At 36.4% G+C, this 144,179-nt stretch overlaps 1 protein-coding gene across 1 annotated transcript; it reads left to right on the top strand.

Moving 5' to 3' along the window:
• Positions 1-74,977: 74,977 nt before the first annotated feature.
• LOC132546576 (insulin-like growth factor-binding protein complex acid labile subunit) lies at positions 74,978-133,229 on the top strand. The gene is made up of 4 exons (XM_060210295.1): positions 74,978-75,646; positions 125,863-127,688; positions 128,128-128,243; positions 130,342-133,229. Exons 1-4 carry the CDS (start codon positions 75,355-75,357, stop codon positions 131,102-131,104), a joined length of 2,997 nt encoding a protein of 998 aa, XP_060066278.1. The 5' UTR covers positions 74,978-75,354; the 3' UTR covers positions 131,105-133,229.
• Positions 133,230-144,179: the final 10,950 nt, after the last annotated feature.

Below are 144,179 nucleotides of genomic sequence, written 5' to 3'. Positions count from 1 at the left end.
TTTCTGAAAAACGGTTCCATGACTTTATGTATAGGTTGTATTGTTGTTATTCGTTATAAGCCCGACTTTGATGATTTATATAATGGAAGTTTTCGTAGCTACTTGACACATCTGATGGTGCCACCAAAGCTAAGGGGATTCGATATGTCAAGGTGTTTTGTTAACACCGTGTTTCTGTGACAGATGACGAAAACCTACAGATTAAACTGTTAATAGAATTACGAGGGAGAGTGGAAGACCGTACATAAGACAACAAAAAGAGTTAATAGCACATTTTAAATACACATTTAGGTTTAGATAAAGTAGAGCCAAACATTGGATTAGATTGCATCATATAGCTGTTCCGTCCTTCTAGGACTCGTTAGTGATGCTACATCAAACAGCTGTTTCGTCCTTCTAAGACTCGTTAGTGATGTTACATCAAACAGCTGTTTCGTCCTTCTAGGACTCGTTAATGATGCTACATCAGACAGCTGTTTCGTCCTTCTAGGACTCGTTAGTGATGTTACCTCAAACAGCTGTTTCGTCCTTCTAGGACTCGTTAGTGATGTTACCTCAAACAGCTGTTTCGTCCTTCTAGGACTCGTTAGTGATGTTACCTCAAACAGCTGTTTCGTCCTTCTAGGACTCGCTAGTGATGCTAAGGGCCTCAATTTTCAAACATTTGAGGAAAAATTGTTGATAAGAAAAGTAAAAATCTAGACGATAATGTGCACTAGCCACATAATTCAGTAAATTTCATAATTTCTACATCAAGTAAGTTTAGAACAACGTCAAGTACATGTGTATATTCTGAACCATTCCACTATTCGACTAAAAGGTAATGTAATAATCAACTTAGTGCATTGGCTGGTAATGTTAATTTGAAAAGGAACACTGAATGAATATTTACGAAAAATGTCATATCATGAACTGTCTCCTTTCAAGGAATGACAGAACACTTATGGTAATTCTAAAAATCACATGTACCGGTACTGCTTTAGATATATTGACGACACATAACACCGATTATGATTATAGATTAAATTGGTTCTTAAAAAACATGAAAATCTTGAGAATCCTTATAACACAGTCTAGTGTAGACTTACATGTCATTAACATTGTATCAATACCACCAACGGAAATACCAAACATTATGTTTTCTCCTTGTAACTTAGGATCGACATGTACCGTATACATTTGTACAAAAATGTTACACATCTACAACTGTCTACAACTATGTTACATATCTACAACTATCTACAACTATGTTACATATCTACAACTATCTACAACTATGTTACATATCTACAACTATCTACAACTATGTTACATATATACAATTGTCTACAACTATGTTACATATCTACAACTTTCTATAACTGTGTTACATATCTACAACTATGTTACATATCTAAAACTGTGTTACATATCTACAACTGTGTTACATATCTACAACTATGTTACATATCTACAACTGTGTTACATATCTATAACTGTGTTACATATCTACAACTGTGTTACATATCTACAGCTGTGTTACATATCTACAACTATGTTACATATCTACAACTATGTTACATATCTAAAACTGTCTACAACTGAGAAAAATATCTACAACTGTCTACAACTATGTTACATATCTACAACTGTGTTACATATCTACAACTGTGTTACATATCTACAACTGTGTTACATATCTACAACTATGTTACATATCTAAAACTGTCTATAACTGTGTTACATATCTACAACTGTCTACAACTGTGTTACATATCTACAACTATGTTACATATCTACAACTGTGTTACATATCTAAAACTGTGTTACATATCTACAACTGTGTTACATATCTACAACTATGTTACATATCTACAACTGTGTTACATATTTACAACTGTGTTACATATCTACAACTATGTTACATATCTACAACTGTGTTACATATCTACAACTGTGTTACATATCTACAACTATGTTACATATCTACAACTGTGTTACATATCTACAACTGTGTTACATATCTACAACTATGTTACATATCTACAACTGTGTTACATATCTACAACTGTGTTACATATCTACAACTGTGTTACATATCTACAACTATGTTACATATCTACAACTATGTTACATATCTACAACTGTGTTACATATCTACAACTGTGTTACATATCTACAACTGTGTTACATATCTACAACTATGTTACATATCTACAACTATGTTACATATCTATAACTGTGTTACATATCTACAACTATGTTACATATCTACAACTATGTTACATATCTATAACTGTGTTACATATCTACAACTATGTTACATATCTACAACTATGTTACATATCTACAACTGTGTTACATATCTACAACTGTGTTACATATCTACAACTATGTTACATATCTAAAACTGTCTACAACTGTGTTACATATCTACAACTGTCTACAACTATGTTACATATCTACAACTGTGTTACATATCTACAACTGTGTTACATATCTACAACTATGTTACATATCTAAAACTGTCTATAACTGTGTTACATATCTACAACTGTGTTACATATCTACAACTATGTTACATATCTACAACTGTGTTACATATCTAAAACTGTGTTACATATCTACAACTGTGTTACATATCTACAACTATGTTACATATCTACAACTGTGTTACATATCTACAACTATGTTACATATCTACAACTTTCTATAACTGTGTTACATATCTACAACTATGTTACATATCTACAACTGTCTACAACTGTGTTACATATCTACAACTGTGTTACATATCTACAACTGTGTTACATATCTAAAACTGTGTTACATATCTACAACTGTGTTACATATCTACAACTATGTTACATATCTACAACTGTGTTACATATCTACAACTGTGTTACATATCTACAACTATGTTACATATCTACAACTATGTTACATATCTACAACTGTGTTACATATCTACAACTATGTTACATATCTACAACTATGTTACATATCTACAACTGTGTTACATATCTACAACTATGTTACATATCTACAACAATGTTACATATCTACAACTGTGTTACATATCTACAACTATGTTACATATCTACAACTATGTTACATATCTACAACTGTGTTACATATCTACAACTGTGTTACATATCTACAACTATGTTACATATCTACAACTGTGTTACATATCTACAACTATGTTACATATCTACAACTATGTTACATATCTACAACTGTGTTACATATCTAAAACTGTCTACAACTGTGTTACATATCTACAACTGTGTTACATATCTACAACTATGTTACATATCTACAACTGTCTTACATATCTACAACTATGTTACATATCTACAACTGTCTACAACTATGTTACATATCTACAACTATGTTACATATCTACAACTGTGTTACATATCTAAAACTGTCTACAACTGTGTTACATATCTACAACTGTGTTACATATCTACAACTATGTTACATATCTACAACTGTGTTACATATCTACAACTATGTTACATATCTACAACTATGTTACATATCTACAACTGTGTTACATATCTAAAACTGTCTACAACTGTGTTACATATCTACAACTGTGTTACATATCTACAACTGTGTTACATATCTACAACTATGTTACATATCTACAACTGTCTTACATATCTACAACTATGTTACATATCTACAACTGTCTACAACTATGTTACATATCTACAACTGTGTTACATATCTACAACTGTGTTGCATATCTACAACTGTGTTACATATCTACAACTTTCTACAACTGTGTTACATATCTACAACTATGTTACATATCTACAACTATGTTACATATTTACAACTATGTTACATATCTACAACTGTCTACAACTATGTTACATATCTACAACTGTCTACAACTGTGTTACATATCTACAACTATGTTACATATCTACAACTGTGTTACATATCTACAACTGTATTACATATCTACAACTATGTTACATATCTACAACTATGTTACATATCTACAACTATGTTACATATCTACAACTGTGTTACATATCTACATCTATGTTACATATCTACAACTGTCTACAACTATGTTACATATCTACAACTGTGTTACATATCTACAACTGTGTTACATATCTACAACTGTGTTACATATCTACAACTTTCTACAACTGTGTTACATATCTACAACTATGTTACATATCTACAACTATGTTACATATTTACAACTATGTTACATATCTACAACTGTCTACAACTATGTTACATATCTACAACTGTCTACAACTGTGTTACATATCTACAACTATGTTACATATCTACAACTGTGTTACATATCTACAACTGTGTTACATATCTACAACTATGTTACATATCTACAACTATGTTACATATCTACAACTATGTTACATATCTACAACTTTCTACAACTGTGTTACATATCTACAACTATGTTACATATCTACAACTGTGTTACATATCTACAACTATGTTACATATCTACAACTATGTTACATATCTACAACTATGTTACATATCTACAACTGTGTTACATATCTACAACTGTGTTACATATCTACAACTTTCTACAACTATGTTACATATCTACAACTGTATTACATATCTACAACTGTGTTACATATCTACAACTATGTTACATATCTACAACTATGTTACATATCTACAACTTTCTACAACTGTGTTACATATCTACAACTATGTTACATATCTACAACTGTGTTACATATCTACAGCTGTGTTACATATCTTGCACTATTTACAACTTTGTTAATTACTTACGCTTTGTAGGTATTCGTGTACAAGTTTTTAAACATATGTATGAATTGTATAAATCAAGTAAACACAACACGAGGTGCAGTTTGTGGTGAACGTAAGTTCATAAACAATGGCGTTTTGGGAGGGGGTACATCAGGAGGTAAATGTCTTTTGAGGAACGTAAATTCTCTAATATGTCCTTCATCACTTACTAAATATACACTCGTGGGTTATCTAGGACACTGATACCTTCAGTACTTGAAGTGTTCGAACCAGTGACAGACGTAGCCGGTATCCCAGTGACACCAATATAGAGTAATAACTGGCTGGTTGTTATCTCTGGTATTGAAATGCTGCCCTTTTGAGCTGTTCCTTCATATTGATCTACAGTACATATTCCAAAAACATTGCCACTTAACGTGTAAAGCTTTCTTATATAGATCTTACTAACAAAGGAAAGTGTTTGTCATGCGTTGATTGATGAAAAACGATTTATACAGTAAAGATTCACTATTATACCGTATTTGTGAAATAGATTCTACACCTTTATATACAATATATCACACAGAATGACTCTTCAACCTCGTTAACGTAAACATTTGTTTTCTGATCTTATCTCTTATAATTTAATTAAACCATATATTGTGCGATGCGTACTTTAAAGTTTAATTTTGAACATGTTTCAAATTATGGATTTATCTTGTAGAAATCAATTTCACCTACCCATCAAAGATCCTGTCTATTTGTTTTTGCTATAAGCAAATTTATGATTTTTAAAATTGATGTGGATAAAAATAATCTAGAAAGGCAAAATTGCACAAAATTACGAACCTTCTGTGTGTAATATTGCCTTGCAAACATGGTGAATATCAGCGACATTGTCGTAATTATTAAGGCTGTGTGTCCGAACATATAGGAATACAGATATGGACTTCCGCGTTTAATATCCAATTTTTTCCGAAGTCAACAGAGAATGGAAATGAACAATATCTTCTACGTTTTGTCTGAATGAAACCGGACTACGATTCTACATTAGAATGGACATAAGTAATGGAAAAAAAATAATTTAATTATTGGAACACAAAGTTCAAATAATACAGAGGAAAAATAACGGCTCTTATAGAACAATGTCAATACATTTTGTCTATAAACTGAACTCACCCGCCATTTTTCTGCCGCCGGTGCTAAAAAAAATCCTTGGTATTATGTATATATGGATTAGAAACTCTGTTATATAATCAGCTGTTTGTAATCAACGACTTTGTCATAAGGAGAGTTTTAAGGAAAATAAACAAATCCATTGTAGAAGGAAATAAAATGTAAACGGTCAGTTATCAATAGGTAAGTCGCTGTACCCTATTTCCGTATGCCCAAGATATCAAATGTCCCGCCATCAATATCCCTATCCAGTCTTCCACGACCCCGATGTATGCTGTATCATAACTCCTGCTAATAGAAATAACTTTAATATACTCTTCCAGTTCACGAATATAACCGTCTTTAGAAGATGAGATAATTTTAACGGTTTGTATTAACATTACCTTTGGTCATATTGAGATAATCCTGTCACGGAACAGACCCAATATTGAGATATCCCTGTCACGGAACAGACCCAATGTTGAGATATCCCTGTCACAGAACAGACCCAATATTGAGATATCACTATCACGGAACAGACCCAATGTTGAGATATCCCTGTCACGGAACAGATCCCATGTTGAGATATCCCTGTCACGGAACAGACCCAATGATGATATATCACTGTCACGGAACAGATCCCATGTTGAGATATCCCTGTCACGGAACAGACCCAATGTTGAGATATCCCTGTCACGGAACAGACCCAATTATTATATATCACTGTCACGGAACAGATCCAATGTTGAGATATCCCTGTCACGGAACAGACCCAATTATGATATATTACTGTCACGGAACAGACCCAATGTTGAGATATCCCTGTCACGGAACAGACCCAATGTTGAGATATCACTGTCACGGAAAAGGCCCAATGTTGAGATATCCCTGTCACGGAACAGACCCAATGTTGAGATATCCCTGTCACGGAACAGACCCAATTATGATATATTCCTGTCACGGAACAGACCCAATGTTGAGATATCCCTGTCACGGAACAGACCCAATGTTGAGATATCCCTGTCACGGAACAGACCCAATTATTATATATCACTGTCACGGAACAGATCCAATGTTGAAATATCCCTGTCACGGAACAGACCCAATTATGATATATTACTGTCACGGAACAGACCCAATGTTGAGATATCCCTGTCACGGAACAGACCCAATTATGATATATTACTGTCACGGAACAGACCCAATGTTGAGATATCCCTGTCACGGAACAGACCCAATGTTGAGATATCACTGTCACGGAACAGGCCCAATGTTGAGATATCCCTGTCACGGAACAGACCCAATATTGAGATATCCCTGTCACGGAACAGACCCAATGTTGAGATATCCCTGTCACGGAACAGATCCAATGTTGAGATATCCCTGTCACGGAACAGACCCAATATTGAGATATCCTTGTCACGGAACAGGCCCAATGTTGAGGTATCCTTGTTACGGAACAGACCCAATGTTAAGATATCCCTGTCACGGAACAGACCCCATGTTGAGATATCCTGTCACGGAACAGACCCAATATTGAGATATTCCTGTCACGGAACAGACCCAATATTGAGATATCCTTGTCACGGAACAGGCCCAATGTTGAGATATCCTTGTCACGGAACAGACCCAATGTTGAGATATCACTGTCACGGAACAGGCCCCATGTTGAGATATTCCTGTCACGGAACAGACCTCATACACACGATTTTTTTTATCAAAACATGAACTTAACCTATACGTCATGGAAGTGAGAACAAAATGAAAATAGTAAACGGAGAACCTTTATATACTTCAATGCTTAAGTACAGAAAAAACTATAAGCACTACGTCACATTAACGTTTCAACTTCACATTATTTACTTAGATAGACCAACATATTCATAGCGGGTGTCGTCGATGAAGCAGAAGACGCTTACTCTTCCGGAACACCTGGTCTTATTCATGGGTTTCTTTGAAGATCACTCTTTTGTTCATATTTTGCCGAAGTGATATTGCATTTGAGTTTGGATTATGATTATGTAGACATGTTGGTATTTCTTGTTTGTTTTTGTTTGGATATATCGTAGGAGTGACAACAAGAACTGTTTCAGATATCATAACTGGCCAGTGTGAAACCTTGTGTCAATTACAATTATAGACGTGGTGTCATCTTAAAAGTCCAACTCTAGTGTTATATAAATAAGGTGATAAGACTTTGACACGTTTGGCTGATAGTTGCTCTGTTGACAATAGACTATGTTATCTCCCCAATATTGAACAGGCCTATTCCGTCCCGGCAATAGTTTATACACTTAGGAATCCGTCAAATCGATAACATTTGTTTATAAACGTGAATTCATTTTTTTTTATCAATGTTAAAAAACTCACCACATAAAGGCTTTGATATGTGTTTACCTGTTAATGCTATTTCATTCGGTTTACATATGTAATGGCTTGTAATTTTGTATCAGTTTATTTTCTGTTAAAATGATTTTTTTAAAGAATAATTTACACGAAGATCATTGTGAAGATCTTGAGATGTTGTTGAAGGTTACCTCTATGTCAATTTTGGTCCTGACCAGTAAGGACCAGTTCTCGGTAAGGATAACACGACCACTAGGTGTTCACTGACTGCCGTCAAATAGAACTAATTTTATATCACTACTAAACCACTTGGTATTCTAAAGAGCATCAAAATACATATCTCTTTATATCATACAACGAGACCTAAGGAATACTAACGAGAATGGAGTCCAATATATGGCGGAACAGACGGGATATCAACTGGTAAGGTCGTATTAGCGGAAACAACGTCCCCTGCACGTGTTCGGCGACAGTCCATATTTATTGTGGAAATCGTGATATTGGTTTTAATCCTTTTGATACTGAAAAAAAATTCGAAATGTTTAACCCAGTGAGCTGACCAAGCAAAGAAAATAGTCTCAAGACACCGCACACTTACAATAACCCTTAAAGGTTGTTATAGAAATGTGTGTTGTTTCGTCTCCAGGTTCAATCCCGATCAGTATACCATCAATAGGAATATTTCTAGTATTAGAGGTTAAAATTAACATCAACAATCTAAAAACGGTATTTGATCTTTTCTTTTGCTTTCTGATTTAAATACGTCATCTGTTCTGAATGGTTTAAAATAAAATAATTTATTGCAGTTGTCTTTAAATTACTGAAAGAAGTCATTATTTCAGTAAGACAAGATATATGGCTATATTTAACACTTCAAACGCGGAAAGACAACTTCCCTTGTCGATTTGATAATTACAAGGGTAGTAAGTGTACACATGTCTATGGACAATCTGTTATTTAGTGAGTGTACACGTGTCTGTGGACAATCTGTTACTTAGTGAGTCTACACGTGTCTATGGACAATATGTTACTTAGTGAGTGTACACATGTCTATGGACAATATGTTACTAAGTAAGTATACACGTGACTATGGACAATCTGTTACTACGTGAGTGCACACGTGTCTATGGACAATATGTTACTAAGTAAGTGTACACTTGTCTATGGACAATCTGTTACTAGGTAAGTGTGCACGTGTCTATGGACAATCTGTTACTTAGTGAGTGTACACGTGTCTATGGACAATATGTTACTTAGTAAGTGTACACATGTCTATGGACAATATGTTACTAAGTAAGTGTACACGTGTCTATGGACAATACGTTACTAAGTAAGTTTACACGTGTCTATGGACAATACGTTACTAAGTAAGTGTACACGTGTCTATGGACAATCTGTTACCAAGTAAGTGTGCACGTGTCTGTGGACAATCTGTTACTTAGTAAGTATACACGTGTCTATGGACAATCTGTTACTGTCTAGGTCTGTTACTAGGTAAGTGTACACGTATCTATGGACAATCTGTTACTTAGTGAGTGTACACGTGTCTATGGACAATATGTTACTTAGTAAGTGTACACATGTCTATGGACAATATGTTACTAAGTAAGTATACACGTGCCTATGGACAATCTGTTACTAAGTGAGTGCACACGTGTCTATGGACAATCTGTTACTTAGTGAGTGTACACGTATCTATGGACAATCTGTTACTTAGTAAGTATACACGTGTCTATGGACAATCTGTTACTAGGTAAGTGTACACGTATCTATGGACAATCTGTTACTAGGTAAGTGTACACGTGTCTATGGACAATATGTTACTAAGTAAGTGTACACGTGTCTATGGACAATCTGTTACTAGGTAAGTGTGCACGTGTCTATGGACAATCTGTTACTTAGTGAGTGTACACGTGTCTATGGACAATCTGTTACTTAGTAAGTGTACACATGTCTATAGACAATATGTTACTAAGTAAGTATACACGTGCCTATGGACAATCTGTTACTAAGTGAGTGCACACGTGTCTATGGACAATCTGTTACTTATTGAGTGTACACGTATCTATGGACAATCTGTTACTTAGTAAGTATACACGTGTCTATGGACAATCTGTTACTAGGTAAGTGTACACGTATCTATGGACAATCTGTTACTAAGTAAGTGTACACGTGTCTATGGACAATATGTTACTAAGTAAGTGTACACGTCTATGGACAATCTGTTACTAGTAAGTGTGCACGTGTCTATGGACAATCTGTTACTTAGTAAGTGTGCACACGTGTCTATGGACAATCCGTTACTTAGTAATTGTGCACGTGTCTATGGACAATATGTTACTTAGTAATTGTGCACGTGTCTATGGACAATCTGTTACTAGGTAAGTGTACACGTGTCTATGGACAATATGTTACTAAGTAAGTGTACACGTGTCTATGGACAATCTGTTACTAGGTAAGTGTGCACGTGTCTATGGACAATCTGTTACTTAGTGAGTGTACACGTATCTATGGACAATCTGTTACTTAGTAAGTATACACGTGTCTATGGACAATCTGTTACTAGGTAAGTGTACACGTATTTATGGACAATCTGTTACTAAGTAAGTGTACACGTGTCTATGGACAATATGTTACTAAGTAAGTGTACACGTGTCTATGGACAATCTGTTACTAGGTAAGTGTGCACGTGTCTATGGACAATCTGTTACTTAGTGAGTGTACACGTGTCTATGGACAATCTGTTACTTAGTAAGTGTACACGTGTCTATGGACAATATGTTACTAAGTAAGTGTACACGTGTCTATGGACAATATGTTACTAAGTAAGTGTACACGTGTCTATGAACAATCTGTTACTAGGTAAGTGTGCACGTGTCTATGGACAATCTGTTACTTAGTGAGTGTACACGTATCTATGGACAATCTGTTACTTAGTAAGTATACGCGTGCCTATGAACAATATGTTACTAAGTAAGTGTACACGTGTCTATGGACAATACGTTACTAAGTAAGTGTACACGTGTCTATGGACAATCTGTTACCAAGTAAGTGTGCACGTGTCTGTGGACAATCTGTTACTTAGCAGGTGTGCACGTGTCTATGGACAATCTGTTACTTAGTGAGTGTACACGTATCTATGGACAATATGTTACTAAGTAAGTGTACACGTGTCTATGAACAATATGTTACTAAGTAAGTGTACACGTGTCTATGGACAATATGTTACTAAGTAAGTGTACACGTGTCTATGGACAATCTGTTACCAAGTAAGTGTACACGTGTCTATGGACAATCTGTTACCAAGTAAGTGTGCACGTGTCTGTGGACAATCTGTTACTTAGCAGGTGTGCACGTGTCTATGGACAATATGTTACTAAGTAAGTGTGCGCATATCTATGGACAATCTGTTACTTAGTAAGTGTGCACGTATCTGTGAAAAATCTGTTACTTAATAATTGTGCTCGTTTCTATGGACAATCTGTTACTTAGTAGGTGTACACGTGTCTGTGGACAATATGTTACTAAGTAAGTGTGCACATATCTATGGACAATCTGTTGCTTAGTAAGTGTGCACGTGTCTGTGGACAATCTGTTACTTAGTAATTGTGCACGTGTCTATGGACAATATGTTACTTAGTAAATGTCCACGTGTCTGTGGACAATCTGTTACTAAGTAAGTGTGCACATATCTATGGACAATATGTTGCTTAGTAAGTGTGCATGTGTCTGTGTACAATCTGTTACTTAGTAATTGTGCACGTGTCTATGGACAATATGTTACTTAGTAATTGTGCACGTGTCTATGGACAATATATTACTTAGTAAGTGTGCACGTGTCTGTGGACAATCTGTTACTTAGTAATTGTGCTCGTTTCTATGAACAATCTGTTACTTAGTAGGTGTACACGTGTCTGTGGACAATCTGTTACTAAGTAAGTGTGCACATATCTATGGACAATCTGTTGCTTAGTAAGTGTGCACGTGTCTGTGGACAATCTGTTACTTAGTAATTGTGCACGTGTCTGTGGACAATCTGTTACTAAGTAAGTGTGCACATATCTATGGACAATCTGTTACCAAGTAAGTGTGCACGTGTCTGTGGACAATCTGTTACTTAGCAGGTGTGCACGTGTCTATGGACAATCTGTTACTAAGTAAGTGTGCGCATATCTATGGACAATATGTTGCTTAGTAAGTGTGCATGTGTCTGTGTACAATCTGTTACTTAGTAATTGTGCACGTGTCTATGGACAATATGTTACTTAGTAAATGTCCACGTGTCTGTGGACAATCTGTTACTAAGTAAGTGTGCACATATCTATGGACAATATGTTGCTTAGTAAGTGTGCATGTGTCTGTGTACAATCTGTTACTTAGTAATTGTGCACGTGTCTATGGACAATATGTTACTTAGTAATTGTGCACGTGTCTATGGACAATATATTACTTAGTAAGTGTGCACGTGTCTGTGGACAATCTGTTACTTAGTAATTGTGCACGTGTCTGTGGACAATCTGTTACTAAGTAAGTGTGCACATATCTATGGACAATCTGTTGCTTAGTAAGTGTGCATGTGTCTGTGTACAATCTGTTACTTAGTAATTGTGCACGTGTCTATGGACAATCTGTTACTAAGTAAGTATACACGTGTCTATGGACAATCTGTTACTAGGTAAGTGTATCATGCATAATCACAGATAAAGATGTCATTTTACCCTCCAAATAGCTTTTTTCTTCCTGATGCAGGTGACAATACCCGCTACCAACCTTCCCGCTTCCTTACGGTAATTTCCTTGTTTCTGAAAAAAAGTCATGTTCTGATTCCGTGGTGTTGATTTTGAAGTTTTATTTAATCTGGAAGGCAGACTGCTAAGAAAATTTCATAGAACCAAGCAAGACAAGTACTCGGTAGTTTTAAACTTAATACAATTATGTCCTTATTCAAAAATTTATTAGATTGTGCAAGAAAAAAAAGCGTCGCATGCGTGCATTTTCTAAATCGTGACATGATTCATAATGAGCAAAACGTGACATGTTGCTTGCAGAAGACATCAAGGTCCTTAATTCACTGATTTTTGAATAGTAATAATAAATTGTTTAAAAAATAATTAAGGTATATATTGTTGACAAGTGCCATTTTATTTAGAGGGGGAAACATTAGTTATCAACGTTAACAATACTTTAGCACCTAAGTAGTTGCTGCCATTGAAATTATCGAATTTCTGGTTAACAACATCTTCGTCGAGTTTGGTGATCAGATCTTCCAACAGATTATTGGTGTACCTCTGATCTGTGTCCCTTTGTTGGCTGACTGTTTTCTCTTTCATACAAGGCTTATCAAATAGGAAAGAGCTTGCAAATCCAAGGTCTTTTAATTTCAATTAGAAATAAATGTATGTTGATGACGTCTTGTCTTTTAAATCTATTGAACATCGTACACATCCACCAGAATCGGAAATCAAGGGTAAGAAAAGTTCTTCCACATCAGTCGCTTATCTCGATCTTTTCCTACAACGAAACCAACATGGACAGCTTTCCACCATGACTGTATGATAAGGTTATGATTTCAATTTTCCAACTGTGAATTTCCTATTTCTGGATAGCCACAGTCCTAAATTCCACACGTATGTTGTTTACATATCGCAGTTGATTCGACATTCAAGGACCAGTACCACTTATCACGATTTTCCTACTAGAAGTCGTCAACTGACGGACAAACTCGTAACACAGTTATTCAATATATGCAGGTTGATGAAAATTATGGTCATCATAGTGACATTCAATTTCTTTGTGTGATATGAAGCAGGACGTGTTTGATGCTCGTTGATAAAGCAGAAGACGCTTACTCTTCCGGATAGCATGGTCTTATTTTTCTTGTACTTTTTCAGGAGTCCCCGTGTAAATCTTTGTTCGTGCTTTACCCAAGATTCATTGATTATGAGTTTGGATTAAAGATTATGTTGCCATGTTGGTATTTCTTGTTGGTTTTTTTATAGGAGGACGACTGCAGAGTGAACCAGCAGTATCAGGATAACGAATAGCGAAGGGGATGTCTATACAAGTTCTGGTAAAGACTGAGATTAGAAAGACGAGACAAAAAAGGAAGCTAATTAATATACGTCATGGCATGGCGACAAATCGAAATAGCTCCGGTACAGTGGCTGTACAGAGTACTTACAGTGCTGAAACTGAGATACGTATTGTGAGTCATTGTTAACATATTACAAGTTGAACAAATTTATCAAATCGAAACAGTAATACCAAACGGAAGGAACACATTATTTCATTTGTACAATGCCATTTGTCGGGCGGAAGTGAAACAATGGTCGGAAACACATTATCTGCGCCACTGCTCCCTCTAATTGTGAAATGAAAATCAATCATTGTTTTTAATTCTACGAATAAAATCAAAACGATCCTATCGATAAAACATATGTGTTGGTTGTGTAGGATTGTTGTCTCTGTAGTAACGGGATGACAGGGAGTGTCTACGGACCCGAAATCCCGTTATCTGTATGGATAATACAGAATAGCAATTATAATTACAGTCAGTATGTGAAAGCTTTCTTTCATTTCATTTTACACATATATCAAACAGGCATACCTTTAACACTGAAGGCCGTCAATGACGATTCATTTCGTTCATAAAAAAATCACAGAAATTATTATATTCATATAAAGACACAGTAAAGGATAACCTGATTTTAATGCATAGTCAAAGATTCTTTGATAAAAATCTCGTATACAACATAAATTTGACTCCCTAGCAATCCAAATAACATCACAAAACCCTTCACCAAATCACATCACCAAATCACAACACCAAACCACATCTCCAAATCACATCACCAAACCACATCTCCAAACCCCATCTCAAAACCACATCACCAAACCCTATCTCCAAACCCCATCACCAAACCCCTTCTCCAAACCCCTTCTCCAAATCTTTTCATAGTTTTCATAGTCTCATTAAATATCAGTTTGGATTATGTTGAAATGTTGTTATTTTATTTTGGTTTGATAGACATGCACGATTATCCCAGTAAATTTCTTAATATTTAATCACAAAACTTAATATATTGGGATTTTTGAAGGTTTTTATTTTATTGTTAAGATATATTAATTACCTTTACATATTTTACATCCTATTTTGTTCTGATAGATGTGAAGATATATTAATTACCTTTACATATTTTACATCCTATTTTGTTCTGATAGATGTTAAGATATATTAATTACCTTTACATATTTTACATCCTATTTTGTTCTGATAGATGTTAAGATATATTAATTACCTTTACATATTTTACATCCTATTTTGTTCTGATAGATGTTGAGGTACATAAATAGATGTTTTAGCTGAAAGATATTTGCTCGTTTAGTTCTCAGCGTTCATGAGCATTAAAATGTAAAATGTGAAATAAGGAATGGTGTCTGGGGCGAGAAAGTGTTATCAGTACTAACGCTGTACATACGCCTACTAGAACCCGTAAAAGGAATGGAAAAATATTGCATTTCGTATCTAGCAACGCCCATATCTACAGGAGACACTCGATTGTATCTAGGCTGTCAAGGTGAGGTGACACAAAAACAAGGAAGAAAATACATAATAGATAAATTTTAGGGTAATTCAACCGAAGTAGCAGATATGACCATCTTTTCCTTAAATGGCTGGTCCCTCATTCCCATTCAAATCGTGTTTATACGTATATCCTGAATAGCTGGTCCCTCATTCCCATTCAAATCGTGTTTATACTTATATCCTAAATGGCTGGTCCCTCATTCCCATTCAAATCGTGTTTATACTTATATCCTAAATGGCTGGTCCTACATTCCCATTTAAATCGTGTTTATACTTATATCCTAAATGGCTGGTCCTACATTCCCATTCAAATCGTGTTTATACTTATATCCTGAATAGCTGGTCCTACATTCCCATTCAAATCGTGTTTATACTTATATCCTAAATGGCTGGTCCTACATTCCCATTCAAATCGTGTTTATACTTATATCCTAAATGACTGGTCCTACATTCCCATTCAAAATGTGTTTACACTTATATCCTAAATGGCTGGTCCTACATTCCCATTTAAATCGTGTTTATACGTATATCCTAAATGGCTGGTCCTACATTCCCATTCAAATCGTGTTTATACGTATATCTCTTATCGTTTATTTTCTCATTTTTCCTCTTGTTTTCCTTAATCAGCTATCCACTTCTTTCAGTTTTGTTTCTTTACAAATAATTTCATGATCATTCACTTATCGAATTCCAATTGTCTATAATTTTTCAGTCAACACCTAAGATACCATTGCCTGTCCATTTCATAGAATGTTTGCAGATCTCCAATGTTTTTGGTTTTCAACTTTTGACCCTCCATAATGGAAATCATATATGTGCTTCGGAGGATGGGGTGGTTGTAATGGGGTGTTTCGACTGTAAGCTAGCTTGTATACCAATCACCTTATTTCTTAGTCATAATTACTTTAAAACATTTTTCTCCCATCTCAAAAGTCTTCGTCACGTCTGTTATTTGCTACCGTAGTTATTCCACAACATCTTCAATCTATCTAATTAATTTCTAACCATTTTTATAGCTGGTGATATACATACGAATCTAAAGCTCAGTCTTGATAATAGTATTACAGTCAGTGCTCTAATCATGTTCTGTTTAAACACTCGTAGTTTACGTAACATGGTTCCTATTTTAGTGCTGTAATAGAGGATACTGATATAATAATATGCTGAACTAAAACACATTGACGTCATTGTAAACAAATTGAGTACTCACCATTCATGTCTTCTCTGAACCATTTCGCAAAGACAGAAATATGTTTGACGAGAGTTTTGGGGTGTATTTTTTCTAAATGTCTGTTAGGTAAGGAAAGGACTTAGAATTTGGAAATGATGACCATTTTGTTCAGGAAAAGTAAGTGTTTCTTGCTTCATCGACGACACCCGCCATGTAAGCCCTGTCAATACAATTAAGTAATGTCACGTTCTAAAATGAGAACAATGTATAAAACAACGGAACCAACAGGCAAATTAACGAGCATCCAACACGTCCAGCTGCATATCACACATAAACACAAATAGAATATTTCGCAATGAGGTCACTATGGCTACCATAAAACCTCCCCAAATTTCTATCAGCTTGCATCTTTCGAACCTCTGTATTACGAGTTTGTCCGTCAGTTGACGATTGCGTTACTATATGTTAATATTATTACCCAGAAATGGAAATTTCAATGGGGAAGTTGAAATCACAACCTTATCATACCGCTTGGTACAAAGCTGTTTACGTTGTTTTCGTCGTAGAAAAATATCGAGATAAACAGTTGATGTAAAAGTGTGTCGTGTCTTTGATTTCCAATTCTGATGGATATATACGATGATAAGGTCTTCAATAAATTCAGCCTCGTATGAAAAGAAGTCAGCCAACAGATTGGCGCATTTGGTTCCCGAAAGTATACCAATTGTCTGTTGGAAGATCTGACCACCAAACTCGACGAAGATGTTGTCAACCAGAAACTCGATCATTTTTATGATTCTGTCCTCCGTGTATTTCTTCATTGATTTTTAATTATTTTTTACGAAATACGCATCAGTATAGTTCACAATCAAATAGTTATACTGCCGTTCACCTTTCTTGGAGAAGAAAGATCTCATAACAAGGAAACGAAGGCGTTCCTTCAGTGTAGTAGGGGTATGGTGGTATATAGGGTGAAAAAAAAATCAAATGTTTTTTATAGAAGAAAATGTTTTATATCATCACTGGGTCCAATTAAAAATCAATATAAACCCAGGAGAAAGAAAGTGAAGTACGTGATAAAGAGAGCTAATGAAATATTTTATTAAAAGAAACACATTCAGTCATTGACATAATTAATAACAGTCCTAAGACATTAGAAACTTTTACGTCAAATTCTGAGAGGTAGTAAACACACAAGTATATCCCCGCTCCTGGATCAGACTACAAATATAATTATTTATGATAATTGTAGTAAATGTGATTGATTAAAGATTTCTGATCTATATGTACAACATCCGAAACTAAGGATTCTAACTTTGGTTTAATTGAAGTGATACAGATATTATTTTGGAAGGTTAAATTGAAGATGTTATTAATACATAGGACACAAATATAGCAACAGTCCCTGACGGTGTAATCCACAAAAAGCTTGGTAGATTGTTAAATGTAAAATTCATTCTCTATTTCATTTTATTGTGATGCATATGTCTTGAGGTTTTGTTATTAAATTGTTCCCTGATTAGATGTAAAATTCAGTACAATATAAATTACGAGGAGAGAACAACGCTTTCGTTTACAATTATATGAATCACAAAACTCCTTTCTTCTATATATAATATTTGGAACAATCTGATTAACGATGTATGAAGGTCATCCTCATTAAGTTCTTTCAAATCAAATGTTATGAACTCTTTTTCAGCAAATATCAATATAAAAAAGGAACTTGTTAATTATGGTACCAGGAAATTAAATATTATACACTGAGCAAGCCAACTTTACAATGACCTATTCATAGCCAACCAAACCGATTCAGCAGAGCTTCAATGTAGATATCCCTGTGAAGACTCACATAATTTGTAATTACCTGTCCCCTAAATCAGAACTTGAATATTAAAGACAGCATGAGTATGGTATATACTCTGTAATGGTGTCACTAGTAATTCCTTATATGATAATGAAAATCTTACCAAAGCGGTATAAATTTTTGTAGGTAAGTCGGGAATATTTCATTAACTCTCTCTTCCCCCTCCCCATCCCTCATCCACCCACTTCCCCCCCCCCCTCTCTCTCTCTCTCTCTCTCTCTCTCTCTCTCTCTCTCTCTCTCTCTGTCTGTCTGTCTGTCTCTGTCTCTGTCTGTCTGTCTCTCTCTCTCTCTCTCTCTCTCTCTCTCTCTCTCTCTCTCTCTCTCTCTCTCTCTCTCTCTCTCTCTCTCTGTGTGTGTGTGTGTGTGTGTGTGTGTGTGTGAGGGTGTGTCTGTCTGTCTGTCTGTCTGTCTCTCTCTCTCTCTCTCTCTCTCTCTCTCTCTCTCTCTCTCTCTCTCTCTCTCTCTCTCTCATCTTAGTTGTTACTTAATGCTAATCAGTTGTAATATAGTTGTATGTTATTTGGAAAAGTCTACAATAAGTAAGACAAACTGACTAATCTTTTTGTCATATTATGTCTATAAGGTATGTTTAACCAGGCCCGTATGACAGCTGTGAGACGGGTAACTTATAATCCCAGAGACAAAATCTTTAATATTTTTCTTGAATAACACACTAAGCTAAACCCCCGTGAGTAGGATTATTTGTTTTGATAAACAATTTTACTCTGAAACCTGGGGAAAACGATTGCTTGTTTCAGAATGAAATACTGCATGCAATGTTTTTATTGACATTATATAAGTTTTTTTACTGGTAACAAAACGCATCGTTACCTGGATGTCGCGAGGCTACCCTTACGGTTACGATTGTAAACAGTGAGCTAGTGTCACGTACTCGATCACGTGATATCTTACCTGTATCAGGTATTTAGTTCCGCTAACACAGTAGCTACTGGATTGGCTAGACCTTTAAATAACGAAACACTTCCTTGACGTAGAAAACGAAATTAGGAAGTGGAACTATTTACTTTAAACTCGAACATTATTAAATCACCTGACACCATGTTCATGTAATTATAAAATAAATGTTTTGATTTCAAGTGGGTTTCTGTAATATCGAAATTCGAGTGTTATTGTTATTGTGAGTAAACAAATATGATTAAGTGGAGAAACACCAGGTCATCAAAACGTTTTCTTTCATTCTTCACTTTTTTAGAAATTTCAACGTTGATTCTTATTTACATATTCAATTTTTTATGATTCAAAATATCAACACCTAAATATCATAACTCTGAGCATTTCAATGTTATTATTAGAATAACGAACGTTTAAAAAAATGATACTTAATACAAAAAATGCCTATAAGATGATTATTTATTTTTTTATGGTTGCAATGGTTTCAATATTCATGTGCATTATATATATTTTGTTTTTTCTATGTGTAGTATAAAAGTAGTATCTTTTTAAACATTTATTCGACGTAGAATTTTTTTACTGTACATTAAATCATCATGGGTCTCCTTATTGTGTTAGGTTCCCTTTTAAGTGTTCTTACCTTTCTCACGAAAGCTAATCTAATTGATATCAAAGACCACAATTTCATTTTCTGACAATATGAAGCTAATCAATGTATATCGGGTAATTTGCCATGGAATTTGAACAAGTTAACATTGGTCGTACGTTGAGAATCTTTGAACGGAGATAGTAAACCCTTACATACTTAAATATATAAGCATGATTTTTGCAAAAATTGATGAAAAAGAGACATTAGACGAAAAAGTTTTTAAAAGATAACACCAGTAAATTTTGTATCATGATGGTAAAATGAAAATGAACTGGTTGTTTTTGGCGTTATGATGAATCTATTTATAGGTGTTCGTCCGAATATCTACATTGTACAAACGACACACAAGTAAATTCAATATTTGAATTAAATTTCAATAAGAAATAGCAGAGCCAAGCAATGAATTAAACTACTTCACACAGCTGTTTCATCCTTTTAGAGACGCGTCAGTGATGCTACATCATATAGATGTTTCGTCCTCCTAGGACCTATCAGTGATACTTAGGACCTATATTGTAAAACTAGGGGGTGACTGGAGAAAGCCCAAAGTGATCGAAAGAAATGTCAATTCTAGACAATTTCAGCTCATCGTGTCACGTGCTGTTTCTCTATGACCTTCGCTACTCTATCACTTGTGTATATGTCTGTATACATATCGTGCCTCTCAGTGATTACTTACAATATCTACATGTATCTATATAGTTTACAACTTTGTTACTAGTTCTGTTATTGAGCATTTGAGTCTGTTGTATTAGATAAATAGACAGATAATGTACATAATATACCGGACGTTTGCACACTTAGATAATGATAGATGTGCCTTTATAAACATGTTACTTTGATCAACATTAACACGTGACACAATAGCAATGGTACCATTCTTAATAGACAGTTACCAGCACGATCATAATGTACAGGTGATAAAAAACGATGTAAACAAGACAGGTGAGAAGCTCTCCTCTCTTGCTGGATTTAATATATTTTCTATTTACATAAACTTACATGATAAATCATTTATACATTTGTATTAAGAAACTCAAATAAGATATACATTTAGTGTACAAGACATGTAATGTAAAAGTTCCATTGTACCGCCATCAGGAGTCACATACCTGTACACGTGTAACAAAAACCAACAAGAAAGTACCAACATGTCAACATAATAACAATCCAAACTCAAATCCCATAAAACTAGGGAAAATATAAAAAAAAAAAATTTACACGGAGACTCATGAACAAGTATACATAAACCATCCTCATTATGACGTCACAGAAAACAACCTATTAGCAATGTATCAATAAAAAGTACTTATTTTTAAATGTAAATAGTTTGATTAAATTATTTCCCCCTAATTCACTGATTTTTTTATTTATTTGTTTATGACTGGAAGTCTGAAGTGAACACGACATTGAATGCATGCTACAGTTTTACTATAAGGATACATGATATAGAGCCTAGAAAACATTGGTAACATAGTGATACAATGATTGAAAGAAGATCCACAGTTTGAACTGTGGTTTTGTATAAATATGTAAGTGTCCGGTGTTCTCGCGTGAAAGGAAAGACAACAATACAAAACACTTACACGTGCTAACAAATCCATTGTATAAAGTTGAATAACACTTATATGTGTCAAGAGCTGAATCACACACATCCTATGTCTGAAACAGATGTCGATCACAAAATAGTACACAATCGCACCAGCATAGATAACCGGATACACAGGGCTGTATAATTGTGATTCGAATGCACGTCGCACTGTCATATGTTTACATACTGTTATTTCTTATATTTATATACATGTACGTGAACAATTAGAATATCACAAAAATATAATATATAATTCACCAGTAATCAGTAAGGATGTCAGACAGATACACCCTGTATTTCACCAGTAATCAGTAAGGATCTTAAACAGATACACCATGTAATTCACCAGTACATACATCGCTATCAGTTAGTCATATATTTAAGATGATTCTGACTAGTGTATTTGAAACGAAGTTATTTTTAGCCATATGTACGTACAAGTGAAAAAATTAATGTAAAAAAGTTTTGATTCTGATTAAAGAATACAAGTATACAACGTACCTATATAGACATGTCACTTTATTAGTGACGATTGGTGTGTACATAGCGTCAGTAAAACACATGATGGATATTGAGAAGTTTACAACATATGTTACAATAAAATCTTGAGAATGGGTAACAGGGTGTATCTGTCTGACATCCTTACTGTGTACACGTGACTAACAAGGTGTATCTGTCTAACGTCCTTATTAATTACTCGTGAATTACAGGGTGAATCTGTCTGACATCCTTACTGATTACACGTGAATTACAGCGTGTATCTGTCTGGCATTCTAACTAATTACTGGTAAGGATGTCAGACAGATACACTCTGTAATTCATGAGTAATTAGTAAGGATGTCAGACGGATACACCCTGTAATTCACCAGTAATTAGTAAGGATGTCAGACAGATACACCATGTAAGTCATGAGTAATCAGTAAGGATGTTAGACAGATACACCTTGTAAGTCACGTGGTAACAGTAAGGATATCAGACAGAAACACCCTGTAATTCACCAGAAATAAGTAAGGATCTTAGACAGATACACCATGTAAGTCATGAATAATTAGTAAGGATGTTAGACAGATACACTCTGTAATTCACCAGTCATATATTTTGTTTGATGTGCATCTTTAAAAATATTTTTCTATCGATCATTTCGCAGGTGCTAGAATCGATTGTCAATCCAACTCCCGGTCGACGGATGAGTAGTTACAAAACAGGTCAGATAACCTCGTGTCGCGATGTGTCTAAGATACACACGTGTCGCGATGTGTCTAAGATACACACGTGTCGCGATGTGTCTAAGATACACTCGTGTCGCGATGTGTCTAAGATACACTCGTGTCGCGATGTGTCTAAGATACACTCGTGTCGCGATGTGTCTAAGATACACTCGTGTCGAGATGTGTCTAAGATACACACGTGTCGCGATGTGTCTAAGATACACTCGTGTCGCGATGTGTCTAAGATACACACGTGTCGCGATGTGTCTAAGATACACTCGTGTCGCGATGTGTCTAAGATACACTCGTGTCGCGATGTGTCTAAGATAACCTCGTGTCGCGATGTGTCTAAGATACACGCGTGTCGCGATGTGTCTAAGATACACTCGTGTCGCGATGTGTCTAAGATACACGCGTGTCGCGATGTGTCTAAGATACACGCGTGTCGCGATGTGTCTAAGATACACGCGTGTCGCGATGTGTCTAAGATACACGCGTGTCGCGATGTGTCTAAGATACACACGTGTCGCGATGTGTCTAAGATACACACGTGTCGCGATGTGTCTAAGATACACTCGTGTCGCGATGTGTCTAAGATACACGCGTGTCGCGATGTGTCTAAGATACACGCGTGTCGCGATGTGTCTAAGATACACGCGTGTCGCGATGTGTCTAAGATACACGCGTGTCGCGATGTGTCTAAGATACACGCGTGTCGCGATGTGTCTAAGATACACACGTGTCGCGATGTGTCTTAGATACACACGTGTCGCGATGTGTCTAAGATACACTCGTGTCGCGATGTGTCTAAGATACACTCGTGTCGCGATGTGTCTAAGATACACACGTGTCGCGATGTGTCTTAGATACACACGTGTCGCGATGTGTCTTAGATACACACGTGTCGCGATGTGTCTTAGATACACACGTGTCGCGATGTGTCTAAGATACACACGTGTCGAGATGTGTCTTAGATACACTGTATACTACTGTATATAAGGTAGTTGTAGTGAACAGCATTCACTAGGTTCTGTTCGCTATGAGAGGCTGTTCACACGAACTTAGATTAATGTGTTACTCAGACAATGTTCCCACGAGACAATCACAAATATAGAACTTCCGTGTCAACAACAGTGAGTCAAATTATTCAGGGTTCATTAATATTTATAGATTGACCAGTGTAAGATTTTTATATAAAAATAATTTTAAAGGTTATCAAAACTGCCAGACAAGTAAGGACATTGAGAAGTTTCAATAATGAAATACAGTATTTAATAATACATTCTAAGTGTGCTCCGTCTCAGAGAACGGTTATTGTAAACAAAACAGGACTATATTTAAAGCAAACATGGTGAGTTTCCTAAAATATAAGCTGTTTTGGCGAGGGTGAAGAAAGACTGAAGTGGCGAGCCTCTGGTGATTACTATTGGCTTTCTGTCCCGAGCCAAAATGTAGCTTATATTTTAAGACACTGACCATGTATTCTATTAATCCTACAACATTTAATGAAATTCAGAATATTGAGACTTCAACAGTTTTGTTGTTCAATCTGTGTTTACCTGACATGAACGTTATGCTGAATTTTGCCTTATGACGAATGCCAAAATAATTGCTCCGCACGGCAATATAGTTCCAAACTTCATCGGAAGTAACAGCGATTTTATGAATTTTCATAGATCAACATGTTCATTGCAACATGTAAAATTGCTTTCTTTCAACAACTTTTTATTTTTCAAACATACTATTTGAGTAAACTCAGAAAGTAATTCTGTCAAATTATTGCACGTGCTAAAATACAGCTGTTTTCCATCACTGCCGAATACAGCAAAAATTTTGGCAGGTATGTTCCAACAATGACAGTGTGAGTCGCAGGATAGATACGTATATACATACAAATTATATATATACATATGTGAATATATATACACCTATATACAGATACTATATTTAGAACCTACGCAGCAGCTCTATAGATGATGATATTTGAAAGAACTTAAAGAAATTGATTAAAATGAGTGAGGTAGATAATGAAACTGTTCCAGATTTCATTATTTTGTAATATTCTATATATGGTAATCTGGTGTAAGTGGATACGAACGTGCAGCTGTACGAACAGGTTTATATAAAAATAAAATCCGGATACAAAGAGAAATCGATAATCCGACATCATACGTTAAACACCTTAACTGTATATGAGAAATTAAAAAAGATTGTGTGTTAACATGAAAAGCAGGGAGGAAAAAACTTAGAAACTATCAATATGCAAATAAAAAATATCAAGATTCAATTTCTGTACATAGTATTATCTGAAGAGTAATGAAGACGTAAACTTAAAATACCATAGAAATAATCGATGTTTTTAATGGAACCTTATTGGTTAGGCGATTTCATATGAAGTTGTACAACTCCACAGCCATGTAAACGCTCTGATTGAGAATGAAATATTTCGTCATTACATATTCAAGATACGAAACTTTAGATCATGATAATTTATAATTTTGATCCGGTGAATTTGGCCCTTTTGATTATGATTTACAGAATCCAATACCTAATTAGTAGTTTTGCATATATTTGATTAGAATTCAGCATTCAGACATTAAATTGATGGTTAAATCAGGTCCAAATTCTCACGAATATGTCGCATGTATTTAAATATGATAGGCCCTTACTCTTCCGTAACAGCTGCATGTGTTCTTCTTACACTTTTTAGTGTATAAATCGTTTGTTTTTTTCCCCATATTTTTCCTCATTTTTTAAAACTTGAATTTAGTGCATGATTAAGTTGACTCCTGTTATTATTTGATAGGGGTCATATACAATATGTAAAACGTACATGTGGATGTTGTGTGTCTTATTTAGATTCATATTCAGCCAATGAAACAATAGGCCAAGATCTAATTTCCTATATGCCAATGCTAGTGATTAAAACATAAGAAATTTTGGGGTCAAAAAGATAACTTGGGCACGCATCATTCTTTATACTATATAACATTTTTAAGATGTGTTTGTATGTTTCAACATCCTTTTTCATTAACTAGCGTTAATAAATTCTACTTCTGAATATGAAACCACAGACGACCAGATCTTTGGTTTCGTATCACATGATTGTGAAACACTTCCTGTTCAGGTATCATCGCCCAGGTAAACACTTCCTCTTAAATCGAGGCTTGCGTGAAGCGTATCAGGGACCTCGATTTGTCAGGGTCAAATGTCAATTTCACGCCTACAGTATCTAAGGAGCTGTAGTATGGTAATATCATTTTTCTTAAAAAGGATATTGTGTTATCTTAAGCATATCAGTAATCATTGCTTTAGATAGCAGATGATGCGATATGTATTACAATAAACTTCAGTGTGACGGAGCGAAAATAAAATCTCACAATCCTAAAATAAAATCTCAAAATAAAAACGACGCCATTTTGACGGGAGTTGTTCTAATTTTGCCGTGACCGATCAAAGACAAACAGATTAATTAAACGACATCTTATTTTTAACGATATCTGAATTGACATAGGAAAAAATCAAACACAGAATTAAATACTGATTTTGGAAGGCTACAGCAGAGCATAAACTTCAACCTTGTTTCGCAATAAATCAATAATGTTTGTGTTAATTCGTTATGTACTGATGTTGAACATTTTTTGATAAATACGTTACCTATAAATTGATCCGAAAAAGTAGATTTAATATTTTGCTTTGAGGAAAAAAATATAAAGGGTATCTTTCCTATCACCAGCTTGACATAATTTAAAGGATAACTCCATATCTCAACAAAGCAGTGCCGGTAAATCTTAAACACAACCCCTTGTTTAGTTTTGTAAACGAAACCCTCATTCCTCTGTAATTCCGTGCAAGCCTAGTGCATGGAATATTTTGTCGAAAATAATGTTTGGACAATAAGGATCTTTATCAGTCTCTTCCTTAGATTTCAACACTTTTAGGCACGTATCTTCGTTAACGAAACTTTTCGTACTAGTAAAATAAACAGCTGTGTGGTGCAGTATATTTTCACTGTATCTAACTCTTACTATGTCTTGAAGGGTACTATTCACTGGTGTGTCAATCGTACATATTGTTCTTATCTAGACTGGAACGTAGTAACGATATCTAAAATTAAAATTATTTGAATGTTATCATTTCATGTCCAAATCTTTCATTTGGTTAATTTTCTTTCAAAGGACTGATCAAATATGTTATTACGTATAGTCATTAAATCTTAATTATAAATTTTACTGACACGCACTTTTCACTTGTCTCTTTCCCCTGCAATCGTATTAAGAATAGTTGTTATAGACGTGATTAAATATATCACAACAGACAACATGGCATGTTTGTTGCTACGTCTGATACGGGTACATTATTGTAATAAATAAATATATATTTATATATGTTGGCCTGCCTTCATATCCTTGTTGCATCAGACCTCGCACATTTCTATAAAAAGCAATGTCACTACAAATCGATGATGAATAATGATATAAAATGATATTTATCACGATTCAGATATGGCATTTACTCTTTAACCTTGTATTAAAGGAAATATTATGTTTCTCTGAACTTTACGACTTTTCCGGTCGGAAATAAGAATTTAGACCTCGTAACGATGATCTTACTTGTACATACATATCGACCTATGCATTTCTTAAGACCTAATTCTATAAACGAAAATTCGAAATTGATAACAACAGTACTTTTATAAATTAAGATAAAAGAAAACAAACAAAAGTTAACCAGAAAAAAGCAAAAAAAAAAACAAAACAAAAAAACAAAAAACAAAAAAAAAAAACGAAAGAAAAAAAAAAAAGAAAAGTCAACCTGAAAAAAACCCAAAAAACAAAAACAAAACAAAAACAAAACAAAGACTAAAAACTAAAACCAAAACATTCGAACAAAATCATGAAACAGCTTGTTTCCTTCTGGTACTGGTCATTGATGCTATGTACCTAAATGTGTTTATCTATAGACATGCTGTTAATAAAGTAATAAACATGTATGTTATATAGAAGTGTAGATATGTTTTTCAGGTAAGAACACGTGTGATATATTATATAGATATGTTTTTCAGGTAAGAACACGTGTGATATATTATATAGATATGTTTTTCAGTGTGATATATTATATAGATATGTTTTTTTACGTGTGATATATTATATAGATATATTTTTCAGGTAAGAACACGTGTGATATATTATATAGTGTGGTATATTATATAGTATTTTTTCAGGTAAGAACACGTGTGATATATTATATAGATATATTTTTCAGGTAAGAACACGTGTGATATATTATATAGATATATTTTTATATTAGGTAAGAACACGTGTGATATATTATATAGATATATTTTTTTAGGTAAGAACACGTGTATATATTATATAGATATATTTTTCAGGTAAGAACACGTGTGATATATTATATATATATATTTTTTTTTATATATATATTATATAGATATATTTTTCAGGTAAGAACACGTGTGATATATTATATAGATATATTTTTCAGGTAAGAACATATATTATATAGATATATTTTTCAGGTAAGAACACGTGTGATATATTATATAGATATATTTTTCAGGTAAGAACACGTGTGATATATTATATAGATATGTTTTTCAGGTAAGAACACGTGTGATATATTATATAGATATATTTTTCAGGTAAGAACACGTGTGATATATTATATAGATATGTTTTTTTAGGTAAGAACACGTGTGATATATTATATAGATATATTTTTCAGGTAAGAACACGTGTGATATATTATATAGATATATTTTTCAGGTAAGAACACGTGTGATATATTATATAGATATATTTTTCAGGTAAGAACACGTGTGATATATTATATAGATATATTTTTCATATATATTATATAGATATATTTTTCAGGTAAGAACACGTGTGATATATTATATAGATATATTTTTCAGATAAGAACACGTGTGATATATTATATAGATATATTTTTCAGGTATATTTTTCAGAACACGTGTGATATATTATATAGATATATTTTTCAGGTAAGAACACGTGTGATATATTATATAGATATATTTTTCATGTAAGAACACGTGTGATATATTATATAGATATATTTTTCAGGTAAGAACACGTGTGATATATTATATAGATATATTTTTCAGGTAAGAACACGTGTGATATATTATATAGATATATTTTTCAGGTAAGAACACGTGTGATATATTATATAGAGATATATATTATTTTTATATTATATAGATATATTTTTCAGGTAAGAACACGTGTGATATATTATATAGATATATTTTTCAGATAAGAACACGTGTGATATATTATATAGATATATTTTTCAGGTAAGAACACGTGTGATATATTATATATATATTTTTCAGATATATATTATATAGATATTTTTTCAGGTAAGAACACGTGTGATATATTATATAGATATATTTTTCAGGTAAGAACACGTGTGATATATTATATAGATATATTTTTCAGGTAAGAACACGTGTGATATATTATATGATATATTTTTCAGGTTGTGATATATTATATAGATATATTTTTCAGGTAAGAACACGTGTGATATATTATATAGATATATTTTTCAGGTATGTGATATATTATATAGATATATTTTTCAGGTAAGAACACGTGTGATATATTATATAGATATATTTTTCAGGTAAGAACACGTGTGATATATTATATAGATATATTTTTTTCAGGTAAGAACACGTGTGATATATTATATAGATATATTTTTTTAGGTAAGAACATATGTGATATATTATATATTTTTTTTCAGGTAAGAACACGTGTGATATATTATATAGATATATTTTTCAGGTAAGAACACGTGTGATATATTATATAGATATATTTTTCAGGTAAGAACACGTGTGGTATATTATATAGATATATTTTTCAGTTAAGAACACGTGTGATATATTATATAGATATATTTTTCAGGTAAGAACACGTGTGATATATTATATAGATATATTTTTCAGGTAAGAACACGTGTGATATATTATATAGATATATTTTTATATTTTTCAGGTAAGAACACGTGTGATATATTATATAGATATGTTTTTTTAGGTAAGAACACGTGTGATATATTATATAGATATATTTTTCAGGTAAGAACACGTGTGATATATTATATAGATATATTTTTCAGATAAGAACACGTGTGATATATTATATAGATATATTTTTCAGGTAAGAACACATGTTATATGTTTTCCCGGTCACGCCCACTAGTTGCATGTAACATAGAAATCGCATTAACAAAATATATTTACATTACATCACGATCTTATGACAACGGGTATGATGTGATTTTCATTTTAAATTTATTTTAACAGGTAAAACAGATGCATGTAACGGAAGCATTTAAATGCTAGTGTTATAAACATATAGAATAACTGCATTTACTAAAATTTAATATCTTTCAATACAAATACAGATTAAAATAGAATGTAGCCAAATAACGGAGCCGTTTTTCTGTATCGTTCTGCAGCATGTAGGATTCGGAAGTGAATGCGGCCGAAATTGCTGGAACCTAGACAGTGACTGAGGAAAATCGAATTTGGTTGAAATCAAGAACCTAATCCAGGTGGGACGTGTACAAACCCCAAAAATTAATCATTTTTGTATATTAAACTATTTTAACGATTTTACAAGAAACGTAAGCGCATGTATACATTCTAAACGCGTGCAACTAGTAAAGGAATTAAACGTAAATTCAAGAATAGATTTATTAAATTGTATCATGAATATTTAGCATAATTTGTAAAAGGCATGTAAACAATTAATATTAGATTATTAATGTTGTTGTTGTATGTGTAAATACATGAACATTTTAGTACAGATGATAGGAACATCTATTGATCTGACATGATGTGTAAATATCATTAATTATAATATCTAGCCTGTGTTATTTCTAAAATCTTAATATATAATGTGATTTCATGTCAGCATTATTATTATCTTTATTTCCTCCAAATATGAAGATTTGCAAAGACAACTATATAAACAGTAATAAATTACATAAACTTACACGCGTACACACCAACACGCACATACATATATATACAGTACACAAGACTTATTATTTCCCAACAGACTACAACTTTATTGTAGGTCTGCCGCAAGTCTGTGTAATATAGTATTACCTGGTTACACAAACTCTATCATTTTAGAATACTTTATTACATGATTAGGCAAAATGTACCATTTTAAAATATAATATTACCTGGTTACACAAACTCTATCATTTCGGAATACTTTATTACATGATTAGGCAAAATGTACCATTTTAAAATATAATATTACCTGGTTACACAAACTCTTTCATTTCGGAATACTTTATTACATGATTAGGCAAAATGTACCATTTTAAAATATAATATTACCTGGTTACACAAACTCTATCATTTCGGAATACTTTATTACATGATTAGGCAAAATGTACCATTTTAAAATATAATATTACCTGGTTACACAAACTCTATCATTTCGGAATACTTTATTACATGATTAGGCAAAATGTACCATTTTAAAATATGATATTACCTGGTTACACAAACTCTATCATTTCGGAATACTTTATTACATGATTAGGCAAAATGTACCATTTTAAAATATGATATTACCTGGTTACACAAACTCTATCATTTCGGAATACTTTATTACATGATTAGGCAAACTGTACCATTTTAGAATATTTCAATACATGGTTATACAAAATGTGCCATTTTATAACATGATGTTATCTGGTTATGCAAAATCTTCCATTTTATAACATAATCTTACCAGGTTATGCAAAATCTACCATTTTATAACATAATATTACATCGATAGGTGTAAAATGACATGATATAATTATAATCATTAATTTTAAATTCAAATTTCTGTGAGTAGTCATAAAAAAAGTGTTACATTACGCTCACAATGAATCATCTCCGAGAACAAATGTTTATTATTGAAATAGTATAATTATATACTAACTTATAGTGTAAAATCTTTATCACTTACAATTCAGAATTATACTATTGTAATAATATGACTTGTTTTGGTGATCAAAACACAACATGATATTGGTCAACTGACCTATTTTCATGACTGAAATTATATTCAGTAAAGGAGCCAAGGTTCCATCAGGGAAACACTACACAAAAATAAGGAAATTTTTAGCATGTAATCAGCACGTGAACACACATTCTTATCTCAGTTTTGATCATGGTAATGATGTCTTCTCTACCATATCTGGTTTTGTGTTTCGACATCCAAATGTTTCCTTTTTGTAAACTGTAAACATGTACTCTAAATGTAAAAATAAAAAACACTGTTTCCCATAACCTTGAAAAAGTTGTCACATTATATCATCGTGCATGCTTTTTTAATCAGTTATCATAACGCAAACTTAATTATTGTCTCCTACCTGTTTCGTACAATATACCTGTCGTGTTGAAAAACGTAATATCTCCTTACAAATACTTTAAGTCCTTTATCTATGTTACACAAAACACTAATGACTTTAAGGGAGAAAACAAATTTTAATTTTAACTTGTTTTAAGACCTGCGTGTTTCTCAGAACTCAGAAATGATCTGTGATTCATTTTTTCCATGTAATAGGCGTTTTCTTAATTCCTTTTTTAAATTTAATTTAATTTTTAATTTTTTTTAAATTTTTACTTCATCTCTTCCCAGAAGACAAATTTACAGTACTTAAAATATCAGTAAAAAGCACATTTAGATACATTTGATAACGTAATCGCTGGAAATATCTGAGTAGTCATTTAAAACAACATTTTCTTCAAATTCATCGATACTGGGAGACAAAATTTGTGACATTAAAGACGTTAGATATGAAATAAAAGATGTGTGCTAAGTCTTTCTCTCAATGTAAAAAAGATACTTATCAGAATGTTGTAGACGTGTTATACAGGTTTACGGCAAGTATCGACGGGTTAAAATTTTAGAATAAGTAACTCGGAAATATGAAGGGACTATCTATGTGTAAATGTACATTGGTTTCCACTGTTTAGTAGACACTTAGCGTCACTTAGGAGTGCTAGATGGATGAATGTACCTGTATGATGAACTTCACCATGTATACGTGTCATATTCCTTGTGTGTCTTTTGTAAAATCCTTAAAATATCAATTTTTATACATATATAACACAGTGATAAAAAAATACCTAATTTTTCCGTTTCGACAAAGTATGAATCCTCAGTAATATAAGTTACTTTTTTTTTCTTTCCAAATATGATGATGACGCAAATCTTATCAAAATGAATACGTGATTCATCTAGAACTGACTTCAAAATTGTTCTTTATAAAAGACGAGATTCACTTTAGCCCACGGTGTGATTAATGATATATTACATAATGTGTATATTTTGTAATTTTAATGAAAAACCAAGCGATTTTGTAATCAACAACTTACCACAAAAATTTTGAGCCTCTATATCTTGTAGTGTACGAAATATTAGGATGTTTTTAATTTCAAAACAAGCGATGTTTACATAGATAAACAAAACAAACCATGAAGATTATTTTTGGCATGTTGATTAAACTTGTCACATTTGTTTTATAACTATAAACATGATACTTTATTACAGGAACATTACCTGTGAATTATTCCAAAAAATAATGAACTCGGGTTGTATTCTTTCTCTTAAAAATATACAAGAAAATCTCCATGCTCTTTTTTGCCGGAAAAAACTACAAAATTAAACAGAAAGCTATAACGCTATTAGTCTTGCTGATTTTAAAACTAGGTATTTTAACTGGTAATGTACACATATTGTAGTAAATGCCAACTTTTTTCTGTGGCATTACATGTACCTGTCGAAAGACAATGACACTTTTGTATCGACATAGTCATATACAGAACATCAAATTAGATAACAAAATAACACAAATCTCCCCAATAACAACACTATAGAGAAATAAGGTTGGGTCGAATCTAACATTAGACCGACATCCCCTACATACGATAGTGGATTGTGTTATATATGCAGAGGAAGGGAGATAAATCGGGAAAAGCACTCTGTTTAAACAGTGATGGTGACAAATATTGAATAACACATACGCCAAGTAAGGAATACAAAGATACTAAGTAATCAGATCAACATTCGCTGTTCATTACCATCTGTCGACTTTTTTCTTTTAAAATAACAGATTTATCATTGGAAGAAATTACTGATATTCCACCATTTAAAATTTTACTCTCGGTACCTAAAGCAGACGCTACCTAGGTTGTCAGATATAAAACCCTTAGCATCACTGACGAGTCCCAGTAGGTCGAAAAAATAATAAATTTAACTGTCGAAAACAAGAATTTGAATTTAGATCTCGTAACACTGATCTGACATATATATCGACCTTGGCATTTCTTAAGACCTTGTTCTATATACGAAAATTCGTGCTTAATAACAATAGTACTTTTATAAATTAAGAAAAAAAACAAACGTCATCTAAGTTTGTAAATATAAGCCCCTAGCATAACTGGCCAGTCCCAATAGGTCGAAACAATTGTATGATATAGTTCAATCTTTTGATTGGTTCTGTTGTGTTTAGATCTAAATTTGTATTGAAAAATGATATTCACTTGTGTGTTAGGTAAATCTTCTCCGGCCTTTCAATTACCGGGATTGTATTTCATGTTGTGCATTCTTTCCTCTATAATTCGTTTCTCTTTTTGTTAAAAGAGTTCGTCCAAAACATGTAGGCTATTAGGCTTCTGACAAAGAGTGACTAACGTTTAAAGTAATTGAGAATTACCGTTCTCCGTATGTAAAACTTTACATCGTCCTCTAATGAAGAGTATGGAAGTTTTGATTAATTTGTAATTACTATTCCTCTTATGCAAAACGTTACATCGTTCACCGAAGAAGAATAATGAAAATTTTAAATGATTGGTAATTACCGTTCCGCGTCTATTCCACTTTATTACGTTCTCTGACGAAGAATAATGAGGTTTTATGTAATTGATAATTACCGTTCTCCGTATATAAAACTTCACATGGTTCTCCGACGATGATTAAGGAGGTTTTATGTAATTGATAATTACCGTTCTCCGTATATAAAACTTTACATCGTTCTCCGACGAAGATGAATGAGGTTTTATGCAATTGGTAATTACCGTTCTCTATATGTTTTACTTTGATGATACATTGGCCTCTGTCGATGTCCGACTACAGGTTATGTTATTAGTAATTGTTGTTCTCCGTATTGTTTTGGGTTTGCATCGTTCGAAGTTGTAAACGTTTGGTAGTGTAATGGGACCAGATTGATTATATTGAAAAGGAGTTCGAGGTTTTACGTCTACGCTGTCAACACTAGACACCAGCTTGACAAGTCCTAACACCTAAAACCAAAAAAGGATGGTCAAATCGAGCAGTATGATTCTCCGATCGGACGTGAATAGGTATGGTGTTGCCAGTCCGACAACGTGAATTTTCTCTGAGTGGTTCTGCTTCCACCAGCAGTGAGACACCTCGCTCACTCCCGTATCTTGTTTCTCAAATCATTTAAATGAATGGATAAATATAGTTGCCATCTTTAAGGTTTAATTTGTTTGTAGTCATTTTAATTCAATACGCATAGCGAAGCACGTCACGGCGATAACACTATACCAAACAGTAATGGATAAAGATACTTTTGGATATTCGTCCGGGAGAAATGGTTTGGTAGCATTTCGAGCAAATATTTCTATACATGTTTGAATGTAGTACAATTCAGCTGCACATACACAGACATCCCAAACGTTTAGAGATAGGTGAAAGTCTAAGGATAATTTCTTTCGTTCTTAAAAGATAGATAAATATCAATCGGAAATGTAACTATTGTTCGTGAATTAAATACATTGATATGAGGTCTTAGGTGTCACAAGACATCGTGTCTGTAGATAAATAGGGTAGAAGAAATATCAGGTTTCGTTACCGGTATACAACATCTCAGAGAATGCTTTAGTCGAGAATTAGTACATTCAGTTGATCAATTGTAAACCTATTACGTACATGCATTAAAGGATTACCCAGGTATAGTAGGACCAGTCATTTCTTTCTTATAGGCAACAAATAAAAACGTTTGAAAATCAAACTTCATTTTTTACTCGTAAAGATGTAGAGGACGACAAATTGTGTCTGTTTGGTGTAAGTAGGTTACATGGTCACGAAAAGAATCCTGCACGGCAGGTAAATAATATAGATTATATACTTACCGACACATTCAGCCATCGTTAATCAATCTGGACTAACAACACAAAAATAATATTTGTTTGTGGGCTGGTTTATTTAATGAATAAATTCTTCCTATTTAGAAGGAAAAGTTCGCACATCACGGGAAACAAGAAGACATGGCGATGATGTCAGACGGAAGAGTTTTATATTCTTGGTGCCTTGACACAGAGGGAAATAATCATGATTTCAACACATTAATACAGACATGCGTAAGAGATAACAGATAGCAGAAAGGATTGAATCATTTTCCTGTTTTATACTAGATTAAACAAAACCGAAATATTTTATAAACGTCTAAAATTGATGTAGGGGAAGTAACTCTGACGTGCGTAGGTAAAACATGTGACAAGTCCCGTCCAGCGAATGTACTGCGTCCGGAAAATGAAAAGGGAGGGAACTCTTATATTTGTAAATACTGTTAAAACATGCAAGTATACCAAAGTGAAAAAATTGAGAGAAAAAAAAAAAAAAAACATGTTATACTTAACATCGAACAAGGTGGGATTATAACCATTAGATGTTTTCACCCCAACAAATCTTATCATGTGATCTAAAGAAACACCTGAACAAATCCCTGTAGATTTCTCATTAAGTGCGAGACACACCAAAAACCTTATGATTCTATCAAATGGGACATGAAATAACATGTGATCAACTGTGAGACACGTAAAGAAAAAAAAGAACGACAGAGAAAGCATAAGACATCTAAACAAATTTCGAGACACGACAAAAATCTTCTGATCTGAGCTCATCTGATCAACTGCAAGACCTGGAAAAAAACTTAAACATCTCATCAAATGTTAGACATGAAAAAAAATTGAATAAATAAACAAATAGATAAATAAATAAGTAAATAAATAAATAAATAGATAAGTAGATAAATAGACATCTGATTAACTGCGGGACAGCTAATAGTAAATATATGCGAAATCATGTTTAGAAAACAGCTTTGTAACAAACTGTGTTATAGAAGTAAACATGCGGATAACTAGGTGACTGAAACAGGTGTACTGTGTCTATAACGTCAACGTGTGGGAGGTATATATGATATCCATGGTCAATAAACGCCTTCTTCAAATTATGATAATGTCAATATCTCTGATACTGAAATTAAAAAGTTTTCTCTTATTCTGACAAAGTCTTCAATAAATTTGGTACTAGGAGTATGCCAGCAGCTTGCCGCGATCCTCATGATTTAAACTGAAAGCTGAATCATTTACAAGCATAAATTTGATTAGAATCATGTGATGTCAAAGCTTATGTAGACAAACCATGGTGGCCTCCCGTAATGCTGAAACGTCGTACACACACAAAAAATATTTCAATGGATTTTTTAAGAGACGGGTTGATTTCAGAGCAAGCTTTTAGATGATTTTAAATTCCACTAATTCCAGGATAAACTGCTTCGCTTTCACTGTACTAAAGAAACCTGACCACATGTCCTCAGCTAGTACACAGGTCTTGGTACATTTACCTCTTGTGCTGTTCATCATTAACTTGACGATGTGTTGCTGAAGAAAGCAAGTTGGTTGAATTCAGCGCAATGCAAGAGTCTTGGTGACTGTAATTTGCTTCAAAAATGGCATACGCAACGTAACAGTAAGTCCTAAAATTTCACTGATCAGTCAGTAAGTACAGATAATTAATTTTTCAAAAGTGAAAATATATTTGCAACGTCAACAATATATTTCAACAAATGCGTTACACAAATTGCAACCACGTGTAACGTCTGCAATCTAAAGTAGATCGTTAAGTCCTCTTCGATGACCCTGCTTTAAAGATAAGATCTACGACCTTACGTCTTAAACACAATTTAACAGCGTTGGACGTTCGTCCATCGCCGCCGGCTACCGTTGGAAATATCGTGTAGGAGTGAAGCTCGGTGCCAGGAGGAAGATGTAATTTGGTGCAAAATACTGCAAAAATATATTTTCCATGTTCCTGGTATCATAAAACGGACTATGAATCAATGTAGGACACGTTAAGTAGTCTAGAAATACATGCATACATAATTAGGATTTAATTGGATGTTTATTTCTGTTTCTATAACGAAAGGTTGGCATGTCACTCAATCTTTTTTTAGAAATATGAACAGGAAACTTTAAACAGAAAATTAAATACCTACTGTAATTACGAGATATATTTTACATTTAAACACATATCCAGTGTCTATACCAACACGTGTACGTCTAATGTTACTGCGAGGCATACTGACGTACGTCTTGGTGGCGTTATCTTAATTTGTAGTCAGAATGGGTGGAGCAGACTCAGATAAGGCGTACAAGTATATAGTACTGCTCATCTTCAGGCATACGAAAATTACATCAAAATCGCCCTGATTCCGCGGCATTAGAATATATCATCCGGGCACTGTAAACCGACTACCGATCTCTAACCTAGTACCGGAAGTGCTGGTTTCAGATCTTGAGTGTGACTATTGAACTCTGTTGGTGGTAAGGCGATCATGGAAAGATTACCTGTAGGTTACAAACAAATTGATACAAGTTTGATGCAACATCGACATGTATTTTCACCTGATTGTATATCAGACACGAGTGAGACTGCCTTAGATACTGGTGATATCACTTTGTAATGTTTATGTGTGATTATGTAATCCAATCATCACCGACAGGAAACATTTAGATGTAACCAAGAGTGAAAATTACGACTTTACAGATTAAAATCTCTAATCTCGAGACATCGACTTCCGTCCAGAGTTGTTCTGGAGGGTACCTGTTGTGATATGTCAATACCTAATTCTTTACAGAGAGTCACATGTCTAGAGTTGTTCTGGAGGGTACCTGTTGTGATATGTCAATACCTAATTCTTTACAGAGAGTCACATGTCTAGAGTTGTTCTGGAGGGTACCTGTTGTGATATGTCAATACCTAATTCTTTACAGAGAGTCACATGTCTAGAGTTGTTCTGGAGGGTACCTGTTGTGATATGTCAATACCTAATTCTTTACAGAGAGTCACATGTCTAGAGTTGTTCTGGAGGGTACCTGTTGTGATATGTCAATACCTAATTCTTTACAGAGAGTCACATGTCTAGAGTTGTTCTGGAGGGTACCTGTTGTGATATGTCAATACCTAATTCTTTACAGAGAGTCACATGTCTAGAGTTGTTCTGGAGGGTACCTGTTGTGATATGTCAATACCTAATTCTTTACAGAGAGTCACATGACTAGAGTTGTTCTGGAGGGTACCTGTTGTGATATGTCAATACCTTATTCTTTACAGAGAGTCACATGTCTAGAGTTGTTCTGGAGGGTACCTGTTGTGATATGTCAATACCTAATTCTTTACAGAGAGTCACATGTCTAGAGTTGTTCTGGAGGGTACCTGTTGTGATATGTCAATACCTAATTCTTTACAGAGAGTCACATGTCTAGAGTTGTTCTGGAGGGTACCTGTTGTGATATGTCAATACCTAATTCTTTACAGAGAGTCACATGTCTAGAGTTGTTCTGGAGGGTACCTGTTTTGATATGTCAATACCTTATTCTTTATAGCGAGTGGCCTGACTAATTATCAATTTCAAACAGATGTAATACTTCGACATTTCATAAATAAAATATCTTAAATATCTCATGAAATCCACTTATTGGCTTTATTTTAGTTTGCACTGGTTTTTTGTGGGTTATCTCATCCGAAAGGTGTACTCATTCCTGGCTACACTTTGCTTGATCTGGAAATCGTCACCAGGAATGGTAATACAGAGCCAATTTAATCTGGGAGCCTTCATTGAATCGGAAAGTACCGAGACAAACTACATCATATATCATCGGAACCATCATTTCTTTAGACTGGAGTTTGATTTCTCGGTAGACTCGGTCCATAACAACAGCTACATAATGCAATTTGCTCCTTAACTCAGTTTTGTTATATCTAATTCTTGATATGCATTGTACGTGTTTTTTCTTCGGTCTTTTGTGCAATTCTGCAAAATGTGAGGAAGGAATCAACAGCCGGATGTCTTCTTTCTATAGGTGGTTCTTGTGATGAAAAACGATGAATCTGTGTCGTACTTGGTCTGTAGTTTAGAAGAATACATGATCTGTAATAATGATTCAGTAAGATTGTCAAAGTAGAACAGAAGTACATAAATAGATACCACTTAATACAGGTCTTTTATTAAAACATTACAACAACAATTGCGCTATGCGCGAGGAAAAAGACGGACTTAAGACAACGAATTTAAATAGCAAGAACAACAGAGAAAATATCGACATTGTATCAGAAAACATAATCGAATCCTTGACTGACATCATCTTGGTAGAGTTTGTAGGTAAGATTTTTAGCATACCTTTGGGAACAAACTGCTCCTCTTGTCTCACTTTATCAAAACAGGTCTCAAAGACCTTTTCAATTTCTTCCATTCCACTTTCAGATTCATATATATTAAAATTTTCTTTAGATGAAAAGAAATTTATTGACCATGCCCATCGTAAATACTTAACAAACTAGGACAAGACAGATTCTTCTACATCAGCCGTTTATCTCGATACTTGCCGGCAAAGAAGCCACCAAGGACAGCTCTCCACCAAGCTATATGATAAGCGTGAAGATCTTAATTTCAGTATTGTGTTGTGACTTTTTCATTTCTGGATCGCAATATCACTGCATCAAAAACGTATTGTGTTCACATGTCGTAGTTAATTCGATATTTTGAGGTTTGTTCCCAGTATCTCGATATTCAAGGAAGACGTCGGCAACTTATAAACTCAAAAGACAGGGTTTTCAGAGATGCGGTTGATGAAGTTTATATATACGCATTCAGCATAGTTATCTCACTGAGAAATATTCTATTTTGTGTGTTTTTTTTTTTTTTTTTTTTAGCGATATGACGTGTTTTCCTGTTGGTTCTGTTGTTGTATACCTTCTTCTTAATTTGAGACATGGATTGACCAAAATTTACATGGCGGGTGTCGTAGATGAGGCAGAAGACGTTTACCATTCCGGAACACCTGGTCTTATTCTCCTTGTACTTTATCGAGAATACAAATCTCTCTTTTGTTCATGTTTTGCCCAAGCTTCATCGAATGTGTGTTTGGATTATGATTCCTTAAACATGGCAGGTTTTTCTATGTTGTTTTGATTCACCAAGAAGAGTTGGAAATCAAGGGCATGACATGCTGTTCAACAGCAGATGAATACCTGCATCTTCCCCTGGACTAAAAATCAGAATAAACGGAAAAAATAATAATGATAATAAAAAGTTTTCAATTTTATGAAAGCAGTTAAAGGGTAATGCTGTTGTGGCAAGTAGTTATCGAATGCGGGCTGACATTCTTTTAAAGAATAACTACTTTCCAAACAACCCGCCGACGTATCTGTCGATACGTGTTCTTCTGAAACATTGTTGCTAACTCATTGAATACCAAGGAAATTTAAATCGTTTAAACGTTTTATTAAATGAAGTTTTGATATCAACTACAAAGCGTTTAGAACGATTTAAACTTTTATTCATTTAATCATTGTGGTGACAAGATTATAACACACGATAAAAATGTAAATATAACATTTACAAAAGGTCGATATCTACCTATTCTGTACAGCATTGCAATAAAATGTACTTAGCATATAAACAAAGCACTATGTGATATTATCCGATCTTATATAAATGACTTTCTCATGTTATACCAAACTTAAATATCGTAAATGTCGACACATTTCTGAACGTAAATCAGTTCGATTTCTATTTCTACGTTTTTAATGGATAAATTCCATCTGTAATGTATGATATGATAATAATTGCTTTTACCTATTCCTGATATCGTGTTAAGCAAGGACCGACCAAAGATCGAAAATATCTAACTTTATATCACACAAAGTAACCACCAGGCTCCCAAACACATCGAACACATCTAACTTTATATCACACAAAGTAACCACCAGGCTCCCAAACAGACATCGAACACATCTAACTTTATAATACACAAAGTAACAACCAGGCTCCCAAACAGACACCGAACACATCTAACTTTATATCACACAAAGTAACTACCAGGCTCCCAAACAGACATCGAACACATCAAACTTCATATCACACAAAGTAACAACCAGGCTCCCAAACAGACATCGAACACATCTAACTTTATATCACACAAAGTAACTACCATCGGTAACTCCCTCCCAAACACATCGAACACATCTAACTTTATATCACACAAAGTAACTACCAGGCTCCCAAACACACACACAAAGTAACTACCAGGCTCCCAAACACATCGAACACATCTAACTTTATATCACACAAAGTAACTACCAGGCTCCCAAACAGACACCGAACACATCTAACTTTATATCACACAAAGTAACTACCAGGCTCCAAAACACATCGAACACATCTAACTTTATATCACACAAAGTAACCACCAGGCTCCCAAACACATCGAACACATCTAACTTTATAATACACAAGGTAACAACCAGGCTCCCAAACAGACATCGAACACATCTAACTTTATATCACACAAAGTAACTACCAGGCTCCCAAACAGACATCGAACACATCAAACTTCATATCACACAAAGTAACAACCAGGCTCCCAAACAGACATCGAACACATCTAACTTTATATCACACAAAGTAACTACCAGGCTCCCAAACAGACATCGAACACATCTAACTTTATATCACACAAAGTAACTACCAGGCTCCCAAACACATCGAACACATCTAACTTTATATCACACAAAGTAACTACCAGGCTCCCAAACACATCGAACACATCTAACTTTATATCACACAAAGTAACTACCAGGCTCCCAAACAGACATCGAATACATCTAACTTTATATCACACAAAGTAACTACCAGGCTCCCAAACAGACATCGAACACATCTAACTTTATATCACACAAAGTAACTACCAGGCTCCCAAACACATCGAACACATCTAACTTTATATCACACAAAGTAACTACCAGGCTCCCAAACACATCGAACACATCTAACTTTATATCACAAAAGGTAACTACCAGGCTCCCAAACAGACACCGAACACATCTAACTTTATATCACACAAAGTAACTACCAGGCTCCCAAACACATCGAACACATCTAACTTTATATCACACAAAGTAACTACCAGGCTCCCAAACAGACATCGAACACATCTAACTTTATATCACACAAAGTAACTACCAGGCTCCCAAACAGACATCGAACACATCTAACTTTATATCGCACAAAGTAACTACCAGGCTCCCAAACACATCGAACACATCTAACTTTGTATCACACAAGGTAACCACCAGGCTCCCAAACACATCGAACACATCTAACTTTATATCACACAAAGTAACCACCAGGCTCCCAAACAGACATCGAACACATCTAACTTTATATCACACAAAGTAACTACCAGGCTCCCAAACACATCGAACACATCTAACTTTATATCACACAAAGTAACTACCAGGCTCCCAAACAGACATCGAACACATCTAACTTTATATCACACAAAGTAACCACCAGGCTCCCAAACAGACATCGAACACATCTAACTTTATATCACACAAAGTAACTACCAGGCTCCCAAACATACATCGAACACATCTAACTTTGTATCACACAAAGTAACCACCAGGCTCCCAAACAGACATCGAACACATCTAACTTTATATCACACAAAGTAACCACCAGGCTCCCAAACAGACATCGAACACATCTAACTTTATATCGCACAAAGTAACCACCAGGCATCCAAAGAGTATATAACCTGAGTGCGTGTGTGTTTGATATCATCTGCAAGGCCAAAACAAAAAATAGTCTACATTACATTTAAGCTTGAGAAATGTTCTCAAATAGTTAGTTAGCCCAGCAACAGAAAAGCTTACCTGTGACATAGACAGAAAGAATTAATAAGATACACTTCAGGTCTCGAAACAGCGTAAAGGTGTTTCAGTGCAAAACTTAAACATTAAGCGAATAAAAATTGATTATTACTACGTCATCGTTCCGTTAAACATATTGCCACCTCGATGTGTATATTTAACACCAACACATTGAACTGTAAACATCGAGTTCTTGGATAAACGATTCAGTCAAACACGCCAGAATATATTAAACTAGTGACCAGGGTCCAGGCACTAACATTATACATGGCGCCTTTGCAGGTCTAATGCTGACCCCCTAAATCAAATATTGAAGCCTGTCTTTAAGCTATATAATTTAAAAGATAATTCGCTTTCTGATTCCCTCCGAAACAGGCATTGTCGATGAGAGTATTTCCTGTCCAGGCTACGTTTTATAGAAATGCCGGTAGTTAGTGATTGAATTAATTCGTTAAAAATCTTCACACACCCATAAAACGGCACACGTGCGTATCACTCGCACGAGAACCAGGCCATATGAAAGGTGGACAGATGCCGGGGCTGGTATGAACGGAAAACCAACATCCTTGGCATGGATCCTTTGATTTCACGTGCTGTTGTTATATAGGATATTGTATCGTATTCAAGATCAACAGAGATTTGTTGTTTATTAGTATCGGTAAATAACATATGTTTATATAAAACGAACCACTTCAATGATCTACAGGTTTGTGTACAAAATTATAGCCGAAAGAAACGACGATTCAAATAGAACATTGCCACGAAATAGTAAGAAGAAACGTAGAATTATTTAATATCTTATTTGTTGTCTTTTGTAAAATTTTCGAAATTCCAGATGGAATTTTAGTCTCTGAGGTTTGCCACAACCTGCATACAACATTGAACTCAAATAATGGAATAATTTAAGATATGCACGTGTACTTGACATTTGGTGCTAGTGCACCTTGCCGTCTAGATTTTGACATTTAGGGTTTTCCCATCACCTGTGACTTATTTTAATCGCCTCTTGTACTTTACAATTTCGGCCATTAGCAGTCCGAGAAGGACGAAACAGCGGTATGATATAGCATCACTGACGAGTCCTAGAAAGACGAAACAGCGGTATGATGTAGTATCACTGACGAGTCCTAGAAGGACGAAACAGCTGTATGACGTGATGCAGTTTGATGTGTTTTTTTCTGGAAGAATGATACCCTAGAAAGCAACTTTCATTTCAAACAATCGATTATTTCGAGGACAAACAAATCTGACGATAAGAATTAACCTGAACACAAGGGAAATGAAATGGAGTCCTATTTAACAGAAATGGTAGACACTTCTGATAAAAACTGTACCCAACATCGTAGCCTAGATATCAACAATAAATGTCATGTACGGGGAAACCTGAATCATGTAAATTCACACTGTAAAGATATAAGTGACAACGTCTGTAAATCTTCAGAAGTTATGTCACCGACATTTATTTTGTTCTATTACGTCATTGTTAACCCCCAGTGTTAACCACTAAAGTATGAGTCACAAGGATACCTGGTACGGTAGCGTGTCTTATTCATTGGGGTCAGTACCTTCATCAACTTAATCATGCGTACACGGCAAAAACAATAGAAAACTTAAATCACATAGTGACCTTCTATTTATAGCTCACTGATCCAACGCTTACTTACCAAGAGAAGAAAATAACACCGAACTCTCAACGCTTACTGAACAAGGGGAGAAAATAACGCCTATCTCTCAACGCTTACTGAACAAGGGGAGAACATAACGCTTTTCTCTCAACGCTTACTGAACAAGGGGAGAACATAATGCCTACCTCTCAACGCTTACTGAACAAGGGGAAAAATAATGCCTACCTTTCAATGCTTACTAAACAAGAGGAGAAAATAACACCGAACTCTCAACGCTTACTGAACAAGGGGAGAAATTAACGCCTATCTCTCAACGCTTACTGAACAAGGGGAGAACATAACGCCTATCTCTCAACGCTTACTGAACAAGAGGAGACAATATCGCCTACCTTTCAATGCTTACTAAACAAGGGGAGAAAATATCGCTTACCTCTCAACGCTTACTGAACAAGGGGAGAAAATAACGCTACCTCTCAATGCTTACTAAACAAGAGGAGAAATTATCGCCTTCCTTTCAATGCTTGCTAAACAAGAGGAGACAATATCGCCTACCTTTCAATGCTTACTAAACAAGAGGAGACAATATCGCCTACCTTTCAATGCTTACTAAACAAGGGGAGACAATATCGCCTACCTTTCAATGCTTACTAAACAAGAGGAGAAAATATCGCCTTCCTTTCAATGCTTACTGAACAAGAGGAGAAAATAACGCTACCTCTCAACGCTTACTGAACAAGAGGAGAAAATAACGCCTACCTCTTTTTGACTACTTAACCAGAAGACAAATATCTTTTTTTCACAAATTACTGAAATGTGTAAAAAAAATATTGGCACTAACATCTTCATTTCAACATTATTCAAAAGAGAGAATGACGTAGTTTCCTTCTTACAGAAAACTGTATGCTTTTTGTTTGATTAAAATATTCCTTAGAACGAGTCTCAATTAGAATTTCTGAACAATTCTGAGAGCATATTGTCCTTTGGTTTGCATTGCATTAATTATACCTCAGAGATCTTGCTCCAAAATATCACACACATAACAACACATCTGACCGATTAATTAAGTTTATACGCTAAACGTTATCTTATTTGTATCTGAATGTGAAAACGGGCATAACTCCCATAAAATGTATATATTATAAATTCGTTAGACATAAATTTCCATTATGAATTAAGGATGATATTCCACTAGGTCCCACGCAGTTAGTCCATGGAATATTTCTCTAATAACCCACATTATGGAATGCATGTGCACGCCTTACTTCTATAGAAATACGTCAACCGAGCATCGTGTTCTTACACTAAACATTTTACGAGCTTTTTGTAAGGATATTTTATCAAAAACCCATTACACATGTTCTGAAGGAACATCACCATCTAGTTCGGGCTCCATTCTGATTATAACGAATCTCACAAATATCTAGGGCTATATTACTACCACTTTGTTTTGAACGCCTCACGGGTATATCTCCCTGTTACACATCGTTTGCTTTCACTACTAATTATCTAGGAGATGGCAATGGAATTAAATTGGAACTTCTTGCAAATTTATAACTGAATGATATCGATTTTATTATTTGATATCTTTTTTCATGCATTGTTTCGTAACCATAGACTTTTAATCCTTCTCTCGTTTAGTTAAACACCTCTGAGATGATGTATATAATATTATTTTTAATGTTTAGCGACCATCTTAGTTTTCGTTTCTTACCTACACCGCTATCGGTCCATGTGCGATAGGAAGAGGGACGTGTTTGATGCTCGTAAGTTTACTTTTGGTTGACCTTGTTCTCATTTTAGAACGTGACATTACTTACTTGGATTGACCAAGGTTTACATGGCGGGTGTCGGCGATGAAGCAGGAGACGTTTACTCTTCCGGATCACTGTCTTATTTTCCCTGTTCTTTCTATGAGTCTCCGTGTACATCTTTCTTTTATTTCATATTTTGCTCTAGCTTTAATGAATTAGAGTTTGAATTATGATTATGTTCACATGTTTTTTTCTACCAGCAAGTCGAGACTGCGGTAAAAGTCAGATTTTTACCGACGAGTTATGTTGTCATACCTACCTGATCTGTGTAAATACTGTTTGTTTTTGTGGTCAATGTTAGTTGGGTTGGTGCCAAACAACTGTACAGCAGGTATTGAGTAACGACAGCGTAGTCCAATATAGTCACTGAATCTCAACAAAACGACCTTCATTCGCAGTGTTTTACTTAGATAGATCAAATTAGTTAATGTTCTCTGGTGAGTAGAGGCGCCTTTTCTAAGCTGACCTCCACAATGTGTTGTTGCCGATCATTAATCAACTGTTATCTTCTTGCGGTAAAACAGACAGGTATTGTTTTCCTAAACACCGTCATTACATGTCCATACAATTTCAGGACGGTAATGATATTTACCGGAGATATACAGGTGTACTGACTGACAAACTTTGTTAATGTCACAGTTTATTGAAGAATATCTATAATCACCTAAACACCACCTTTATCATAAGTCTATCAGTGTATTATCTTGTATCACAACCCTAATCTCTGTAGACCCGGGTCATTAATGTCGATTTCAGTTTTACTTATTATAGTATGTTTGACGACAGAAATATTATTACCTGGCAAAGCTAGAAATTAATATCTAGTTTACTCACATAATACGCGTGTATCTAAAGTTCAAGTAAGTTTGTAATTCTAACAGCGAAGTGTGAAAGGCGATAGTGTCAAGGTGTCAGAAACTGAGATTGTTAGACCAAATGTATGACAGGAGAGTAATTGAGTGTGCAAACGGAAACTTGGTTCTTACGACAATGGATTGACGAAAATGCGGATAGTTTATGGTAGAAATTACCTTGATTTTCAGATAACTACATGTTAATTAAGCACCTGCTGGAACTTTGAATGTGGTGACTTAGTTCGATGTAATAAATGTTCTGATAAAACCTGCAAATAAGTGTCAGGTGTCGCTTTTTGGTCGAAAAAGGACTCTAACAATTGAAAAATCGTCATAAATTATATGCATACAATGTAAAAATATTTCTTAAACAAATGTCAGGCCAAACGAGGACATTTGGGATCATCAAGTTATAGTGAACTTGGTATACGAATTAACACACAACCTACTACATATACCACTACTTAGGAATTATGCCTAACGGTTCATATACACAGATCTGTCGGCAGAGCGATGTTGGTCTCTAATATTCGCTTCCCATATTACATTAAAGTCGCATTGTCGAAAATGTTGCCAAGGTCTACATTAATCCACGTTGTACAGAAGTTCAGATCATTGCAGTTTTCCTTTGCAATCTATAGAGACGTTTACATAATCTTTTTCAATATTCCTTCACATGTTAATGTATTATCTCACGTTTTTATATCCTGTAAAATGACAACTTTCTCGAAAGGTGATGTTATGAGGTAAAAACATTTGTGTTATAATTTAATCAGTTTAATATCCAAATCATGCAAATTTATTATTAGTGTATTAGAAATTACTACAAATGTATTAATATCCTATTACAATGCGTTCAATACATAAATTATTACAAATGTATTAATATTCTAATACAATGTGTTTAATACACAAATTATTACAAATGTATTAATATTCTATTACAATGTGTTTAATACACAAATTATTACAAATATATTAATATTCTATTACAATGTGTTTAATACATAAATTGTTACAAATATATTAAAGTGCCATCACAATGTGCTTACGTTTGGTCAGTTGACGTGAATTGGTTACGAATGAGAACAAGGTATTGTGTTGGCATGTTATAGACATTCCCACGGCGCAGTCATTTTCCGACAATTATACTAAAATGACAGCACTAGAAAAGCATGTAACACTAATGACTGTAGAAAACGCTGATTACAACAAATTAATGGTATTTATACAAGCATAACGTGTAACTAAAACCTACAGCTGTAATTTTCTTTGACAGTTTTTTGCCTATTTTTCTTGAAACTTGACTCGACTTTTAACGTTAATTTACCAGTAAGTACAGCTGATAAGATCACCTATGTATCCTCGTTTACACGTCAGACTGTGGAGGGTCCGAGAATGGTAACGCCTATCACTAATAGTCACGTGCATCTTGTGCACTTTATTACAGGTGTATGATGTACAGCGCGTCCACATCTTTGTCATGTATCCCTTTCGGCTGGGCACTTTCTGTTACACCCTTCCATGTGTAATTACACGTCATCAGCCTTGTTTAAAACACCTGCCTTATATACGACTCTACAAGATAGGACTGTGTGATTCTTGCTATCATAAATTATTTTAAATATACAGTTTAGTATTCAATAATTAAAGTAGTTATATAGTCCTAGATATTGGAGTTCAAGCAATCTTTTGCCATTGCTAATGTTAATCCGCGAACATCCTGTAAAAAAATCTAAGGAGGCGCTCCACGAAGCGCAATACCGTATGCATTTGTTGCAGAGCAGCAAACTGAACGAAGCTTTGAGCTTAACCTTCAGAAATGTCTTTTATAACGAATTGTGCAAAGAACACACATGCGAACATTCCAATGCAAATTTAGAAATGAAATTATATTAAATAATAAATAAAATTAAATGATATTAAAATGAGTCAAATAATGAATAAAACTGTATTATACAGTAGTTTTGTCCTTCAAGAAATTATTATTGAGTTATTGGATTGGATTTTTGACATTTCTTGTTGGCCACTTGTGACTTTCCTCATTAGTCGTATATGTTACAACACATTTGTCCTCGGACGAAGCAACAGCTGTTTGATGCATTGTTTAGCACCACAATATCTAAATAGAAATTAACATTGAAAGATGCCATTACTCATTTGTTTGGGTCTTACCATCACAGGAGGAGGCAACTAAGTAAAATTAGAATTCGCGACCGATTATTGTCGAAATACAGAATTGTACTAATTCAGTCAAAAAAGGTCTATAAATAGATCCTAAAGAATAGGAAACAAAGACAAAAAACATAAAACAAGATATGGTCCAGATTTCAATTTAATTACAAATCCACCTAGTCTCGATGAATATGATGTTTTATAGGTTAAGACGTTGTCAAACTAGCAGATCTATGTGTGTTGTTTCAGTGACAACATATAACACGTGTCTATCAACATACAAATTACCGGTAGTTTTAGCTATATGGTATTTGTTTGGTCTGTGTTACGTGTTATTACGCTTGATTTCGCTGTTATGATCGATAGTTGCACAGTTCAAAATATACACATGCACTTGACGTTGTTCTAAAATTATATGATACGTACAAATTACGATGTTTATTTAATTAACGGGCAGATTTTCATTTTTTTGTCGATCATTTCCATTGTGTTCAGGTTCCTCCTAGGCTTCCAAATTCCAAATTCTAAATTTGTGTTAAAATATATTTTGCATTTATATGTCTTTTGTAAAATCATATGAAGTGATTGTAGGAATGCGACAGTAGTTTGTTTTTCCTATATATGTATGTTGCTTGCGTTGTCGATGAAGAAGAAGACCCTTACCCCTCCGAAACCTTAATCCTATACCCTTGTATTTTTCAGGAGTCTCCATATCAATCTTTATTTTTGTCCTTGTTTTGTTGAATTTGAGTTTGGATTATGATTGTGCTGATATGTTGTTCTTTGCTCTATCGTATCTGAACCTTGATTCTGGCGTGGATGAAGATCACGGTTTCCTCGGTTCGATGTACTTCTCTGTGACGTATTAATATCTCTGTCTCCAATTTTACTGATTTCCTCTGTATACTTACTCCTATAGTCAAAACATATTACTCTGTCTATGTCATGTTGATAAAATGCCAAATACCTGCCATTGCTCCTGAGAAGAAGAGTTCCAAAGCAACGTATCACGAAGTCGATACTTTTCGCGAATGAGGCAATTTTTATGGAAAAAAAAGACATAAATGGCGCATTTTAACACATTGAAGAGTTTGATATAGTAAAGTCAAATAACGTTTTAGAATTCATCGAACAACTGTTCTAGAACTCGCCAATGAAGTCTAGGAGTACTGAGGAAAATGAAAAAAGCGATCAAAAAGGTTTAAATGTAGCTTGAAAAGTGTACTAACCCAATAATAAAACGTTATGTTCATGTAACAGATTATGTAATTCAGTTTGTTGAAATGAGTACAAGTTATCATAACACATTTCTGTATTCTTATGGCATATACTTTTCGAAGTTCAAAATGTTTTACAACATGATGTTAATGTTCACAGTACGTATATAGACGACTGGGTTTTCTGTGACAAACCGTCTGCCTGCTGTCATCGTAATGTTTGGAGAGTGCACGCATTGCTTATAGACAGAGTGGTGTATGATATGAATATTATTGTATTTTTTCTAATTGTTCTGACAGCGATTAACAACCAGTAACACAAGGTCTACCTATACATAAAATACTGTTTTACATTCTTCCATCATTACGAAATCACTGGGTTGTTTTGCTTCCAATTTCTGTTGTCTCTCATTAACAGTACAGTACAAATTAGCGTACATCTTGTAATTAACGTCGCTTTGTCATCAATAAAACCACTGTTCTCGTAAACCATGATTGCATTGTGTCATAAATAAGACAACATCAGAGATGACGTATTAACAGTTTGCTTATTAAATGTCACATCAAAGCCGCCATGTTTTTATCTATAATTCATGGCGAGTAGGCGACTTATAAATACCTCACACAGCGAACGAGAGGTCACATTACGTAACATCGTAGGAATGCACGTGCGAAAAAAGTGCAGTTTGTTTTCAGAACTACTCTCTCACGTGCTGCATTTACACAAACAATCAACAACATCATTTACCATTAAACTAGTTGACATCGTATTGTTTTGATAAAATGTAAATAAGTTCAAAACCATATGGTGTGTATTGAGGTAAATACAAAGTGTTACACATAGATAGATGAAGTATAAACAAGTTTCTTTTCTCATACACTACCCTTTGCATAACTGTTCTGTCGCTCCACGACTTTTAACCTCTCAACCTCGAATCTACCTTGCCATGCTTCCCTATACGGTTTAATAGACGTCTGTTATAACCATTTATCGATAGGGATGCTAATTAAGAACGAGGCTCGTAAAACAAATATATTTTATTTGACCTATTTCAAGGATACTCCTATCATTCATTTTATTTAAAGATCCTATAGTTAAAAAGAAGGTATTTCGGACAGACAGTCTGATGGTTCAAATTCTTACTCGACATCTTATGCATTATCAAAAGGAAAAATGTTGTGATGATATATAGTTGGTCACAGTTAAAGATTGACACAAAGTAAGGGAAGATGTCTACGTTTACATTGTTTTATGTTAAACATACAACACCTTTCTATTAAGTAATACTGTAATGCCATATACTTTGCCTGGCCTTTGTGTGATTAAGGATCTATAGTTGAGTATACTTGCAAGACAATTTACAAATTTAATCAGTAAGTAAAAATTTTCACCGACTTTGAATATTTAAACAAAAACCTTCTTTATTATTGGAACAAGAACTTTTAAAGTCTTAATTTAAATCCCATACCAATGAAGAAAGTAAAAAATATGAACAAAGGATAAATTAACACTCAGGACCGTAATCATTACTATGAGAATAAGACCAGGTGTCCCGGAGAGATAAGCGTCTACTGCTTCAACGACAACACTTACCATGTAAACATTGGTAAATCAAACAACGAAACCACCAGGCGAGCTTACAGTTATCGAGAATTTCATATCTGAATGGAATCATGACAACCCTACAATCCTTCTCAAATCGTCCTACATCATAACATGTTCGTAAGTTTATCTGACAGCTATTGACATCTTTTACAAAATTGTACTTCAGGAAACCAACTGCGAGATGTAAATACCGAAGGTCGAGAAAGCAGTAATGTTACTATATAGAAACAGAAATTTTCCAAACAAAGAAACCTGGTCAACTCACTTTTTATACAGCATGGTGTAAAGTTGCTAACATTGATTGGGTTGAAATAAACTTCCATATACTTAAGTATATGTACTCACCTGTTAATACTTACCTGTATTTTAAATAGACTTATCCTACTTGCTACACACGTGTTATAACGCAAAGCACGTGTTTACAGGGCACCAAAGCCATGATCTTTAATGTACATTAACAAGTCGGCTAATCTTACTAAAACCTATGTAAGAGAAAAAGATTTAATTTTGGAGACGTGTACGATTAATATCTAACACTAAATCCCGATCGACGCACATATTTCTAGCTTGTTGGAGAGATAGTAGGATTGATTTGGAGAATATCACAAAGATTGATCGCAACAAAGCCGAGTTATTATATGTATTAACAGAACCAAATTCTAGACACGCCTAGATATTAAAACAGAGTAATTTATAGATAAATATATAGCCCATTAATGAATAATATGTTTGTGACTTATTAACTTACTAAACAACATTCCAATAATAACATCACATACATCACAACTATGATATCATAAGATATTGATGTCTTTTTCATTTTCATTTCGACCCTAAGGCTAATCTGCCAACAATGCCTAATAGTGTATAACTAGTATAATGGTGTACCAGATCAAACCTAGAAATAACGGTGTTAGACAACCCCTTACATACATATCGACGTTATATAATTCATCGTTAAGGTCTTACAGATCTACATTTCTGTGTTGGATATATTGAAATTCTTCGAGCATCAAACGGATGTTCGGTAATAATTAGACTTGTTATTCCTAACTCCCCGGGATATGTATTTAAGGTAACTAGTATTGATATATTCACTCATTAATGTTAGAAAGTAAATTAATACACGAAGTCATTCGATTCCAACCTTTAATTACGGATTATGTTGCTCTCTTCAGAATTTCATTTTTATCTTTGAGTAATAAATTGGAAAATGTATAATGACTTAATAACTCCCGACAAAGATATCTCTGTTGTTAAATAAAATTAACTGAGTAATTGGACAAACAAATATCATTGTTGAATAACAATGACTTAAATGACTAGACACGATCGATTGTTTATGCATGGTAAACAACACAAAACAAACTACGAGGTTTATCATTACTAATTTAATATCAGCCAATATTACTCCTTATTACATACTAATTATAGATATTAACGGGAGAGCACTGAGTACAAAACGTTAAAAATGATATATCAGACATTCTACGTTTGCCTGCTTTTCCATTTTTTATAAATAAAAGATAATTTGCCTTTTTATATATTCATGTAAAAACACACGTACAAATTGAATGCTTTGTTGCTGACTGACAGACTACACGGCTAATCAGAAGATAACAGTACTGTTTTTACACCAGGTAGTCTCGGATCAAAGGAGTGACGAGGTCACGTGATATCTACACAAGGCGGTAATTCATCTCTATGACAGTCTTAAAACGCGTTAAATTATGGAGTTCAGATTAAATAAAAGAAGAGGTTGTTTTTGTAATGGGAAATGGACATGAAAATCGAGATCAGGAAATATTCGTTTTGATAGATATTTCACCTAAATTTGTTTACATCAACCAGTTTAACGCACTGATCTTATTGTCTCTGTAACTTTGTCAACCAAATATGTTTTCAACGTGAACTTTACATGTATCTAAGAATTCCTTGCGTTTTTAACGGTCAATGCCTGGGAATTTCGCCGTGAAAATGTGACCTGTGCATCGCCTGAACCAGTAAGAGGATCTGTACAATTGCTTAACTGAATTTCATCGTAAGCTTATGTCCTATATCGGCGACACTGTACATTTCAGGCACTACTGAAGATTTAATTTGAAACATAATGGATTTTGTTAAATGATAAGAAAGAGAATACTTGGCATTATCATTATCATATTTTAAAAACAGACAAAGTACTCAAGGTTGTACAAAGTAAACACTAGTGAAGAAATACATTTCAATCCAAATTCAGAATGAAATACAGTAAAGTTAATTAAACAGGGGAGGAGACCAGGGACAGAGAGAGCGTAAGTGTGTCTAAAGTTAAATGTCATAATGCTAAATACATGCAAAAGTTCTTCATAGGAAAATCTGTCACCAATTATAGATCTGTAATGTCAAGGGGGGGGGGGGCGGGCAGAGTTTAACAATTAATTTTAAATCTTTAAAAGTAACCTTTCTAAGCCTGTCGGGTTTAATCCAGTTTTCAAATTTGGGCATATTGCTTTAAAGGCAAAGGCAAAGTCCGTATCAAGGCAAAGACACGCCATCCGTCTTCCCTTTGGTGTTTTTCTCATATGGGTTACATGAAGTCGTATATGTGTGTGTAGAGTCATTTGCATACTTGGTGCTGTTTCACTTAAAATTCAATGCAACTAATATAACCAGTCTATCGGGGGGTATTCAAGATTAAAACAAAAAACTACATAGCAATATTTTTCTGGTGAAATTTTGAAGGTATTGGGTTCTGGTGTAGCGAGTCTTCTTTAAGTACGTCCAATATGCGTTATCTATCCCGTGATACACGATGATATTATACAAAAATAGTTAAATACAGTTAATTACACGGATGTAAAGACTGAATTTAATTCCACAATTTACAAAACGTGATACCTGATGTCACTTCACTGACTGATTTTCGTTGGTATTCTTAAATTAGTGTATTTTGAATGATCAGATTTGGAACATCGTGATTAAGATTTTCCCTGTAGTATATATATAATACAAAAACGTGATTAATAAACGTCATTAAAAAGAAGTCAAGTGCGATTTTCCTGACAAGACTTGGTTTTCACATGAACAAAGCTCCCAAAAACAATGTTCTCCTTATCCATAATCTTATAATCGTTTCTATGAATGCTGTCGAGTCATGTCCGTTACCGTTTGCTTGGAAACACTCTTTGCTTCGTTGTGAGCTCATGTTAACACTGTTTTTATTCTATGGTATTGAAAATAAATTTCCGTTTTTCCCGTGCTTAAAGTTAAATTATGAGAGAAGTGTGATTCCAACTGGGTTTTTTATTCCGTATAATTAACTTTTAATTAATTACTGTAAATTGCATCCTGTCGATATGTTATATGATATAGGGACCCTAATTACTATCAATTGTCAGGTTATGTAATTCAGATTTATATAAAGACATTTTTTGAAGTAACGTAAAAAAACATGGCGATCATGTGTTTATTTTCGGCTAGCACAAGTAGATTTCTCGGACATGAAGTATAGAACAAACGTTGTAACGATTTCAAAACATTCATTTGATTTAATATATTGTATTGCAATAGATATATCTGCAAAATAATTGAACACAAGTTTTCACAACATATCACAATACTTTTCTTAAAATATATTGGCACAAGCAATCAAACCGTTAAGATGATTTACGCAATTTATAATGAATATCTTACTTAGGGAGAGAGAGAGAAAGATTGAACACGTCACATGCTCTTCATTTTTCTTTCTGCTCTTCGCCTGGTACGTGTAATTTTACCAAATAAAACGAAATCATCCCTGTATGGTATTGTTATCATTCTCGAGGTTTAACAATTTCAATTAGAAAAAATATAACTTTAACTCAAGGAAAAGTAAACTTGAAAATGTTTTCAGTACTAATAAATCCTTAATATTAAAGTGAAGTCTGATTTATTCTTTAATGCTGTGAACAACGTTGTACACTATAAAATAGTGTCTGACTATATACCAAAGATTTTAGATACGACAATCACAATTTAACGCCATCAATCCGTGTCGATGATTTGCTTGGGATACCATAACCCTAGTGAATAGTGTGAAGCATGAGATCATCAAACAAAATTTTCTGCGTGTGTGTTCGATAATCGGTTATTTTTTGGTTTAAGGTCAAGAGTCTTTGACACTTTATTACTGTTCCGTACTTAAAACTCCGTCATCCGATTTGCACTGTAGTAATACATGGAGGATCAGGTTTTCCGCATAGGCGTCAGGTGGTTTCGCTTTGTGTCCAATGTTTACCTCCTTGTGATTAATTTCTAATTTGTTTCAAATCGTATTCTGACATTAACTGTCTAAATAAAGCAAATGCAATAAAGAATTTGTGAAAACGCCTTAACGCTTAAACAGCGTGCGTGTAAAGGGTGAGGTATTCATGGATAGATAACAAGCGCTCATCAAAAGACAACAAAACGAACAGAAAACATTTAAGCTCGCTTTTCCTCCTGTATACAAACGTATTCAAACAGAACACAACAAACAGCCAGCTAGTGAATTAGCCATAAAAAATAACAGGCCAGTTCCGGGGTCGGTACGAGTGAGGTGAAACGACCACTTGACCCCACAATACTCGTTTACGATCCCAGCGGAAGTAGCACTAGTGAAAAATAAGTATGGAAACAACATCCGGTGAGTGAAATTAGAACTAAACCGGAAGTAACCACACGAAGCACACGAACAAGGTAACTAGGCCTTTTACGTAGTAATGCGTGGGTGACAAGTAAGGCGCAGCGACATGAATACACATTCAGTTAATTGTACAGGCGAGCTCATTAATTATAATTTATAATTAAACAATAAAAATAGATTGATGTTTTGACAATAGGATGAAGTTTAAAGTACAACTCTCATTAGATGTTACTATATATAGAACTGATGACTTTATTGTTTAATTCACTTTGTCAGTGCATTTATTTCCATATATGTCCCATATACGTCCAGAGACACTGGGTACCATGATATTTGAAGCTATACTAGGCATATGGACACTATTTTTACACTCCAAATTGTATACCAATATTCTATTAATTAGACTCAACTTTAAATTCACTGACATTTACAACCACAACTGTCTCCTCGTCACATTTATTGTCTCTAGATCGCTATCGCATGCTTTGTTCTCCTCATCAAAACACTCCTAATGTTTAACTCATAGATATATACAAGCTTTGATTTTAATTGTCAGGAGTTAAAAGTTTAAACATTTTCACGTGACTGTAATTTGAACAAACCTCTTGCTAAAGTTCATTGATGCTTTGGTGTACATGTCTCTTCTGTAAAATGCAAACTCTGTCTAACAGACGTGGATACGCAACTAGGCGGTATACCTGGCCAACATTTTCCACTCAAAGCAATTTCGCAACCTCAAACAAAACTTCAAAACTGTATGATTATCTTCTTATCAAACAACCTTCAAACGCCAGAACAGATTATACACTCAAACAAAACTATGTCTTAATGAAGAGAATGTGAATTATTCCAAGATGTTTGATTCGATAACAAAATATTGAATATTGTTTTTGTAGGTTCACGTCCAATCAAAATCGTGCTATCGATTGTTTGGTATAATACGTAAATAGATTCTGTTTAAGTTCTATCATTCTAGAATCTGCATCAATCAACTTAGCTTTCCTTTTCGGACTAAGAATGGACTTATTTTGTATTGAAGTATCAATAAATCACTTTCCCTATGGGGTGATATGTTCTCGTTTTTTTTACACACATCATCATACACAGAAATATCTTCAAAGCAATTTACCTGGAAAAATACCAGAAACAGAGTAAGGGTTGTTAATGCTGTATTCTCAAATAGTAACGTTAATCCAACAGACCAACTTCATAACAAGGGAATTTGATAATGTTGTTTGATAGTTCTCTTAGTTCTATCACTGACAACAAGTGGAACGAGATAAGGTCGTTTTAGCTGATGTATGTTACGACGTCTTATCAGATACAACAAGATATATATATACATATCTATATGATATCGATATCGACCATTTTTTTAAGCGGGGGATGGGAGGAGGGGGGGGGCTTGGTTTACAGTTCCCAGAAGTACAATCTCATGGATGACTTGCATCTTATTTTGTTTGTGAGTAGATCATATCAGATCATCACTTACTCTAATTATATCAAATATCACACGAAAAATAGAGACAAAATCATTAACAACAATGGATGAATGAATTTGTAAAAAAAAAAACCCACACAAGCTGTTGGCAAGAACATGGACAGAATTATAAACCTATATCATCCGGAACTGTTGAACTCATGAAAATACACTGAGTGTGTTATTGACGATAAACCCAACATTTACTAACCCGTCACATTCTGAGAACGTGACGTCACTTAGATTAACCTAGTTGTCGGTGTTAGGGAAATCACCCGGAACACCAGGACTGTCTGATTCTTCTTAGCTGTTGTTTCATCGATTATGATTTTGAAGGATACGTTTATTGAAATTACAGCATTGTCTAGTTGACTAATATTAATCACTCTTGTTGGCTCGGATGGTAGCGCGCGAGAGGTCATAGTGTGGGAGGAAACCGGAGTACCCGGGGAAAACCCACGTGACCCCATACCTTTTCACATCCAGTCAAGGAATCGAACTAAGGACGGCATGGTGAAAGGTGAGTACGATACCACTTCGTCACCCGACCACCCAAAATACATGGCCATCATTAGAAAAACAGTGAACTAGGTTCTAGGTCCTTATAATCAGTGACGAGTCATAGAAGGACGAAACAGCTGTATGGTGTAGCATCAATGGTGATTCCTAGAAGGATGAAACAGCTGTATGATGTAGCATCACTGACGAGTCCTAGAAGGATGAAACAGTAAAAAGCTGTATGATGTAACGTCACTGACGAGTCCTAGAAGGACGAAACAGTTGTATGATGTAGCATCACTAACGAATCCTGTAAGGACGAAACAGCTGTATGATGTAGCATCACTGACGAGTCCTAGAAGGACAAAACAGCTGTACAACGCAGCTTAATGAATTGTTTCGGCTTTACTTTATTTAACTGAGAGGTACTATTCACTTGTATATCGTTGTAAATCTTCTAGGATACACTGTTCTATAATGAGAATACCATCTTGTTTTTGTTTGGTCCATCAACGCTATTTGACCAGTCTCAGAGTATCGTTCCTGATGCTCTTGTGATGAATGGACATTAACCTTACGTCTCTGTAGTTTGGCTGTAAGAGGTGCTATCCCATAGGAGGTTCTGACCTCTTTATATTCTCAAACCTTTGATAGTGTTGTTGATCGCGGTGTGAAAACGCAGTTTTGTTTAACCATTCATTTACACCTACCGCAAATAATTAGACGTAGCTTCCGGCGTGTAAGAATGGTCAGTATCCGTTCCGTAAGGCCACCGTAAGGTCACGGTGAAGGTGTTTGCTAAACGGCCACTGACAACTAGAGATAGGAAGTTTAGCAGTAATGATAATATTAAACAACTGGTTATCTCTGCAGAAATTGGGTGTTTTTAAAATGTAGAAGTTTGTGGAATAGCCTACATTGCAAAATTCTGAACCATTTTAATTCGTTCGACATAATTTATTGTTTTTCAACGTTATTTAAGGATCTTTATTTTAAAATGGTCGTAAACTGACGAACAAAATAGCAACATAGGGTTTCAAAGGATGCAGGCTGACGAAAGTCATGGGGAAGTTGTACAGTTGTCATAGCGATCTTACTGGAAAATATGGATAAAATTCTGTGTGCGATATGGAGTGTTTGACGCTCGTTAGTATACCTGATGTATATGTTAGTGCATACCTTGTCCTCAGTCGAAAACGTGACCTCAGGTATTCGGATTGAACAAGCTTTACATGGCGGGTGTCGGCGATGAAACAGAAGACGCTAGCTCTTCCGGAACAAATGGTCTTATTGTCCTTGTACGTTTTAGGAACCTCCTTGAATTTTTTCCCTTTCATATTTTGACATTTTTTCAGTTTGGATTATGATTATGTTGACATGTTGCTTCCCTGATGATTTCGGGTATAGATTTGTTTATACTTGTCATCCACACAGAGGGGATATCATCTACAATTTGGAAAAAAAATGTTTTGTGAAGCTATCAATGAAGTGCATAACGCGATCTAACGATGGTGGTGATTTTCTTCATCTTACATCCACTAATAAAGAAAACAACAGAATATTCATAACTTTCGCAAAAAGTGCAATTTGTTTCGTTAAACAGCAAACAAATATGAACCATTATAAAAACAACATTTTAGATAAATCTCGGCGCATCAGCATGTCAGAGTACTGTTTGTGACAATATATTTATTCATATACAACATTATTTTGACATACGGTTTCATGCGTAAATAACGACTACATCCTATTCAGAGGTTACCGCGGTTAGTGTTGATATCATTTGTTGTTGAGATTAGCAAATTAAAGTATTAACAAAGCTGTCGTTGAATATGGCTGCATTACGTCATCTGACACATGGGGAACAATATTAAGTTAAACTTGAATAAAATTGATTTATATATTCTAGAGTAAGCGGATGGTGTCAGTTAATAGATCTGCTGTAACAAAGAGGGTATATGTGGGAGTATTGTGTAATGAGTTTTATGTTCATGATCAGGTGTAAAGTAGGTGTCAGTTCCGGGATCATTAATGTCGAAATGAAGTTCCTCAACAGACGTCCATTATAGATTTAAATTCATTTAGAATTGTTAAAGTTTCTGCCAAGATTACTGTTTAACAATCAACTGTTTTCTAAATAAGGCAAAAAGTCGGAATGTCGTAAACTGAATGACGTCCCGATACGTAATTTTTAAGTCGTCCCAATCTCCTGACAATGACGAGTCGTCAGCTCTATAAGCCGTCAACAATTTACGATGACTTGGGGAATTATTTTGTCATACGGGTTCTAGATTTAAATGGGTAGCTTATCTGATTGAAACATTTATCAAATATTTGTTTGTAATCTAATGTGACGTCATGATAAAGAGAAAAGCTAAGATTGATAGATAAAGGATATATAGAATGGTCTGCCGGTGACATTAGGGGCGATGCGAATTAACCACGAATAATGTTAAACGATGTGTTGATTATTGAGGTATCAGATATATTCAGAAGATATGTGATTGACGAACGCTAAGGTTGAGTACAAGATGATACGTGTTAAATATCAAATACGTATTATCGTAAAGGTTACACATTTGTATCGGTTCTCTGAGAAAACCAGCCATGTATTATCACCTTTCGATCTTTATGATTTACATGTTGGTTTTAGCGACTTCTGACAGGGTTCCTATACACATGGAAATAAAGTTTTGTATTGCTAGAGAAAACAACGTATTTCCGTTGTTATAATTTATAATTAAAATTGTTGTTCCCAGGCATTCTTGGTTTATTTCCAAATAATTCCCAAGTGATATCAACAAAAATATCATTATTTATGCATCACGTATGAACCGTTAGACAAATTAATATTTAATCATGTTACTGCGTCATTCTGCTTCGACTTAATACTTTTAAATGGTTTTCAGCGAAGTGCTGAGGTGTAAACGAAGCTTAGTTTTAACATGAAAACGATTCACAGAGAACAACATATCAGTAAAGACCTGCACACAATGTGTAACGGGAAAGCTCATGAAGAATAAAACCAGAGGTTCTGAAACAACACAAAGTGAGTACATATGTAATCAGACGCCTGTCATGGTGAGTACATATGTCATCAGACGTCTGTCATAGCGAGTACATATGTCATCAGATTTCTCTCATGGTGAGTACATATGTCATCAGAAGTCTGTCATGATGAGTGCATATGTCACCAGACGTCTGTCATAGTGAGTACATAAGTCATCAGACGTCTGTCATAGTGAGTACATATGTCATCAGATTTCTCTCATGGTGAGTACATATGTCATCAGACGTCTGTCATGGTGAGTACATATGTCATCAGACGTCTGCCATGGTGAGTACATATGTCATCAGAAGTCTGTCATGATGAGTGGATATGTCACCAGACGTCTGTCATGGTGAGTACATATGTCACCAGACGTCTGCCATGGTGAGTACATATGTCACCAGACGTCTGCCATGGTGAGTACATATGTCACCAGACGTCTGTCATGGTGAGTACATATGTCACCAGACGTCTGTCATGGTGAGTACATATGTCACCAGACGTCTGTCATGGTGAGCACATATGTCACCAGACGTCTGCCATGGTGAGTACATATGTCATCAGACGTCTGCCATGGTGAGTACATAAGTCATCAGACATATGTCATCAGAAGTCTGTCATGATGAGTGCATATGTCATCAGACGTCTGCCATGGTGAGTACATAAGTCATCAGACATATGTCATCAAACGTCTGTCATGGTGAGTACATGTCATCAAACGTCTGCCATGGTGAGTATATATGTCATAAAACGTCTGCCATGGTGAGTACATATGTCACTAGACGCCTGTAATGGTGAGTACATATGTCATCAGACGTCTGTCATGGTGAGTACATATGTCATCAGACGTCTGCCATGGTAAGTACATATGTCATCAAACGTCTGCCATGGTGAGTACATATGTCATCAAACGTCTGCCATGGTGAGTACATATGTCATCAAACGTCTGCCATGGTGAGTACATATGTCATCAAACGTCTGCCATGGTAAGTACATATGTCATCAGACGTCTGTCATGGTGAGTACATATGTCATAGACGTCTGCCATGGTAATGGTGGTGAGTACATATGTCATCAAACGTCTGCCATGGTGAGTACATATGTCATCAAACGTCTGCCATGGTGAGTACATATGTCATCAAACGTCTGCCATGGTAAGTACATATGTCATCAAACGTCTGCCATGGTGAGTACATATGTCATCAGACGTCTGCCATGGTAAGTACATATGTCATCAAACGTCTGCCATGGTGAATACATGTGTCATCAGTTAGCTGGTTGGAAATTTTGCAATCATACCCAACAAAGACACTGTTCTATAGAGAATGTGTAGTTGACGCTGACGGAAGGATTTGATGTAAAGTGTTATACAAAACAGGGGTAACGTGCGAGGACGTTCTCAACACTAGGATGTTCCCTTTGTGACATGCAGTTTAAGTTATACAACCTATGAACGTGTCGTTAAATCGTGTAATCTAGTTCAGCACGTGTTATTCCTTTTTTTATAGTAAAAATATCGTTCCGAGTAAACGTATTGTTCTTTATAATCCGAACAAAATCCTTCGGAAGTTCCCGAAACCAGAAAGTTTTACTTAAACCTGTACTACAACACATGAGGTATATACTTCTTCCAATTAATAATCGAGACAGCCGGAAGTGACGTGTCGATTTGTACCCGGATATAGAGGCAGTGACTGTGGTGTCGGGTATCCTGTGGCATTAGATCGTAACATGGTAAATACATATATGATACATATCAGTTTTGTATGACAGATGTCCTTGGGCGCGTGCCCAAATGTCAAATTGTAAGTGTTTGATCAGTTTCAGATTTTGTGGATAAAAACAGGATGTGCGTTTTAAGTGACGACAACAAGAGTCATCTAAACGTGTTGTAGCTTGATAATGTGCAATAATCACACTGTGTTCTTCTCAAGTGGCGAGTGACGTTCAATCAGAGGAACAGGTTAATACATTCGTGTAACTATAAACGTAGGTTAGTATCATAACTTCCCGTGTATAATACATACTCCCATCTTTTGTAGAAGTATCACCAGAAAACAACATTAAATTATCATAATAATTGAATGTATCCTCTCTGAAATCATAGATTGGTGTCATCATTCACTCAGGAACTGTAGTCTCGTGCCATATTCTCGGAAATAATCCATGCGAGTGACGAAGTTACACAGAAAACAACTGTAAAATTATAGATGGGTTCGAACTTTCGCAGTTTGATTTAACGTCTGAAGTGAAAAGGGTATTTGTCATCGAGTCATAAAAATGTGTTAGCAGACATATCATGTTCAAGATATTCTGTTGTGAAAGAGCTACGTATTACGTAGGATCTACCTAACATACTACATTGTTACGTTGTATGTACTGTTGTATTGTACAATGTAATATAATACTAGATACGTACTGAACAATTGTTACAATGTTTAAACCGCGTTATAAAATCGTTCCTCTATCGTCTATGTAATAATGTGACGGTAGAAACCCTTTCGTCTTTATTCCGAGAGAGAGAGAGAGAGAGAGAGAGAGAGAGAGAGAGAGAGAGAGAGAGAGAGAGGTGTGTTGGATCTGTTAACATATATACATGTAATTTACCCGGTTCTCGACACTACAATCAGCTGATAAAAATGCCTGTTATATATACATGTTAGCAATTAGCGCCATCCACCATTCCTAATATCTTATTCTTCATGTATTCAGTGCTGACTTTAATATTCGCGTTTGTTGACCCTCAAATGAAAATCCTGCGGCGATGCCTATATGTTGTTCTTATTCTAAAATCCATGCGAAAAATTTCATACTATATCTTTGTCCTTTTCTATATATCATATAAAAGATGGCATAAGTGAAAGGGTTATATTGTTACGGGTCGTAGCTAGAGTATCTTCATTTTATTAAAGTTTAATCATTATAACAATTAACCTGTTTCCCTATATTGATTTTGTAACCACAGATGAATAGCTACAGGACACTCGGATTTACGGTTAGTATCGTATTATTCAACAATGTTACCAACGATTAAGAAAGTCGCGAAATTTGTTTAAAGTCGAAATTCTGAAAAATGAAGATCATAGCGAGCATTTTAGCGAAGCATCACCGTTTTTACATAACCATTTTAAATGCACTTGCAAGTATATTTTTCTGGACCTGTACAGACACCTATTACTACGCATGGCGCGTGACATGAATAACTCAATTCACTTCCTGGTTATGTATTAAACTTTGTAAGAACAAACCTTCTGTTTTATGATGGTCACTCAATTACCACACTTCCACAAAACCGCACGTCTTTACTACCAATGTGATTTATACCTGTGTTTATTTTAATCGGTATTGAAGTAACCTGCACATCGTTGCTTCACGTTTATGCCGAAAGTTTTGTTTCCACACATTTCTATCGAAAACGGTGTGCATTCTATGTATTAAATATCTGCCCTACTTTATAATAGAACAATCGCATCCACCCTTTACCTCAAGATGGATATTAAAGTAGGAAAAATCGTCTTATATTACCAATTAGTCTCTGCTAGCGCGCACGTGCTTATCCCAGGAACGCCTTTAACTTAGGTAAGTAGTTCTCCGGAACTCCCGTCGACAACTTCGCCCCCTATAGTATAGTACTGTAACAATAGCATTCGGTCTGGACGTTAAGTATTAATAAATCCAGGTCAATGATACATTATTTTTATCGGATTCATCGAGAGCGACCCAATGCCTTCTAATTTATTTCAGACTATGTCTCAATGGTGCTCGATTTAAACACTAGTATGAATACTTACAGAGCCGACAGAATCTGTCTACCGACCGTCGATACCCCCGGGCCAACATCTACATAATTAGGACACGGCTCGCAGTTAAATACGTCATATGCCACACCTGTAATTGAACAAATATCTTAAAAGTATTTTTCTAGTTTTACACTGTTATCAGTAAACACTAAAAAGTCATTACATGGGTAGGTTTAAACGTTTTCAATATTAAAGCTCTTATATCAACTCTCAAGTGCTTGTATTTTTTTTCAGAAATAATTTTAAAGATCATAATTGAATCATAAGTTCAATCACTTCAAACAAATTTATTTAAAAGGTTAAATTCATGCCGATCCTACATGCTTGTTAAGGCGTGTACTTTGTTACAGTGGTTCTAACAGAACTAGTGTACTTTCCAGTGAAAAGCTTTTAGCGTGATATATCCCCTGATTACTGTAGTAAATTCTCCAACAGAGGGCGCTGCCTCGTGGATCATACGAAACATTGCACTATAACAGAGAACGTATTTCCTGGCGCCATATTGTCCTTTTCTTCCGAGATGTCCCAGTCTGTGGATTAAAGCTTTCGTTAACACAATATACATAACTTGATGTTTTAATAGTGCCGATTTCAACTGTCTAAAAGCATATATTATGGATAAAATGCGAATTTGATTGAATTTCTAGTTAATAGTATTTTGGTCAATTTAGTGGAGAGATTTTCCAACATAAAGACGGCGGTATCATAACGAATGCCCGGACATCAGACTCCATCTTGGAAATGTTTTGCCATAAAATGTCTGAACCCCGACAAAATGCAAAGCAACTTGACGATATGACACCTGTTGTCTAAATAGTGTAACAAGTACACTCGGAAATAAGTGTCCCTACATTCACCATCCTCCAAGTACACTGACTTTAAAGACTCTGCGATCAGGAAGATGTGTATAGATGGAATTCCAGGGAGGTGTGAGAGGAGGAGATAAGGAAACGATTATCAGACCACGTCATATCAGAAGATTTGAACAGAAGTACAAAGAGGAAAGTGCAACAGTTATGCATCTTCGAGAAAATGTTTGTAAACTGTGTTTAGTAGCTGGAAGTTAAGGCCTCGGGTCACGTGGTTGACGTGTAGAAGGCTGGGCAGGTTGTTCGATATCTTTAATGATTTAGGAATACATTTGTATTAAATTTCAAAATCGCATGTTTCATTTCAACTCTTTATCTAAAGACATGGACATTTAATGTCAAGCTTGTGGGACCCCTTAGATGTTAAGACTTTGTCTACAGCCGTCTTACTTTCACACTTAACGGGACGATAAAGCATCAGTAGGGATATTTAATGTTGACATCTTCTTTCATATGCCAAGATAATTAAAATTCTTTCACTTCGCTCTATTTCAATGTTCACCGTTTAATAACAAAAATGTCCCACTATCTACCTGAACATGTACGTATTATCAGCTAGTTATCGTATCCAGCTCTGTGGCCTGGAACCAGGGTATCAAGTGTAATTAACTCCAAGGTGTACATAAAGTCGGGTTTGCCTATTATACACGGATTTTCAGACAGGACACAACGATCTTTATTTTTCTCACTATATATGTTTGGGATTTTTTCACGTTTTCCTCTCCGGGTGATTTGTTATATACGACAGGCAAAAAATAACAAGAAAATACCGACAAGTCAACATAATCACAATCCAAACTCAAATTCCATAAAACTAGGGCAAAATATGAATAAAAACAATGAGACTCCTCAAAAAAGTACAATGGAAATAAGACCAGGTGCCCCGGAAGAGTAAGCGTCTTCTGCTTTATCGACAACACTCCTATATAAACATTGGCCAATCCAAGAAATTAATGTCACGTTCTCAAATGAAAACAAGGTATACAACAGAACTTCAGTCCTAAAAACGTATCATACTTATTTTTTATTGCAGAGTTAGATATTATTATCATACCAACAAAACACGACAAGTAAACGAGGTGATAGTAACGAGATAAACAAACACAGACACTATACTATAAACTCGTTGTCAGGTTTACAAACAGGTAGACTGGACAAATATCTTTATGAAATTGTTACGTCAGGTATGGCATCACACAGTCTTACGTGACATGGGTCCATAACAGTTACCATCCTCAGACAATTCATCAGGTTTCTCCTAGTCACGCTGCCTTCTGTTACAAATCCCAGACTAAAAACATTCAACATTCTCTTCACTTACGTTCTCCGTGGTTTTATATGTTTGTGTAAACAAATTCAATAGTTCTGCCAATTTCATTCTGACCGCTGGTCAGCTTGACTAGAAATGTAATCCACCCTTGGAAGTTCGAGTGTCCGTTTGAATGACCTCTGTATGACATGGTCAATCTAATCTGCTACTCTCTGCTATGGTAATCGGGACGATTAACTTTTCTTTGTACCTCCTTGTACGGTGGACAGCTTTAATACGATCAAGTCTTATAAATCAAAGTTAACATGTGTTTGTAGAGAGTTCTCTTTCTATCTCACACCCTGGAGTTAAGGTGGATAAAGGTTCCACATACATACATACATGTGTCGACGGAATCGTGTTTTATCGGCATTTGTCAGAGAGAAGGATAACATGGAAAAGGGTTTTATCAAACAGTGCATGTCGAGCGCTCATCACTTTGAGTGTCAGCTGTTGTTTCACCACCAAAGAGGGGAGACTATGTGCATCTGATAAACTGTGGGTATTTTACACGTGCATGCACGTGTTTGATATATCATATCAATCATTAACACGCGTTACCGCCGTATCATATCTTGACCGGCGAACTATTTGTGAGAATAGCATTATCGGTCTATGTCAGTAAGCGCGATGGAAGAGCGACATGACGTGTGTCTGTAGATAACGACCAATCTCCTATCAACACTGATTTAATACTAATCGATATTAAATCTGTTGAAGCTAAATTTCCACTCGTCCACATGGTACCCATGCATATTTACAGGTACACGTGTTTCTGTCCGATATCCCTGTGTTAATATGGACCACGGTATTGGTTTCCACAGTCAAAACACCCACAGTAACCATTTGACCTTAACGAATCCCTATTGGACTTTTGGTGTGAACAGGCTATATTTTCAACCCAACCCGTATGCTGTAAATCAGAATTCATAATTGAATTGTAAATATAATCTGTTATTTCTTTTAAACGTTAATTTAAAACAGATAACAAATGGTTTGTATCCGGAGCAGATGTGGACGATCCTTTTAGTTAATCACGTCGTGTTTGTTTAAACATTTACACCTCTAACGGAATTTATCTGTAATCTGGTTTATATTATCGATTAAATGTAAAAGGTAGGAATTTAATATCAGGTGGTGACAGGACAATAACATTATGTTTATAAAACTCGTTTAAAATTACGTACACGCATAACACGTGGATCGCCGTTACACCTAAACCACGTGACATAATGGTATAGCAAAGTAAACGCGTAATATCTAATTATAGAAAAGTATCATAGAAATGTTGTAGACTACAAAATAACAAACGAAATAAATCACGTGATATATGATTATAGAAAAATATCAAAGAACTTTAGTAGACCACAAAAATGGCATAAGAAATGCATCACATGATATATAATTATAGCAAAGTGAAAAAAAGTTGCCAAAATAGACCACTAAAAATAACATAAAACGTGTCACGTGATATCCTATAATAGAAAATGAGACAAATGTTCTGTGGACCACTAAAATAACATAAAAACGTGTCACGTGATATCCTATAATAGAAAATGAGACAAATGTTCTGTGGACCACTAAAATAACATAAAAACGTGTCACGTGATATCTTATTATAGAAAATTGAATAAAAGTTATGTGGACCACTAAAATAACATAAAAATGTGTCACGTGATATCTTATTATAAAAAATTAAATAAAAGTTCTGTGGACCACTAAAATAACATAAAAACGTGTCACGTGATATCTTATTATAGAAAATTAAATAAAAGTTCTGTGGACCACTAAAATAACATAAAACTAAATATTTATAATTACAAGAACGTTTTTAAAACATAACGCATGCCTATATAAAATTGCTTCCTTATAAAAACACAGTAAAAGCAGGTGATATGAGAAAACGAAACCTATCTATCAATCTAGTAGCATTTCAAGGACACTCCAATATATTACATTAATAAAGAACAACATTACGAGTTGTGTTCTGATAAGACTGATATCATATTTCTCCATATATTTAATGATAGACTTTTGATCTTGACACGTGTTTGAATTCATGTGTTGTGTATGCATTTTATGTTCTTCTCAAGGACTAGTAGTGAGAAATTTTAGAAATAAATTGACAACAAATCTACTGCCTGTAAACCAGATTCTCGAATTATTTCAATGGATATATATATACAGAAAAGGGGGGTGGGGGTAGCAGATTCTTCTTCACAGAATGTCTGACCTGGTATACATGTTTTGTACTCTACATTTCCGGGGAGGCTGTTGTCGGGATTGATTTGATGTCTACCACCTTATTGATTTATAGCACTAGACTCCATTGTTGAAATCAACAAAACATCACAATTATTTGTATGAAAAATAAATACAATTTAGGAGTTTTATTTTCCTTTCTAACTAATTATGTGTATTTTGTGGAATGACAAAACGTGACTTTTATCATTGTGTTTTGTTTACTTACTGATTTTCGTTGCAGGAAGTACTTCTCTAGGAGGTGGGATAGATATAACAAATAAAAAGAAGGTGTTACCGCCACAGCTTAAATATCACCAACAGAGAAAGTCGCACCCCACGGTGTCCGTGTACAAATCAAACTTTCCATTGAAAAGTCAATAATTATCATTTTGTAAACATTCAACTTGGTGATCAGTCATTCTTTTCGTTCAATACAACTTATGTAGGTGTGTAGCTTACAACATAATGCAAATATTTTTACAGAAATCTACTCCTCCTCGAATGAAAGAAAGCTGTTGAGTATTATATAATACGGGAATAACGTTTATTTATTGTCAATAATGATGATGAAGACGATGATGATGATGATGATGATGATGATGATGATGATGATGATGATGATGATGGTGGTGGTGGTGGTGGTGGTGGTGGTGGTGGTGGTGATGATGATGATGATGATGATGATGATGGTGGTGGTGGTGGTGGTGGTGGTGATGATGATGATGATGATGATGATGATCCACGTGTGTTTATGGGTGTTTTTTTTAATGTATAATCGATGTACTTGACGTAATTTGTTAACAAGTATTGTCAGGAAACCAACACCTCCTCGTGTCTCTGACTGTCCTATACCATGTTTAATGACACTTGACCAATGACTTAATTCGCTTTATCCCTCTTATCCATGTCACATGGGCTACACTGTGTGACAATTCCATTAGATAAACACAACGTCTTGCGTCTTCTTTCGTGGGACTAATTTCAATGAAATAAACATGTTGTCGCGTGACCTTCCCACCCCAAACCCCCTCCCTGTCCACCATTATGTGACAACTTTATTAAATACACACGTCGCCATGTGACCTCCATTGTTCCGTGACTTAATGTGACACCCTTCTTTGATGACAGAACCAAGCCTAATAGAATGTAGTACTGGAACCTCGAGAGAATCACACATATTGTACTGCCATCAAATGATAGATTATTGAATAGTAAAATATTCATTAGTTAGAATGTAGGTCAGGTGTTGTAGATTTCATTTAATTGATTTCACTTAAATAAAGCCTGCACCTCGTCAAGTGTTGGGTAAACAACAGCCCCTGGTATGTTATACTACAATATTGGGGGACTTGGTTTTCCCTGATCAACACTCACAGTGAATTAAGAAACATTTTGTATACAATTCTGATACCACAGACGAGTAGTGTGATGTTACTATTGGTTTACATCTGATCAGGTCAACAGAATGAAGATACTAATCACTCCGGTGATATGGGATCTACCCACTTGCGAAGGAGATGACTCCCCCTACCCGTCACCAGGGTTGGGATCCTTCTTTCTATGTCTCTTACCTTACTGGTGTTCTTATATACAGATACAACATACGTGTTGTATCCCAATGTTTTGAGTGTTTAAGGTGACGTCCGAATAATCGAAGTCGAAGCTATCTCGCTCTTAACCTTTGGGCATATCATAGCGAATAGTCACGTCAATTTATAGTGTTGTCTCACTGAAATGTCATGTTACAGATATCATAGTGATATCTCACTGAAATGCCACATCATTAACGCTATAGTGTTATCCCACAAAAATGTCACAACACTGACTTTATAGTGGTATATTACTGAAATTTCAAATGACAGACATTAAAGTGTTATCTCACTGAAATGTCACAACACTGACTTTAAAGTGTTTTCTCACTGAAATGTTATTTTACTGGCAGCGTAGTTTTTTCGTGCTGAAATGTCACATCACTAACCTTAAAGTGTTATCACACTGGAGTGTCGCTTTACTGACTGTATCGTGTTATCTCATTGAAATGTCAAGTCACGGAAACTGTAGTTTTCCCACTAAAATTGCATAACACGTTACAAATGCTATAGTAAATGGTCGTTTCAAATGTGGCGTCACGGTCATTATATTGTTATCTCGTTGTCTGTGTTATAGATATTACATGTGTGACCACTATCCTTTGGAGTTAAAAAATATTTGCCGGTTTCAATGATTAAAGAATCCATTTCTTGATAAGTTGAAAGAGTGCTAGCTCCACGTCCAGATGCCCCCCTCCTCCCCTTCAAAAAATCCCAAAACTAATAAGAAATTCTTGTATCTTTTTTCGGCACTACCTGAAACATAAATGTAGAGTTTTCTTGTACAAGTCTATTACAGAATGGCAATTTTCATTTTCAATAAGGTTTTAAGGTGTGTCTGGCCCCAAACTTATTCCGTTCAGACTTGTAACAAAACCTTTATTTATTTACTACGATTTACATACACGGGGAGTGAATGGGTGAGATATATCAGAAGAGAGCCTTTCCCAGGGTCTCGTCAACGTATTTAATCCTAGTCTCTTGTTAACTTTAATCTGGTTTTCACGATAATCTGGCTAGTATTGTTTTATCCCCTCTAAAACTATAAAATGATTGTCGTAGTTTATATATTACGACATTTTCTCGATACTGTATACCTACAGATAAAACTTGATTGATTATGAACAGGTGTGAACCTATTTGATATCACATAGAAAAGCTAACGGGTTTGTCCAACAAGGTCACTTGTTTTCTCGCTGCACAATAGTCTGATTACGCTGAGTAGATATAGGCAGCGTGTCATCCGAAACCCAACAGGACACGTTCATTCAACTTTTTTTATATCAATCTGCCCGCCTAGAGATTGTAGCGGTATTGTCGGGGCCTTTTTACCTATAATGAATGGAGACTTAGCCTGCTCCCGTGTGTACCGCTGTCGTGTAGTGTATTGAAAGTATTACCCATTCATAAATACAGGTAGAACTGTCAATACCCAATCCACACGTTGTTTCGCGTCTCTAATCTTTACTTCAACAAATCCCCTTTCTCATATAAGGTAGGTATAGTGTTATGTTTCGTATGTATTGTCACCAGAAGTTTTCTCTACCGCAGATGAAAGGCGAAGATGAATGGAAATCGGATACTAAAAGGACATTTATAATAAACATTTTCCTTTTTTGATTAAGGAGATACCCGCCTGTGTGTATGATAAGGATAGATCTGTGTGTATTATAAAGCAGTAAATATTATAAGAGAAATCCGGCATTATAACAGATGTGAAATCATTCAAGCGTACAGTGGACTATGATTGACAACAAGCGCCTTTCATAACACGGACTCGCGCTGATGGTTTTGCTGTGAAAAAGGGGCAGTCGTATTCGCTACGGTGTGGAGCGGAAGGCGGTACGTTGGTACGGGGCAGAGCGCTGTATGTAGTGTGTAGTCTTACTATGTAACCCGGTATAGCTTAGCTATCCAAGGGACGAGCGCACACTTATATATATACACTCCACACTTTATACTTTATGGTGGAACATCTGGACGGAGATTTTTTACCAGCTAACATCAGCATTAGAGAGGGATGTGTCATTGTTCCCTGTTCTAGTCTGCCTTATCACTAGTGATTGGGCGAGATTTTGGAGTATTTTACATCTGTCAACTGTCATCTGCTTGACAATGACCGCTACATAGGCTTGGCTATAGTTTAAACTAATTCAGAAGGTGTGAAAAAAGCAAAAACCGAAAGGAAACACATATTAATTTAATATAAACGTAGAGAGACCAGTGGATTTTATTGTGTGGAGTACAATATTTAATATAATTATCATGTCGACTTTGAAAAAATGTGTTTCAATTTGCATGTTAGCTTCTTTATTGTGTGTGCTTTTCGTGGATGGATATAACACATATCCCCGGAGATCTGGCCGTGCCAGTATCTGGGGGACATGTCCCACCCAATGCCGCTGCATGGCACTCAACAGTCGAGGTACAAGGGGAGTCATAGAAGACTGGAGTTCTGCACGTCTCGATGGACGCACCAGCGGGGACGAGCCCAACCCATTGGGCCGAAGCATGGTGTGCCAGGGTTTAAGAAGACTCCCTAAACCGATCCCCCACGGTAAGGATTTAAGTCACATGATCAGTAAATAATTCTCTCTAGTGGTATGGACGCTGGATAATTCACATCATCTTTATATGTCATAAGACTTTCAAGTGCGGATAATAAGTCTTTGTGACAAAAAAAAAATATTTAAATTGCACTTAAACGAAGCATTAAAAATGATTATCTATATATCGAGGCTTTTAAATAAACCAAATAAAGAAGTGAAGAAACACCATACAATACCGATGACCATATACCATCACAATAATATTAATCACTCTGATTCCGGACATGGATTAATTGAAATCGATTACCGGTTTATCGCAATACGTCAATGATTTCTCGACGGAAATGGCCAACATGAAATTGTCACCGTTCTATATTAATTAAAACATTTACCGTTAAATCGAGGATTCCCTGTGAGATATGGCGATATGAAGTAATCTCGTGCGCGGATTAAACCTTTCAATCATATCGGGCCTCATTTTACGAAGGATCGTTGGAACGGGGGTATTCTCGTACACAACAAAGCAAATATTGCACTCTCTGAATGGAAAGTTAAAATATGGATGTGTAAAGAATTGAATTGACGAGTAAATATGCCAGCCGATAAGAGTTAGAAGGATATCTGTACTGATAATTTCACATAGATTTGTTAAGTTTAGAAGCCTTGGGCGATACCACGGATATGGTCGGCCAGCGATCATTAAACAAGGCCATGCAGTTATGTAATCACACGGTCAGGTTAGGGCGATTTAACTTTTAATTAATTTCGACAGATTAAATTAGTTTTCTTACGGTTGACAGTATGTTCACTTTTAGCTCCCGTTAACGCCTGCCTATATAGGACGGAGGGTTTTACGTTTAATTAACCTGGTCATTCCTCTAAATCTATCGTACATAATAGAAAAACTTCATCACGATTATCAAATTTATTAAACCTGGTCATATCTCTAAATCCTCCGTACATAATAGAATAAATTCATCACGAAAATTAAATTAATTAGACCTTGTCGTTCCTCAAAATTTTCCGTACATAATAGAAAAACTTCATCACGAATATTAAATTAATTAGACCTTGTCGTTTCTCTAAATCTTCCGTACATAATAGGAAAACTTCATCAAGAATGTCAAAGATACTTAGAGATATAACAATCATTTGCTACAGAGAAGTAAAAATTTCCGTCACAGTTGGTTGTTAATAGTCCAGATATATGTTTAAGACAATATAAAGCTTGTAGAGAACTGTTAGTCATCACAGGTGAAAATAAAACCTTGACATACAAAAAAACATTGACATACAAAAACCCTTGACGGAATAACTGAAGGCTGTTTCCCCCAATCGTACACATGGTATTGTGTACAGATGTCTTAAGTAATAGGACATGACAAAAACTAAACCCGCTCTCGCATCATTTCTATATCGCCGGTAACCGCCGTTAGAGCAGAAATCTCGCTACACAAATCTTAAACGATCTTTTTTTTTATTCTTTCACAGTTAAATTGCAATAAATACTATTTTTTAAGTTCCTGTTTCCTATAGGATGTATCATGTAAGACCACCGAACTCTCCTGACCTACATGATATAAATTAGCATTATTTAAACCAGACAAAAGCTTTACCGTTTGATCCAGATTTTACGAGGTATTAAGAACAGCTTTCCTAGGTAATACTGTTCAAATTATTGACTGGACACGCTACTAAACCGTCTAACGTTATCAAATGTTGCGTGATGTTTGGTAAATTACAATGACCGAGTCCTATAAAATGTGTTATTGGGGTTAGTATCGACAGACTTGCCATGGAAGTGACAATATCCTTGTCCGAGAATTCGGAAAGTTGTATACCTAGAAACACTGTAATTACCGGACATTTGGTACGTTTAACTTTCTATGTCAATTACAGTATCATAAAACCCCGTACAAAGCCAGAGTGTGTAGTTTATGGAGTTTGTCCGACAACCGTAATGGTCCGGTGTACCTGCCCCGTGGGCTCTGGCATCCAACATTTAACGTTACAGTACAAGCATGTCGTTAGGTCTCGTATCAATATCGCGTGGCTTTCTGATGCTGCCGCCTTTTATTTGTTCAGATGGTAGATCGAGTATCTTAGCGTTTGAGTGCAATGTAATATCACAGAATTATGATCCAAGTACAGTAACCAGATAAAAATGTTCATCTACAGACCCATATAACATGTTCCGCTTTCTCCTGTAAAACAAACGCTGCTTGATGTAGTGATGGATTTTGGTAAATGCTTTAGTGATACGCTCAGTTGCGAGCGATATGAAAATGGTTGACTACCGGGGAATAGCGAAGTCTTTGCCAACAACTGCAAAACGTACTCTGGAGGATAATACAGACTTAGATATTCCCGGGGGTGTCACATCTTAGACTCGCAATGTACATTGTCTCCCCCGTTCCTATCATTACAACAGTTGTACCCAGGCTTGTGTCTAGTGCCAAATTGGCGTGTCAGATGTTATCGTGCTCTGCGCGAATTATCTCCACTATTGTCGTAGAAGGAGGCCCTAGTCACATCGAAATTGGCCTACAACCCTCAATAATGGTCAAGACAAATTACGCTCGCTTATCCCTGTCCGTGTTTATGTGAATTAAAAGTGTCCAGCGGTCAGTTGATTCTCCATGACTACACACGTCTAGAATATGGTCGTGAGAAGGCTGAAAATAAATGGTGTGTGGCCGACGTTACTGCTGAAGTAAACATTGCATATCTCTGTACTCTCCTATCGCTTGTTTGAAAATATTTCCCCAAGAGCTCGCGTCCATGAAAAGTATTTGAGGTGGATGTTTATGTGTACTATGGTATCGGCGTATGTGTCCGAGGAATTACATCCCTATCAAACTAAATCCCACATGTATTAAAACTTTATGTTAAAGATCAGCGGCAGAGTTTCATTGTTCGCGGTAATCTGGTTGTTGAGGTATGTTGTTAGGACGATATCCCAGGGCCCAGCGAGAACGTACACAGTAACGAGGGTCGATACACAGTCAATATGTAAACCTTAATTGGCTATCAGAAACACCAGTGAGAGAATTATTAGATATTTAATGGCATAAATTGTATTTGTTTCAAATCCCGACATTTTATAATGATACACCACAAAAGGCCAGAAACGTTAAAATGAAATGATACAAGTGATGCCTGCTTCCTGTAATTATTTTGTAATTCACATCATCATTACAACGAGAAGTCAAACCTAAACAAAACTTCGACCGAAATCTGGAAATTAGTTCGAAAGGATACGTGGAATATCACTTGTACAATTTTGTATATTATAAGAAGCTAGAACTTAACACGAAGTCTCTTCAATTATTAGTAAACTCTCTCGTTTGTATTTCGAACAAATGTTTTTTTTGTGACGACAGACGAATCGCACGATTCACCAGTTCCAATTTGTGGAGTTAAGAAAACGCGGAAATGATTTACGATCCGTCACTTAACACTTGCACGTTAAAGTGAGACTCCGACCTTTTTACAAATAGATCGGACGCAAGTTATCACAACTTATCAATGTCCTCCCTATAATTCAGGTATACAAATGTACAGTAGAACTATGACCTCACAACTACCAGTACATAACATAGTTCACAAAGTTACAAAACTTACAGAAGAAACAGAAAAGTAGAAAGAAAGTGAGAAATCAAAACGAAATGTTTCTTAATACAGGCCTGTATTTAGGCATGTGAACATGCTTATAGATAATTTCGTAAGATTTGATAAAGAAACCATACAAACAGACTTTTGTATATAATATTTGTATACCGTATCAAATGTTATTTGAACATTACACCCGCACGACCTAGCTTGATTGAATTAAACGAGGGAGAGAAACATACTTATTTTAGTTTCTTTCCAGTTATAAAAACAATCTCCTCACTTTCACATAATCAATTGATGAAATATAATTACGGGCAGGTTGACAAGACTTTTTGCTACTTATATATATATATGGTTTACAAAACATAAAAAGGATTTATATAATTCTGATTTCACCGTATCTGTGGTACCAGAATTTTAAGTTAACGGAACGAGGGGAGCTTATATTTATTTGATGGTGTTCGACGGAAGAACAATGTGATTTGACTGACTTCCTAAAACACCTGGGGTAATGAGAATATGGGCACAATTCAGCATATTTCTGACTCTCAACTTGCTGTTATAATTTTAGCAAGTATGCATTTTTTTAAAAGTACAAAAGTACAGGTAAGTGAACATGGCTGATAGCAATTTAATTAAGTAATAACGCAAGCCTACATCAGGTACAATCAGATAATCAATAGTACTGTAGGTATAATTAGATCTGCAAAAATGGAACAGATTTGTGGGAGTTCATTTTGGCGAAATGATACGGTTCACGTGTACATTGTACATGTATCGTGCTAGGTCCGCGAGGGTGCATTGTTAATTATAATGTATAAATGATCTCGCACACACATCAGTTATTCACCAGAGGAAAATTTTTATTAGTTTATTTTTTACTGTAGTTTGTTTGTGCCGATAGGTACAATATTTGACACGTGGATGGTAAACTATCGACGTCCGGTTATTTGTCGTGTAGGTGACCGAAATGTGATGTAGTAAAACGTGATTTATCATTTTTAAATCACTGCGATAACAGCTAATTACAAGACTTGTAGGTATGAATCACCACTTCTACAGAGGTAAACCCAAACAACTTGTAACACGATGGGCATTACGTATTAGTGTATGCACGCGAAGTTGTGAAATTCAAATCACATCGTGGGAGAGAAGTGATCTCGACTTTCATTTTCTACTGTTTTGTTGTATGCGTCTCCCGCATAGATCACACGTACATCATTTACGTACAGTTGTCGTCTCCCAGGGTCCCGTGTCCCCAGGGATGGGGTGGACGACACCATTCGTTGACAAATTATCCAAATTGGTACATAGTGATATGTAACTGAGACTGGGATGGGGTAGGAAAAGGGAGGATGTTAGTCGGAGAAAGTGTACGTATGGTACTGAATGACACAAATGTTATTTCACGGAAATGACGTCACTCAGTGTGATTGGATTGATGTAAAATGTATGTGGTTAACCTCGGACCTGTAGGTACATAGTACTGGACGGTTGAGTATACGGATATGCGGTTGACCTCGGACCTGACAGTCACAAAGCATTTATATTGTGCAGTTGCATGAAGAAACTTAATAAATAAAGTTACTTTGATCAAGGGTGGTCGGAAAAACTTACCACGTGTTACGGAAGCCAATATAATGTTGTTTTGTCCCGTAAAATTTACAGAAAACTGATCATGCTGGACGTGAGGTGTACACGTAGTAGTGGCTTATGGAAGTGACTCTCCCAGCGAGAGGTCGCACGGGGTGACGCCAGGTCAAACGGGGTCACATTCTCGCTGCTCTTATAAATAGATGGAGTAGGGATTTAGGGTTAATATTGGGTCAACAATGTCCTTGAGACGTCTGCTTTTGTATATGGGTTGACAAAAATTGTCTAATACGTGTGTTTGAAGTTGTCAAAAAACCGTACAGAGGGGAGGCAGGGGTCGTAACCGCACAGACCACTACTGTGCAGGGGGTGACGGGACTGTAACCGCACGGATCACTACTTTGGAGGGGGTTGTTGTTGTGGTGGTCGTAACCGCACAAACCAGTACTGTTGAGAGGGTTGGGTGTCGTAACAGAACCAACTAGTTGTCTCTGTAAAATTTTATTCGGAGTGAAGATGAGCAGATATATATCACATATACGTCTCTGAGAAGAGTAAGGGACCGCAACCACACAAGTAGACAAACACACGAGATCACCATTACGTGTAAAGATAGGGGAGGTGCTGGAGAGGTCGTAACCACAAGTGTTTATATATTATAGTATGTCATTGTGTTGTCAGCGAAACCTTACATATTATACCACAGTGGAGTTTTATTTGTGTGTCATATTGTCGAAGATCGAACGATGTTAATAACGTTTTATGCAAATTAATTCTGTCAATAGAAAGCAATGAATGAGTTATTAGTATACCTATCATTTATTTCATCGTTGATCGATAAGTTATTTATCTGATAGGCGGAGAAAAACACTTATGGTCTTACCTATCTAATGTTGTTTACCATACATCGGGAATGAGACTTGTTGTCACGGGTAAATGTCATTATTTAAAAAAGTCTGTAAAGAAACCGCGAAATGTGTTGACATAAAGACGAAACTAAAATGTGCCTCTCTTGTATCATCATCATCATCATCATCATCATCATCATCATCATCATCATCATCATCATCATCATCATCATCATCATCATCATCATCTATGACGTCACTGATGAGCCGCCATGCTGGGAGTAACAAAAGCCATACTCCCTGTATACAGATTTTGTCATCACCTACCGTGCTATTTTGATACATACATTGCCACATTTGCTGTTATTAAGATTATCGCTAGTAGTCATTTCATTAAAATTCTGGAACTCCTTTCGAGTAGAACTACCAAACATTAAGAAATGTTTTCATCTCAGCGTAATTGGTATTTATGTGGCTAACGTTTAGGATGAACATTCATGTGTGACTGTTACGCTTCACTGGAGATAGATTATACAATGTACCTCACTGATAGACAGGGTGTATACGTATGTAGGTAAAATAACATCTTAATTAGATCATTCAATCAAAGACCAATTTGTGATTAACAAGGACGAAACGGAAACGCCTGGTAAAAGCTAAGTAAACTTGGTGAATGAAATGTTGTAAACAGGCTACACTGAATCCAAGGCGCTTTAACCCGGGTGATACCGTTATTTATCGCGTGGAGAAAAAACATGTTCACTTCGATAAAGTAAATCTAATTTAAGGAAACATTATGCAACCAATTAAAACGGCTGAGGTTATCTTTTCAAGGGGCTGTATTGATGAATGAGACGAATGAATGGCTTTAATGTACGTTCCGGATACGATGTTGGGCAGTAAACTCCCGCTTTTGTCAAACTAGGTTGCTAATCCTGTTCGCAACAAACAGCCGGGTCCTGCACTAAGAAACAAACATCCGGGCCCTGCACTAAGAAACAAACATCGGGGTCCTGCACTAAGATACAAAAATCGGGGTCCTGCACTAAGATACAAACATCGGGGCCCTGCACTAAGAAACAAACATCCGGGTCCTGCACTAAGATACAAACATCCGGGCCCTGCACTAAGAAACAAACATCGGGGTCCTGCACTAAGAAACAAACATCCGGGTCCTGCACTAAGATACAAACATCGGGGCCCTGCACTAAGAAACAAACATCGGGGTCCTGCACTAAGATACAAAAATCGGGGCCCTGCACTAAGATACAAACATCGGGGCCCTGCACTAAGAAACAAACATCCGGGTCCTGCACTAAGATACAAACATCCGGGCCCTGCACTAAGAAACAAACATCGGGGTCCTGCACTAAGAAACAAACATCCGGGTCCTGCACTAAGATACAAACATCGGGGCCCTGCACTAAGAAACAAACAGCCGGGCCCTGCACTAAGAAACAAACATCCAGGTCCTGCACTAAGATACAAACATCCGGGCCCTGCACTAAGAAACAAACATCGGGGTCCTGCACTAAGATACAAAAATCGGGGTCCTGCACTAAGATACAAACATCGGGGCCCTGCACTAAGAAACAAACATCCGGGTCCTGCACTAAGATACAAACATCGGGGCCCTGCACTAAGAAACAAACAGCCGGGCCCTGCACTAAGAAACAAACATCCGGGTCCTGCACTAAGATACAAACAGCCGGGCACTGCACTAAGAAACAAACATCCGGGTCCTGCACTAAGATACAAACATCCGGGCCCTGCACTAAGAAACAAACATCGGGGTCCTGCACTAAGAAACAAACATCCGGGTCCTGCACTAAGATACAAACATCGGGGCCCTGCACTAAGAAACAAACATCCGGGTCCTGCACTAAGATACAAACATCCGGGCCCTGCACTAAGAAACAAACATCGGGGTCCTGCACTAAGAAACAAACATCCGGGTCCTGCACTAAGATACAAACATCGGGGCCCTGCACTAAGAAACAAACAGCCGGGCCCTGCACTAAGAAACAAACATCCGGGTCCTGCACTAAGATACAAACAGCCGGACACTGCACTAAGAAACAAACACACGACACTCCCGCATATTCAAACAACGGTACGTGTACCTAATCGTAATAGACGGCGTAGGCCCGCACTTTATCGAGACTGTGGTATCTTATCGAGGTGTACCGATTCCCGTGTCGATACAGAGGTAATAGTTTTTGGTACGTTAAATCGTGTAGGGAGTGATGACATGAAAGAGTGTGGACACAGGTCTATTTGTGAAGGGATGTGGCACTCGATACGCACATATATGTGTCTTTGTGTTGATTTCCAAAATAAAAGCATCGTCATTCTATCACTTGGAACGCGTTGAAAACATTTCACGTCATGCAATTTTAATATACATTTATGTATAATATATCATGTCTTCGTGTTGTTACACAACTTCCCTCAGGTGTCGAGCTAATTAAAAAATATATTTATTTCATACTGTCGATTTCACTCTCTATACAGAAGTATTTGCTTTAAGTTCACATACTTACACGCTCTTTAACGGTGATAATATTACAGATGTACTGTAATTGATGTGACCTAATACTTAACACAACTGAAAATCACAGAAATTGTAAATTCCGTAAACGTCAAACATTGATGTGAATTTAGGGGAAAATAACCACAATCGGTAAGGTAATGCCGATTTTGATTATCAAATTATTTGAATTAATTTTCGTTTTTACGTTGAAATGTATTTGTTCTCTTGCCAGTTTCCAATGATTGACATACTTAACTCGATAAAGATCATTGGTTGCCCAAACAAGTGTAACACTATACCATTCTAAACACCGGGGTCAATTTACCAAATCGTCTCGCCATCGTCTCGTACCAGTCCACATAATAACCAGTTTTTTTTATAATTATTTATTTCAATCTGATAAATGACATTAGTGTTTTAATGGCGTCAAGGCGCGGGAGGAGGAATTAGCGCTCCTGGAGTTAAACAAAACAATAGTTAGTGTTGTGTTAATCAGATAAGCTGTTGTACATTAGTCAGAATTATGTCATCGTGTTAAGTGGGGACCTGTCACTGTAGAACTGTCTTCTATATCCAGGACAGCTTTGTCTTCATTCAGATACAACGCCATACATTACAGTTTGACTCGCATCTGATATTTGTTTGTCAACATGTTTAATGTCGGGTAATAGGGCTAGAGGATATCTCCACGGCCACGGACCTTCGGAAACAACGTTACATAGCAGTATTGTTAATTTTTTTACCTCCGCGCTGCGACCCTGGGCTCTACCGTACCCTCCTATTGTATAAGGTCTAAACCCACCAAACTACGCCTAAAGATTATCGTTTCGGTCCTACCCAGCCTGTAGTATACAGTAACCCCTTTTTGTGACAATACCAGATACAACGGTCGATTTTCATTGGCTGTTGTCCAAAGTCGGTCAGTTTTGTTATCAGCTATTCAAAATTCAAATGTAAATATTTTTAATCAAATATTTTGGTTCAGTATTTGATTTTCCTAAATAATGAAAATACGATTATTTTTTGTATAAAAGAGTTCTCCGATAACAAAGACTCCTTGCTTCAATCTTTTCAATGTAAACTTACAGCTCAAAGTTATGACTGACAAAATCTGTCAAAGAACCAGACTAATTGTCACACAGGTAAACATTATCAACCTTACCGTGGGTCAGTCATGGGCCCCACGACAATCTCTAAAGCAACACCTTTAAACTAACACTGTTAAATCAATTATCTCACGTCTGCCGAAACATCACCAGACTAGAATTGTCATTGTTCTGACGGTAGTGTGATATTTTATAAATCTGAGGCTTGGATCACTGAACGGTTGTATCAGCGCAGTGTGCAGAGCGTTAGCTTACATAACCAGGAAGATTTGAGGTTCTTGGTTCGATGCTCCTTGCAGGCGGTGTTTTGTTTCCTAGGAAGCTGAGAAACGGAACACCTTCTACGCCACTGACAGGATAAGACACAAATAGCTCAGGAACCGTCTTTTAAAACTACTCAACAGTTCGAACCCTGATCGATAGCTCAACTCCACGATGGTGGTGCAGGTCGCCCCATACGCCCCCAGAATGCTGTCATTTGTCGTTGAGATAACACCTAAAAATCAGGACAAATCAAGGAGTTGGAAAACCTGTAACCGTTCAACCAAATAACAACGAGAGCGATGGACCAGTTTGTGATGTGCTGTGTCCCTTCGGCAAAATATTTTACCATAATCGTTCTGGAGGACCTGCGACGGACCTCCCATACGTTGTTCAGTGAGGTGTAAGCCAGCTACCACTAAGAGATTCTGACTCAAAGCAAATAGCTGTTCACGTGACGATAGACAAAGCAAACAAACCGCAAACCTAGATATTAATACTAAATTGGTTATAATATGGTATATGAAACGTTAAGTATAGAATTGCCCCGAAATGTGTCTCTCATATCATTCGGAGACAGATTCTCTAAAATCTTTGTCAACAACAGGTGTCACGTAAACTGGTCGTGGTAATACTGAACGGAAGTCGACATCGATCAATCAATGGGAGTCCTCGACTACCTATATACACGTATAGACGAACCTATCAATGAAAAACCTATGTATGTTTGTATACCAAACATGGCCGACTTACGCTCCGTCGACCGATAATGCTAACACAGCACTTCGCCGGGATCGTCATTTAAACAGGATCATAGTCTGTGGATTGAAGTTTAACTCTTTGAGTGTAAAACTCGATTTAAATGTCATTTTGGTAGAAAAGAACATGTAGGTAAACACACTAGCCATTATATAATACATTTTCTGCCAAGGCCGTCGATATTTGATATCGGAGATCATTCACAACTCACTCGAATACGTCAATATCATTTTATTAGGTAAGGTTGACCTTGTTTCCCAACAGTGTTGTTATTTCTGGGTGGCTTCTGAGATAACCGTGCAGTAGGTCTTATTGTATATCGCGAGACATCCGCCGTGACAAGACAAGGATGTCACAAAATGAACATTGACAGATCAATGACACAGTAATATCGTGCTGCTGGGCTGAATGTCAATTGACAGATCAATGACACATTAATATCGTGCTGCTGGGCTGAATGTCAATTGACAGATCAATGACACAGTAATATCGTGCTGCTGGGCTGAATGTCAATTGACAGATTAATGACACATTAATATCGTGCTGCTGGGCTGAATGTCAATTGACAGATTAATGACACATTAATATCGTGCTGCTGGGCTGAATGTCAATTGACAGATTAATGACACATTAATATCGTGCTGCTGGGCTGAATGTCAATTGACAGATTAATGACACATTAATATCGTGCTGCTGGGCTGAATGTCAATTGACAGATTAATGACACATTAATATCGTGCTGCTGGGCTGAATGTCAATTGACAGATTAATGACACAGTAATATCGTGCTGCTGGGCTGAATGTCAATTAACAGATTAATGACACAGTAATATCGTGCTGCTGGGCTGAATGTCAATTGACAGATTAATGACACATTAAAATCGTGCTGCTGGGCTGAATGTCAATTGACAGATTAATGACACATTAAAATCGTGCTGCTGGGCTGAATGTCAATCTCTCAAACTTGATATTTTGTATTTTGATTTGAAAGTACAAATATAGGTCCCGTAATTCATATTCCATATACTTAACGCTCCCTATAAATACTTGGAACGCGTTTTAGCATAAAAAGTTAGGCCACAGAGTTCACGCGTGATGCGCTACCTTTCCGTAATTTGTAGAGAACGACTTCCGGTTTACCGTGTACCAATCGGTCAATTAATGTCGTTTTCGACAAATCTCTTGAGGTTTTGGAGATTTTTTGCTGTAGAAAACAGACATGTAGACAACACTTAGTAAGATAACTTGGATACTTTTTTTGTGAGACATATGAGATGCAAACGCATTGCACGTTTGTGGTACCTCTCAGCGGCTTATCATTGCCGCGCTCTCAGGGATTGTGTGGCCTGGATGCGCGTGCATTTCTCATATAGAAACTGAATCTAAGGTGATATCAGTCTTTGCGATATGAATATCAATCAAACACTTCATAAAGATAGCAGATGTTCGCTACTTACATTGGGCTACACAAAGGCACCAAAGGTAGCACATGGGAGGAGGGCGTGGTCTGCAACATATGATGACCGCTGGACTTGACACACATGATACAAAACATGCACGTATTTCGGCATTAGCACGAAATAGCATTCGAATGAAATATGTAATTTTTGTAAATGTTTTGTATTAATATTCAACAACTCCAGGAAACAGACTTCGGGCAAAATTAATATTTAATGATATATATTTTGTGTCAATAGTCTCTAGATCACACGGGGAATTCCCGAAAACTTCGGTAAGATATACATGTATGTATTTATCTATTTTGAATCTACTCTAACTATCGTGCACTGCAGCGTCAGTAACGCTCCCAGAACAGGGATCTCGGGGGGTTGCACTTTTGATGTAGTATGATGGTAGATAGTAGATTCAGATAACTACAACTTCACATCGTTATGGAGACTTTTTTTTATTCCAACATGAATGAAACGTTTAGATTTAAGTGTACTGTATTATCTTACGTCTCTCCCCGTCTGCCTTACTGCATTAAACTCGATTGAGGTTCGGGAAAAATGCTGGGTGTCTCCGGCCTGTACCATTAAATGATACTGTACCTACACTGAGATGTAGATGTGTAGAATGTTAATATCGACGGTGATTTGTGTTTATATAGACACCTGTTAAGGACTGTAGATCAGGGACAAAAATAGTTACCCGCATACTGTGGACTGTAACAACGAAATACATATATCCTCCGTAATTAAAATTACGCTACTTACTTTGGAATGATATAAGCACACACGCACGCACGCACACACACACACACACACACACACACACACACACACACACACACACACACACACACACACACACACACACACACACACACACTCTCACACACACGTGCATGCACACACGCACGCGCACACTTGCACACACGCACGCACACACACACACGCAAATGTATATATATATATATATACTTGGGTGATGTCGCCCACTCGGACCAGTAACGCTGCAAAATCAAATTTCAATGTAGTTCGGATAAAGAATTATTAAGACTGATTTCAGTGTAGAACATACAAAACTTGAGCAAGCATTAAAAGATATATGTAATGTCTTGAAAAAACTATATCTACATCAGATTAAACATTTATTTGAAATCGTTATAGATAGCATTAGTTTGTTAAGTCTCCTCGACTGCCAACTTATAGAAAAGCACATCCTGTCTTTGCAGGTGGTTAAAACAACGTGACTATGCTAATGAGAGACCCCCCGGGATCTCTCTCCAGCCTCGGTACAGGACAGAAACGCTATTGCTAAACAATTCAAACAATGTGCATTATAAACTTTAGCCGAGTTTATACACAAACAATATTTAGGATATTTTACTTTAGATCCTGGATGAACGACAATTAAATACACGAGTATCAGATCATTATTTCTTCTGGAATATTTGATCCAAGTTTATATAAACAAGCCTTAGAAATTTACCGCACAGTGCAATGTTTACTGCGGAAACTAAAACCTCGACGGCATTTGTAATAATGATAATAATACCAAGATGTGAACGAAGTCAGTACTCCAGTAGATACACGTATGTAAGGTTAAGATGACAACACATGAATAAGATTTCAATATCTGGAAAAAAGGAAACAGAGAGCAGGAGGAAGCAAAATTTCACCTTGCTTCATCGTCGACCTTTCAACGATTGAATTTAGGCCAAATCGTAATAATGTCATGTTCGTAAAAGGAGAGCAGAGGCGGTGACATTTAAACGATCATTTACGTTAACGAGACAAAACAGGTTTCAATAGCGACATTCGAGGATAGACTGTATATTATCATATGTAATTATTAAACTATGATAATCCGGCGTGATTGGCGATTACTTGTTCCATATTTCGGTCGTGACTCCGTAAGAATAAATCGTGCACACTAATCCCAGGTCTGAAGTGCTGTTATTTGGTTTAAAATTTATAAGATCAATATTAGATTAAGAAAGCGTTCGATTAGGAATGTAAATATATTAAATCTACTTTTTGACAGGTTCTAAATCCAGTAAGTACCCCGGTACGTCTGTACGATTTCAGTCTGGCTACATACAGGGCAAATATCAACCTTCTAATGGAGATTACTGGACTGAATCCGTCTGATACACACAGCAGTGTAGACAAAGTATTTTACTGCCGGCCTAATCCTTCAAAATACTTTTATTTCTAAAAACAAACATCAGTCTGACCAATTCCAAATGATCTTAAGTACCCTTCGTTACAAATTGAAATATTTACAAAACAGATGATTTCTCAGGTTTATGTCTGGTAGTGTTGATAAATTAATGTATTGTACTTTTTGTAGGAGGTCATCCTGTAATGGCACACATGTAGTTCAGACTATTGTAACGCGCCCCTGTGCTCGGAGTGTATCCAGATCGTCCTTTGTCTAGGTATTTTATTGTAACGCGCCCCTGTGCTCGGAGTGTATCCAGATCGTCCTTTGTTTAGGTATTTTATTGTAACGCGCCCCTGTGCTCGGAGTAATCCAGATCGTCTTTTGTCAAGGTATTCCATTGTAACGCGCCCCTGTGCTCGGAGTGTATCCAGATCGTCTTTTGTCAAGGTATTCTATTGTAACGCGCCCCTGTGCTCGGAGTAATCCAGATCGTCTTTTGTATAGGTATTCTATTGTAACGCGCCCCTGTGCTCGGAGTAATCCAGATCGTCTTTTGTCAAGGTATTCTATTGTAACGCGCCCCTGTGCTCGGAGTGTATCCAGATCGTCTTTTGTCAAGGTATTTTATTGTAACGCGCCCCTGTGCTCGGAGTAATCCAGATCGTCTTTTGTCAAGGTATTTTATTGTAACGCGCCCCTGTGCTCGGAGTGTATCCAGATCGTCCTTTGTCTAGGTATTCTATTGTAACGCGCCCCTGTGCTCGGAGTAATCCAGATCGTCTTTTGTATAAGTATTTTATTGTAACGCGCCCCTGTGCTCGGAGTAATCCAGATCGTCTTTTGTATAGGTATTCTATTGTAACGCGCCCCTGTGCTCGGAGTAATCCAGATCGTCTTTTGTCAAGGTATTTTATTGTAACGCGCCCCTGTGCTCGGAGTAATCCATATCGTCCTTTGTATAGGTATTTTATTGTAACGCGCCCCTGTGCTCGGAGTGTATCCAGATCTACAAAGAATGCAACATATAACAATTTGATCTGACAGTCAGGAGTTAATATTGTTAGCTTTGAAACGTCGTGCTTTGAATGTGAATTCCATTTGTTACACCTTTCGACATGCTAAACTACATATAACCACACCATGTACACTGTAGTGGTGGAGTCCTAATGATACTGAAATTTAGACCTGTTGTTGTGGACATATTTGTATGATGTTTCCACTGGTTGGTGGCCTTTCCAGACGGATATGGGAGAATGCCAACACATACAATGCATGTTCTGTACACACCTTCGCTATTATACATACATCGTAAACAGCACGTGCTTCTAGTATAATTGGACGCCCGATAGTCTTTGGTAGAACACTGGTTTGGATTTGAGTTTTTCGTTATAATTCAGATTACGTTTTCATCATCTTTAAACAATGGTCTGACGTCAGTCAAATAAAACATCATCGTTCTGACGTCATTCTTACTTATGGCAGTCTCTGACGATTATCTAAACACGCTATTGTTTTTTGTCATTAAAGACATAAACGATAAGTTGCAACAAAACCGTTCACAGAGGCATACCTCTGTTGATCATAACGTTCAAGTTTATCATACATCAAACAGACTGTATTACCTAATGATGCCTCGTCCATGTTTGTGATCACGTGGTATATTGGTATCCATAGTTACCGAGGATTCTTTCAGGTAATATTTATTTCAATTTTTTTTCTCGGCTGATCGAGGATTTCAATAAGTTAGGGCATAAGTCAGACGAAGACGATCACAACTAGAAAACATCAAAATCAGTGGGTGATAATTCGGATATATCTAACATGGTGTTCAATATCGCGCTACAATTAGAATCTGGTCAATTTTATCGTGTTTCAAAAATATGTAAACATTCTCATGTAAAAAATACCGTACTGAACCGGAATAAACTGCTGATGTTTCTGTCAGACGTATCACACAGGAGTTCTATAAGTTTGCCGTGAATATTGATAAAATGCTACCTAATCCTATCAGAAACTAAAACAGATCTCCCTATTTAATTGGATTAAAATGTCAAGCTGTCTGGTATGGTCCCTCTGATTAGTGTTTTATCTGTACTTACCTCGGTAAATAAGAACGCACCTATAAATAGCGATGTATTGACAGTCGGGGATCAGAATCTGTTCATATTGATGCTCGTCAGTTCTACCAGAATCAGCAGCTTAGATGCACCCACTGCTTTGGGTAGATTGCTGTTTTCATAAATATCAATAAATGTCACATAGTGAGATTTGCTGAACAGTCGGTTATTTTGTTAGCCTGCCTACACATGCCCAGTCTGTGATACGTAACATCTAATGGAGGGCGTTTTTGCGCTATTATCACGTGACATCTGTAACGAGCACCAAAACTTTTGTGTGGAAATTTATTATTTGATGAAAAAATATATAAAAGTAGACTATTCTTGAATGATTTTTTTCTTCCAAGTGCAATTAAGATAACACCAATATCGGGTTTAAAACATGTTGCAATACACAGGGGGACAGATACATCTAATGGCGTGTTCGCCTACTCGAGGCTCTTAAATTCTCATATGGTGATACTCAAAGTAAGGTGCTCTCCGGCGAACAGGTGTGTCAGATTTACGTAAAGTGTAGAGATATACTTCTGCAATAGGTAGCAGATACCGATGTCGGCTTCCCAGGTACAATGGTAACTTGTCCAATAGGTAGTAGATAACGATGTCGGCTTCCCAGGTACAATAGTAACTTGTCCAATAGGTAGCAGATACCGATGTCGGCTTCCCAGGTACAATAGTAACTTGTCCAATAGGTAGCAGATACCGATGTCGGCTTCCCAGGTACAATGATAACTTGTCCAATAGGTAGTAGATACCGATGTCGGCTTCCCAGGTACAATGGTAACTTGTCCAATAGGTAGCAGATACCGATGTCGACTTCCCAGGTGTAATGATAACTTGTCCAATAGGTAGCAGATACCGATGTCGGCTTCCCAGGTACAATGGTAACTTGTCCAATAGGTAGCAGATACCGATGTCGGCTTCCCAGGTACAATGGTAACTGGTCAAATAGGTAGTAGATACTGATGTCGGCTTCCCAGGTACAATGGTAACTTGTCCAATAGGTAGCAGATACCGATGTCGACTTCCCAGGTGTAATGATAACTTGTCCAATAGGTAGCAGATACCGATGTCGGCTTCCCAGGTACAATGGTAACTTGTCCAATAGGTAGCAGATACCGATGTCGGCTTCCCAGGTACAATGGTAACTGGTCAAATAGGTAGTAGATACTGATGTCGGCTTCCCAGGTACAATAGTAACTTGTCCAATAGGTAGTAGATACTGATGTCGGCTTCCCAGGTCCAATGGTAACTTCTTGCAGAATTAGATGGTATCGAAAGATTTGGTTATGTGAAAATTTTATCGCATTGGAAGTTTTGTTTACAACAAACCGCAACTGAACAAAACAACATACATGGTACACTGTTGAATTTTATTTCTCCATGTCACTTGTTATTTCTTATATCTTGTTTTGTCTTGCCCAAATTTTCACTGATTTCCGTAAACCGGGAACACAAACATTGTGTATTTGGACAAAACAGCTTAAGACTGAGCGAATGAGCTGATCAAGGGACCAATATGGCTTGTATATAAGATATTAATTAGATCAGACCATAAACAGATGATTAATGAAATGCACATAGCTGATTAGTAAAAGGGCGGTACGATCGATCGTCCTTAGCTAATGGAACCAAGTGTTTGATCTTAGGTATATCTTGTAATCAGGTTTCCTTTGGATATTGTGTGAGGCAAGTTTTGTAGGGAAGTCGTTCATTATTTAGATATAACTAGAATGATACTAAATCTGCCTGGCTTTGAGGTGACGAAGCTAGCAGGTTAGGTATTGATTAAATAAATAAACAGGATCACTGTGTTAAATCTGACGGTAAATCTGGCATTATGGTGATTCATTAGTCACTGTTTCACGCCGTATCCAATGTAACATTCAAAGTGAAACTTTCTTTTAAGTTTCAAACACGTTTAAAATGAAATCAAAGTTAGCGTCTCTGGAGATCGTAATGTGATACTGTAGGCGTGGCTGAATGTGCTGTATCTCTTGTTTCGTCAATGAAACAGATTTATTGTCATTAAGTTGATCATCTCAGCATTCTTTTAAACTCGGAGCCAATACATCACTCGAAGGATCTAACGTACCGATGGTTGTTGATAAATTAACTACTGAACAATGACTAATTTACAATATAATAATACAAACTTCCTCTCAGACATCTAAATCGGAAACAGTAGATGGATCTAAGAAAACAAAAATGGGTTAGAACATGATAAAGAAAACCCTTTAACGGTATTGTAATTGAATGGAAAGTGTCAATCTTCCAAGCTTCTTTAACTGCACACATGTATAATGTATGGTTTGTTGTGTATATGAGATGGATTTTATACAACTGTTTAGGGTCGGACAGACAGACAGATTTTTAAATTTATAAACCTTTAACTAAAACATAAATCACCCCGATCCATGATTATTGTACATATATCACGAACTGTTTATACTCGCTGGTAATTATTATTGTTTACATTTGTAAATACTTGTAAAGTTATTTTAATGTAAACATACAATACATTTGTTTTATGTACAAATCTTATATACCTTGAAGCAGTATAGAATAACAAATGTTTACAGATTGGCATGCGCACACAACGGACGCGCGTGGCATTTTTGGCCGTACCTACCCCTCCACGCTGTCTGCGTACGACGGATGCGCGTGGTATTTTTGTCCTTACATACCCCTTCACGCTGTTATTGTACGACGGAGGCGCGTAGTATTTTTGTCTGTACCTACCCCTCCACATTGTCAGTACGGCGGAGGCGCGTGGTATTTTTGTCCGTACCTACCCCTCCACGCTGTCTGTGTACGACAGACGAGCGTGCTATTTTTGTCTGTACCTACCCCTCCACATTGTCGTTACGACGGAGGCGCGTGGTATGTTGTCCGTACCTACCCCTCTACGCTGTCTGTGTACGACGGACGCACGTGGTATTTTTGTCTGTACCTACTCCTCCACGCTGTCTGTGTACGACGGACGCGCGTGGTATTTTTGTCCGTACCTACCCCTCCACGCTGTCTGTGTACGACGGACTCGCGTGGTATTTTTGTCCGTACCTACCCCTTCACATTGTCTGTGTACAACGGAAGCGCGTGGTATTTTTGTCCGGACCTACTCCTTCACATTGTCGGTACGGCGGAGGCGCGTGGTATTTTTGTCCACGATGTGTGTGTATGACACCATCAATCTCCCACGCATCACACAGGTATCAAACACACGCTGTTACTGTTTAAGGAATAACTGTTATGTATTTTCCCATGTTGTCACGAGGGTGATGCATCATACAAATGATCTATCCTTAACTTTTTATGTGATTTCCTGGTTTGTTATACATCGTTAATGATGCCGATAAGACCTGTACCCAAGAGCATACCTAGAAATGTAGACTGTGGACCCGGGGAGTGGTACAGGTTGTCGAAGAAATCGCCTTGAAAAACTGTATTTGGGACTTTATTTGAGCGGCTGCCACGCGCATATACCGGTGACGGGGTTTCGACAGCGGTGTTATGTAATTGAATTATCTCGGGTACAAACGGCGATAAAGCCATAAGCTACATCATATTTAGAACTGATTTACATGTGATTTAGTAAAAAAATGAAAAGTTGGCAAGACATAACGAGTAAATGCGACCTTAGTTTCCTTGTGTATCACCTTTGATAGGATACGGTAATGTGTTTACCTACTGATATATCCAGATGTTGCTCCCTCAAACTCATTCATTTTCAAGCTTTTTACACCAATTTTCTTACATCCTATCAATTTAAAGTACAGAGATTTCAATTTACAATCTTAAACGTCAGTACTTAACATGATTACATCTCGATCACTGGTCTGATCGGCCTGATAACAGGTGTTCTATATTACCACGATACTCATCTTTACATTAATACGACAAAAAGAAATTAACATATTTTATCAATTTACAGGCCCATTGCTTGTAACAGTTTATCTTCATTTGAAACAAATTCGACACACATTAGACGAAGAGTACACTTAAATTAATTGAGAACCTGTCTTTCGCTTTTTACCGACTTTTACATATTACAGAGCATATCATAATTATTTATGATTCAGCATTTCGGTAATCTGCCTTTATCCCCATTTTTTTCAGTGTCTGGTTTGAAACTTCACTTCGTTGCAATGGGGGTGTCGTTCCTTTCATCGAAATATTTCACACGGACAGAAAAATGTATAATTAGGAGGGGTTTCGCTTCACTGTTTGGCGGGCTTTGTGATGATTAATGACCTAACCGTGCATTCTCTCATACCAACATGCATTGATTAAGTGTTGTACGATATGCGGGGGAACATTGCATCTCAACACGTAATAACGGAAACTACACAATATGTGAAGAACATCCAAAGTCTGGGACAAGATTCATTACTGTACAAAAGTACAATGTAGCAAAGTTTTATCACAGAAGCAACAACTTAAATATAGGTAAATTTACATCATCACAGAAACAACAACACAAGTGTAGGTACATTTACGTCATCACAGAAACAACAACACAAGTGTAGGTAAATTTACGTCATCACAGAAACAACAACACAAGTGTAGGTAAATTTACATCATCACAGAAACAACAACACAAGTGTAGGTAAATTTACATCACAGAAACAACAACACAAGTGTAGGTAAATTTACATCACAGAAACAACAACACAAGTGTAGGTAAATTTACGTCATCACAGAAACAACAACACAAGTGTAGGTAAATTTACATCACAGAAACAACAACACAAGTGTAGGTAAATTTACATCACAGAATCAACAACACAAGTGTAGGTAAATTTACATCACAGAAACAACAACACAAGTGTAGGTAAATTTACATCATCACAGAAACAACAACACAAGTGTAGGTAAATTTACATCATCACAGAAACAACAACACAAGTGTAGGTAAATTTACATCACAGAAACAACAACACAAGTGTAGGTAAATGTACATCACAAAAACAACAACACAAGTGTAGGTAAATTTACATCACAGAAACAACAACACAAGTGTAGGTAAATTTACATCACAGAAACAACAACCCAAGTGTAGGTAAATTTACATCACAGAAACAACAACCCAAGTGTAGGTAAATTTACATCATCACAGAAGCAAATCTAGCAAAAGTTACATAATAGAATTTGCACATTAAAGATTATACTTTAGATTTCAATAGTGTATAATTACATCCTGGGATAGAAACACTCCTAGGATCAAGTTGGCTTTCGTTCTTCTTCAATTAGGATCATTACGACAAACGTTTCATCGATAGGTCTGTAAATTGTATACTGTAAGATAAAAACCAAGCGCTCCCTGTTAACGTGGTCCTTAGTTTCTCAAGGCCGACAATTAAAAGATAAGTATTCGTGGTGTGTGTCATTTGTTCTTTTCAACAACAGCAATCGTTCATCGGGCATGTATGTTTATGTAATCAGCCAATTCTACCAGTACACTTCTTTTTCATCATATTTCAATGGTAGTGTAACGGCCGAGTAATGTTAGACGGAAACGCCGGGACTTCGGAAAACCTCAAACATTAGCCGTGCGTCAAATCGATTAACACAGCTCCATGATGATCGAGGCAAGTCCGATGTTAACAGCTCCGAAAAGGGGGTTAAGGATGCAGCACTCGTAAGCCGAATAGTGATTTAAGATATCTTCAACACCTTACTTTACAAAAAAAACATTATTCTGCCAAATATCTTGTTTTATATTTCGCAGAGAATTGTAAGAGTAGATTTTCTAAATGTCTGAAAAAAAATCTGTAATTGTGTTCAAAGAAAACAGCTAAATCGAAAGCCGCCGGATGTAGCAGACATCAGTAATCGTTTGAGCACAGCAGGTGTATCTGAGTGGAAGGATTAACGTAAGATTTTCTACAACTCTAAGGAACAAAAAACAGGGTTGACTTTGGCATTGATATGGATTTAGGTTAGCAAAACTCGTACAGAAAAACTTCTTATTTCTGTCACAATCTGTTCACATAACAAGTGAAATATATAGTTTGTTTTCAACAAAAATTAATCTAAGTTATTGTGCTTTTTTCTGGTACTACAGTACAGTGTTTGTTTTGGAGGAACTTAATTTCTGTCAATATTACTCTCTCAGGAATCTACCACTTGTCTTCTTAATTTTATTTTTTACCATTTACTATTACCAATTATCATCCAGATGTAGTATACGAGTGTGTTCTGTAACATCAAAGCCATTCATAGATCATTTTCAATATTCCTGTGAAAACTTTTTTCGAAACTAAAACGCTCTGAGTGCTGTAAAAGTATAAAATAGGAAAAAAGATGAATCTGTGTACTAAAGGGAAATAAGAAAAAATGAAAACGAAAGAAAGTGGAGATTACTTAAATTAAGAATAATTAAAAACGAAACTAGAAAATGAGACAAAAAAGGAAGGACAACAGCAGTGAACAGAAACCGCGGAAATAACCGTGAAAATGATAGGAAGAAGGAGAAAATAATAGGATAGGAAGAAAGGAAAAATAATATTTAACTGAGAAGAAAAAATCTTGCATCGAAAAGAAACCCATTAGCAGTAGAGGTCATGTTTAAATCGGGAAGTCGCTAAAACCATGGACAAACTCCGTAAACAGAAAAGACAACACGACAAAACAAACCAGTAAACGACATATAAATCGACAGAAGCTTTAAAAATCGGTAAAAAAACCATTGAAATTCGGCAAAAAAAAATAATAAAATGAAAAATCGGTAAAAAAAACCCATTGAAAGTCGGAAAAATAATAATAACAAAAAAAATCCGTAAAAACTTAAATAATCGATTAACAACGTTAAAGGTCAGCAAAAACTTTGAAAATAAATAACGTTTAAAATCGGTAAACAACTGTAAGACAGTGTTAATTGTGGTCACAGAAAACACGGTGTATTACCTATTACCATAAATGTAATTGTGGAATACAGACTGTTAGTTTAAACTTAGAATTGTTTATACCCGTGCAAGTTTTAAATTGTGATGTTACTCGGTGTAAGTTCGTGACTGAATCACATCCGTATTATTGATGCCAACCATTGGCCTGACTAATGGCATGTCACACCAAGGTAACGACAACATAAAGTACTAATTCTGTTGACGGTAAACATTTTATATTTTATATAAAACAATTGTACCGAGTACATGAAGCAGTTCCGCTGGCGCCGACTCAATGGATATATGTGTGACTGGACTTTACGAACCAGGTTGTGTTATGTCTGAACTGGATCGCCCACGGCGTGTCAATTTAGCAATGATATTTAATTTTATACCAAACAATTCCAAGGACATCTTGGCACCTTTTCCATCCGGGAACAATAAAGCATTGTTTCAATTGATTTTGTGTTATAATGATTTTGATAATCTCTTCAAATCATAGGCTGTTTAATAGTTTCAAATCGAGCGATTATTTTCAGATTCTGAAGCAACAGAAAACACGTGAAGAACAGCTATTCATCAACTTTCATCTATTGTAGCATATAAACAAAAATTGTTTAAAAAATCGAGAAACATTCAGAAACAAATTAAATTAAGATTGTAAGACAAACGTACATCACACATCTCGTGTTTCTGACAAAGATGTCTACACTGTTAACTTTCACATCAGTGTTGTTACGGTTCTCATTCCAGATAAAAAAAAAACCGTTAAAAGTTTAAAGAACCTGTTTACAAATCGTAAAATAGATAAACAAACAACAGGTTAGCGTATCAACATGTCAGAATATTTGGTGGTTTATATAAAGACAGGAAGTTAAACGTAGAAACCACCTGCTATAAATCCTGCCGTACCTGAGATTGGCCGGAGCGGTTTTTTTGTTCTTTGTTTTGATAGGACTATACAAATAATATGATATAAAAGAACGTGAGTATGTAATTATCATCTTAAATGTGGTTTTAAAATCGCTTGATTAAAATTCAGGTGTATTGATTTACCTATGTGGTCAGTAACCAGGGTCAATCGAGTACGTTTGGTGACTAAATAGCAAATAAATAGACACCGTTTTATATTGTTGTCGTTAACACCGTAACGTCTCGCGCGCGATATTTGACAAAAGCTAGTGGCGTTGTAGCCGAACCACTTGACAGATGACGGAATAGGTCTCTTGTTTTAGTATATATGATAAAGTGTTTTTATCGAGAGGTCATCATAGCATCACAATACCGGTATATCGGTATCGTGTGCATTGTTCAATATCGTGTGCATTGTTCAATATCGCGTGCATTGTTCAATATCGCGTGCACTGCTTGCCGAATGAGTTCTGCCACTAGCTGAAGTTTTAACAGATTTTTTAAGATAGATGAAGTTTTGCACGATTTAAGGAGTATTAAATATTTAATCCAATACTATATAGTATCGATAACACCATTCCACTATACTGACCTATAAAACATTCAATAAGGATTAAATGTTCTTTCCAATAGTACCAGTTAACATCTTTATTTTCCTTTTTAAACAGTCATTGTCAATTTCACACAGAAGATTGTTTCATATATGCTAATTTGCAGATCCTCAGAAATTATCTAGAGGTTAGGTGAAATAAAATTTCATTATTTCTCATTAAAGTCACAATGCAGCCCCTCAAAGCTCTATTGTACAATGATATGCAACTGTCCCTAGGTCGCATCCGAAGTACACTGCCCTATGTTAGTGTGGGTGCGCTGTATCTGATGAAGTACACAGCCTATGTTGGTGTGGGTACGCGGTATCAGATGAAGTACACAACCCTATGTTAGTGTGAGTACGCTGTATCTGATGAAGTACACAGCCCTATGTTGGTGTGGGTACGCTGTATCAGATGAAGTACACAGCCCTATGTTGGTGTGGGTATGCGGTATCTGATGAAGTACACAACCTATGTTGGTGTGGGTACGCTGTATCAGATGAAGTACACAGCCCTATGTTAGTGTGGGTACGCTGTATCTGATGAAGTACACAGCCCTATGTTGGTGTGGGTACGCTGTATCAGATGAAGTACACATCCCTATGTTAGTGTGGGTACGCTGTATCTGATGAAGTACACAGCCCTATGTTGGTGTGGGTACACTGTATCAGATGAAGTACACAGCCCTATGTTGGTGTGGGTACGCTGTATCTGATGGGAGATGTTCACTCCATATCAGGATACATAGATACTATTACTGCCTCTGATAACCATCTCTTAAAAGATACCGAGTTTTGTAGTGTCTCGGGTTTCGTTTTAATATGCTGTTTTATTGGCCCTTTAAACGTCGCTCGAGGAGATTTTTTTTCCCGAGAATGTCGACAGCTCAAACTGTTGTATTACACACCAAGATACCCTTCTTTTCACTGTTTAGCAATCAACGTGTATTATTTCTTCAAATTAAGATGTTTAAAGGCGTGTACACACAACGACGTATTTAACGAAGGCTGGGACACTTTAGCAGCAAATTGACCGGAAGAGAGGCCTGTCTCTTAGCTCAAATTTCCTTGGTTTATTTAACAAAGTGGGATCTTCATCAAAAACGTATCAACATGCCATTGTTTTTCTTTATTCATTCTCCAAAAACTTTAAATATCTGTCCCGAGGCCGATCCCCGCCCCTGGCTTGTTCGGTAATACACGCCACGCTCATTAGGAGCGGAAACATTCCGCTTGGGAGGATCCATTTGATCCCAGCCGTGGTGTAGATATCGTCTGTGCCAAATGTTTGCCCCTGTAATTGTTTTACATTATTTTGTTACAAGATTTTATTTACTATACTGTATGTTTAATTGGTTTGAATCATGTGAAGCTTTTTTGTTTGCCAGGACGAATTTTGGTGGGCTTAGAACAGCGATTTCCTTAAGTTCTAGTTATCTTATGTACAAACTATCGTTAACTGATGAAAACACAAGATATTACATATTATGTCACATGTATAGAGTTTTTTTTTCTTCTGGCGACCATAAACATGGGCCCTGACTACGCTCAAAGTCAACCGAAACAGACAGACAACCTTCAACAACAAATTTAGATTTCAGATTTAGATTTAAATATTTTTAAATCGAAATCTTAAATCTAAATTTGTTGTTGAAGATTTTAATTGTACTGAAATAGAAGTTGAAGTAATGTTTTTTAAAAACGTTAAATCGTTCGACGTTTTTGAAGTGTTTAGAAATTCTTGAAAAGTAAATTATCTATCCACACATTAGCTAAAGTTCACGGGTAACAGCAAATTTAATAGTTATATTTTTACCCACAAATGTAACATGGTTCTTTGATATCTTAACCCACCAACAAGGGTTGTTTTAGCTTACTGTCGACAGCTGGAGATTGATGTTTATAAAGAGTAATTGCTGAAATGAAATGGGGTCAGAATTTAAACCAGTTACATCATTTCCTGACCCAGTTGTCTGTGTACTAAATGAGGTTAGTTGTCTCATACAGAGCGAAAATGGCATCGACACTCCGCATTGATTCAATAAAAAATATGACAAAAGTTCGGGTACTTGTGCTCTCGAGAAACTGCAAAATTATGAATATTGAACACGATAAATCCGAAATGTCCTTGTCTAACGGGCATTGAATCACAGTCATGTATCGTGGTATATTGTTAATGAGTTTAACGCTGGACATGGTTAATCCCTGTCTCTCCGATACTGAAGGTGAGGAATATGTTGGGTATGTTATAGATACAAGATTGAAATCTCAGCAGGTACTTGATAGGAATTGGGTTTAATTTACTATTACACAAAAAATAAATAAGCAGTGGAACAGAAAAGAAAAAGTTCCGGATGGCTATAAGTACCGGGTCCGTACCGCCAATTAGTATATGACAGACTGCTTATTATCATTGAGAAGAGAAGATCAATTTGCCGGTCGTAGTATGTCATTCTGACGAAACAAACTCATGCCGAGTAGATTCGTATGTATTCACTTTCAAGTACAATACACAGTACAATTTCCTACCTTACATTGAAAGGGCTATTCACAGACCCTTTGGGGAAATTAATCATTCTATACATGTGCTATGGGCAAAATCGTTTGCTCTTTTATGACAAAGGTGACCTTTTGACATGCATCTTGATTGAAGTTTTGACAGCCTGGTACACACAATCAACTACTTTATAGTGTATGTTGAACTCTAATCCAATTATGTGTTTTATACACTAATCTACCCCGGCCTAACAATGGTACTACGACCAGGGCACAATTCGTTCAATGGAACATCCAGCATACCGGTGTTAATGAAGTAATACCGACATCTTTTGACAATTGAAATAACACGATATGAAATTAGATTTGTTTTAATCCATTAACAATACACATTATAATTAAACACTCCCGGGGAGAATGAACGTATATAGGAGATTTTCAGTCTTTGTTTAGAGAAACGAACGTGATTATCAGTCGGGGAAACAAGACTAGGGGACATTTTTTGTACTTGACATTACGTGTTAGAGATAGAAAACTGACCACCCACGTAAGGGTCAAACCGTCTATCGTCGCCTGTGGTGGGGCATTTAATTAAGTCAATGCATTGTGTTATACAGATAAAATGGCATTGTTGTAAATAAGTCTGTGGTGGTATGTCATTTCCATATTATTGTTTTAACTTAAAAATGAAAGTTTTCTTTTCACAAACCTCGTGAATTCCAGTTTGTAGTGTCACGCTTTTATTACTCAATAGATCGACGAGACTGTTTTATTTGTTGAATATTTTATCGATGAATAATATTTATAAAACTGTGATTTCTTTCTATCGCTCAGTATGCGGCGATGTAAATGAATGTACAAATGTATGTAGTTGTAATATCGTATGTATACAACCCAGTGGAAAATGGTAATCTTAATAGTAGTGTGGCTGAATTAATGTAGCCGTTACATTGAAACTGCTAACCATTAAAATCTTACTACATTTAAGTCATATCAGCAATATTCAGCTACTTGGAAACCCTGCAGTCCTCACAGTCGATAACATATGTAAAGCGTTGAGCTGTTGCTTACATCAGGTGTGTAACGAGGTTAAAATCACGTTACTACACGCAATATCAGATATTTAACGAGGTAAAAACCCTGTTACTCATTTGACCTCAAGTGTTTATCATTGACCTGTTACTACTGCCAGAAAATAAAAAACACAAAAAATTACAGAAATGGACTTCGTTCTCTTGATAGATGTATGAATTGGTTCTTCATCATGTTGTGATCGGAGATGAGCACTGATGACTAAGTCAGTCAGGTGATAGATAGGTCTGTAGAATATGTTTTTATAAATTATGGACTCCTGGGTCGGTTTCATTTCGGGTTAGCAAACTGTTAGTGAACAAAAGGATATATAGTATAAAGAGGATGCTGAATAGTGTACCTGTTTCTATAGAGATGTCACGCATGGCTGCCTCTGATATTGATGTAGAGACGTTATATGAGCATGACCTTCAGCTTTAGTCGTTACCTCTGTGTCTGTGTGATTCATAAGGTGTGACTAAAGCAACATTGAACATCACACAGCTACAAACACCAAACTTCCGTAATGTTTTAAGATTAGATTTCTTAATTGGAGAGAATCAGTATAAAGCTTAGAGGCATTCCAAACTTATATTGATCTGAAGTGTTGGTTAATTCTTGCGGCAACTAGTTATATTTACACCAGTAAGTGAAATAAAACAGCCCCGTGATGCCTGTGTGAATTATACACAAGCTCTGGATGGTAGACTGGACACAAAAATTGAGTGTAATTTGGAGAGACATGAGATAACTGGCTAAGTACGGTTTAGTTATACACTTCCGTTTGAAGGCGTCGTTTAATTTGTCACGATTAAGTTCCGAAAAAAGTCATTCGGCACCAGAAATCGTTTCCATAGATAAATTGATTGGATTTTGAGCGTGAGAACCTCTATTGTCTTTTTATGTACAGTAGATACGTCTCCATAAAACTTCTACTCACAATAAGCGTCATGAATATTCATCGAAAAAATATCAATTTAACTTGGGTATTCAACGTTCGCAAAATAAAGGATATATTTTATAGTTATAAACTCGGTAGATATAAAGCAATGACGCCACACGATGTTGCGTTTATATAAAAATTATGCAGTTCATTGACACGTGAACTATTTCGGCCAGACATAGGAGCGGGGCATCGGGTGCTGCAAAGGGTAAATAAAAATATATTTTATGTACATACGAAATATCTACTGTATCAGCGATATTTCAGTATCTGTCTGGTAGTCTTAAAGACTGCTCGAACGCATCTACATGTATTCAATATGATGCATTTTCATCTGCAGTTAGTTTATGTACAAGCACATGTTTGTGTTTTTTTTGTTTGCCTCACTAGTGCTCGAGCAGAATATTTTCTCGATACCCCATTTTTCTCTGACTAAAACATACTTCCTTCAAACTTTCTTTTTCCGTCGTACATGATTAACATCACGGGGAAGGATGCCATAAAGTGGCTACTTGATCCCGGTCACGTGGTCCCTCTTGTAGACAGTTTAGTCTCCCTAATGTCACAGACAGTTGTCATTGTTCCTGTGAATATAAACGCTTGTCATTTTGTAAAATCCGAATGTGTGTCAAATGTTGACACGGCCCTGTTCGACCTAACAACATATCCGCCAGATCTGCCCTAATGGCATTGTTCTTGTTGATTTGTCACAACGTTATCCTAACCGTCGTTTGCTAGATACTAACAGTTTTTCTTCTTAACTTTCCAAGTCAAGCAGGTATGATCATTCAGTACGGAGTTATAAAATTTAGTACAAAAAAGGAAAACAGGGTTTATTTCTATTAGCTTGTAGTTGTACATACGTTAACCCAAGGGTTTCCTGTCATAATGTCACCCTGAAATATACACTGTGTGCGACCTGGATCAATCTAACCGTGACACATTTTCGGACTCCATACTTAAAGGATACAATGATTTCCCCGAGCACAGCACAGTATAGAGCATATTATAGAGGTACACCAAACGGCAGTTGTAACTTCTAAGTTACACCTGATATGTTACTTCCTGTACATTTTCAGGAGTATCCATTATAAATGTTTTGTCGTTTTTGCCAAAGTTTCATCGCATTGAGATTTTAAAGTCTAGATCCTCTTAACATGTCGGTATATATTTCATTTATTTTTGCATTGCAAACATTTCATAACGTTTTCAGATGTATTTTTGTCATGTGTTTTCATATGATGTTGTATTTCTGTCGTGTGTTTTTGTATGATGTATTTCTGTCGTGTGTTTTTATGATGTATTTCTGTCGTATGTTTTTGTATGATGTATTTCTCTCGTGTGTTTTTATGATGTATTTCTGTCGTGTGCTTTTGTATGAAAATGTATTTCTGTCGTGTGTTTTTATGATGTATTTCTGTCGTGTGTTTATGTATGATAATGTATTTCTGTCGTGTGTTTTTGTATGATGTATTTCTGTCGTGTGTTTTTATATGATGTATTTCTGTCGTGTTTTTGTATGATGTATTTCTGTCGTGTGTTTTTGTATGATGTATTTCTGTCGTGTGTTTATGTATGATGTATTTCTGTCGTGTGTTTATGTATGTTTGTTGATCATGAACAAGTGGCATCGAAGATTACTATATAGAGATAACACTTCACATGGTCGTCTTTTCGTGTTGTTAGATATAGAGATACAAGAGTTCAGAAGTATTAATTTTTTTCATGCGTTAGAGTTTGATAGCAATTAATTACTATTGTACTCGTTGACATTTCAGCTCTTTTCTATCGATGTTAAACATCTATTGACCTTTGACCTGAATCAAGGATAATATCATGTATCTCATTTCCGTAATTTTATGTAATACATCAAACGGAAGGAGAGATTCACACACGCAGTTGCGCCGTTGGTCATGAGTAAGCTGTACCATGAAGGTTAGAGGTTGCCCCAGCTCCCTTTCCCCTTTGTTCTCAGGAAACAGCTACTTCTTTAACAAGTACAAAGCTGACAGAGTCTATCAAACACTGTTCTGTTCCCTTCATGCCGCTCGCACAGAAACCAATGACTACTGGTCACTCATATATATGTCTTCTTTCTTGTGATACCTTTTTGTATTTTTCATTTTGCGAAATATTTAAATTTGAGATTTGTTACAATCAGTGTCGAGTACGATTTTATATGAATATCATGTAGTCAACGATGAGGCTGGCAATGCACTTTAGAAAGCAATAAAACTGTTTTAAACCATTGGTCTCAGATATCACTATGTTACGACTGGTTTATTACACATCGTAAGAATAAGATGATTTGAAGGCAAATTTACCAAACAAAGAACATTGCATGTACACAATTCTAAGGATTGTAAACCCCCTTTCCTCAATTCATGAATTGAAAAAAAATTAAGACAAAATTAAAATTATATACAGCAGACACGAATTAAACTGCATCAAACAGTTGTTTCATCCTTCTAGGACTCGTCAGTGATGCTACATCATACAGCTATTTTGTCCTTTTAGGACTCGTCAGTGATGCTACATCATACAGCTGTTTTGTCCTTTTAGGACTCGTCAGTGATGCTACATCGTACAGATGTTTAGTCCTTTTAGGACTCGTCAGTGATGCTACATCATACAGATGTTTAGTCCTTTCAGGACTCGTTAGTGATGCTACATCATACATCTGTTTCGTCCTTTCAGGACTCGTCAGTGATGCTACATCATACAGATGTTTAGTCCTTTTAGGACTCGTCAGTGATGCTACATCATACAGATGTTTAGTCCTTTCAGGACTAGTCAGTGATGCTACATCATACAGCTGTTTCGTCCTTCTAGGACTCGTCAGTGATGCTACATCATACAGCTGTTTTGTCCTTTTAGGACTCGTCAGTGATGCTACATCATACAGATGTTTAGTCCTTTCAGGACTCGTCAGTGATGCTAGATCATACAGATGTTTAGTACTTTCAGGACTCGTCAGTGATGCTACTTCATACAGATGTTTAGTCCTTTCAGGACTAGTCAGTGATGCTACATCATACAGCTGTTTCGTCCTTCTAGGACTCGTCAGTGATGCTATATCATACAGTTGTTTTGTCCTTCGAGGACTCGTTAGTGATGCTACATCATACAGCTGTTTCGTCCTTCTAGGACTCGTCAGTGATGCTATATCATACAGTTGTTTTGTCCTTCGAGGACTCGTTAGTGATGCTGAGGACCTAAATTTGGAAGACTACAGGGCGTCAGAGGAAAATCCACCGTGATCGAATGAAAAACCAAAATATAGACAGGGAGGTGCACTTGTCTGCGATTCATTAAAAATTCGTAATTTTCATACATCAGATAGTTATAAGAAGAAATTCCATTACATGTTAATATTGTGAATCGTGCTACTATTTAAATAAAGCATGAATTTCTGATCCTTCTTGAATGTTTATAGTGTTTTTCACATTTGATATTTGCTCCTTTGTGTATTTGATAAGATGCCCCAGCTCTCTGGACATACTAACCCATTGACCTAGATTTTGTTGATGGTCCTGGGTCAGAAATCCTCGATATTACACCCATGCGTTTGTTTAATAAGAGTTGGGTAATACAGTCAATCCCGGTAACCTAAGGCTGTGATTCTGACGCCTTTTACGCTGACACACTGCCAGCACTTCAATTACCATAATTAATCCAATGTGGGGAATTGATAGTAAATTGGAAACATTTCGTGATCAGCACGATATTTGAAACATTTTTGCTTGTTATATCTCATATTTTATGAGTGTTTACTGGACGACTTTGATTTTGATAGCTTCCTCCAGGCATCGATTTGGCGATTAGTTTCGACCTTGGTATAGTGGTGAAGAGTGTGTTAAGTGCGCATTGTAAATGTTGTCAGAAGCCAACGTTTGTGTAAATGGAGAAACCGACACCATGATATCCTATATATGTATATTGGTTTTATAGTTGATGTGTAATTTATTTCAAAATTCTGATGACCCAGATAAGGCCACCGCGGTTATTCAGTTCATCGAATGCGTTCCCCCGGTATTTCTGAATCAAACAGAGGCCTGAAAATTTCCGATTTCTCACTGTCGTCGAAGTACATGTCACGTTAAACACACTGGTCTAGGCTATGTCACTAAGCATATCAACATCGATAAGTGTTCTGACGAATACAAAGAACGTAACAGTTATCCCTCTCATCGGACAAATCGTCCACATGTTGAAAAATTAAAAAACTTGTATGGAACAAACCTTACAAGATAAATCTGATTTTTGTTGTTTAAAATAAGCATACTTATGAGACTTTCCATGTATTTTGATAAGATATTTTGCACCTAGAATAGTAGAATATGTTGGATACAGGCTATAAGATGTCAGCCTAATACGTTATATATATATAATAACTAATCATTAAAACTGAAATCCGGTTGTGACCACATTAAACTTTTAACGACAGGCATTGGGTAACAGATTTCGAACTAGTTGAAAGCATTACTACCATAGTAAAATGTCTTCGTTAATATGTCAACGTTTTATACACCAGTAGAGCTGGCATTGTCCTCAATTCTTATATTTATCATTTGTGACAAGCATAGCGCGCGAGTTGCACGTGCACTGTACGCAGACATACAGACTGAATTGATTCAATTAGCACATAAAGTATTACACGTGTAATCACACGTTATTGTACATGTTCCTAATGCTGTTAAGGAACCGACCCCGTGTTATGTTTGGAAAAACGAGAATGTCACTCATTGCGACGTCTAGTTCAGAAGTAGTCCTTGCAAGATGTCACCGGTTGTTATAAAAACGGAATTCTACAACACGAGGAAGAAACGGAAGATATACGATAAAAAGTTTTGTAGTCGGTTGTCATAATGAATAATATTCTTCATATTGAGTAAGTTAGCATTAGATTTATTGAAACTCATGGACTGAAGTGAACAATGTTAGGGACATGTTACAGAATAAACGATTTACACAAGACATCTGAAAAATAGCTCATTTTCAAACACGTGCAATCTTCGTATGTTAGTTCTGCCAATGAAAATGTATTGTGAGCACGCTATTGAAATAAACACCTAGTCACAGTGTAATTCAAATGTTTGGATGTAATTGTCTTCTGCAATACAAGCAAGATTCTGAAGGGGTTTTTCACTTAATAATGTATTTTTGTACACTGGAGTACTTTGTAGATGCACGTGCATTACTTAAGGATAGTGATTAGTAAGAGAACGGGCTGCTGTTATGTGTTTGTCGGTAGGATTGGATACTTAAGTAAGTGTGATTGCATTGCTTAAGTGCACAGCGACTTCTCTTCTCTGTTGATGATATATCTTTCGTGTGACATTCCTGGTAAAACAGACAGCATCACACACTTATGTTTACTTCAGGACTGAATATTTATATAAAATTCAAATCTGAAGAAGAGTTTCATGCTGAAATATTATTTGTGTCTGAAATCCACGTATTCGGCCACCAATCCACATGATTCTGACACCAACTATGTATCGTTTGGTCTTTTGGATGAATCAGCAGGGTCATGTTTGAAAAAATAACGAATCGCTGTGACATTTTCCCGTGCCGTTCTGTCATTTTGATTATTTAATTAAGCATGCATGTTTTGGTGAAAATAAATAGATAAATAAGTACATTGTACGATTTTTAACAAATCTCTGAAACAACAGTTAGTCAACACGATACAAGTCTCCTAATCCTCGGACAAGTACTTAAAGCCAACACACGGTAAACCCTTCCCCTAATTTCGATGATTGATCTCTACAGCCCACAGACAGTACAAACCTTCCCCTTATATAAGGAATTTTCCCTTCATCCCATAAGACCTTACATTTGGCCAGACAAAGTACGCATGGTCGTGATATGAATAATTGGTTTAAGTTTCTCAATAATAAAAGAGATAGTATTTGGAAACTTTGGGTATCGGGCATCTCTCTTACACATTTAAAACTGATAATATAGAAAAGTTCTGCCTTTTTCACCAAAAACCAGCAGAGAATTGCAGCACTCCACGACCACCTACAGGCCGAATGTAGACCGGAAAGGGCGCCTTATCGATGGCGTGTGATTGAAGTTTACATATTGCAGGTGCTTGACTATTAGCTCTTTTATTTGTTATCGTATAAAATATCGATATAATATTACACAGACTTACGTAACCTTTGGTAATAGGCGTCCGCTCTACAGAGATGCTTAAATCAATGACTTCTGAATCACTGTTAATCTTCCAAGATGAATAAAGTAGGACTGATGCACGAAATACGTACTACTGTAAAACTTTAACAGATATTATACAGATCATGTTGGAGGGCGTTATAACGAAGTAACGCTAGCTAAATCAACACAATGTTTGTAGGTGAGCGTTGGCACAACAACTAGACATGATACAAACCGGAAACATGGACGGTTGTATTACATCCCAAACCTTTGGGCATGTGATCGAGATAACACTAATATCATCTTTCCGCGGACATTAAAACGGTATCCATCACACACTCATGCTTCTCCTCACTTCCCTATGTCGCTACAAATTGTAAGCAATAATTGGTTTGGGAGTTAAAACATTTTTTAATGAAATTTAAGTAGAAACTGATTTGAAGGGTATTCAACTTGATATATATGCACACTTCTGTTTGCGTTTTAAGGAGTATCGGTTACATGTTTTTGCATGTTCAACACTTAACACATTCGCCTTGGAAGTTTGTAAGCCACTCTACCATGCTAACTCACTTCTCAGTATGGCCGATCACACAATAACGTAACTCAGCACCTCCTTTACACAACATTTATCTATTGCACTCTTGCTGGCAAAACATTGAAAATAAAACACATCCATGCAGTATATTTTATCTTCTAAACCTGCTCCTGATAACAAAATCACGTTGGACGAAATATGGCAACAAAACTGTAATTCTGTTTTTCTGTATAATTTGTGAATCTTTCATGACCCATATCAATGGTTTTTATGTTAAGCTATTTCGGAGTACTTTTGGTGATCTGAAAGAAAATAAGTATTTATTGCTTCATGATATGAATTACGTCCTGTAGATTTTGATAGAAAGGACCAGGCGTGAAAACTTTCGATATAATGTTGCTATATTTTCTGTACAAAGAACAGGTTGTTGGTGTTGGTTAATTCGAATCAATATCGTTTTGGAGTCTCTAACCAACAGAAAGTCTACAACATGGCAACACATATAGATAGGTGAAGACAATGGGGGATTATGTATAGTAATCATTGAAAATAGTTCAATTCCTGATGAGGTTTGTTGTTTCCAGACTTTTAAGTATGTCTGGTTTCTTGTGTGAAATTGAGATGAATGTATTCGTGGCTAATTGGTATGTCTTATACTTTTGTGTCACCATGTTGGTTCTGGATTTAATTGGATTAATTAATGGTGGTCAACAATGAAGCAGAAAACGCTTACCCTTCTGAAACACCTGGTCTGCTAATTCTTGTCGTTTGGTTCGATTCCTATGTAATTTTGTTGATATTTGCTATCGTTTTATAATTGTAGGGTTGAATTGTAAATCGTTTTATTTTTTTTATATAAATAACTTAACTATTGAAGTGGAGACTATTTGTGGTCCATTATCATTCATGATTAGAAATCACATCAATCCATATCTTCCGACAGTATACTTGAAACGTTTGTCGATAAAAGACGTTCACTTACCTGCATAAGACGTGTCCTTGTATCATTACTTATAGAAAAGGTATTTTTGTAGTTCTATGCGTTATGTGCATTTAGTAACATCAGCTACATCAAATGAGAAAGGTGCATATGTTTTAGAAAATTATTATCATTTATAAATATACAACGTATGCATTCTTGAGTCATTGAACAAAAGAAAGATATTTCAGTTCGCGATTTAACTAGTCATGTTGGGAGTTACGATTTATAGATTTTCCACATTGTCGGTCAAGTTCTGTTTACACTACAGCGAGTGGTCGCGTTTTAATACCAGGCCTGTAACATGTGCTCTACTATAAGGATACGGATTACAGATGTCATTTCTGCCAAGTTGTCTTCACATAATCTGCTCATCCTATCACAGATAATCTAATCCGACCACTTACACATAGTCGTGTCAAATGCGCGATAAATATCACTCCGCGCAAAAAATAGTTCTCCAAGTGATAAACTTATTAAGATATAGCGGAAAGGAGGACAGATGTGACGTGAAGACTCTTAAAATAAACAAACGCGTGTACTTATATTACTGGAATACCACGGAACAGAAGAGGAGAGTCTAAGTACTAGGTCGTTGCCTTACACTTTTACATCTGTAGGTGTACGGAAGTAAATATAGCAGTATCGAAATATCAGTATGAAATTTCTCTATACTGGACATTCTCTAGAGTTACCATACACGTGGATGTGGTAGCCAAAGCTGATGATAGATCATGCACATATGATATAGGGATAATGATAACTCCAACTTCATCAATCAGATAAGTGGATGTCGTGATAAACGGAACAGTCTGATATAGGAGTATTCCATATTTTGAAACTTTATAATGGATTTTTGTGTGGAAAGTTATTGACAAAATGAAAATACTGACAATTTGATATATTCACAATTCAAACTCATATCAATTAAACTATGGTATAAGGAGAATAAGACCAGGTGTTCCGGAAGAGTAAGCGTCTTTTGCTTCATCGTCGACATCCGCCATGTATATTTTGGTCAGTCTACTTGTAAGTAAGTAATATCACGTTCTCAAATGAACAACAAAGGTACCAACAGGCAAACTAGAATCCAACATGTCTAGTTTCATACTTTTGACTCAGAACTGGTGACCGACATCCTCTCGTCCCCAGAACACTGACGATCGGCGGTGAGACGATACCCAGACACGGTAGAGGTCACAAAGACGAAAAGCATGCCAACCAACCAACATCCAACCTTTTCGGCATTCAACACACGCTCTAACGTCCCTATCCCACTCTCCAACCATTTTCGCATGAGTGGTTTGTGTCCAACTTCCCTTTCAGCCCCTTCTATGAGAGCGCTCTCGGAAACATCTCTTCAGTCTCGACTATGAAAGCGTTCTCGGTAACGTCTCTCCTGTTCCAACAATGAAAGCGCTCTCGGAAACATCCTTACAGTCCCTCCTATGAACGCGTTCTCGGAAACATCTCTTCCAGTCCCTACAGTGAAAGAACTCTCGGAAACACCTCTTCCAGTCCCTACAGTGAAAGAACTCTCGGAAACACCTCTTCCAGTCCCGACTTTGAAATGGAATATATCTAATAATGTAAAATGTTAAAGGGCAGTCGGAAACATCTATAGAATTTTCATAAGGTACACCGAACATCATCTGTATCAATCCATCAAATCTATATGGGTAATTCCTGAATCTCTATTTAAACACTGACACCAAAACTTTAGAATTGCCATGTGTGTACGAGCTGTCGTATGCTGTGGACGTGGGGTGTCATTTCAAAGCATTTTGAAGTTAATACATAGCAACACAAGCGTAAATCGCTATCTGTAGCACGTGCCACAGATGTCCAAGCTGCTTTGTCGAGGTTTGGTCACGACTGGCAATTCTACAAGAGGTGAGTAAACGATTCTCTTGTGGATCAAGAGGGGAGATACATCAAATTATGGTTCTCATTCCCAATCTCTGGTACAACCAACCTAGTCTGCTTAACATCATCGTTTAAATACAGTCGTCCGTATATATAACAAGGCACTGTACATCGTCTCATAAAATCGGGATTATAATCGCGAAAGTTTACACTTAACGCCGCTAACTAAATACTTGAAAGTGGCACGGAGCACTCTTTAATGAACATTATGTAAACCTTTACAGGAAAATATACTACAAGATCTCATTAGATAGTCTTATAGGATTTCACTCGTGTAATGTGTTTATTCCACAAGACACCGCGCACACCGCGGATGATTTCCTGTTTAGTCAGGGTAGACATTTTATAGTTAAAGCTACAAGGTCTTGGCCCTGGAATTTTGATGCCAACATTCTCTCTCTACTGGTACTAGACATCTGTTGTTCGCTCCACAAACAGAAAATAAAGTTTCCTAGGATTTGTTTTTGTCTTAGTTTTCCCGCATTTCCTGGGGAAATTTCCGTTTTATCTCCTTTTTTTTTCTTGTTATTTTACGAGTAGTATCTTTGTCGTAATAATTACTTTAATCGACAAGGACATACTTAATCATATTTTGTTATTTGTGTTGAAGCATTAATAAAAATTATCTTCGGGTACGTTAAAACAAACGAATACCAACATGTCAACATAATCACACTCCAAACTCAAATTCAACAAAACAAGGGCAACATATGAACATAAGTAATATTTAGACTTAAGTTCCTGAAATGTACTAGGAGAATGAGACCGGTGTTCCGGAAGAGTTTGCGTTTTTGCTTCATCGGTGACATCTAAGTGATGACCATAACAATTCCTAATATTCCAATAATAAGGATCATTGAGAGATTTATTTTGCTGATTTCCTAAGCGTGATTCCTGTCTAAGGAAGATGGAATTTTCTGATTCGTCGCATATAAAATATTTCTTTAGCCGATGGTGTTTCATGTTCCTTGTCGCAAGAAAAGACAATGGCAGTACCATTAGGTTGGTATTTGAGGGGAGGCAGAGGGGCAATGATAAAAACAGGTTGGGTTTGGACGAGAGACCAAGATATGAGGAAGAAAGGAGCATAAGTGGTAACAGGTAGTGATGAGAGCAAGAGAGAATCAATGCGGGGCATTGTGGCAAAATGTCGACAGCAGACCGGAAACTCCACAAATGAGTATTTCGAGGTGAATGTTGATGAAGATTATGTGGGAGGTTTACTCTCGTTATGATGATCTGAACGGGCACTAGTCTATTTTCCTGTGCGATATGAAGTTGGGTATATTTAATGCTCGGTGACTTCGTTGTTGTAAAACCATGACTATGCCTACACAAGACAGCTGAAAAAACACTTGGTAATTTTCTTAAGTCCCGCTTCCAATAGCAGAGATAATCCAGGAGAGGGTCAAGGTGCCTTTGACCACTCGAAAATGAAACTGACTTCTCCATCCCCCTCCTCCCTTCCCTTTTTATTTAACTTTTTTATATAAAATGGCACGTTATTTCCAGTATTGACTACAAATCGCTTAAAATGACTCATTATTCTGAACTTCCATAATTTCCCCCTGTAATACAAATTGAAATATTATCTTACGTGCTGTGAAAATGTGTTTATTCAGAGTTACCCGAGAAGTGGAAGTGTTCGAATTGTCGTAGCTTCTTAACTTAGCCAGCAAGGTATTCCACGTATAGTAAACCCCTGATGAATGATTATATATATAAAATAGCGGAGATGTTTATATAATGCTATACCGCTGACATGCAATAAGTACGTATGTGTAAGAATGTTTCTTTTCCAGCTCGTGTGTCTACAGTGCTTCTCTGTAAACACTAATAATTACGACCATTTAACTGGGTCTATTTTATCCTGAGCGTTTGCTATCTCGGATACAATTATCCTAACTAAAACATGATTTATCCTAAAAAAACTATCATCGCGAGCAATGGAAAGTTTTATGTTCGGAACAGTTGTTGTAGTAATTAAATATCAGGTCATTGGGTGGAGCACCGTACAGCATCGCATTAACGTATATCCCTCGACGGTTAACATAACAAACAGAAGATACGGAATATTATAAAGTACAAACTTTGTACAATTACCGTCTATAGACGTAATTAATACAGGTATGGCCTATTGCATTTTGCTGGAGAAGAAAAAACTTTCAGATATATATTCTATAGAAACAGATCGCGTTCTCCGTGGATTTGGCGTTACAACGACGTTTATCACATGAATTAGCAATGGTCTTATCTTCTCTACCTTCATTACGGAGTCTTTGATCACGATTTGCGGACAAAGAGATGCCAAAGTGATTATCATTTCTACGTATATATAATGCCCAGTAAACATTACACAGGCCTACAGCCGTAACATATAACGTAATTATCGAGTCCTTGTGCCTGGTAGCACCTGATGTATGGAAACATGATTGATATTGTAGCCAAAACAGTAACAAACACAAGTATACACTTATATTAAATGTCGTAACCAGGGAAATTTGTTTCCATGAGAACGGTTACAACTTTATGTTGTTAGTAATGAAGAAGTTTGTGTAGGCACTGTGGGGAACAGGGAAATAGACATCAGGGGGTCACTGTTTTACTGCTGCTTATGTGAGCGAACCAGTTTCCTCCTTGTTCAGAACAAATTGATAGAAAAGAATAAGATGTTTCAGAAACTTCATTAAGGACTCGTCACGTGACGAATTTGGTTTCAATAGCTGTGAATGTAAACTTCTATGTGTAAAAGTTGGTTTCATACTAATTGGTCTCCGTGTAAGTAATAGATTACATAAAGAGTTAACATGGAACGAAGTAACGTGAACCTGATAAATTACTTCCGCATGACAATAACATATGTGTGCAATAAAAACGTCATAAGGGGAGATTGCAGGTCCAATACAAACATCTCAATGACTTTACTCAACGAGTTTGATAGATCGGTACACATGTAAAATGTATGCTCACTGCACTTTAACACGTGAAATGCACGCCCATCTATTACGTAAAGTATGTCTGTGAGTGCATGTGAACGTCCGTGAACCTCTCGAAAAGTCCTCTAATAAGCAATTAGACTAAGAAATGTAGAAGTCATGGCCCTTCACAACTCTACAGGAAGAACGTCCATGGGATCTCCAGCTGGAATATCCGTATTTGTTTATTCTTGCCAAACTCGAAAAGACGAACAAATTGTTATTGTTGTGATGAAACAACTGATAGAATTAAATCTCAAGTCTGATCTTTAGTCGAATAGAATATTTTTAACGAAATAAAGTTAAAAAGCTGTAAACAACTTACGCTTCACCATGAAACCATACACGAAATAAATTTGCAAAGTTGAAAGAAATGGAATTCAGCATTTAATTTTTTTTCATAGCTTGGCAATTAAAAAAAGAAATAAATGCCATAAATATTTTTCAAAGCTGCCATCTAGAAGAATGGTCTGGAATGATATTTGTTTTACAATACCAATGCACAAGAGTCTTATTTAATATAAAACAAATCACATTGACCTTTTTAAGAAGTATGCCAACTTTACAGATTTCAGGACGGGTGTTGATGCCTACTGTTAAAAAAACAGATACTCTTTCTGTAATGTCAGCTTAATTATATTCTAAAATATGTAAGTACGACGTTTGGCCTACGATCAAATATCTTTTTTCTTTCACTTTTCATACCGACATGGGCGGGTCCAGTTGGCAGGTATTGTTTGCAGGCTTCTAGGCCGGAAACTCTTCGCTAATTACACGACACCAACAGTGTGCCTGGACTACATCTAATCCGCATAAGATATGGATGTAATACTTACCATTACCCGTGTTAATTGCGAGTAGGTTCTTTGATTTTTTTTCATGCCTTTGAATGTCGTCAAACAGGTTTACAGTATAAATAGCCGGTTAATCTCAGCTATGTCTTAAATTTGATGGATAATTCCATGTAAAGTTACATTTCTGATATTACGAGACAATGGAAGGTACAACAAACATTTCTTTGTTATGCGAAAACGATTCTAAAGTAACCACTGTAAACACCACAATGCGACATTGGTGTGGTCTGTGTGTGTTGAAGTGAATTAAGAATTTCATATAATATTTCATCATTTCCCGTGCTGAGGTTAAACATGTGGTCCGTGAGGGACCCGATAACCCTCTGTATATAAGCTGTGTTTATATACATACCTAAACACGCGCATTTATGGAATGGTAAATATCCCTGAACTCTAGTGTGAAAAATGTTGTGTAAGTAAGTAGTGTATGATAAACATCAAAAGAGAGGGGGTGGTAAAGAGGGGAGGGGGCAAGAAGGGGAAGGGAGGGGAGGTGGTAAGGAGGGGAGGGGGCAAGGAAGGGAGGAGGTAATGAGGAGAGAGGGCAAGTAGAGGAGGTGGTAAAGAGGGGAGGGGGTAGGGAGGGGAGGGGACAAGGAACAGAGGTGGTAATTAGTAGAGGGGCAAGGGACAGAAGTGGGAAGGAGGGGAGGTGGTTAGGAGGAGAGGGGGCAAGAAAGGGAGGTGGCAAGGAGGAGTGGAGGCAAGCTGAAATCTCGGCTTCTATCTTCCGCTAAAGCTGACATCTCTGCTTCTATCTTCCGCTAAAGCTGAAATCTCGTCTTCTATCTTCCACTAAAGCTGAAATCTCGGCTTCCATCTTCAGCTAAAGCTGACATCTCGGCTTCCATCTTCCGCTAAAGCTGACATCTCGGCTTCTATCTTCCGCTAAAGCTGACATCTCGGTTTCTGTCTTCTGCTAAAGCTTCACTGCCCTGTTTCTCTAAATACACTAAGTTCACTAAGGCATTTTCAGTTACAAAAGTTAATGGTCCTTATATTGGTAGATTTTCATTTCAACTTCATTTTCAAATAAAACAAAAAACGAAATAGAGAGTACGTGTAAGCAGATGAAACAACGATCATGCATCTTATTTGATTTGTTGTCATATATGAGGAATTGGCTATCGGAGAAAAAAACTTTTATTATCTATTTCTAGATGGTTCGAACGACTTTTTTGGTGCAGCAAAAATTAATATATAAGAAAACACACCAATTCCTTTTAAAATTATAGTCCAGTAAATAATAACACAAAAAATAAAGCTAATAATTTGAGAATACTTCTACCACAAGCAGCTGCTCGAATCCTATCTTATGATACCCGATAACTTTAAAATTAAACGAGGACTGTTTACTGAGAGAGTGTACACAGAATTACGACGTTCACGCCGGCTTTAATCACAAATTTATATATCCAATGGCGCAAACAACCGTAGCAAACCGATGTTCATTTCAAAGCAGGCGGATAGCTTCGTTCTGATGACCATATCAAAGAGCGGGCCAACTGTTCCTTGCTATCACCGGAGATAAACGTTCGGGACCGTTCACATTCCCAACACTATCATTAAACTATGTATACTGTAATAAACTTGTGGACTTAAAATAAACCATCGTTTATGATATTTTTCACAATCCAATTTTCTTATTTTGAATCTATTACTTTTATAAAGGAACGTGGAAGATCAGAGGTAACCTTGTAGCCGAGACCATTTATAGGTATTATAAGAGGAAGTGGGAGCTGATTAGGATGTTAAGTGGTCTGTTCGTTATACATTTACTCTTGTTTAAATCCAGGTTAAGATAACCCAGATATCCATAACTCACTTTAAAAAATTGTGTTTTACTACAAAGTGATCGAGTTAGGGAGAGTTACAAGCTTTCATTGACAATAACGGTAGGCGAAAATGCTTAGTTGCGGTTTTTGTGTTTTTTGTGTTTTTATTGAATATTTTTAGAACGTTATGAAGGTTTTAAAATATCACAATCTTGCTCAATTTATTTTACACTCTGTTTCTGTAATTATAGTGACATTATCGTTGTTAGATATAAAACCACGCATCATGAAGGAAAAAGTACGTATGTTTTGCTCCAGAGATTTAGATGTAAGTGCACTGGTTCATTGCCATCTCCCGTCTTTCTTGGAAAAAAAATGGATGTTTCTTTCATCGAAATTGACACATTGGTTCTGTTAAGACTTCACAAATTCAATTTCAATGTTGTTTTTATTTTAATTCCGTTGTCTATCATGTTAAATATGTGGGCGTGAGAATCAGATTGATATTGGTTTAATGAGCTAGACGTTCTGATTCAATAATAAATCAGAACATATCCAGAGTGTTTTTAGGTAACAGCTTCAGTGTTTAGGGCAATCTTTAATACGACACAACAGGTCTGTACATAATGCAGGATTTAGTGTGAACGAAAAGCTTGTCTATGTAAAGGATGACGCTACAATCTCGGTAACTGTGTGAAGAATATCTTCCGTTTGACACATGTTTACTAATTATATGTATATCGCATTAAGCGTTTAACAGATTGGCATTTTCAGCACCTGTATAACGGAAATCTGTTTCATAAATACTTAATGTGTTCAGGGGTAGAATGGAGATATTTCATTGGTTACCGTTGATGGACGAGTTCTCGTGACATATCGGTCGTACTTTGATCAACATGATCTACCTATTTATCCGTGATGTAAGCAATGCGTTATTAATCCAATGTTATGATTGATGCGGGTTGTTTTGTGATCTATCAATGTACGATATGTATAACTACTAGACAATAATATAGTTGTTCAGTAATATGTGAAAGCTACCAAGACAAATCAGGCATAGCGAGCGGGCCTCTGTCTCCAACAGTATTAATAAAAAAATCGACGGACATTATCGTGACAATCTACACTATTAGAACTTTCTGTCAAATTGTGATTTCAATAAAATCAAGCTTGATGTAGTTTATTGTTGAAGTCCGGTATGATATGTAATATGATAGTGTAAATACATAACTTGTGTAATATGATAGTGTAAAAACATTACTTATGTAATATGATAGTGTAAATATATTACTTCTGTAAGACTGGTCCAATTAATGCTTTGATGTTGTTTTTTTATCTGTTGGCTGATGTGATATATGTATTGCCGATGCGATTAATTATCGGAAACTAACGCGCATTGTTACTTTAGTACTCTAAACCAACAAGGAAATATCTCTTTGTCAACTGAGTTTCAACGTAACAATTGATGAAACGAAGACGAACTATGAAAAAAAGAAATACGTTAAACAGTTTGCATGTTCCGAAAGGCATTCTCAATGTAAATCTTTGTCAATTCATATCAATTGTGTCTTGTTTCAAGTCAAAGTTTTGTTAGTATCCTCAAACCAGGGTCCACACCAACATGCAGCAAACATTCTCACCCTGATTTATCAAAAGGATCTATTTCTTAATTATCGTGAAGTCGAAACTATCCATAACCTTGCTTAGATTGAAGGTCTTGAAAGCACGTTTTGTGAATCTGTCAGCTGTCGCCATCTTGATCGGAAACCGTAACATTATGAACAAATGCATGCGCACCAGGTGGCGTGTGGGAAACACATGTCACATCTAATACAGATACGTAGTAAACATATCTCTGTTTATCTGTGGTCAGTGAGGTCTCCTCCTTAGAACCCGCCCTCGCTACATTGTTTCTGTGTATAGCGGGGTTTCAACCCGCCCTCGGTACATTGTTTCTGTGTACAGCGGGGTTTCCTGTCAACCCGCCCTCGGTACATTGTTTCTGTGTACAGCGGGGTTTCCTGTCAACCCGCCCTCGGTACATTGTTTCTGTGTACAGCGGGGTTTCCTGTCAACCAGCCCTCGGTACGTTGTTTCTGTGTACAGCCGGGTTTCCTGTCAACCCGCCCTCGGTACATTGTTTCTGTGTACAGTGGGGTTTCCTGTCAACCCGCCCACGGTACATTGTTTCTGTGTACAGCCGGGTTTCCTGTCAACCCGCCCTCGGTACATTGTTTCTGTGTACAGTGGGGTTTCCTGTCAACCCGCCCTCGGTACATTGTTTCTGTATATAGCGGGGTTTCCTGTCAACCCGCCCTCGGTACATTGTTTCTGTGTACAGCGGGGTTTCTTGTCAACACGAACCCGGTACATTGTTTGTGTGTACAGTTGGGTTTCCTGTCAACCCGCCCTCGGTACATTGTTTCTGTGTACAGCGGGGTTTCCTGTCAACCCGCCCTCGGTACATTGTTTCTGTGTACAGCGGGGTTTCCTGTCAACCCGCCCTCGGTACATTGTTTCTGTGTACAGCGGGGTTTCCTGTCAACCCGCCCACGGTACATTGTTTCTGTGTACAGCGGGGTTTCCTGTCAACCCGCCCTCGGTACATTGTTTCTGTGTACAGTGGGGTTTCCTGTCAACCCGCCCTCGGTACATTGTTTCTGTATATAGCGGAGTTTCCTGTCAACCCGCCCTCGGTACATTGTTTCTGTGTACAGCGGGGTTTCTTGTCAACACGAACCCGGTACATTGTTTGTGTGTACAGTTGGGTTTCCTGTCAACCCGCCCTCGGTACATTGTTTCTGTGTACAGTGGGGTTTCCTGTCAACCCGCCCTCGGTACATTGTTTCTGTGTACAGCGGGGTTTCCTGTCAACCCGCCCTCGGTACATTGTTTCTGTGTACAGCGGGGTTTCTTGTCAACACGAACCCGGTACATTGTTACTTTGTACAACAGGGTTTCCTGTCAACCCACTCTCAGTGCATTATGTTTGTACAGCTACAGCATTATTGCCTTCTGTCAAGCCGACCTTAGTTCATTATGTCTGTATACTGCGAGATCTCCTGTCAACCAGACCCCGGTAATATATACTGAACAAAATAAGTTAAGGATCATAAACTTGAAACAGTGCAGTTTTACATACAAATAATAATATGATTATATTTTAAATTTTAATGACAGAACATTCATTTTAGTCTTTAATTACACAAAACAAATTCATTTGTGGTAATTGCTACCAAGAGCAGATAACCCTGAGTAACAGCACCCTTGAAATCAAAGTGTAAGAGGAAGTAGAGCAAGTTAATCATGTAGACAAGGAAAACTCATCAAACTGCAATTGGCAGTTTAATAGGCAGTATGACCTCCGTTGACATCAATAACTGCCCTGCAACGTCTGCACATGCTCCTTATTAGTCGTCGGTGGCTGATCTGTGGGATGCGCTGCCATTCCTCTTGCAGAGCAATCATAAGCTGTTGGCGGTTCTGTGGCGAGCTGAAACCCGGCGTTGCAAGGTGTCCCAAGCATGCTCGATAGGGTTCAGATCAGGAGAACGACTTGGCCAGTCCATGCGAACGATTGCTTCACGTTGAAGATAGTCGTTGACCACACGAGCACGGTGAGGACGAGCATTATCATCCATCAGAATAAAATCATGGCCAACAACTCCTGCAATGGGCCTTACTATAGGGTGTTTCGTGTGCTGTTAAAGATCCATTGTCTATGATGTAGAGGTCTGTATGGAAGTCAACACTGATCCCTGCCCAAACCATCACTGACCCACCACCAAAGCGATCATGCTGGACAACACAGCAGTCTGCATAGCGCTCTCCTTGGGTTCTCCATACCCTCCTCCTACCGTCATGGAAGTCAACACAAAACCTAGACTCATCTGTGAACATAACATTTCTCCAATGACGTAATTGCCAATTCAAATGATGAGTGGCCCATTGATGTCTGGATTGTCGATGACCTCTGGATAAAATTGGTCGGACTGCTGGTCTTCTAGCTCGTAAATTAGAGGCATGGAGTCTGTTTCTGATTGTCTGGGATGAAATCCTTAGATTTGTAGCACGCTGAAACTGAAGATTCAAGACAGGAGCACTCAAAAACCGCTGACGTCGTGCCGTGATGCAAATGAATCTGTCCTGTCGGGCTGTCGTACAGCGTGGTCGTCCAGATCTGGGGCGTTGACGGACGTTATTTGTCTGTTGATAGCGATTCCATAGCCTACTAATCACGCTCTGAGAAACATGAAGCTTTGCCGCCACATTTCGTTGAGTTTGACCAGCTTGAAGGAGCCCTATAGCTCGCGCGGCTTCCATATCATTTAAGTGTCTTCGCATGATTAGTTTTTCAAGTTTTCGTTACAAATTCATTAGATGTTTCCAAATTCAACTTTTTTTAGCTTAGAAGTAACAGAATCAAAACCTGCAAGATTCCTCTGTAGTAATAGACCAGTCTGTTTTTCACACCACCATAGTTAACTAGAGCGGAACGGCAAGACCTTCAGATGCACGTGCTTTCACCTTTGACATGACTTTAGGTACATATTGGAGAAACTACGAGTGCAATTACCGGCAATACATGATTTGAATTTTTAAAGATATTATGGTCACAATTTATGATCCTTAACTTATTTTGTCCAGTATATATAAAGCGGGATCATCTTTTTTCAACCTGACCCTGACTCCTGTCAAGCTAAAATAGTTGTATCTGTCGTTCCTGTCATACCGCAACGGCAGCCATCGTCCTAGACACCCGACATTGCATTGCGTCGCCAGAAAGATGGCTGTTTGGCATAGCAGCCATTCTTCAGTTTCGCCCAGATGCGGTCATTCATTAATTTTTTACAGAAGATATTTTATGATTTATCGTGTATGTACCTGCCTGGGATATTCTTGTATCTAAGACATGTTACAAGATTGAAGAAACGCAGAGCAGAAATCCATATTCGTCAGAGTTGCAGCTAGACGTCTGTAAACTCTCCTACCAGACAGCTTTGATCTGTTTCGCTCTTATTGAGATGTCAGATGTGCGCTCGGCCTGACGTAACTCCCGTCACGAGCTGCTAACATGATATGACGTTACGATACTTAGTAAAGCCTCCGTTAGAGAACGAACTCATAGTCGTACATATCGTCAAAAGTACGCGCAGTCTGTCAGAGAAATAAACAGCCTAACGGAACGGTCATGACAGCAAGGTCTTACAAAAACCCATTTTAAAAAGAAATAGGGGTTTGCGGACTTGGATGGCCTTTTAAAATTCACTCAAGCGATGTTTAGTGGTGTTTGGGAACATTTGTTTCTTCTCCAGAAAACAAGATCTAAAGTTAACATGACATTTCTTGAATCTGACGTTCTACACTATGATTTCCGCTGATAAACCTGAAATGCTATTTAAACTATTACATACACCAAACAAGAAGGGAATGCTTTGGTATTGTGGGTAGGAACAGAAGGTTACCGACAACGTAATTCTAAAAACATTTTATGTGAATTATGGCACTACTGAAATACTACTTCCTTAAGTTTCTTTAAGTTCTAGAATAGGAGTGACATAACAAAGCTTTCTAAGTACAATTTTGTTTTTTTTTTTTTATGTTAAAATTATTTAAAGTAATAAATTACGATACAAGTGTCTATTAATTATGATTTATGTTTTCCAGATGTTACAAAAATGACTATATACGGTGACAGTAGCAGTCAAGTTGCACGTCCATCTGTTCCTGCTGGCGACGGTGTCCAAAACGACCGTGTCCCGCTCATCTCCGACACACAGATCCGGTACATAACTCGTGACTCCTTCCGAGGAAATGCACGCATGCAGGATATGACTCTAAGTGGAAATAACATTGGGATTCTGTACCCCAACATATTTTCGTCGCTGAGGACACTGCGCGTGCTGTCTCTACCCAATAACAACATCCGCCATCTTTCCGCGGCGGCCTTTAGTGGGATGACCTACCTTTCCGAACTGAGTATGTCTGATAACATGATCAGATACTTACCACAAGCTATTTTCCGTCCCCTGGGTAACCTTAGGAAACTCCGTTTGAACGGCAATAAACTTCGTCGTCTACCACGTGACATACTGAGTCCCCTGACGAATGTCGCCGTTTTGGATTTATCAAGGAACAATTTTACTGATTTTTATGATGAAGTGTTTGATGACAACACAGCCATGGAAGAACTTCTGCTGAACGGAAACAGAATCTGGACAGTTCGAGCGCGATGGTTCGAAAAACTGATCTTGTTAAGAAGTCTTTCATTGCGTGGAAACGCCATCACGCGCATCGAGTCCAACTCTTTTGTTAACCTTTTTAACCTCGAAGAACTTTTATTATCTGCAAATCACATCGCTGAAATTGAAGATGGCGCTTTCAGAAACTTGAGAGATCTTAGAATTCTCGATCTGGCCACCAACGATATCGAACATATCACAAAAGAAGGACTGCTTGACCTTGAATCTCTCGAGGAGTTGTATTTATCATCAAACAATATAGTCGACATCGAAAACGGCACTTTTACGTTCTTACGGAGATTGACAAGGCTTGATCTGTCACGAAATCATATCACGGAGATAAGCACTGGTGTTCTCCGATCTCTCATGCTTCTTCAATATCTCGATATGTCTCATAATAAAATAATGGCACTTCCTCCGAGAGTTTTGTTCGGACTGTCAGAACTCAAGGAAATATCGTTTGATAGCAATTTTATTAAAACTGTTGGTGAGGACGCCTTCAAGACTACACCTTCTACTTCCGTGTCAAAGATCACAGCGGTCAGTCTACAAAACAACGCCATTAAGGAAATCTCGGCAGCAGCATTGAGTTCGCTTCCGCAATTGAGAACTTTGAATTTAGGTCACAACAAAATCAAGCGTATACATAGCATGGCTCTGTCAAACTTCTGGAACCTTCAGGCGTTAGACCTGAGTGATAACAAAATTAAAAATCTCAACAATGGGGTTTTCAAAAACTTGCAGAAAGTAACTAATTTGGATTTGTCTCAGAACAAATTAAGACGTGTGTCTGACACTATGCTATCCGGAATGAGCGAACTGGAGGAGCTTGATCTGTCCTTAAACAGTATCACGTCAATATCTCCTCTCGCCTTTCGCTATATGCAAAACTTAGTCGAGCTCACTTTAAAAAGCAACCGTTTGATGGGTTTCAATTTTACCTACATAACCAACCTACCGAAGTTGTCGATCGTTGATCTTAGTAGCAACCATCTTTTCTGGGTGGATTTGTCGGGGAATATTCAACTGCGGCTCCGGGACCTTATCCTGACCGACAACAAGATTAACACAGTCACACAAGATGTCACCAAGATCTTAGCAGCGTCGTCCATCTTAAGTCTGACCGGAAATCCGCTTGTTTGTGACTGTAATATGAAGTGGATTTTGGATCCGGTGCTTACCAGGAAGATCAGACTTGACATGGAAAGTGACCTTATCTGCAAACTGCCAAACCGCCTCCACGGACTCAGGGTAATTTTTGGCTTGTTTCTTATGATATATTGTAGTCCGTGTCTCAGCAAATTCATTAATTCATGAACAATTATTCCAACATTGCTAGGGCTTGAGCTATTTCACTAATTGCCAATAATGCTATTTAAAGATGATAGTTATTTAAATGCATTTACTTTATGAAGTGGTACTTGACATTATGTCTTTATGATACAAGTCCAAGTTTAGAGGCCATAAAGCGGTGTGATCTTAGACTTATCATAAAAATGACAAAGCTTCCGGAAACTGCTCTAATGTGCCCAAGTTGTTTTTAATTTACTTTTATCTAACTCCAGATAATGTATTATCACTGTCTACCTTATACACCCAGGTCACTCAAAATTAACTTTCACTAACAACGTTGTGTTGTCTTTTCCTTATACCACGAAGGATATGTAATGTGATATTTTTTATTTACCAGATTCGAGATCTTGATCCCAACGACTTAACGTGTGAAGTCACCGATACCCATGGTGATCAAGGATCGTTCATGTGTGACGACAGTCACTTCCGGATGAGATCCCTCTTTAACAACAGGTTTGTATATCACTTTCGGTAAAGTTCCTCTTTAACAACAGGTTTGTGTATCACTTCCGGCAAGGCCCCTCTGTAGCAAAAAGTTTGTATATCACTTCCAGTAAGACTCCTCTCTAACACTGTATCACCTCCGCATGAGGTTCCCCTTTTAACAACAGGTTTATATAGCCTTTCTGGTTAAGGTTCCTATCTAATAACATGTTTGTATATCACTTCCGGTAGGGTCCCCTTTTTAACAACAGGTTTATATATCACTTCTGGTAAGGTCCCCTTTTTAACAACAGGTTTATATATATCACTTCCGGTAAGGTACCTCTTTAACAACAGGTTTGTATAGCCTTTCTGGTTGAGGTCCCTATTTGATAAAATGTTTGTATATCACTTCCGAATAACATTTTAACTTTCAAAGTTCATACTGTCATCCCCTCTGTGTTAAGCACATTGAAGCTACAAATAACTACAGAACGATTACGTTGGTATTATATTAGTATAGCGGTAATGTTGTACGCTGTATAACTATATGACTGCATCTCTTTTTGACATTTTCAACGCTGTCAGCACTTACATATATAGACATAGATAAGGACTAGTAACAATAGGGATAAGAATGTTAAACAGACACACATTTAGAATGAAATTCAGTGGATAAAGAGATAAATAAGCTGTATTAACCAATGTTTCGTCGTTCTAAAACTCGTTGGTGATGTTAAGGGTCAAAGAGACGTCGGGGGATGATATACTTTAATTTATAAACATTTGTTACTCCGCGATAACATTTATATACAATAGACATGGATATCAAGATAATTTTATGTCGCCCGTAGGTTTCTTGTCATTTTGTCAACATAATGTATTTAACAAAACGTACTTGTTGATGAGCCAAGGGTTGCTGTCACTCTGGGTCGGCTCTTTGAGTTACTTTGACTCCCGTCATTTTGGGTCGGGTCTATGAGTTACTTTGACTCCCGTCATTTTGGGTAGGCTCTATGAGTTACTTTGACTCCCGTCATTCTGGGTCGGTTTTAATAATTACTTTGACTCGCGTCATTCTGGCTCGGCTCTATGAGTTACTTTGACTCCCGTCATCCTGGGTCGGTTCTATGAGTTACTTGTCTCCCTATAGTTCTTAACGAAATGACAAATGTAGATATTTTAATGCGAGCATCCTTGGTCGTGAGAAATGTGCCACTGTCACAGACCAGTGGTTGTATCGAGCTTGGTTAGCTTGGCCGAATATCAAAGTTTAGTTGTTATCACACGCTAATTTTACAGGAACGTGGGTTATAGTGCCATAGACACTTACTCAAATATAATGTGATTATACAGATCATTATTACAAAGAACTTCATATTGCAGAAAAATAAATATGTCCAGTAAGTGTTTCATTGTTTAATCATGCTTTAGTATAGTATCACATACCTGTAATATAATTTCTCTACCTGTTGTTGTCGTCGATGAAGCTAAAGATGCTTACTCTTCCGGAACACCTGGTGTTATTCTCATTGAACGTCTTTAGAAGTCTGTGTGTAAATCTTTCTTTTGTTAATATTTTCCTCTAGTTTTATTGACTTTTAGTTTGAATTATGATTATGTTGACATGTTGGTATTTTCTTGTTTATTTTTAGAACGTAGATTTAGAACATATCCATGTGCTTGACATTGTTCTCAAACATTTGATATATAAAAATTACGAAATTTATTTAGTAGTGGAGCTGCTGTATCTCTCGATCGCTTTGGATTTTCCTCAGACGCCTCCTAGACTTTAAAATTCAGGCCTTTAACATCACTAGCGAAACCTAGAAGGACGAAACACCTTTATTATATTGTTAAATGTATTGTTTGACCCTACTGTATCTAACTGTATTGTATGTAATGGTGCTATTCAATTGTCTGTCTTTTGTACCATCATTGTTTTCAAACGTGATATTCAATTGTCTGTCTGAAATTACTGTTAAATATGAAATAGGACATTTGAAGTAAGTGTATATGCATATGTATTACATGACAAAAATATGTAAATAGATACTTGAATTTCTCAGAAATATCAGTCTCTACATCTGTAACATATCTTACATACTTGATTCTTATCTCATTGTAGGTTGGGAGAGAAAAAAATCCTGAAACGTCACGTGACCATAATGGATAGTTTACGCAAGGACGTACTGGGGAACGGAATTCTCGTAAACGACAACTGGGCTCTGGTATCTGGTGACGTTGTAGGCGAGGACGATCTTGTTTCCACCATGACTGGTGTTAAGATCCGAGTAGGACGAAGCAAGTCAATGCGTACCGTAGCAAGCGCAATACGTCATCCTCTGACGTCATGGAGACAATACAACGTGGCCCTATTACGGTTAGACAATACACGGAATAAGAAATCCAACATAGAATCTCCTTGTCTGATGACAGAAAAACAATTTAACATGATTTCTCAAATCTATCCTAAAATCACGTTGTCGACGAGAATTGGTGCTGGCAGAAGCAAACTAAAGCCCCGTCACGGCAAAATGCAATCAATCTGTAAATATCCGAGTTATTTGTGTGTGAAAATCAAGGGATCAAAGAAACGAGCCAGTGAGTACATGTTGTTGTCAGGATCACCGTTATTCTTGGGGTATTCTGGCGATTTGAATCTCGCAGGGATTGGATTTGGAGACTGGAACTATGTTTCAAAAACCTCCGAATCTCTCTTCATTCCGGTATGGACTATTTCTGAATGGATTAGTGATGTCATACGCGAGTTTGATTCCACTTGTTCAAAGGAAATGAGTATCGGAAGACCCAACCAGTGTCTGAGGTCATTGCAGCTTCCAACCTCTGCTGCGCTATTGGCAAAAATACGTCAGCCAGAAAGTCATTAGCACAGGACTATATAAATGCCATCATTTACATTCGTCTACTCAGAAACATTTCACGTCCATCTTCTCACTTCCAGATTTAATTGAAACGATCTTGTATCGTTTACACAAAGCAGGTGCTTTATAGCTACAAGTGTTTGGATTGGAAACGCTGCCCTTTAAAACAGATAAATATCCAGGCTTGTTTTAACCTTTACGTATAGCTGGTTTTTTTTACTTTAAACAGCGGGTATAAAGAACTCTCATTCAGATACTATTTATAAATTGCTATGTTTAAAAGCTTATCTTATTTTGGAGTAATTGTCGAAATTATCATTTATGCACATTATGCTGTAAAACCTTTATTTAATTTCCGAAATATTGTATTCCGATCGGTGCATTTGAAAGATGAAGAAACTAGAGGACATATAAGTTAAATTTGCATCGATCTAATGGTGTTGCAGTTGGACGCTACTAAACGAAGGACGGATTATGCGAAAACTTTCAACAAACTGCTTTTACAATGTCACATCATTTCGTTTCATGTTTTGTATGAACCTGATAACGTGCTTTTACTTTATACAGAATACATGTAAATGGTAGATCTGTTGTCAGTAAATATACTTTCATTTGTCATCGAGTTCTTAAAACATCATGTTTTTTTTTCAGTTGGAGGATATGTCTCGCTATCAAGTGCTATAATTGGCGGAAAACTTAGAACAGTGTGTTAGTTTGTTTATCTCGGTAACCAAATGTTTCCCCTCCTTACATAGTATCCAAATTTATTGTATATTCATCCAGGCTCTATAAAATCTCAGTAAGATTGTGAATAACTTTAGCTGTTCTGAAGCAGGGTACAATATTCGCTATCAAAGAATTCGTTTTCTTATTTCCTGAAGTTAACACATTGAATTGTCTGCATTTACCAACACGTTAAGATAATTTTCCTTCAGTTGTTTGTTTTAGATAAATATAACAAATTTGATTCCTTCAGCAATTAAATATGTATATTGATATTTATATATTGATATTCAATCTGTCTATATATTTTTGATGTTTTTTTTTCAATTGTCAATTTCTTGTAAAGAATGAAAAGAACGTGTTGTAATTTATCTATAAAACGAGAAGTGAAGTTCAACACTATTAAAGAATTCATTATCAGACATACAAGAGGATTTTTTCTCTCTCACGATTCCTCTTACTTTGGTAGTAGATATTTAGAACAATACTTGAAACAACTAATTGTTACATTGTTAACTGGTGTTGTGTTTATTTTTCATTAAGTCGGAAATATTCGCGCGGTTATTAAGTATCGATGTTGTCACCTCCATAATACAGTGTAATTTATATTAAATTTTTTGTATGTCGCTGTGTTGTTTCTGAGGCCAGCACATTTTATAGATCAAATTTCTAATTTTCTTTTGCAAATTTTCTTTCTCTTTATATGCTTTTTGATATTTCTGTAGTTTATTTTAAATGTGAGCAAATCGTATGTGTTCTAAACTGTTTTTATTATCGTGCTCGATTCTTTATATCTATATACAAGGATATAGTTCGTCAATGAAGTGTTTTTTATCACGATGTAATTATTTCTAAAATTTCATTATACGTTCAAACAAATCCCCTTTATATCATAAGTAATATTTACCCCCCTGAAAGAATTACCATATATGTGAAAATATCTGTTTTGTGAAAAACGGTTCTACTTGTGATAAAGAATTGTGCCGTGTTGAACTATTTCGGGTGAACCGGAATCTGAACTTGTGTGAATTTACAGGAATATTATGCCTTTGTGATAGCGTCACGTGACTGCTGTTAATCACGAGCATTTAGGCTACTATGTATATTTGTATTCTGGCCAGTGTACATTGCTTAGTACAGAAATATAGAATGTATATATGATTACTTTCAATCAAAATGCTTGTTGATTTACGTGTTGCTTTCATTACTTGTTACTCTGTTAATTTATGATTTCATGTTAAATCGTTGTAAATATTTCATCATGGATACAATATCGTGTTATGCACGTGCTGCCGTATTCCTATTTTATCTTTTCGCGTTCAAAAAGCAATAGGTTTCTTACTCTGTTGAACTAAACATGATTGTTGTAAATTATTTTGACTTTTTAGTAAAAAAACATCATACATGATTTTTTTGTTTGTTGTATTTTTTTTATTTACGTCCAACGTCTCAATTTGCCAAGTTTTAGTTAGACGTTATTATGATATTTTAACTCCAGATATTTACAGCATACAATGCACGTGCTGTTTTCTAAAACGATGAAAAAATATTCCAAAGACCTTGGTGGACTTTTTTTAATAATTTGGTATGAAAAGCATGAATGGAATTTACTCTCTTCAGTAGATTTTTAAAGGGGAACGATTTCAATCTTACCTGTTTGTAGTACATATTTCCACTAGTAGATATTGACAAATGTGTTTACTAAGAGAATTATGTAAACAAATATACTACGAACTAAACGCAGATTAATCAATTTAAGGATTTCGGTCAAAGGTTTAATATTTTTTTTAATAATGTTCGTTCATGTTTGTTCTTGTCTAGAATAACTTAAAACTGAAATAGTGTATCTAAGATACATAACTTAGGAAAACCCTCTTCTTTCTGATAAAAACATCCGAAACCTCTCACCGACATTTGAACAAACATTCTTAACGCGCTACTCTACAAGGACAAAGGAAAGAATGCTTTCACTTAAGAGGCGTTTACCAGAAAGTCTGAACTTTTTATGACCCGTGTTCGAAACATCTATTACTCGTTAAAATCTCGGTTATGTTCTCCACATTACAGCTACACATTAATATAGTTAACTGGTTTATGATACAGAATATCACCACAAAAATACGGGAAAACAACATTTATGTCTTTATTACTTAATTTATAATTAACAAATTCTTCTTTTGTTGTTTGTTCAGTTGCAAATGCATGTATTTGAACGTGTGATTACTCTTTCGTAAAACATAATCACTTAAATGTGATCATGCTTTGCGATTGATGTCTTTGAACTCCAATTCTTAACGATAAAGGAATGTGCGATGTTGTAAATTAAATTACACCATTTAAAGGTATTAATTTCAGATAATGTAATTTTAAAGATCAAAGAAATACAAAAGGTCAGATAGGCAAAGAGTAAATCTGAAAGTAAATCTTAGGTAATGATTTAAACACACTTCACGCGCCACTGGAAGCCGTCATATACATGCACATTTATGTATTTGGTGTTTTAAGAAGACATTTTGAAATTCCGACATTCTCGCTGATCCATAACAACTTTTGTGTATGTTTTTTTTTCTGATATTAATACGTCTTTAATTGTCTGTGAAAATTAAACATTCACAAATTTAACAATACTTTTGCAGGTCTGTATTAGATAGGGTCCATTAACCCTGGTCGTATCTCACTCAGTGTAAATGGCATAATTGTCGACCGTCATTTTCTTAGAATGGCTTAAACTAGCGAACACAAAAAAAAAACATCAATCATCACAGCCAAATCAATGATCACACATGTCGAAATTATTCATGCAGATAACATTAAAATTTCTTCTGTGGCATAAGGAGTGAAATTAATCCATTAGAGAAATATAAGTAAGTATATATAAAGAATACCTGGAAATTTTAATATTGCCAATGATTTATGTCGCCGATCAGCGCGAGAAAATGCAAGCAAAGATATTACTAGTCGTTTGATTATGTTGATAAAATTGATTAAAGAGTGACTGTACCACATCAAACCTCTAGTTCTTTGTTCCCTAAAAATCTCATTCTTTCAACTGGAGTTTCACTGATCAAATTAAAAAACTTGTACTTTCCACTACGCTCCTTTGAAGTAAACTCATGACAAAGTTTTGAAAACGAGGCTGATACGTATTGCAAAGAAAAACTGATTAATCAAACTACTTAAGTTCAAGCTTATGACATCCACGAGATTTCTTGTAACTACAATACAGCTCCAGAGATTCCATGTAACTACAATACAGCTCCAGAGATTCCATGTAACTACAATACAGCTCCAGAGATTCCATGTAACTACAATACAGCTCCAGAGATTCCATGTAACTACAATGCAGCACGAGAGATTCCATGTAACTACAATACAGCTCCAGAGATTCCATGTAACTACAATACAGCTCCAGAGATTCCATGTAACTACAATACAGCTCGAGAGATTCCATGTAACTACAATACAGCTCGAGAGATTCCATGTAACTACAATACAGCACGAGAGATTCCATGTAACTACAATACAGCTCCAGAGATTCCATGTAACTACAATACAACTCCAGAGATTCCATGTAACTACAATACAACTCCAGAGATTCCATGTAACTACAATACAGCTCCAGAGATTCCGTGTAACTACAATACAGCACGAGAGATTCCATGTAACTACAATACAGCATGAGAGATTCCATGCAACTACAATACAGCACGATACAGTTCGAGAGATTCCGTGTAACTACTATGTAACCCTGGTAAAATACTAGGCGCAATATACCACTCGGCTAGAGAGAACTTCTCTTTAGCTCGATTGGTTAAGCGTTAGACAAGTAAGCCAGAGGTCCCGGGTTCGATTCCTGGCCGAGGCATTGAGATGAAAAATGACCTCTGTTACATTGGCGCCCATGTAGGGACCCGGGAATAGTAGTTAGCCATGCCCCACCAGCATCGCTGTAACAACTGGAAACTCGAGGACGAGTTATTTCCTGGAGGGGGAGTATGTAACCCTGGTAAAATACTAGGCGCAATATACCACTCGGCTAGAGAGAACTTCTCTTTAGCTCGATTGGTTGAGCGTCCCGGTTCGATTCCTAGCAGAGGAATTGAGATGAAAAATGACCTCTGTTACAACAATACAGCTCGAGAGATTTCATGTAACTACAATACAGCTCGAGAGATTCCATGTAACTACAATACAGCACAAGAGATTCCATGTAACTACAATACAGCTCGAGATATTCCATGTACCTACAATACAGCTCCAGAGATTCCATGTAACTACAATACAGCTCCAGAGATTCCATGTAACTACAATACAGCTCCAGAGATTCCATGTACCTACAATACAGCTCCAGAGATTCCATGTAACTACAATACAGCACAAGAGATTCCATGTAACTACAATACAGCACGAGAGATTCCATGTAACTACAATACAGCTCCAGAGATTCCATGTAACTGCAATACAGCACAAGAGATTCCATGTAACTACAATACAGCTCCAGAGATTCCATGTAACTACAATACAGCTCCAGAGATTCCATGTAACTACAATACAGCTCCAGAGATTCCATGTAACTACAATACAGCTCGAGAGATTCCATGTAACTACAATACAGCTCCAGAGATTCCATGTAACTACAATACAGCACGATACAGTTCGAGAGATTCCATGTAACTACAATACAGCACAAGAGATTCCATGTAACTACAATACAGCACGAGAGATTCCATGTAACTACAATACAGCTCCAGAGATTCCATGTAACTACAATACAGCTCCAGAGATTCCATGTAACTACAATACAGCTCGAGAGATTCCATGTAACTACAATACAGCTCCAGAGATTCCATGTAACTACAATACAGCACGATACAGTTCGAGAGATTCCATGTAACTACAATACAGCACAAGAGATTCCATGTAACTACAATACAGCTCGAGATATTTCATGTAACTACAATACAGCTCGAGAGATTCCATGTAACTACAATACAGCACAAGAGATTCCATGTAACTACAATACAGCTCGAGATATTCCATGTACCTACAATACAGCTCCAGAGATTCCATGTAACTACAATACAGCTCCAGAGATTCCATGTAACTACAATACAGCTCGAGATATTCCATGTACCTACAATACAGCTCCAGAGATTCCATGTAACTACAATACAGCACAAGAGATTCCATGTAACTACAATACAGCACGAGAGATTCCATGTAACTACAATACAGCTCCAGAGATTCCATGTAACTACAATACAGCTCCAGAGATTCCATGTAACTACAATACAGCACAAGAGATTCCATGTAACTACAATACAGCTCCAGAGATTCCATGTAACTACAATACAGCTCCAGAGATTCCATGTAACTACAATACAGCTCGAGAGATTCCATGTAACTACAATACAGCTCCAGAGATTCCATGTAACTACAATACAGCACGATACAGTTCGAGAGATTCCATGTAACTACAATACAGCACAAGAGATTCCATGTAACTACAATACAGCACGAGAGATTCCATGTAACTACAATACAGCTCCAGAGATTCCATGTAACTACAATACAGCTCCAGAGATTCCATGTAACTACAATACAGCTCGAGAGATTCCATGTAACTACAATACAGCTCCAGAGATTCCATGTAACTACAATACAGCACGATACAGTTCGAGAGATTCCATGTAACTACAATACAGCACAAGAGATTCCATGTAACTACAATACAGCACGAGAGATTCCATGTAACTAAAATACAGCACGATACAGCTCGAGAGATTCCATGTAACTACAATACAGCACGAGAGATTCCATGTAACTACAATACAGCTCCAGAGATTCCATGTAACTAAAATACAGCACGATACAGTTCGAGAGATTCCATGTAACTAAATTACAGCACGAGAGATTCCATGTAACTACAATACAGCACGAGAGATTCCATGTAACTACAATACAGCTCCAGAGATTCCATGTAACTAAAATACAGCACGATACAGTTCGAGAGATTCCATGTAACTAAATTACAGCACGAGAGATTCCATGTAACTACAATACAGCTCGAGAGATTCCATGTAACTACAATACAGCTCGAGAGATTCCAGGTAATAACAATACAGCTCGAGAGATTCCATGTAACTACAATACAGCTCGAGAGATTCTATGTAACTACAATACAGCTCGAGAGATTCCATGTAACTACAATACAGCTCGAGAGATTCCATGTAACTACAATACAGCTCGAGAGATTCCGGGTAATAACAATACAGCTCGAGAGATTCCATGTAACTACAATACAGCTCGAGAGATTCCATGTAACTACAATACAGCTCGAGAGATTCCATGTAACTACAATACAGCTCGAGAGATTCTATGTAACTACAATACAGCTCGAGAGATTCCATGTAACTACAATACAGCTCGAGAGATTCCATGTAACTACAATACAGCTCGAGAGATTCCATGTAACTACAATACAGCTCGAGAGATTCCATGTAACTACAATACATCTCGAGAGATTCCATGTAATTACAATACAGCACGAGAGATTCCATGTAACTACAATACAGCTCGAGAGATTCCATGTAACTACAATACAGCTCGAGAGATTCCGGGTAATAACAATACAGCTCGAGAGATTCCATGTAACTACAATACAGCTCGAGAGATTCCATGTAATTACAATACAGCTCGAGAGAGTAATAACAATATTATAGATTTATTGATTTTCGTTGATTAATTTTTGTGGATTTCGTGGATTCTCATTATCACACGTATTCATATCTCCACAAAGCGTTAAAATGAGTAAAAGTAGATTTACAGATTACTTTTAATTCGAGAAATCAAATATCCATGAAAAAGGGATTTCTTAAAATACCACTAAATTTGGACTCAACAAAAATGGATGATTTTACAGTAAATAGTAGCAGTAACTAAGTAGATTGGAATGATATAGTTGACTACCAAAAACTACCCTTATACTATGACAACATGTAGAATGAAATGAAACACCAATACAATACATGTGACAGATAACGACATGATGCTAAAGATTAACGAAACCATGTATCAAACTTCTGTTAATCACTGTTTACTTTGAAAACCAGGGTTTTGATGCAAGAGGATTGTTTCCGGTTAAACGGAACTAGGACCCGGTTCCCAGTTCGGTTTAACTTAAAAGGAACTACGAACTGGGAACCAACTTAAGGCTCCCATCTAAAGAAATGCCCAAATTAAAACATGGAGGATAATTGTAATCGATAATATAATTACAAGTCGATTTTTTTTTTATCTGAGAAGACAGTCAAATATATAATAATATATATATGTATATATATATATATAATTTGCTTTTATCGGATTTTACATCCATTAACGATTGTGAATTTCTATCTCTCTTTTCCACTCTTTCATATGGCCAAAAAATCCTGAAATTGATTTTAACATAAAATCGCCATTTTGGTAGTGTAATCTTACGTTTGAACAGCGTTTGTGAATTATTCGATATTACAACTACATGATTACCGTGACAGAGATCTATAATTCCGCCAGATTCCAGTACAGTGGATCTATTATGGATTCCACCAGCAAATATAAACATCATTCAACTGGAGTATACCCCGCTCAAAACTCTTCTGTTGTCTTATTTAACTCTATTGTACACAAGACAATCATAGCCATTTGTTTGTGATATTTCAATGGCAAAATGTCGTTTATGGACCTCGTCTGACGAACGTCTTTAGAAATTAATATGTACCTAAAGCATTATGAGAGCGTATAAGGCGACTAGGAAGCCGGTATTGGCGTCAACAGTTAAGATAATGCTTTCTTTTCGCATGGTAAGAACTAATGTACACAGAGAGAGGTTGTGTAACCTCTGATTGGAATCTTAAACCAACTCAAGCTAAACATTAGATAATATTTGAATAAGTGATAAATGGTCAAATGTAATCGGTATGTGTTTCCCACAAACTACTTACTTCCAAGAGGTTACTGGGTCGCCGTGTTTTAATATCATATACGCTAATATATTGGTATTTTCTTACGTTCACGACCACTTATCACGTATTACATGTCCTTTTTATCACGCAAGGCATGCGATTGGTTCAGTATCGTCAAGGAAATGTAAAGACGTATTCTCATGGACATCAAGACCACCACATTCTTATCATTAAACAAAATGCGTTTGATTTGAACTGCGCCGTCCATTGACAATAAATGATATGAGAGAGTAGAAATATGAAATATTGAACGTTTCGGTGTTTATCTACTATATAGAAAAAGAATGACGCAAATATTTTGTTTGATATAGTTCAATAGAAATATTGAAGAATGATTATCATAAATTCTCCCGTTGTGGCCCCAACACATGTATTAGCTATGCCATTTAATGCGTTAAGTGTATTGAATTTACAAGAGATAACATCTCGTTGGTTGTTTACTACTTATCCAAGTGGCAATATTTACAGGTGGTAGTAGTATATATTTCACCTGTTCTCCCGATGTAAGCTCTTAATCTTTGGGACACGTCAACTGCTAAAGGAAAGCGGGGTTCTGAGCGAGATTCGGGGCAAAAGTAAGCCAGGTCCTCTATTAAAAGAAATAAAAAAATCAAATTTTGGCTTCATATCGTCTAGTTCATGTTTCATTTTATGACGTATTTAGGTTAGAGCAAGAAAAACAAGCTGTAATATATATAAAGCGTAAGCCACTGGCAACATGGCCGTTTGTAACCTGTGTCTTCACTAGTTCAACAGAACATCTACACCATCACGTTCGTTATTACATGTATTCATTGTTAATTGCGATCTTTTCTCAACGTGATTCTTTTTTTATTTCCTTTTTTTCTGTTTGTACTACTACTTTGAATAATTGTAGTAAAGACAGCGAGGATCTGCTCAGTAAATGATTATTTGAACTCTAGATGATACACAATGACTCCCGCTTAATTGCCTTATCGTTTTACTAACTATTCTGGCCAATTATGTGTTATTCCTTTTCATGGTTACAGTGGTCAAACAGATCTGTTATTCCGATAAGAGAGTATGCTTATTATGTTAACTGGAAATCCCCGTTATATGTAGAGGCCAGGATTATAGGGACACGGATTGGCAGTAATATTTCATATGATTAACAATAATAATGAAAAAAACCATCCAGATGATATGTTGTACATCGTAAATAGCGCGGAGTGTAATTCAGATAAGCAGTTACTCTGTTGTGGAAACAAAACGCAGTTAAAAATACATGTTATAATTTAGTTCTAAATAAAGTTATCGGAACATCATGTTCGTCTAAACCGCTACAGATCAAAGAAACTTAGTCGTTCTTGGTGTCGTATTATAAATATATATATATATATATATATATATATATATGTGTGTGTATATAACAAATTCTATATCACAAAGCTATGTTTAATCCACTCCACTGTATACTATGGAGGAAATATAACGCACACGAACAAAACTTAGAGGTACAATTCCAGGAGTACTACTGGTACAGTCTACTACTGGTACAGTCTACTACTGGTACAGTCTGCTACTTATACAGTCTACTACTGGTACAGTCTACTACTGATACAGTCTACTACCGGTACTGTCTACTACTGCTACAGTCTCTACTGATACAGACTACTACTGGTACAGTCTACTACTGGTACAGTCTACTACTGGTACTGTCTACTACTGCTACAGTCTCTACTGATACAGACTACTACTTGTAAAGTCTACTACTGCTACAGTCTACTATTGGCACTACTGGTACAGTCTACTACTGATACTACTGATACAGACTACTACTGGTACAGACTACTACTGGTACAGACTACTACTGCTACAGTCTCTACTGATAAAGTCTACTACTGGTACAGTTTGCTAATGGTACTGTCTACTACTGGTACAGTCTCTACTGGTACAGACTACTACTTGTAAAGTCTACTACTGGTACTGTCTACTACTGCTACAGTCTCTACTGATACAGACTACTACTGGTACAGTCTACTACTGGTACAGTCTACTACTGGTACTGTCTACTACTGCTACAGTCTCTACTGATACAGACTACTACTGGTACAGTCTACTACTGTTACAGTCTATTACTGGTACTGTCTACTACTGCTACAGTCTCTACTGATACAGACTACTACTGTTACAGTCTACTACTGGTACAGTCTACTACTGGTACTGTCTACATCTGATACAGACTACTACTTGTAAAGTCTACTACTGCTACAGTCTACTATTGGCACTACTGGTACAGTCTACTACTGATACTACTGGTACAGACTACTACTGGTACAGACTACTACTGGTACAGTCTACTACTGGTACTGTCTACTACTGCTACAGTCTCTACTGATACAGACTACTACTGGTACTGTCTACTACTGGTACTGTCTACTACTGATACCGTCTACTACTGGTACTGTCTACTACTGATACCGTCTACTACTGGTACAGACTACTACTGATACAGACTACTACTGGTACAGTCTACTACTGGTACTGTCTACTACTGGTACTGTCTACTACTGCTACAGTCTCTACTGATACAGACTACTACTGGTACAGTCTACTACTGCTACAGTCTACTATTGGCACTACTGGTACAGTCTACTACTGATACAGACTACTACTGGTACAGTCTACTGCTGGTACTGTCTACTACTGCTACAGTCTCTACTGATAAAGTCTACTACTGGTACTACTGGTACTGTCTACTACTGATACTACTGGTACTGTCTACTACTGATACTACTGGTACTGTCTACTACTGGTACAGTCTCTACTGGTACAGACTACTACTTGTAAAGTCTACTACTGGTACTGTCTACTACTGGTACTGTCTACTACTGCTACAGTCTCTACTGATACAGACTACTACTGGTACAGTCTACTACTGCTACAGTCTCTACTGATACAGACTACTACTGGTACAGTCTACTACTGGTACAGTCTCTACTGATACAGACTACTACTGGTACAGTCTACTACTGCTACAGTCTCTACTGATACAGACTACTACTGGTACAGTCTACTACTGGTACAGTCTACTACTGGTACAGACTACTACTGGTACAGTCTACTACTGGTACAGTCTACTACTGGTACTGTCTACTACTGATACTACTGGTACTGTCTACTACTGATACTACTGGTACTGTCTACTACTGGTACAGTCTCTACTGGTACAGACTACTACTTGTAAAGTCTACTACTGGTAGTGTCTACTACTGGTACTGTCTACTACTGCTACAGTCTCTACTGATACAGACTACTACTGGTACAGTCTACTACTGGTACAGTCTACTACTGCTACAGTCTCTACTGATACAGACTACTACTGGTACTGTCTACTACTGCTACAGTCTCTACTGATACAGACTACTACTGGTACAGTCTCTACTGGTACAGACTACTACTGGTACAGTCTACTACTGGTACAGTCTACTACTGGTACTGTCTACATCTGATACTACTGGTACAGACTACTACTGGTACAGACTACTACTGGTACAGTCTACTACTGGTACAGTCTACTACTGGTACTGTCTACTACTGCTACAGTCTCTACTGATACAGACTACTACTGGTACAGTCTACTACTGGTACAGTCTACTACTGCTACAGTCTCTACTGATACAGACTACTACTGGTACAGTCTACTACTGGTACAGTCTCTACTGATACAGACTACTACTGGTACAGTCTCTACTGGTACAGACTACTACTGGTACAGTCTACTACTGGTACAGTCTACTACTGGTACTGTCTACATCTGATACTACTGGTACAGACTACTACTGGTACAGACTACTACTGGTACAGTCTACTACTGGTACTGTCTACATCTGATACAGACTACTACTTGTAAAGTCTACTACTGCTACAGTCTACTATTGGCACTACTGGTACAGTCTACTACTGGTACTGTCTACATCTGATACTACTGGTACAGACTACTACTGGTACAGACTACTACTGGTACAGTCTACTACTGGTACTGTCTACATCTGATACAGACTACTACTTGTAAAATCTACTACTGCTACAGTCTCTACTGATACAGACTACTACTGGTACAGTCTACTACTGGTACTGTCTACTACTGCTACAGTCTCTACTGATACAGACTACTACTGGTACAGTCTACTACTGCTACAGTCTACTATTGGCACTACTGGTACAGTCTACTACTGATACTACTGGTACAGACTACTACTGGTACAGACTACTACTGGTACAGTCTACTACTGGTACTGTCTACTACTGGTACTGTCTACTACTGATACTACTGGTACAGACTACTACTGGTACAGACTACTACTGGTACAGTCTACTACTGGTACTGT

Source organism: Ylistrum balloti, unplaced genomic scaffold (genome assembly GCF_031769215.1).
Source record: "Ylistrum balloti isolate Yb309-2 unplaced genomic scaffold, AGI_CSIRO_Ybal_v1 Utg369896, whole genome shotgun sequence".
NCBI classification, from domain to species: domain Eukaryota; kingdom Metazoa; phylum Mollusca; class Bivalvia; order Pectinida; family Pectinidae; genus Ylistrum; species Ylistrum balloti.
This window is presented reverse-complemented; position numbering and strand designations above follow the sequence as displayed.

Bases quoted from the DNA above. Each gene is read 5' to 3' on its own strand.
- LOC132546576 (XM_060210295.1), top strand. From the start codon at position 75,355: ATGTCGACTTTGAAAAAATGTGTTTCAATTTGCATGTTAGCTTCTTTA. The intron at 75,647-125,862 runs GTAAGGATTTAA...TATGTTTTCCAG, and splicing joins CCCTAAACCGATCCCCCACG to ATGTTACAAAAATGACTATA. The intron at 127,689-128,127 runs GTAATTTTTGGC...TTTATTTACCAG, and splicing joins ACCGCCTCCACGGACTCAGG to ATTCGAGATCTTGATCCCAA.